The 144,179-nt window shown below is 42.5% G+C and overlaps 6 protein-coding genes across 10 annotated transcripts in view; 4 read left to right on the top strand and 2 right to left on the bottom strand.

Annotated features, from left to right (window-relative positions):
• LOC127595425 (DNA (cytosine-5)-methyltransferase 3B-like) overlaps window positions 1-3,952 on the bottom strand; it is a 28,292-nt gene extending 24,340 nt beyond the window's left edge. The window contains exon 1 of one of the 2 annotated variants that reach the window (XM_052056912.1): window positions 3,764-3,952. In XM_052056912.1, the coding sequence (XP_051912872.1) occupies window positions 3,764-3,771 (8 nt within the window). In that variant the 5' untranslated portion in view covers window positions 3,772-3,952. The remainder of the gene's footprint in view (window positions 1-3,763) is intronic. The other variant, XM_052056911.1, reaches the window with a different exon arrangement.
• Window positions 3,953-5,058: 1,106 nt separating this feature from the next.
• On the top strand, window positions 5,059-13,151 carry commd7 (COMM domain containing 7). 2 transcript variants are annotated; one of them, XM_052056998.1, is made up of 9 exons: window positions 5,064-5,240; window positions 5,376-5,429; window positions 6,060-6,162; window positions 6,663-6,719; window positions 7,041-7,078; window positions 7,417-7,507; window positions 12,239-12,288; window positions 12,498-12,546; window positions 12,690-13,151. In XM_052056998.1, the coding sequence occupies exons 1-9, from the start codon at window positions 5,160-5,162 to the stop codon at window positions 12,764-12,766; spliced, it is 600 nt and encodes a 199-aa protein (XP_051912958.1). In that variant the 5' UTR covers window positions 5,064-5,159; the 3' UTR covers window positions 12,767-13,151. The 2 variants fall into 2 exon arrangements, with proteins under 2 accessions (XP_051912959.1, XP_051912958.1); XM_052056999.1 differs by lacking the exon at window positions 5,376-5,429 and having other exon boundaries at window positions 5,059-5,240.
• Window positions 13,152-33,773: 20,622 nt separating this feature from the next.
• LOC127595434 (nucleolar protein 4-like) lies at window positions 33,774-85,533 on the top strand. 3 transcript variants are annotated; one of them, XM_052056939.1, is made up of 8 exons: window positions 33,774-34,022; window positions 51,305-51,462; window positions 79,777-80,204; window positions 81,503-81,694; window positions 81,777-81,965; window positions 82,392-82,505; window positions 82,887-83,106; window positions 83,199-85,533. In XM_052056939.1, exons 2-8 carry the CDS (start codon window positions 51,345-51,347, stop codon window positions 83,414-83,416), a joined length of 1,479 nt encoding a protein of 492 aa, XP_051912899.1. In that variant the 5' UTR covers window positions 33,774-34,022; window positions 51,305-51,344; the 3' UTR covers window positions 83,417-85,533. The 3 variants fall into 3 exon arrangements, with proteins under 3 accessions (XP_051912899.1, XP_051912898.1, XP_051912897.1); XM_052056938.1 differs by having other exon boundaries at window positions 51,309-51,462; XM_052056937.1 differs by lacking the exon at window positions 33,774-34,022 and adding an exon at window positions 48,604-48,942 and having other exon boundaries at window positions 51,309-51,462.
• A 4,747-nt stretch (window positions 85,534-90,280) lies between these two features.
• On the top strand, window positions 90,281-107,001 carry srms (src-related kinase lacking C-terminal regulatory tyrosine and N-terminal myristylation sites). Its single transcript, XM_052056946.1, has 8 exons — window positions 90,281-91,121; window positions 92,878-92,999; window positions 94,623-94,789; window positions 96,036-96,183; window positions 100,044-100,202; window positions 100,417-100,598; window positions 104,138-104,294; window positions 105,228-107,001. The coding sequence occupies exons 1-8, from the start codon at window positions 90,748-90,750 to the stop codon at window positions 105,425-105,427; spliced, it is 1,509 nt and encodes a 502-aa protein (XP_051912906.1). The 5' UTR covers window positions 90,281-90,747; the 3' UTR covers window positions 105,428-107,001.
• Window positions 107,002-108,237: 1,236 nt separating this feature from the next.
• On the top strand, window positions 108,238-117,636 carry ptk6b (PTK6 protein tyrosine kinase 6b). The gene is made up of 8 exons (XM_052057016.1): window positions 108,238-108,664; window positions 109,174-109,292; window positions 109,378-109,547; window positions 110,024-110,183; window positions 110,254-110,415; window positions 115,008-115,189; window positions 116,948-117,101; window positions 117,181-117,636. Exons 1-8 carry the CDS (start codon window positions 108,312-108,314, stop codon window positions 117,408-117,410), a joined length of 1,530 nt encoding a protein of 509 aa, XP_051912976.1. The 5' UTR covers window positions 108,238-108,311; the 3' UTR covers window positions 117,411-117,636.
• A 2,838-nt stretch (window positions 117,637-120,474) lies between these two features.
• On the bottom strand, window positions 120,475-127,154 carry urp2 (urotensin II-related peptide). The gene is made up of 5 exons (XM_052056997.1): window positions 126,720-127,154; window positions 124,251-124,553; window positions 122,884-122,918; window positions 121,951-122,095; window positions 120,475-120,934 (listed from the first exon to the last, which is right to left on the bottom strand). Exons 1-5 carry the CDS (start codon window positions 126,805-126,807, stop codon window positions 120,903-120,905), a joined length of 603 nt encoding a protein of 200 aa, XP_051912957.1. The 5' UTR covers window positions 126,808-127,154; the 3' UTR covers window positions 120,475-120,902.
• Window positions 127,155-144,179: the final 17,025 nt, after the last annotated feature.

Genomic DNA, 144,179 nt, shown 5'->3' on the forward strand with positions numbered 1-144,179 from the left:
TTACATTCAGCCTGCATGCACATGAGCAGCATAAGTCAATACTAGACTGTGTGTGCGTGTGTGTGTGTGTGTGTGTTTGTGTGTGTGTGTGTGTGTGTGTGTGTGCGTGTGTGTGTATACATGCCAGCAGACCTCAGGAAGCCCTCAGCTTCTTCGAAAATATCCATCACAAACACAAACATTACAAGAGGGGAATATTCTAGGAGAGATGAAATTCTCCGAAAATTTTACATCGCGATTGTGTTGAACCGAATGATCACTTTTGTTGAATCCTGGCATATTTGCGGTTCAGCATTCGCAAATTCACAAATTTGTTTTGGTATCTCAAGCTATCCTCTTGTTATGCGCTGAAAATCTTACCAATCACTGTTTTTGGCCTCAGGCCAGAGGAATAAAATTATTACTTTGAAGCCATCTTGTGGAATCGGTGGTATAGTTTTATTAAATTGTTTATCTGTCTTTGTTGCTGCTACTTCAATGCATGGTCAAAAGAGAAACTGAAAGTAGGGACCTCTTAGAATTCTCGTTTTTGCAGAGGAAATTTCCTTTCCTGTCCTTTGCAAGCTAGATGACCAGGACATACTTAAAGGATAGGATCATTTGAATTCTACAAATGCTTAGCAAAGGTATCTAGCTGCAATTTTGAAGGCCCCTTAGTCATCGACTACTCCTGAAGAACCTTTGCAAAAGGATTTCAATTCTTTAAGGCAGCAACATTTAAGGCAACAGGAAAATGACATTGGCAGACGCTCGATGCACTTAGATGCTTTCAATCAAAACTGATTTTCAGGTTAAAATCTTGTTTGTTACACTCGTAGTAGCGACTTGTCATTGCTGAAAATTTTAACAACAAATTTCACTTCAACGTAGCAGGAAAGTTCATTATCTATTTTGCAGAGCATAATTTATGTTGTTATCGGTATTGTTGTAGTTGAGCATTTTTTTCCGACTCAAAGGACAAACGTACAGTATTGACCTTTTTTTACTTGAACTTTTTACTAAAGCATTGGGTGCAACAACAGAGGTTCCAGAGGGGCCCATCAAGAGGTGGGGGGCATCAAGGGAAGGGGGGTCCTCATCAAAGACTGCTGGCTGGAGATTATGGAAGGGTTTGTTCACTTCCTAAACGTGTGTGCGTGTAGAGTTCAATTTGTATGTGTGTGTGTGTGGAGTGGGGGGGGGGGCATGGGTTCACACTGGGGGCCAAATTCTTTGTCAGTCATGTACTTTGGGATCACTTTATGCTCGGTCAACTCAACAAAATGGCAGCCATTCTGCATGCAGGCGTCTCACGTGACTCTGCTGAGCAAAAACATACTTCCTGTATCAGCGTCACATAGGGTGGACCCCCACTCCCTTAGCACAGTCTCAAATCTCAGTTTGCTAAAATTGACAAAAAAGTGTGTACGGGTGTATATTTGTACTGTATTTGTCCATGTGTCTACTGCATGTGCTACAGGCACGGATCTGCTAAAACAGTGGTTCTCAAATCATTTTATACCAAGTACCACTTTTTTAATTAGGAAAGATAGCAGTACATAATATTGTACTTTATTAAAAAACATACAGTCATAACAAAATGATATAGAAAAAAACATTTTTGCGACACTGCATCAACTGAATGATGATGGGCCTGGTGGGCCTGTCATGGCCGCCTTTGGGTACCATGAACACCTTGCCAAACCACACAGCTTTTTTGTCATTCATGCTGTCATACTATCGGATAAATATTCTTCTGTGTCTTGGACTGGGTGAAATGTCTCACTCCAAGTCCATCACCGACCAGACCCAGTCCAATTGTTGCGTGCTTCCGTCAGAAATGAGTCCATCGACACAGGTGCGTCGGGAAGGACGGACAAGCAGCTGTCTAAGTCATGTTCACGGAGACATTATTTCCGTGTACGTTGTTTCTATGTTCAGAAAAGGCATACAAAATAAAGAAAATAAATCATGGACGCGTTCCTGGTTGGTGGGGGGAAGGCGGTATAGAATGTCTATTCTCCAAAAAGAACTTGAGGTAATACATTTGTGTTCAATGCACCTTCTTTGCATTGAATTAGTTACTAGCTTTGCAGTTGGCAAACTTAGCATGAGTTTAAAAGCTATGTATACTTGGCAATATTTCCAATTTTGTTCAAGTCACTTTTTAAATATGGTACACCACATTCTGATTGTGTGTGCCACATCCAGTCTTTCGTCATCAGTAGGAGGGAATTGTCTTCCTATTGGTCAATGCCGAAAAACCAATCAAAGGACAAGGTAGAACATGTCACACTATGCAGCAACATGAACAAAAATTCGGACAAGACAGACTTTCAGCGGCGACTTCATATTGCAGCCCAGACTCCTCAGAACCAACCAATCGTTGAGTATGTCACAGTATGTCGGGAGTGCTGTTAGTTTACCTACTGTCTTCCTGAAACGTTTGGGTTAAATCTGTTGCTTCAAGGGTCATAGCCCTGCAACAGAGATGCTATTTAAAGCTGGAATCAAGGTATCTGACTGAAATACTAAGCTATGTGGTTGATTCAAGGTCACGAGGTGTAATTCTCTTTGTTTTATGTTTAGTTTGATTGTAAACTTCAACTGGGGTGACAATAACCAACTTGAAACCTCTTGGCTTTTTTATTTTATTTTTTTGTAATTTGCTCTAGTGCTGCTTATTTGGAAGGGAGTTAAGTTAGCTGACAACATACAACATATCTTAAGTATTTTCCATTGTAGTTTGATATTTGGGTCAAAAATTTCCACCGTATGCTAAATCACTGCTTTTGGAACACATGAGTGAGCACCATGTCTTGACATCTGTGATTGTCTTCCAACGTCCTCCTTTCTTGTGATAATGACAAGAGTGTGAAAATTATTAACAAATCTGAGTTTTTATGTGAAGGCCATAACACCCAACCCATAGTAGCTATAAAATGAAAATGACAGAAAGTACACCAAATGGACCAGCCTTGAAAATTATATTTGGGTCAAAAGTTTCAAACGTATGCTAAATCACTGCTTTTGGAACATATAAGTGAGCACCGTGTCTTGACATCTGTGATTGTCTTCTACCGTCCCCCTTTCTTGTGGTAATGACAACAATGTCAAAATTGTTCACAAAATCAGAGAAAATATGTGAAGGTCATAACAGCCAGCCCTAGTAGATGTAAAATTCAAACAACAGTATAAAGTACACCAAATAGACCAGCGTTGTAAATGATATTTGGGTCAAAAGTTTTAAACCTATGCTAAATCACTGCTTTTGAGCACCATGTCTTGACATCTGAGGTTGTCTTCCACCGTCCTTCTTTCTTGTGATAATGACAACAATGTGAAAATGATTAACAAAATCAGACATTTTATGTGAAGGTCATATCACCCAGCCCTAGTAAGTATACAATTAAAACTACAGTATAAAGTACACCAAATGGACCCGGGGCTGTTCTTTTTTTTTCTGTTTCAAATTGAGCTTAAAAGTTGGCCCGCTCGTGTTCTCCTGTGGGCAATTCAGCCAAAGACAGTGTGGACTTCAGCTTCCACAAGTCTCACCGCCATTTCGACTCAAGATTTCTGCTTAATACTCAAACCATTTACTAGGTTTACAAAAACAAGAACGTGTCGGAAGGGCAGAAAAGTTTCGACACCTACACGTGGGTGTGTGTCCTGTGCTGTAAAGCATGCATGCATGGAACACGCCACATTGTCGTAACGCGTCAATTACAGTCAAAGAGTCAGGTGGACATTATCATGTGTATATGGGAAGGAAAACACTTACATAAGCATCCAGGATGAAAATAATTACGCTTTCTCGCCGTGCAATGTTCCACAAGTGGACGTTGTTGTGCACGAGTTTATCACGCAGAGGGAACGTGCTACAGCAGATCCCCACGGTCTCACTGCCGCGCTTTCAATCACCCCCCGAAGCAGCACCCACTTCTCGGCCACCTCCTCCGTGGCGGGCGGGGCGTTCTCTCTTCCGTTGCGAAAAAAGCCAAGGTGAATTTCTGGCCTCAGGTTTCACCAGGTGTGGCACAACTTTTGTGCTCAAATGGACAGTTGGACCAGGAAGTTGATGAGGTTAAAAATAATAATGGAAACATGTAACGCGTGTAAAATAGCTTACAATTAATTCATTAATTCATTCATTATACTCTGCACATTGTCGCACAGCTCTCAGTGGGTGGTACTACGGCACAATGATACCATTACAAAGTCTTTCGATACTTGTATGCCATGTCCTTGTTTATCATAGTTGCTTGTTGTTGCAATATTAGTGTAGCCTGTACTACCGGAGACAAATTCCTTGTATTTTCTACATACATGGCTGAGAAAGATGATTTTGATTCTGATTAATTAACTAATAGTTAAAAACGAATTTCTCAGATTGAAATTTATACACAAATGTATTCAAACTATACACCCAACCCACGCAGTGGTTCTTCCCTTTAAACTCGGATGCTACAACAGGATACATCCTGTTAGCGTTATTCTTGGTGGTACTGCTTTAGGGGTCACCAACATTGCGCCCGAAGCATTACAAAGCCCCTGTTCAGATGAGTAACCTGCGGTCTTGTTCTGAAATTGCTAACAAGAAGCAGGCTATTGTGATTCCATGGAAATGTTGAAGAAGTGTTTTTTGAAAGTGTACATTTATTTATCGAAGTGTCACATGTTGATATTTGTTTACTAACTTGAATAATTGTGGCTATTATATGGTTCAAAAGAAATAATATGATGATCTTTATTGCTCTTTTTTGTAACGAAATTGATGATTGTTATGAGCTCTTGTAATTGTCTCCCCAAACCTAAACACAATATTATAAATATGGGAGAATCATCAATTTGTCAGATTTTGCAGTTTATGTTTTGGTCGTAAAATAAACATGTTAGTTTTTTTCTATAAACTACTGACAAGATGACTCCCAAAATCAAAATCCAAGAATGTCATTTGGTCTGATATTTCCCCCCTCCAAAGCTTTAAAATATGACGGTTTTAAGATTACTTTGACACATTGAAGATGGCAACGCTGTTGACGTACAATAAGCACTAGGACAAATTTACTTTCTCAATCCGACATGGTTAACCCGGAAGTGGATATGAAAAGCTTCTTCAGTCTTTTCCGGGTTTGCGGCGAAGTTAAAAAAAACAAAAACGTTAAGTGTTTTTAAAAATGCAGCTTCACTGCACTAACGATGCTTTACCGCATTCTGTCAGCGGCGACTTCCACAACCTTAACAAATTCAACGAGCAGGTAAACCGAGCGAAATTTTTGTGGACATCCGGCTAATTTTGCCAAAGGTTGAACGGATGACATACAATCACAAGCCATCCTTTCAATGCTTGTCGAGCAATGATCGATTCGTCACAAACATTTGTTAATTTACAGCAATTTCTTCGTCTGGTGGAAATCCTCTTCCAGTTTTTGTTAGAGCCTAAAGAGGTAAACACACACAACCAAATGGCTACATGATTTGCTGTGTTTGACAGAAATATAGTCGAAGGATCCTGAGGAAAATGTAGTTAGACTTAGGTTAATAATATCCACTATGTGCACATTATTATGTTTTATTCTGTACCTTTCAAAAGGCACGAGGATGCTAAGAGTATAATACAGTGGTTCTCAAACATTTCAGTACCGTTCTCGAGGTACTTTATGCAAGTATTGGATCGAAGTGAAAATGTTGGTGTCCTTAAACACACAACAACAGAACATTTTGGGGGAAGAAAAACCCACCGTCCTTAAGTGTCGTGTTTTGGGGTGGTAAGAAAGCATTTTGAGAAGCGATCGTTTCATGCGTTCATTACTAACAACTTTCATAAATACCACGCACACTGAGTACCGCTAGAGGGAGCCCGCATAGGAACCTGAATAGTGAAAGTACGAGAGGGATTTGAACACACAGCGTCATATTGAAGAGAGTAATAAAAGCCCAAAGATAAGCATGTTAGCCCAACGAGCAGATAAGTTTGCTTAATAATATTCTACACGTGTATAATAATTGGAGAATATGTTTACATATTATAAGCGGACGAGTTAATTGAATTTGTGCATGTGTACATGTGTGTATAGACAGAGAAGTTGATGCAGCAGCTGAGCGACTTTGCAAGTGAACATAGGATGAGCACAGGACTGCTCAAGAACCTCATGAAGAGTGTCATTCTTTTGCCACAGGGTGACCATGACACACACACACACACATACACGCACGCACACACACACACACACACGCACACACACACACACACACACACACACATTTTATAATGTTATGACTTTAATCTTGAAATCATACTACTTTCCCCCCGAAAATACATAACTATTGTCATAATAATATAACTTAAATTTAAGAAACAATCACAATTAAACCTTTAATCGCAAATGTACACTACTTTTTTTTCTTAAACAGAGACTGACTAATTTGTTTTCACATTTTTATGACTCCAGTCTTGAAAATTGACCAGCTTTTATCTTGGAAAATATTTGACAAGCTTTTTGTTCTCCTTAATATTATGTGTTTAATTTTGAAAAGACACTAGTTTATTTTCAGAAGGTGACAACTTTTATTTCCTTTTAATTGTGTTCTTAATATTCATTCAATACCATGTTAACTTATATGTCACGTAAGCTGATTCTATGGTGAAAACATAAAAAGCAGGTTTGTTTCCTATTCAGGTGCAATGAAGAGAAACCTGACGGCTGAGCAGCTGAAAGAAGACCTGCAGACTTTAGGTCTGTATGATTTAATGTTGTAATCCATCTCATTGTGCTGCTCCCCCTGGTGTACCCTCCTCGGCCGCCGGGTGACGGTTTAATAGTCATGCAGACACAAACAAAGAATAGTATTTCTACTGTAAGTGACTCAATATTGTGCAATATTAGTCAGAGATAGACAGATCTACAAAAACAAAGAAAGTTAAAACAATCAAATTTAGTTGGTCAGTAAACTTAAGATCAGAGGGACAACAAATTGCTTGCAGCTCATAAGGGGGTTCACGTGTACTTCAAGGCACTGCTGTACACTCAAATTCTTTTTTTTTTTTGCTGCTGCAGGACTTCACGAGGACAAGGCTGCTCACTTTTCACAACAGGTCTCTCGGTTTCTCTCCTTGTCGTGAATATCCCTGGAGAACCCAAGAAGCCTTTTCTTCTTTGAAACATGATTAATTATATATTAAATGACTGCTATATGTTCACTGAACACCAAAATATATGTTTTTTCAAATATTGAATGATTTAATCCTAATTTAGCATTAGGGCCAAATTTGACCCTTTGGGATTTAAGAGTAGCATTTGAGTAGCAGAATTTATAGGGGTCAAACCGTGGGTTCCCCAGGGATATACTGCGATGTCACATATTCTTCTATTTCGAAGGCAGTCCTCTCCTGGGGGTCGGTCCAGTCTCACTAATGCCTGTCCTACCTTGCAGTGGGCAGAACATCGTGCGACACTGTGCCGACTGGCGATGCGGCAGACGCTGACCGTCAACCGGCTGGTGGACATGGAATGGAAGTTTGGTGGTGCGATGAATTATGATAATAGTAATGTTAACTGTAGTAATATAAATATTATTACAATTATTCTGTAGAGTTACAATATCTCAGTTTGCTATTAAAAAAATATATAATTTTATAATTATTTACATAGGTGTTATAAAATAAAGACAAGGCCCCATGGATACTTCCGGTTCAGCATCCACAAATCTGCATTTTCTCGGTTTTTTTTTCCTCTCCAATCTTTTTCTTTATTTAATTTTTGTTGTTGTTGTTGTTGTCATCCACCGTTTTTCGTGCAAAACACAACCTAAATGTCTTATCAGTGTTTTTTGAAGAATATTTCACTCCATCCATCCATCCATCCATCCATCCATCCATCCATCCATCCATCCATCCATCCATCCATCCATCATCTACCGCTTATCCGGGGCCGGGTCGCGGGGGCAACAGCTTTAGCAGGGAAGCCCAGACTTCCCTCTCCCTAGCTACTTCTTCCAGCTCTCCCCGGGGGATCCCAAGACGTTCCCAGGCCAGCTGGGTGACATCGTCTCTCCAGCGTGTCCTGGGTCTTCCCCGGGTTCTCCTCCCGGTGGGACATGCCCGGAACACCTCACCAGGGAGGCGCTCAGGAGGCATCCGAATCAGATGCCCAAGCCACCTCATCTGGCTCCTCTCGATGTGGAGGAGAAGCGGCTCGACTCTGAGCCCCTCCCGGATTACCGAGCTTCTCACCTTATCTCTAAGGGAGAGCCCGGACACCCTGCGGAGAAAACTCATTTCGGCCGCTTGTATCCGGGATCTCGTTCTTTCGGTCACGACCCATAGCTCGTGACCATAGATGAGGGTTGGGACGTAGATCGACCGGTAAATTGAGAGCTTCGCCCTTTGGCTCAGCTCCTTCTTCACCACGACAGACCGATACAACGTCCGCATCACAGCAGACGCTGCACCGATCCGCCTGTCGATCTCCCGCTCCCTCCTGCCCCCACTCGTGAACAAGACCCCAAGATACTTGAACTCCTCCACTTGGGGCAAGATCTCCTCCCCGACCCGGAGGGGGCACTCCACCCTTTTCCGACTGAGGACCATGGTTTCAGATTTGGAGGTGCTGATTTTCATCCCAACCGCTTCACACTCGGCTGTGAAACGCTCCAGTAAGAGTTGGAGAGCCCCGTTTGAAGGAGCCAACAGCACCACATCATCTGCAAAAAGCAGGGATGCAATACTGAGGCCCCCAAAACGAACCCCCTCAACGCTTCGGCTGCGCCTAGAAATTCTGTCCATAAAAGTTATGAACAGAATCGGCGACAAAGGGCAGCCTTGGCGGAGTCCTACCCCCACTGGAAACGATTCAGACTTACTGCCGGCAATGCGAACCAAACTCGACATCGGTGGTATAGTGACCGAACAGCCCGTATCAGGGGGTTCGGTACCCCATACCCTCGAAGCACCCCCCACAGAACTCCCCGAGGTACACGGTCAAACGCCTTCTCCAAGTCCACAAAACACATGTAGACTGGTTGGGCGAATTCCCACATACCCTCGAGGACCCTGCTAAGGGTGTAGAGCTGGTCCACTGTTCCACGGCCGGAACGAAAACCACACTGCTCCTCCTCAATCTGAGGCTCGACTTCCTGACGGACCCTCCTCTCCAGCACCCCTGAATAGACCTTACCAGGGAGGCTGAGGAGTGTGATCCCTCTGTAGTTGGAACACACCCTCCGGTCCCCCTTTTTAAAAAGAGGGACTACCACCCCGGTCTGCCAATCCAGAGGCACTCTCCCTGTTGACCACGCGATGTTGCAAAGGCGTGTCAACCAGGACAGCCCCACAACATCCAGAGCCTTGAGGAACTCCGGGCGGATCTCATCCACCCCTGGGGCCTTGCCACCGAGGAGCTTTTTAACCACATCGGTGACTTCAGCCACAGAGATAGGAGAGCCCATCTCAGAGTCCCCAGGCTCTGCTTCCTCTAAGGAAGTCGTGTTGGTGGAGTTGAGGAGGTCTTCGAAGTACTCTGCCCACCGGTTCACAACGTCCCGAGTCGAAGTCAGCAGCGCCCCATCCCCACTGTACACAGTGTTAGTGGTGCACTGCTTCCCCCTCCTGAGACGTCGGATGGTGGACCAGAATTTCCTCGAAGCCGTCCGGAAGTCGGCTTCCATGGCCTCACCGAACTCTTCCCACGCTCGGGTTTTTGCCTCGGCGACCACCGAAGCTGCGTTCCGCTTGGCCAGTCGATACCCGTCAGCTGCCTCTGGGGTCCCACAGGCCATAAAGGCTCGATAGGACTCCTTCTTCAGCTTGACGGCATCCCTTACTGCTGGTGTCCACCAGCGAGTACGGGGGTTGCCGCCACGACAGGCACCAACCACCTTACAGCCACAACTCAGATTGGCCGCCTCAACAATAGAGGCACGGAACATGGTCCACTCGGGCTCAATGTCCCCCGCCTCCCCCAGAACATGGGAAAAGCTCTGTCGGAGGTGGGAGTTGAAACTCCTTCTGACAGGGGATTCCGCCAGACGCTCCCAACAAACCCTCACAATACGTTTGGGTCTGCCAGGACGGACCGGCATCTTCCCCCACCATCGGAGCCTACTCACCACCAGGTGGTGATCAGTTGACAGCTCCGCCCCTCTCTTCACCCGAGTGTCCAGAACATGCAGCCGCAAATCCGATGATACAACTACGAAGTCGATCATCAAACTGCGGCCTAGGGTGTCCTGGTGCCAAGTGCACATATGGACACCCTTATGTTTGAACAAGGTGTTCGTTATGGACAATCCGTGTCGAGCACAGAAGTCCAATAACAAAACACCACTCGGGTTCTGATCGGGGGGGCCGTTCCTCCCAATCACGCCCCTCCAGGTCTCACTGTCATTGCCCACGTGAGCATTGAAGTCCCCCAGCAGAACAAGGGAGTCCCCAGCAGGAGTACTCTCCAGCACACCCTCCAAGGACTCTAAAAAGGGTGGGTATGCTGAGCTGTTGTTTGGTGCATATGCACAAACAACAGTCAGGACCCGTCCACCCACCCGGAGGCGGAGGGAGGCAACCCTCTCGTCTACCGGTGTGAACCCCAATGTACAGGCACTGAGCCGTGGGGCAATGAGTATGCCCACACCTGCTCTGCGCCTTTCACCGTGAGCAACTCCAGAGTGGAAGAGAGTCCAACCCCTCTCGAGAGAACTGGTACCAGAACCCAGGCTGTGTGTGGAGGCAAGTCCGACTATATCCAGTCGGAAATTCTCTGCCTCACACACCAGCTCGGGCTCCTTCCCTGCCAGAGAGGTGACATTCCATGTCCCAAGAGCTAGTTTCTGCAGCCGAGGATCGGACCGCCAGGGTCCCCGCCTTTGGCTGCCGCCCAGCTCACATTGCACCCGACCCCTTTGGCCCCTCTCATGGGTGGTGAGCCCATGGGAAGGGGGACCCACGTTGCCTCTTCGGGCTGTGCCCGGCCGGGCCCCATGGGTGTAGGCCCGGCCACCAGGCTTGCCAACGAGCCCCACCTCCAGGCCTGGCTCCAGAGGGCGACCCCGGTGACCCGCGTCTGGTCAAGGGAAACTTCGATCCATTTATTTTAATCTTCATCAGGGGTCTTTGAGCCGTGCTTTGTCTGGCCCCTCACCTAGAACCTGTTTGCCATGGGTGACCCTGCCAGGGGCATAAAAGCCCCAGACAACTTAGCTCCTAGGATCATTGGAACACACAAACTTTTAAATGTATTTTTATTTATTCAATGGCCATCACTTAAATGCGGCTTTTTGCTATTTGTAGGCTGGTCCAGTTCCTACCCGCCATGAATAGCAGGAGTCTGCTGTATCCAGTTTGTATTATGTAAAAATGGTCCAATGGCTTTGCTGCCATTGTGAACAGAGGATTAAAAACTGCATAATGTTAACAATAATAATACATTTTATTTATAAGCGCCTTTCAAGACACCCAAGGACACTTTACAATAACAAAAAACACAAAACAATACGGGTTGAGCAGCGGCAGCCAAAACGCGCCAGCGTTCACAAATATGCCATTGATAACAGAAATAAAATTACACCATACTTGTATGTATTCTTTCAGAATACACTTTTTAAATGCCAAATACTGGTGCTTATTAAATTGGCACGAGCCACAAGACATTTGCCACAAATCATTCTTAAATAAGCCAAGAATGCAGAACAGATATCTGTTTTTGAGTGTAGAATGTTAAAGTCATAAGTTGTCAGAAAAAATAATCAAGTAAAGTACACATCAAGTCAAGTCAACAGTATTTATAGAGCACTTTCAAACAGCCATCGCTGCATACAAAGTGCTGTACATGGAGCGATTTAACATGCACAATAAACAGTAAGACAAATCGGTAATAAAGGCGGTAGAAAGCACGAAACAGTAAAATCAAGAACAAATCTAAGTCATGCTGAGTCGAACGCCAAAGAATACAAGTGAGTTTTGAGGAGGGCTTTGAAGATGGGCAGTGAGGATGCCTGAAAAGTCTACTTAAGTACAGTAACAAAGTATTGGTAGTTGATTCTCATCACAGCTATGCCGTCTCAGTGACAAAATCAGAGACACTATGTGCAATGGATGAGAAAGACTTGCGTGATATAATGTTTGTCTTTGAAGATTTCAACTTAAAAAAAATATTTAAATACACACATATATATATTTGATTTGAAGCCTTGATATTTTGATCAATAACGTTTCAGTTAAAAATGTTTTGTGTTTTGATGTACAACATTTGTGACTCCACAGTGACTGTCGGTACTAGCGAGTTTCAAAAAATGAGCAACATCTTTCTGCAGGTAATACACGCACACACACACACTGTTGACCTTGGAGCATAATAATGTGTGCTTTTTTTATTTTGGACACATTTAAATTAGTCTGTGTCTGACCAAATAGAACCTAGGCCTCATGTTTTCATTGTAATATTAGCATTAGCAAAAAAAAAATGGCGTAGTTAGACATTGTGCGTTTATGCCAAATGGTTTCTTTGTCTTCTTGTTTGCAGCTCAAACTGGTTGTCCAGAAGGGGAATACCACAGAAAATCTCTACATGGGTAAGGAATTGTTCCTTGTGAGAAAGCTGATAATGATTTAAGGGGTGGGGTTTGGGGGGTTTAACTGGATAACAACAAACTAAGTGTATTGTGGGTCATTCAAATGGCACTGACGTTTGATTCATTTTCTTTGGATATTTCAGAATTGACACTGCCCCAGTTTTACAACTTCCTGCATGAAATGGAGAGAGCCAAAGCCAGCATGGACTCGTTTAGCTGAGTGTGTGTGTTTGCTTATGTAGCCTTTCGCCTTTTTGTGTGTACATGTATGTCTTGTGTGTTTGGGCACAATTTCCACAAGCCATGACACATTTTAGTCTCAAACGTGCCACCAAGACAATGAACATGCATCCATCCATAATCTGGATAATCACGGGTGGGCTGGAACCTATCCAATTTGATTTTGGGCGAGAGGCAGTTTACCCCCTTAACTGGTTACCAGCCAATGACAGGGCGCAAATAGACAAATAAGTGTTCACATTTGCGTTCAACGGTACGGAAAAATTAACGTACCATGCAGGTTTTTGGAATGTGGCCGAAAATGAATACACAACAATATACAGAAAAAAAAATCTGTTTACATGAATAAACTTCGTTGAAAAGTTTGTGGTTGCCCTGCCAAGTCATGTTCTCCAAAAATCCCACTGTGGCATCTACACGTTACTGTTAAAAAACAAGAACATTTGTGGGTTTTTTTATTTTTTAAAGAGACACACGTAGTACATTAACAATGTAGATTAGGGGCGGCCAACCAGTCAGAGACGAAGAGCCAATTTTTTTACTGTGTTACTGCAAAAAGACACAGACACACAACTATGCACTCGCGCACACACGGCGAGCAACAGCCGGAGTGCTTGAACATAAATAAAACCTTAAGACACAAACACACAAATCCCCCCGCCCCCCACAATTTCCTCCTCCCACCGCTAGCGGTCGACTTAGCACCAGTCTGCTGGCTCTTGGTTGATTGCGATCGACGTATTAGGCACCCCTGCCCTAAAAAGAGAGGTAATTCGCTGACTAGTTTAGCACTTCGCACCGTTGTCTGCGCATGAGGGGAGATTCAGTCATCTGATTGGTTGACCTCTATGTCAATCAAGTAACGGGATGGATGATAGGCTGACGTAGTACGTTCTGTGTATTAATCACCGTTGTTTGAATGGCAGCGCCATTGCCGAGGCGTTTTCGACAATTGTACAATTGTCGTGTGAAAGTCGGGGAGCCGCATGGAACCAGCCAAAGAGCCGCATGCATTGTATTTCCGATTAATTAATTTACCCTAATTGAAAAAAAAAAAGAGGCCCACAACAGTTGTGTCATCCACGAACTTTCAGAAGTACTGTAATTGGAGATGTATATGGGACTACAGGCAAGGGGGTATCAGTATGAACAGCAGCTTTTAACAAAGCCTTGTGGAGCACCCGTGTTCAGGGAGGTGATGCTGGACATGTTGTTTTTCACACATACAGATTTGATTGATTTCTGCTGGTGAGGAATTCTCATGGCCGCTTTGCATGTTCGATGCTTGGGGAGGATATGTTCATTGATTAAAAATTGTATGAATGTGAATGATCGTTTGTCTATATGCACTGTAGAAAATGGATGGGCTTGCATCAGCGTTCTGATTGGGTAAACTAGTGGAGGTTGGCATGTAAATTTCAAGTCTGTTGAAGAAGAAGAAGCAGATGGAGGAGGAACAGGAAGTGAGAGCAGTGTCCTTCAAAACAGGTGGCGGCTGGCTGATGTGGGCGCCAGCATTCTTAATAGCATCATGTGACTGACTGAGACAGTCATGAAATAAATAATATTTAAAAAAAGAAATTTACATTTCATTTTAACTGATTCAATTTGGTTTTAGCGGGGCAAGAGAAAAAAATGCATTTTAGGGGGTACTCCAACTTATTTGGTATTTTAAAAACTATTCTCAAGCGTTCTTTTTGTTTGTTTGTTTAAGAGTTGGTCTCACAACTCAACTGTATTTATAGAGCACTTTCAGACAGCCATCGCTGCATACAAAATGCTGTACACGGAGCAAGTAACATATACAACAGTAAAGCAACAAATCGGTAACAAAGACGGTAGAAAGCACCGACCAGCAAAACCAAGAACAAATCTGAGTCATGCTGAGTCAAATGCCAAAGAATACAAGTGAGTTTTGAGGCAGGTTTTCAAAATACTGCACCTTTTTTATTATTTTATATGTGGATTATTTAAATTTTGATGGGTGGAACATAAAATGCCCCATGCCTCATTTGTGATTCATTTAATAGTTTAAAACTATGAAGAACTTCATAGTTAGAAGTTGCTATTGTGTCTTCCTTGTTTTTGCTGCTTTTAATGTTTATAGTAATAATTATATACAGTGTATATATGTATGTGTATATATGTATGTGTAATATATATATATATATATATTATAATTTGGACCTACATTATTTATTCGTATTCGACATACCCAAGTGTGGATGCTGTCTTTTTTTTTTGTTTCTTGCACGTGTGGGGCAGAAGTCGTTCGCCTGCAACATGCACGCGCACATTATTTAGCACACTTCGTTTCCCCACATTAAAAGAGAAGTCAGTAAGGTGCGCGTGCTTCAGTCCAGTCATGTCAACGAGCCACACTTCGCAGAACCTGGAGCAGGATTACGAACAGGACAGGGGCCGAACGTTCCGGCAGTGGTGCCTGCGACGTATGCGGATTCCGGCAAGACGAAGACGGTGACGCGGCGCAAGTACGACAACATCTTACAGGCTCTGTTGCAAGACCTCCACACACAGCAGAAGCACAAGAACGCCAAGTGTGGATCAAGTCCAAAGGCTTTCGGGTCGGAACGCTGCGGGCGGCCGGCAGCACCGACCGCGCTGACGCCAAAGTCCTGCTCGTGCCGGCCAAGACGACGGTTTGCGGCTCTGCTTCCTATTTTCATTCACTTCATGCACCCTGTGTGTGATAACATTTTTAATTTAAAACCAAATTAAATGAAAGCTATTTATATAGCCCTTAATCACAGAAGAGTCTAAATTTGATTGGAGATGGTGTTAGAATTATCTACAGTATTGTATATTGTATACAGTATATTGCCCGATTTAATTTCTATTTCAAATAAATATTTTAATTAATAATAATAATAATACATTTTATTTATAAGCGCCTTTCAAGACACCCAAGGACACTTTACAATAACAAAAAACACAAAACAATACGGGTTGTTAATTATCTCTCAATGTATTTATTTTATGTTGTTCTGTAAAGTTACACGATGTCCGAACTAGTCTTTTGCATCACAAATAACTGAGCAATTTATTTTGGTATATAATTCATTATTTAATGTTTAAACAGTTTACATGAATTTAAAAAAAACTTTAAAACTTAATTTATTAATTTTACTGTGAACATGTAAAATGTACAAGCCATTTTGTTTTATGAGCTGTTTTTCCTTTACAGAGTTTAATTAAATTAAAAGGCTGTTGTTTTGAAAACAAGCATTTAATTAGCATAAAACAACAGGTCATGTTTAGAATGGGTGAAATGACGCAAAACATGTTTTCAATTCTTTGTACAAGAATAAAGTGACTTGCTAATAAACGTGCACTAGAGTGCGCCAACGAGTCTGCCAGCTCGGAGATAATCTTCAGGCAGTAGGTGGCGCTGACTTAACTAAGTGCAGTATTGGAAACATTTGCCTGAACAAGATTTTGAACGCCATAAATATTTTCAAAACATTTTTTTTCTTTACGTTTCACAAAAGTGTCTCTAACTCACATATGCGCAAGTCATTATTGAGACTTTGGTCTTGAAATTCAAGTTACAACACTGAAAAAAGAGATCCTTTGGATTTATTTAATTCCATCACGTACTAAAGTTGCACAGGATCAAAATGTGGTAAACCGATGTACTTGTAGATGTTTTCTTTAAAAAAAACACAAATGTTGGGCATTTGTTTAGCACATTTTAATCATGTGCAACTGAAAATCAAATACTACCTGTATTCTTTTGCAGGTCCCATGTAATGTTCTTATTATAGTTAATGAAAAGTAACTAGAACTAAAACTGAAAAAAATAACATCAACAGAATACCAAGCACATTCAAGAAACATTATGTGTTTGTTTTAAAAAAGCCATGAGTGAAGTTCAGTCTTTCAGAGATTTGAAGCAATACAAGTCCTAAAATAGGCAAACTGAGCCAGACTTGAGACAAGTCATGTTACTGAAGTCTACAACTTTGGGCATTACCATTTAGCATAAAGCTTTATTGAAAACTATTATTTAAATGCTACAAACTGTTTTACTATGGCTTTTTTTTTTTTTTGCATCGGCTGGGATATATGCTACACGTCCAGAGTGCGGAAGCAAGTGGCGGTGGTGGAGGATTTCTATGTGGTATATTAAGATATTTTATGATGTTTTCTTTAACCAATGCATATCTTCTCAGAGGTAAACTCTTGAACCTGCTTTGGAATGATTGCAAGTGAGATAAACCCTTTGGAATACAGTGCACTCCGCTTAATAGAACACCGGTTAATAGAATAATCCGCTTAATAGAGCAAAAGACTCTGGAACGGATTTGCCTAATGCAATTTCCTATAAAGATACTCCGCTTAGTAGAACAGATCTCCGCTTAATAGAACAGGCCGTAAGCAATGAATATTGTAAACTAGTGGTTTTCGAAGTGTAGCTATCGCGATACTGTACCACTATCGCGAGAAAACGCGGTAGTTCTAGCCGTATACAGTAACAGGTAGCACGCGTCACTCCACATATAGACACACGCACGTCACAATGGCTTCAACTTCATTCAAGAGACGAGAGAGAGACGAAGTGTAGCTATCGCGATACTGTACCACTATCGCGAGAAAACGCGGTAGTTCTAGCCGTGTACAGTAACAGGTAGCACGCGTCACTCCACACATAGACACACGCACGTCACAATGGCTTCAACTTCATTCAAGAGACGAGGGCTATCACCTGCGGATAAGAAGGACATACTCAGACGATACGATGCATTGCCGGATTCTCAGAAGGTATGCCCGCGGTTTCCAGGACTTCCCTCTTATCCAGCACATTGAGAGGGAAGTCAACCGCAAAATTACGGACTCCTGTTTCCAGACAAAAGTAACGAAAATTTTCTCGTGATTTGAGATGTTTGACTGAAGTTGATTAAAGTTGTTGTTTTGTTGTTTGATTAAAGATATGGACGTCCACAGTCGAAATATCTCTTCTAACTCGTCAGCAGGGGTTTTTCTGCGTGCATAACTTGGTCGTCGACGTGTCTGAAGGTGTACCTAATACCTAATAAAGTACCTAATAAAGTGTCTCCGGTTAATAGAAACTCCGCTTAGTAGAACAGAAGCGCTTCGGCCCAATGGTGTTCTATTAAGCGGAGTGCACTGTACTTTTAAATGATTACAAGTGAGATAAACTCTTGAACCTGCTTTGGAATAATTGCAAATGATTACAAATACGATAAACCCTTTGGAATGCTTTTAAATGATTACAAGTGAGATAAACTCTTGAACCTGCTTTGGAATAATTGCAAGTAAATAATTACAAGTCCGTGCCACTTGGTTACACAACAAACAGTGTGGCGTAGGGAGGGATGAGAATGGCCACTCACCCCTCCCGATGCACACACTTTAGACGATAAAAGGATGGGAGCGATGCTACTTCAGCAGAGTCCGCTATGGGTTACCGTACGAACGCCTAGCTCGTATTGAAGCTCACTCTGCTGAGGGTGTTGGCTCTCCACCCTACTGGCACACGGTAAGAGTTCTTTAGCTTCATACAACTTGTTGGAACTGTGTTATCATTTCTGTGTGGGACCAATAAAGTGCCTATTGTTGGTAGCCAGAAGTGTCTTGTCGTTATTTCTGAGTGCCTATCTCCGACGATCCTTTATAAAACTTGATATTCATTCAAATTGAGTATCAGAAGTGTTTCAAAACACTATGACATCATCTACACGATGCATGTGAAGGAGGTCAAACAACCGGGGAAACTCCCTTGGCACGTCGGCCAGAAGAAGACCTACAAAGCCGTAAATGCTCTATTTACAGCGGTACTTTGAGAAACGGATAACTCAAAACACTCCAATCTCACACAGTCACTGGTAGTGTAGCGGTAAGCCAGCTTTCGGTGCAGGCAGCGCGAGTCAAACCCCGTTCAGTGACGTGTGAAAATAAAATTTTGCCCTGCGATTGGCTGGCAACCTATTCAGGGTATCCCCTGCCTACTGCCCGAAGACAGCTGGGATAGGCTCCAGCGACCCTAGTTAGGATAAATGAATGAATGAATGACTCCAATCTCACATCTTTTTCACTGCATCAATTGAATATTGTTCTGTATGGTGTCCCTGCCCTGGACACCAGTAGGCAGTATAAGACTGATAAAAGAGGCGTCTTAATTCCTCCCACCTCATCGGTATGACACTAATATTAGTTGTTCTTCATTCATTCATTCATCTTCCTAACCGCTTGATCCTCACTAGGGTCGCGGGGGGTGCTGGAGCCTATCCCAGCGGTAGTAGGCGGGGGACACCCTGAATCGGTTGCCAGCCAATCGCAGGGCACACAGAAACGAACAACCATCCACGCTCACACTCACACTCACACCTAGGGACAATTTAGAGTGTTCAATCAGCCTGCCACGCATGTTTTTGGAATGTGGGAGGAGACCGGAGCACCCGGAGAAAACCCACGCAGGCCCGGGGAGAACATGCAAACTCTACACAGGGAGGCCGGAGCTGGAATCGAACCCAGTAGCTCTGCACTGTGAAGCCGACGTGCTAACCACTGGACTACCGGGCCGCCAGTTGTTCTTCACAGAGGATAAAATGTACATGACTGAGTACAGTTATATTTTCCATCTACATGTGTTGCTGCACTATTTACATTCAAATTACGATGCCGAATTTTGGAAATATATTGCAAATATTCTATGGAAGTTTGGGGAATTGAGGATAATTTCATGGGAACATATTATTTTCATCTACAGTGTTCATAGAAATATGTTGTTTTGTCAAAAGCACACTTTCATGAAAAATAGAGAAAGCAGCCTCCATATTTTCAACCCTAGACGCTCCAGTCTCATGCAAATGGTGACGATGGCTTTCATTAGCATGACAACTGAGGATGGAGCTAGGGGGTTTGAATGAAGAAATTAGTTTTTACTTGTGGAAGTGTAACCTAGAGTGTGGGAAAAAAAATCAAGCTCCGTTAATGTCAGTAAAAGCATTTTCACTTGTGGAGACAGCACTTCATGCTCAACAGTTTTTATGCTTTCCAATTGGTGTGAGGATCTGTGCATGTGGCGCATGCAACAAACACATTGCTAAACAAATTTTAATTCTGATGATGATTCTGAAGAGGTTCAATGTTTAATGAACAGTGAGAAGACAAAGGTACTGACACTGTCCTCCGCTGGCCTCATGGACTGGTCACCAGTTAATATCAGGGCATGTGTGTACAAATAATGAACTGGTTGCCAGCAGAGCCAATCGGCTGAGATTCAAACCCCAGAGATCCAAAATGTGCATCTTGCATCTTGCAGCTCCACCAAAGGCAAATTTGAATTTTAGATGGGTTGATGTATTGCTAAACTTATTTTTTTGTGTGATTTGATTATTGTTATGATGTTTCAGAAAAAAAATCGACCAGCTGATGAAAGTGATCTTTAATTCATAAATATGATAACCTTTGTTAGTGTTACATTTTATTTTAATAAGATAAGATATCCTTTATTCGTCCCACAATGGGGAAATTTACAGCCTCCAGCAGCAAGAATGTATGTAGGAAGAAGAAAGGAGAAATGTATTGTTATCATGATAATCTGATGTTCTTGAGACAAAATGTGGCAGATTCAGAATCAGAAAAGTTTACTTTTATCTCTGCGAAAAAAAAAGTCCCCAAAAATTGTTGACTAGTGTAATTTTTCAAATTCTTACAAGCACAAAGCCTCAATATTGTTAGATTTGCTACATTAAATGTTTTTACTTGGCATTTATTTTTTCACTTCAACACAGATAGCAAAGATGTACGCCTTCCTGCCCTGACAAGCTTCCTGATGAGCTGTGCTGAGTGTCAGAAAAGGATGCATGCTTGGACACTGCTCCGAAGGTAAAGACCCACGTACACGTACATGCACACACACACACACACACACACACACACACACACACACACACACACACGTGCGCGCACAGGTGCACTTTTATCAAAGATCAAGAATACATAGCAAATGGAATTGATGCCATAGTGATAGATGGTTCTCAGATTGATAGATACAGTAGATAGATAGAAGTTATATGATACATGGATTTAGATCGAGAATAAATAGATACTTCAGAATATGATTGCATTTGACAGAGATGCACAGCAAGGGGTGCCCTGAAGAAAAGGGAAACCCACAGATTTCTTTTCATATTGAAGAAAATAATTATGCATGAAGTGTATCTGTATTTAAAATGATTTTCGAGCAACTTTATACTGAACATCTGGTACTTAAAAGAAAAAGCAATATATTAGGATAATTAAAAAATATAAATGCAGCAAAAATGCAACCAAATCATTTACAGGAGGCTTAAGAACATTTTAGGGGAGCTTCGGTCACCCGAATGAGACCTCAGCTGTACTTAGATAAGTGTAGAATAGTCCCACATAATCATACATTCACATTGAAAAAAATGCATTGAAAAATTCACTCCACTGCACTACAGATTGTTCAACCGTCAAATCTTTGCTTTCTACATGCAATCATCTGGAGAGCTCAATGTTTTTAATACAGTATTTGACACATTCTTCTGTGCTTTATGGTGTCCTTTTTTGCTTACAATGCAATTTGCCCTCCCATCCTCCACAGCCTCCCCCGAACAGTGCACAGCCAGCCCCTCGTTAAGATAGCCACCTCATTAACAGCTTCACACAAAGAACACTGGCCAGGAAGCATGCCTGGATTTAGAAGGGGAGGGGTGGGGTTCAGTCACACAGATAGGACTGCCGCATGATTTCACAAAGCACAAGCATACAAACATGACACAACTCTGCTTGCATGCGTGTGCAGGCGCTTGTGTATGTGGACCTTAGGAGGGGAGCAAGGCAATTAACAAGATTGTGATGATGACTTCTGTTAAAGTTCAGTGGTGAATTATTAAATGCAATTAATCAGCATGGAATAGAGCCACTTAAATAACCATGTTAATGTGTGTGTGTGTGTGTGTGTGTGTGTGTGTGTGTGTGTGTGTGTGTGTGTGTGTGTGCGCGTGTGTGTGCGTGTGTGTGTGTGTGTGTGTGTGTGTGTGTGTGTGTGCGTGCGTGTGTGTGTGTGTTTTGGAGGGAGGGTGGTTGTATGTCTGTGTGTGAGCAAAGAAAAATGTACTTTATACCTGTATTAAAAAAAAAAATCCTCGTCTCACCCCCCTCGGGTGGTGTCCGTCCCTCATTCAGCTCGGGTCCTCTACCAGATGCCAGGAAGCTTGAGTGTCTGCGCAGTATCCTTGCTCTTCCCAGCACTGCACATTTCTGGACTGAGATGTCCGATGTTGTTCCCGGGATCTGTTGCAACCACTCATCTAGTTTGGGGGTCACTGCCCCGAGTGCTGCGACCACCACAGGCACGACTGTCACCTTTACCTTCCAGGCTCTCTTCAGCTCCTCTCTGAGTATTTCTCGAGTTTCTCGTGTTCCTTCTTTCTGATGTTTCCATCACTTGGGACCGCTACATCCACTACAACGGCTTTCCTCTGCCCTTTATCTATGATCACGATATCTGGTTGGTTCGCCATTACCATCTTGTCTGTCTGGATCTGGAAGTCCCACAGGATCTTCGCTCAGTCATTCTCCACCACCTTCGGAGGTGTTTCCCATTTTGACCTTGGGGTTTCCAGCTCATACTCCGCACAGATGTTTCAGTAGACTATGCGAGCCACCTGGTTATGGCGTTCCATGTAGGCTTTCCCTGCCAGCATCTTACACCCTGCAGTTATGTATTGGATCGTCTCAGGTGCCTCTTTGCACAACCTACACCTTGGGTCTTGTCTAGTGTGGTATATCTGGGCCTCGATGGCTCTGGTGCTCAGGGCCTGCTCCTGAGGAACCAGGATGAGTGCCTCTGTGCTGTCCTTCAGGCCAGCCCTCTCTAGTCACTGATAGGACTTCTTGAGATTGGCCACTTCAGTTATGGTCCGGTGGTACATCCCGTGTAGGGGCTTGTCTTTCCATGATGGTCCCTCTTCCAGCGCCTCATCCTCTGTTCCCCATTGTCTGAGACATTCTCTGAATATGTCATCCGTTGGAGCCTTCTCCTTGATGTATTCATGGAGCTTGGATGTTTCATCCTGGACAGTGGCTCTCACACTCACTAGTCCCCGGCCTCCTTCCTTTCGGCTTGCGTACAGTCTCAGGTCTTAACGAGCTTTCGGGTCTTAATGTCCATGGTCTGAATCTCTTCCTCTGGCCACCTTATTTTTCCAGCAGGGTATCTGATCACTGGCAGGGCATAGCTGTTTATCGCCCGGGTCTTATTCTTGCCATTGAGCTGGCTTCTTAGGACTTGCCTCACTCGCTGGAGGTATTTGGCCGTAGCGGCTTTCCTTGTTGCCAGTTCGAGGTTGCCATTGGCTTGTGGTATACCGAGGTACTTGGAGCTGTCCTCAATGTCTGCTATTCTTCCTTCAGGGAGTGAGACCCCTTCAGTGCGGACTACCTTTACTCTCTTAGTCCACATCCGACTACATTTCTCAAGCCCGAATGACATCCCGATGTCGCTGCTGTAGATCCTGGTTGTGTGGATCAGTGAATCTATGGCCCTTTCGCTCTTAGCATACAGCTTTATGCCATCCATGTAGAGGAGGTGACTGTAGCTCCATTTCTGAGGTGGTATCCATAGCCTGTCTTGGTGATTACTTGGCTTAGGGGGTTCAGTCCTATGCAGAACAGCAGTGGGAAGAGTGCATCACCTTGGTATATGCCACATTTGATGGACACTTGGGTAAGTGGCTTGCCATTGGCTTCAAGTGTGGTTTTCCACATCCTCATCGAGTTCGCAACGAAGGCTCTTAGGGTCCTGTTCACCTTATACAACTCCAAGCATTCAGTGATCCATGTATGTGGCATCAAGTCATCCATCAATCCAGGCTCTGCACAGGTTGGTATGTCGGGACCTGCAGTCTTATGCGACTGTTCTGTCAACCAGGAGGCTCCTCCGGTATCTCTACCAATGCCCTTATGTGCTTCGCTCATGTATTGATCCATGTGTCCACTTATCTTAGCCGCAATGATGCCTGACATGAGCTTCCATGTTGTGGAGAGACAGGTTATTGGCCGATAGTTGGATGGGACTGCACCCTTTGAGGGATCCTTCATGATCAGGATCGTTCGCCCTTCGGTTAGCCGTCCTGGGTGAGTCCCATCCCTCAGCAGCTGGTTCATTTGTGCTGCTCGGCGCTCATGGAGTGCTGTGAGTTTCTTTAGCCAGTAGGTGTGGACCATGTCCGGGCCTGGTGCTGTCCAGTTCTTCATATCTGAGACTCTTTCCTGTATGTCTGCCACTGTTATGGTAACTGGGTTCTGTTCAGGGAGGTTGCTGTGCTCCTCTCTCAGGGTCACCAGCCAGTGTGCACTGCTGTTATGTGCAACCTCCTTCTCCCATATGCCTTTCCAGTACCTTTCAGTTTTCAGTCTTGGTGGGTCAGCTCTGTTGTTAGGACCCTGCCACTGAGCGTACACTTTCGCAGGTTGTGTTGCGAACAGCCTGTTTATTCGCCTGGCCTCATTCTCCTTCGTGTACCGCTTTAAACGACTGGACAAGGCTTGGAGCCTTTGTTTGGCAGTTTCGAGTGCTTCAGGTATGGTCATCTGGATGTACCTCTCGGGTATCGGCCTTTCAATCACACCTCCGTCAATTGACTCACATCTTTCCGGGCCGCCTTCATCTTAGCCTCCAACCGTCTTTTCCATGGTGGGTAACGTATCTCATGGCTTCCATGGTTGCTCTTATAGCCAAGAGTCTCTAGGATCACTGATGCTGAAGCATATATCATCTCATTGGTTTCTGTGATTGTTACGGTAGGGATCGCCATCAGTGCTGCATTCACACTTTCTATGAGACTTTCAGATGGTACTTCACATAGCCGTTGCAATCTGTTTCTAGGTTGCCCAGCTTTCATTCTCGCCATGATCTTACCTTTCAGGTCAGTTGCTGCATCGGTCAGCATTTCATTCATTGGGGCTGGCCTCCCAATCTCATCATCTGCATTCATTGGGGCTTGCCTCCCAATCTCTGGTGTACTCTGATCTGGCAGTCTGCGGACCTTTACCATGGAACCTGCGTTGTACCTCTTCAATCTCAAGTTGTGACAGCAGTTGCCGTTTGTGGATATTGGAACACTGAGTTGCTAGTTGTTTCGTGGTCAACCGTGACTGTGGGTTTCAAAGTAACCATTTCGCCCACATTCTCTGCATGTAACCCTCTTACTAGGGTTGCTTGAGTAGTAGCATTCCAACAGAGCCATGTTATCGCATCTCGCCCATTTCCGCTTTGTTCCAGTAGCTCATTTTTCATCTGACGCAGACCTTGTTTGGCCGGGCGATGTCTGAGCCAGCATGTCATTCCTTTTATTGTCTCTCATCATTGTATGAGGTAGGCATTAGCGTGAAGGATCTTGCCCAAGTACCCACACTGGATGGTGTTATGTGCTCATTTTTGTCATACCTTGCATTATTGCAGTTCACTATTTGCAGTCTCACTGAATCACAGATTTTAAAATGGTACAAATCAAATTTTTTGGATTGTTACTGTAAAGCAAAAAATGCAAGGCAGGAGGAAAGAGTACATAAAGATGGGGTTGATTTGACACTTAAAAAGAAGTCAAAGTGCAACATGTCTGCTGCAAAACAAAACTGCACGCCGATTATAAAGTAATTGAAAATTTCATCTAGCCTACCATTGCTAGTTACAACAGAGTGTAATCCCAAGCAAAGACATGGCCGCAAGTGCACTTTAAATATCTTTATTGAACAAACGCTAAGAAAATAAACACGTAACAAGCACATTGTGTGTGTGTGTGTGTGTGTGTGTGTGTGTGTGTGTGTGTGTGTGTGTGTGTGTGTGTGTGTGTGTGTGTGTGCACGCGTGTGCGTGTGCATGTGTGCACGCACGTGCCCACGCGTGCGGTCCTGGCCTCTTGAGTGACTTGGAAGTGAGCAAATGAGGATGTCTCGTTGGCCAACTGCTAAAGAGCTAAAGCAGGGTCCAACATTAACAGTGGCCCAATAGTCCGCAGCAAAATGAAATTTAGCGTCTCCTGGGTCTTCCTCGGGGTCTCCTCCCGGTGGGACATGCCCGGAACACCTCACCAGGGAGGCGCTCAGGAGGCATCCGAATCAGATGCCCAAGCCACCTCATCTGGCTCCTCTCGATGTGGAGGAGAAGCGGCTCGACTCTGAGCCCCTCCCGGATGACCGAGCTTCTCACCTTATCTCTAAGGGAGAGCCCGGACACCCTGCAGAGAAAACTCATTTCGGCCGCTTGTATCCGGGATCTCGTTCTTTCTCGTTGTCTTGAGACTATGTCACCCAGCTGGCATGGGAACGTCTCGGGATCCCCCGGGGAGAGCTGGAAGAAGTAGCTCGGGAGAGGGAAGTCTGGGCTTCCCTGCTAAAGCTGTTGCCCCCGCGACCCGGCCCCGGATAAGCGGTAGATGGATGGATGGATGGAAAATGAAATTTACTGATGATGACCCGACCTGGCCCCCAGTATGCATTTTATAAGAAAATGTGATGAAATCAACATGTTCTTGTGTGTTTTAATGTGGATTTTCAAAATTTTGAGTTTTATCCACTTAAATTGATCAATAATAGTTGTTGTTTTACACCCTTCTGTGCACGTTTGATTGTCCCCATTCACAGACGCATTATGTGCTACATCCTCATGTGCATTTTGGCCACTGAGTCTACACTCGTCAATATTTCACCCAAATGTAGGCCTACATATGTAATTATTTCATTCAATATTGTATTGAATCAGAATATCTATATACTGTGTATATTTTTTAAAGCAGCTGCCTTGATTGGCCACTGACACCAGGTATTTGTAGGCCAACATTTAAAATTGATAATTTCATTAAGTATGATTTTAAATCTGAGTTAGTGTCAGCTCTGGCAGACCCACCACCCATAAAGGCTTAATGTCAGACTCTGCTGTGTGTTTAAAATGAGGCGGTCCCTTGAGGCGGTCAGAAGTTTGGATAAAAATGTGATTGTCTTCATTTTGTTTTCTTACTGTTTGTTCAATAAACCCACTTCAAGTGCACTCGCGGCTGTGTCCATCCCCGCCCACTTATTATGAATGACTGTTTGTTCTAAGTGATGGTCAGTGATATTAAATTAGCTGACAATGTTAACTACGTGGTAGTTCTGTAACTTAAGGCAGTTGTTCTTTGCAGGAGGCACATATATTCATTTCATTTGCCAAACGATACGGCTTCATCCATTAGTGCTCATCCTAAACCCACGCCATCTTCCTCATCCCTTGCAGCATCCGCACCTCTGTCCCAATTCAATAAGGGGAGGAAATGAGCTGCCATCCTTCCTGTTTGTGCGCGTCTGTTTGCAGTGCTCACATGCAGGTTTAGTCTGTTGCACAGACACTCTTGTTGGTTCACCATATTGCTTCTTTGCTTTGGGAGATATAGTAGCAGCAGTAAGAGTAGTAGCAGTTGCAAACTTAAGATATGAGCGCAATGGTGACAGCACACTCAGCCGACTTCACAATAAGCGACAATATGGCAGGTAGTGAACAATTCTTGAAAAAAATAGAGGCTTCTAGCAATTTTTGCCACTTCAAGTTAAAGCTCCCCTTCAAACTTAATAATAATAATAATACTAATACATTTTATTTGTGGGCGCCTTTCTAGGAACTCAGGGACACCTTACAACAAGCAGTTAAAATCACGAATACAATGTTAAAAACAACATCAAATAAAATAAGAAAAAACACACAACAAAATAAAAATAATGGCTTTATGGTCCGAGTGAATAGGCTTGTCTCAACAGATGTGTTTTGAGGCTGGATTTGAAATGTGTTAATTAGTCTGTATTACGAAGGTCATCGGGGAGTGTGTTCCAGAGCTGGGAAGCAGAGCGACTGAAGGCTCTGTTTCCCATGGTGATGAGGCGAGCAGGGGGGACAGAGAGGAGGAGAGAGGAGGAGGAACGAAGAGAGCGGACAGGTGTAGGAATATGGATGAGGTCAGATAGGTATGGAGGGGCTAGGTTATGGATGGCTTGAATGTGAGGAGCAGGATTTTATATTGAATGCGGTGTGAAATGGGGAGCCAGTGGAGATGTTGGAGGACGGGTGTATAATGGTTTATGTATGGTGTGAGCGTGATAATGCGGGCGGCTGAATTTTGGACCAGATGAAGCTTATGGAGGGTTTTTTGAGGGAGACCGAGCAGGAGGGAATTACAGTAATTGAGTCGCGAGGTGACGAGGGCGTGAACAAGTATAGCAGTGGAGGGAGGAGTGAGAGAAGAGCGGAGCCGGTGGATCTTTCTAAGTCAAGTCAAGTCAACAGTATTTATAGAGCACTTTCAAACAGCCATCGCTGCATACAAAGTGCTGTACATGGAGCGATTTAACATATACAATAAACAGTAAGACGAATCAGTAATAAGTAATAAGTAATAAGGCGGTAGAAAGCACCAAGCAGTAAAATCAAGAGCAAATCTAAGTCATGCTGAGTCAAACGCCAAAGAATACAAGTGAGTTTTGAGGAGGGCTTTAAAGATGGGCAGCGAGGAGGCTTGCCGAATGTTCAGTGGGAGGTCATTCCAGAGAGATGGACCAGCAACAGAAAAGGCTCGATCCCCTCTGAGCCTCAGTTTAGTTCTTGGTACGTCTAGCAAAGACTGGTCCACAGACCTGAGGCGCCGGGCAGGGGTGTAGGGGCGTATGAGCATATTCTAAGATGATAATATGCAGAACGAGTGATGTGGTTGATATGTGAGGTGAAGGAGAGGGTGCTATCAAGGTTGACACCCTGACTCTTAACATACAACAGAGCATTAAACCTGTATTTTAAACAACAGAACAACTTTGCCATATGAATGCTCGCGTTAGCTTAATGCTAACACATAATGGAAAACTGTTTAAATGGGCTAATGATTGGCATTGACAGTTGGCATGTTACAGCCCTTTACTCAATAGATATTTTAACATCAACAGTGAGGCAACACACATGGAAAGATAAACTAACAATAGGAGACAGTCAAGACAGTCAACAAGACAGTCACTCAGGAGCAGACCTGAACTTCCTTACTTAGCCGTTAGGTGGCAGCTTGCATCAATAAAGAGTGACAAACGCACCATCACACATGGAAGTCACTGTACAGGAAAGATACTCAACCTGTCACATGATAAATAAAAAAATATCCATCCATCTATTATCCGAGCCGCTAACCCTCAGTCGCATATATTAATTGCAATTGACATTATTACCAATACAGGCAATTTTTGAAGTCACACTTTTGTATTATTAATTGACATCCAAGTGGATAAAAGAAGCTCAGAATTATTTATTTTAAAGGGGAAAAATCTGCTTCATGCATTTTCATTGACATGCACTGCTTGCACTAATCCAGTGTTTCTCAAATAGGGGGGCGCGAGGCTCCGTCAAGGGGGCCGCGTTTGCCCTTGGGGAACATGCTTTTTTTGTTTTTTTACTGTCCTAAAATAACGTGCAGTTGCACATCCACTACGTTAGGGGGCAGTGGCCCTCTCATTGGCAGAGTTTGCGCAGGGAGCATTCTCAGGGAGGAAATATGACAAGGCATATGTAGCGCTTGGCTTCAATGTGACTGCAGTGGCAGACGAGGAAAGATCAATGTGCTTACTGTGTCTAAAACTTTTGGTAGCGGACAGCATGAAGCCAAATAAATTAAGGCGTCACTTAAAGACATCACACCCCAATCACGCTGATAAGCTGCTTGGGTTTTTTTCAGCAAAAACGTGACGAATATTGCCAACAATCATGCCGCTTTGTGACTGCTACTTCAGTCAACTAAAATACTGTACAGGTCCCGGCTACACATTGAGCAGGAGCTGAGAGTTGCTGTGTCCTGCTTCAAACGTCGCTTTAAAAGCTGTGCATTGCAAAACGTACTCATTGTAGCCATTAATCCAGACATCATCTTTGATTTAAAAAAAAAGCACAAATTCGTTTATATGTTTTTGTTTTGCTGGTTAAAGTTTTTTTTAAAATATTGTGCTCCTGAGATAATGTTAGTGATTAGTTTGAATTCTTTATTATTCATTTATTTAATTTTATTTTTCAGTGTCGTATGTTTTGACATGGTCAGTCAAAAAATATTTATTGTTAAATTAAGGATTTAATGTTATTTTTGAATTTCAGATGCACTTTAAATCTTGTCTGTTCCAGTTACTAAAGCTATTTTTGTTATAAGTTGGTCCATAAAGTTGGTCCATATTTCTTTCTTTTTTTTATTCTCTTATACGTTAATAAGGATACAGTGTTATGCAAAGGTGTAATTCTAACAATTTTATAGACAAATGATAGATACTATTTATAGTCATGCAGGGGCAGGTGGGCGCGAGACGTTTTCCTCTTCCTTGGGGGGGGCATGACAGAAAATAATTGAGAACCACTGCACTAATCATATGGCTGCAAATTAATGCCAGTTAGTGAACGTTTTCGAAGACATACTGCCCATTTACTTAACGCATTGTGAAGACCTGATTTTCCAACTTTTGACACGAGGGACTTGTTCCAAGATGGAAATATTTTTCAGAGGTTGCAACATTGCACTTAAAAATACTGTAAATTAGTGAAAGGTACATTGTGTGAAAAATGTTTGATTTTTCAATTTTGATTATTTTCCCTATTAATTTCAATATGTAAAAAACACGTTCTATCACATCAACGTAATTGTTTTTACATAATAATAGGTGATGTTATCTCTAATTATACCTGCACTAAATAGGGAGCATCCCCCGACAAGAGACTGCCATGTTTCACCGCCATTTTTCTGCTACGGATACAGTACTACATGTCGTTTGTGATGACATTTTGCTTGCACCTCTGCTGAAGAAATTGGTGGTTGGTTTTTGATGTAGTTGTTCTCTGTAGCACCGTAGTTCATATGCACACACTTCGGGTTTAGGTCATTGCATTCTGTTAGTTCACCATTAAATGGCACTAGATTCTACACACCGTGCCTTTAAAGATAAACAGAAGTAAATGGCTTCTGTTTATTAAAATGAAATCTAAAAACTTCCACTAACAACCCGGGCTAAACATAGCTTCTCTCCGACATACAAAACTTATCTCGCATCCGAAATGTATCACTTCAACAAGCTTCCTTGACGCCACTTTAGACAGGGCTGCGGCATACAGTAGTATCTCTACTTATGAACGTGTCTTCATACGAAATTTTCAAGTTACGAAATGCCTCAACAGGAAAATATTGCTTCTCGTTACGAAAGAAATTTCAAGATATGAAAGGTAAAAATACAGTATGGGTTGCTACTCGCAGCTCAGTTTCCTGACTGCAACATACTTATAGCTAGTCTGCCATTAGCTATTCCCCCAGCATCATCCTGGCATCCCATTGGCTAAGAGGGACTTCTACCGTATGTGTCTTTGTGTTGTCGATAGATAGATAGATAGATAGATAGATAGATAGATAGATAGATAGATAGATAGATAGATAGATAGATAGATAGATAGATAGATAGATAGATAGATAGATAGATAGATAGATAGATAGATAGATAGATAGATAGATAGATAGATAGATAGATAGATAGATAGATAGATAGATAGATAGATAGATAGATAGATTAGGTGTCAATGCATCGCCATGGTCACTCGCCCAGGAGGTATTCCGATGTTTTTACATCTTTGTGAATCACACTGAAAAATTGTTCATCAGTCGGTCGATTGCTCTCTATGCTAATGTTTGCCTTGGATATTTTTGAAGGATTTTTAAAAGCCGACAAAAGCATACGTCCTTGAACTTGTTCTTGACCAAACGCCAGGTAAAAAACACTTCTGAGAGAGAACATGGGCTACAAAGAGCAAAAAACGATGAGGACGCAGTTAAAAGTTAAATGACCATCACTTTTATTCATTACTGTATTCTTTGTTTTTTACATTATGCACAACTCGCATTTATTGTGCAATAATCAAATTTGTAGCATTTCTTTATGCTTTAGAAAACATTTATGTCTGAATTTTGGGGGGCTTGGAACGGATTAGGGCATTTAAATGGAAAGGCGTCTCTACTCTACTTACAAAATATTTTAGTCTAGATATTTCTTCCAGAACAAATTAATTTCATAAGCAGAGGTACCGCTGTATTCCGAAAGAGGCATCTAAAACACCGAAACAACAACAACACACACACACACACACACACACACACGCACACGCACACGCACACGCACACGCACACGCACACGCACACACACACGTGCAGTGTTCACATATAATCTTTGTTAATGCTGGAGAAAAAAATAGTTTAAAAAACAACAGTTTTCAACTAATGTCAGTTTTTTTCTAAACAAAGAAAAGAAAATATATCGTGAAATCGATTGTTAGTAAAATTGTCATTAAAGAAAGAATGTTTATTTTTTCGCGCTCAACCCCAATACAAATACAGTAGCACTCTTTTTTTTTTTATAAATCCTTATTGAACAAGTCAGAATACAATTCTCAGCAAACAGAAAACAAAATGAACGTGCTACCAATACATACATATTACAAACGTTTAAACAAAAAAGAAGGGGAAAAAAATAGAATGAAGCCAGGGGATTTTTAGACAAAAATTCCAAATAAGGAGCATATAGCCAGAGTCTTAACAGCTTTTTTGTTCTTGGAATCCATAATAGAGCTCGGGTACTGCTTTGTTTCTGCTTCAAAAATTAAGAAAAGAGGTTTTGAATTATTCCATCTGCATTTGTGGATATGGAACTTAGCGAGAATGATTATTAAATTTATAATGAAGGGTTGTTTATCTTCTTAGTTTACCTAAGAAGATAATGCTTGGTGGGATAGTATTTATGTATCATTTTAAAAGAGATTTCCCTTACTTTATTAGTCAGGAGGTATTTGTATGGGAGAGACCAGATTTTTCCCCAGTGAAGATTATCAACAAAGCCAGACCAGTAAGTAATAACGTGTGGGATTGTTGAAATATCTTTTTGGAACAGGGATCGTATATTACGGTTGTTATTTCTGATTGATGTTGACGTAAAACAGGATTTGCCGATAGCAGTCATTTTGGGGTCCAGAGTTGGTGTGGAGGTTGTTCCGTCCACCCCTTTCAAGAGGGTCAAGATTCCAGAAGGAATAGCATCCATAACTGTAGCAAATTCTTTTGGGGTGACCGGTACATTAAATTTCTTTAAAAATTCTGAGTAATTTAAAATAAAACCTTGATTATTGATTAGTTGATTGACCAGGACTATTTTATCGTTGAACCAATTATGTAGAAATAATGATCTATTCTTGTATAAGATGTAACGATTATTCCAGATAAAGCATTTATGAGGGGGAAAATTATGTTTATATATCAAGGACCAGGCCAAAAGTATTTGTTTGTGGAAGTTGGATAAAGCCAAGGGAATTTTTTCCATTTTGTAGTCACATAAAAGTACAAAGTTAAGACCACCAATTTGAGAGAATTTATAGTTAGGTATAAAGTTCCAGATCGACGAGGGATTGCCTAAAAATTGTTTGATCCAATTGATTTTGAACGTATTATTGAGGGTAGAGAAGTCCAGGAAGTTCAACCCACCAGTTTCGTAGGTGTTCATTACAACAGACTTTTTTACATAGTGAGTCTTGTTCCTCCATAAGAAGTCAAAAAGCATCTTATTGATAGTCTTACAAATTTTCTCATTCACAGACAAAGAGATTGCTGCGTACGTAAGACGTGACAGTCCTTCCGCTTTGGTTAGTAACGTACGTCCTTTTAAAGAAAGATCCCTACCTAGCCATTGGTTAAGCTTAGCTTGAGTTTTGTTAATAATAGGGTCAAAGTTCTCTGTACATCGCATGGCTTCATTTTTCATAACGGTAATCCCTAGATAGGTAACTTTTTCTTTAACTGGGACGTTGCAGATCGAAGTCTAATTCCGGTCATGGATAGAGAACAGTTCGCATTTGTTACAGTAGCCCTCTCTTTCTCCATTTCTCTCGCCCACCGTGACGTCATCCCGCCGACCACGCCCCCACTCGCGACAGCCCAGCCGAGTCTTGGGGGTCTTGCGAGCCGCTGCATCCTGCGTCCTGGCGCAGGCAGCACGTTCACGAGTAGATCAGAGACATAACAACAACAATAATGCATCAGAACAATTATTGATATTATTATTAATAATACTGGAGGTATTGAAGAAGACACGTGAGTCGCAAGAAAACAAACAGCCGCTTTCTCTCCTTTCTTCGTTGCAAGGGAGTGAAGGTAAGCACTGCTCTTCGTCTTCCTCGCCCTCCTCATCGGCAGCTGTCATGTTGCGTTCATTTGTTCGGTTCCGTAAAGGGGTGACGTTTTTATATTGTGTGTGAGCGCGCGCGCGTCACGCACATCCCAGCTGTTGGTCACTGCCGCTCCTTGTGCGCCATCACTACTGCACATTGTTCTGTGTGTGTGTGTGTGTGTGTGTGCGTGTGCGTGTGCGTGTGTGCGCGCGCGTGTGTGTGTGAGTGTGTGTGTGTGCGTGTGTGCGTGCGTGCGTGGGTGGGTGCCTGGTACACGCTGCCCAACGTCCACGTGCACGTGGCGCGGGACAATCGTCAATTGACTCAACCTGTACATCTGTTTTAGAGCTGGCTTGCTAGCCAGCTGTGTTCGAGCTCTATCAGTTTGTCTGTGTTTGCGTGGATCAATAATCAGTATGAATGTTTTCTATCTATCTATCTATCTATCTATCTATCTATCTATCTATCTATCTATCTATCTATCTATCTATCTATCTATCTATCTATCTATCTATCTATCTAGCATGGCTGCCCGATTTTGGAAAAACATGCAATATGCGATGTAGGTGTCGGAAATTGCAATGTCTATTTTTGTGATATCTAACGTATACCCTCATTACAATGAAATAAATGTTTTTAAAAATCATGCAGTAAAATAAGCGGTCTCAAAGTATTCTAAGCTAATTGTAAGAACTAAAACGTATTCTTACCAAATTCATTCATTCATTCATTCATTCATTCATTCATTCATTCATTCATTCATTCATCTTCCGAACCGCTTGATCCTCACTAGGGTCGCGGGGGGGGGGGTGCTGGAGCCTATCCCAGCTGTCTCCGGGCAGTAGGCGGGGGACACCCTGAATCGGTTGCCAGCCAATCGCAGGGCACACAGAGACGAACAACCATCCACGCTCACACTCACACTCACACCTAGGGACAATTTAGAGCAGTGGTCACCAACATGGTGCCCGTGGGCACCAGGTAGCCCGTGAAGACCACTTGAGTAGCCCGCCAGTGCCTGGACATTGTGATTTGCTAGTAGAAATTATGATTTAAAAATGCAAACATTGGCAGTACTGTGAGACATTTCGAAACACGATCAAAGTCTGACAATTTAAATCATCAAGTATTAAAAATAACACATCCTCATATTATTGAAGGTATTTTGGACAAATATGTTATTTCAGACGTGTATCAATTTGGTAGCCCTTCACACAATTGGTACACATGAAGTTGCTCTCACCCTCAAAAATGTTGGTGACACCTGATTTAGAGTGTTCAATCAGCCTGCCACGCATGTTTTTTGGAATGTGGGAGGAAACCGGAGCACCCGGAGAAAACCCACGCAGGCCTGGGGAGAACACGCAAACTCCAGACAGGGAGGCCGGAGCTGGAATCAAACCCGGTACCTCTGCACTGTGAAGCCGACGTGCTAACCACTGGACTACCGGGCCGCCCTTCTTACCAAATGAATTGCGATAACTTACAATTTATCAATCCATCTAGCCAGCCAGTTTGCGATCTGCATCACAACTCCCCCAAATTTCACTCACTGGCATCCCCTGGAAGGTTTGAAAAACTAAGCTCCTGACACCAGTTTGACAGACAACTTTAATTTCAGCAGACATGTCTATCATGACACAAAGCACAAATATGAACCCATGCTCCAAACTGAAGAGAAAAAAAACATCCATTTTGGTCCAACCTAGCAATTTTGGATGGTTCTATAACTAGTAGATTGTCCGACATCTCCTTGGGAATTTACCCAAATGAGCCCCAGTGGAAAGCGGGAATCCTTCACTAATGAGCCGAGCTTCCATGACTTTGTTCTCGAATGTGACATCCAGTCAGAGTTTTGATGATTTTTTTTCAAGGAATGGCCGTGAAATAGGGAACGAGGGCCCGTTCATCGCTCCTTGAAGCTCCCATTATTTGTATTGTGTATTCACTCAAGTCAGAAACAGTGAGAAGTTGTAAAAGGTGGCTTTGATTTTCTGTTGTGAGTGAGCGGGTGGGTGGGCCTCGTAGATAAGGGGCATAAAGTTCAGGGTTCAAGGATTTAATGGGCCTTTCAGCAGTATTTCATAAGTTCATGGAAAATGGACTCCCTTGTTAGTGTTCCCTTTGGCTACTTGTGGTGCTTGGGGGTGTAGCCCACAGGCACTATGTTGGTGACCACTGCACTAGCGGTATATGGGCTCCTACTTAATTAAATCTTTAAACTGAGCAAAATACACAGTTAGAATGGCTTCAACTTGTTCGACACCACTACAATTCAGTTATATTTAGCTTTTTACATACAACTCGTTTACATTCAACCTTTGAGAACTCTTTTTTTTTCAAACATTTATTGAGCGACAATTATTATGCACAATACTGCCCAAAGACAGCTAGGATAGTCTCCAGCACACGCGCGACCCTCGTGAGGATAAGAGGATTAGAAACTGCATTGATGGATGGATATTATGCACAATTCATTTGAGCTGAATAATTATTTATCAGTAAGTAGGTGTGTACTGTGCAATTTTCTCATTTTCCCATGTTTAAAATACCATGTTGATTCTTGAACGGTACGTAATGTTACAGTGGTTTCAAATACACTTTTTAAGACGAAACCTTGTTATTGATGAACACGTGAGCCAAGTGGATTTTAATGATGGTCATTAGGGTGGTACCTGGAGTGATAAAAGGTTTTTAGGGGGTACTTGGTGTCAAATATTTGAAAACCGTGCCGAGTAACAACTGTTAGCCTGTTAGCATGTACGCGATCCTCTTTCAGGATATTACTTGATCACAAGACAGGATAAAAAAAGCTCATCAGGTTTCCTTATCTTTCTATACAGGATGTTAGCATAGCAAAAGTTAGCATTTTAACATTATATCAGTTCTCATTGGAAATACAGTAGTACGCAAACCATAAAGAGAAATGGTCTCAATCTTCCTCAGTGCTTTCTCTTATTTTGCTACAGTGCATGTTATCATTTGAGTACCTGACCACAGGACAAAAAGTTCATCCTTATCCATCTGTCTTTGTGTTTTCTGCATTCAGGATGCAATCTTGCTCAATGTTAGACTAAACTGTGTGCAGGAATTGTTCTGCCCAGTAATACTGTTTTTGTTGACGGTGCCGTAAACTTGACATTGGGTGCTTGCTCAAACTTCTGTTGATTCTTGATTACGAAATGGAATATTTTTGTCTCAACGTGCTCCATGACTTTTTTTGTTGCAAGTGGTACTTAACTTGTTGAGCTATTTTAAACGTTGGCCTCAACCAAATGGAAATTCCTCCAGTACAGTGTTATTGCAGCATCTCTGTTTATTTTGTAGTGAATTTGCAACTCTCAGGAGTGAGTCAAAGTGTGACAAACCTGTGTCGGGTCACACCCTCTGTGACCCTCGCATGTCTTTTCTCCTCCTTCGTTCAACACCAAAACCCTTGAAAACAAAACATTAACTCTTTTGCTAACAGCACACAAAGTCAATCAATTACTGTATATCAATATATCAAGTTAGGATTGTTGTGGGGAAATATGTCAAATGTGGGTGGGGTCTTGGGCTGGTTAGTGTGGCCTAAAAATAAAGTCTTTTAATTTTGTTCTTTATTTTACCTTAAACTTCAGGTTCAGTGTAGACACATTTTAGCATAAACATTTAGCTGAAATTTTTAGAGCAGTCATTTTCAAGTGTAGTACATTAAACTACTAGTGGCATGAGAAATAATAAATTTCAATGCAAACATTTTGTGCAACCTAAACAATGTTTTAAATGTAACATGAAGTTTTGATATTGGTGAACATTGGAAGTGTTTAAAAATGGATGGATGTCATGTACAGTGCTGTGAAAAAGTATTTACCCCCTTCCTGATTTCTGTGTTCTTTTCATATTTATCACACACAAAGGATTCAGTTCATCAAACCAATTTTAACCCTTTCAGGGATAGCGGTACTACAGTGGAAAGCTTATCATATTATCAGGTTACAGGGTGCATGAAAGGGATAATGTTACACTGGGACTCCCCACGGAAATACTAAATGCAGTTTCTAAATGCCAATTTAATTTATTAATGTACAAAAGAAAAATCCCTGCTGAATCAGTTCAATCACAAAGTAACTGTGACAAACGACAGTGTTGGGAAAGCCGAGTTCAGTTTCACAGGCAACACCCTAGCACCACATTTGTTGAATCAGATAATCACATAAATAGAATTTCTCAGACAAAGTGTAGCTATTGAAATTATCAGTCTGGAAAAGCAAAGCCATTTCCAAGACCGTGGGGCTTCAGCAAACCACTGTCAAAGCCATTATCCACAAATGGGGAAAACTGGGAACAGTGGCATATGACCAGCTAAAATTACTCAAGAGTGCAAAAGAACCGACAGTGAAAGAACTCCAGACCTCACTGGCCTCAGTTTAGATCAATGCATTTTTTTCTGCCTTAAGAAATTAAATTGGCACATAGAAGCTACATTTTTTTATTTCCTTGGGTTGTCTCTGTGCGATATTAAAATTGGTTTGATGAATTCAAACTTTTGTGTGTGATAAACAAGCAAAGCACACATTAATCAGGAAGGTGGCAAATAGTTTTCACTGCACTGTACAACATTGACAGCTATAAAGCGTCCTCGTTTTGTCTTGTACAGCACTTAGGCTGTCTAACCTCAAAACCCTTTAAGTGATTCGAACCACTTCACTTTGGCTTTCTCAGAGACGCCCGGTGGTCACACTAGATTACCCCTTTCACACTCCCGGAACAATTTTGCTGTGCTATTGGAAAGGCGGACAGACAGAGAGGACAGACGGATAGGAAAGACAGAACATAGAAAAATAACAGGGAATGCAGTGCCATTTTTAAAAAAGCACATGACAACATTGACGTCATATAGGTACCGTGTGTGTGTGTGTGTGTGTGTGTGTGTGTGTGTGTGCGCACATATAGATATATATTCATTCATTCATTCATCTTCCGAGCCGCTTGATCCTCACTAGGGTCGCGGGGGGTGCTGGAGCCTATCCCAGCTGCCTTCGGGCACTAGGCGGGGGACACCCTGAATCGGTTGCCAGCCAATCGCAGGGCACACAGAAACGAACAACCATCCACGCTCACACTCACACTCACACCTAGGGACAATTTAGAGTGTTCAATCAGCCTGCCACGCATGTTTTTGGAATGTGGGAGGAAACCGGAGCACCCGGAGAAAACCCACGCAGTCTGGGGAGAACATGCAAACTCCAGACAGGGAGGCCGGAGCTGGAATCGAACCCGCCCTTCTTACCAAATGGTAAAGGCACGGTGTGTAGAATCTAGTGCCATTTAATGGTGAACTAACAGAATGCAATGACCTAAACCCGAAGTGTGTGCATATGAACTACGGTGCTACAGAGAACAACTACATCAAAAACCAACCACCAATTTCTTCAGCAGAGGTGCAAGCAAAATGTCATCACAAACGACATGTAGTACTGTATCCGTAGCAGAAAAATGGCGGTGAAACATGGCAGTCTCTTGTCGGGGGATGCTCCCTATTTAGTGCAGGTATAATTAGAGATAACACCTATTATTATGTAAAAACAATTACGTTGATGTGATAGAACGTGTTTTTTACATATTGAAATTAATAGGGAAAATAATCAAAATTGAAAAATCAAACATTTTTCACACAATGTACCTTTCACTAATTTACAGTATTTTTAAGTGCAATGTTGCAACCTCTGAAAAATATTTCCATCTTGGAACAAGTCCCTCGTGTCAAAAGTTGGAAAATCAGGTCTTCACAATGCGTTAAGTAAATGGGCAGTATGTCTTCGAAAACGTTCACTAACTGGCATTAATTTGCAGCCATATGATTAGTGCAGTGGTTCTCAATTATTTTCTGTCATGCCCCCCCCAAGGAAGAGGAAAACGTCTCGCGCCCACCTGCCCCTGCATGACTATAAATAGTATCTATCATTTGTCTATAAAATTGTTATAAGTACACCTTTGCATAACACTGTATCCTCATTAACGTATAAGAGAATAAAAAAAAAGAAAGAAATATGGATCAACTTTATGGACCAACTTATAACAAAAATAGCTTTAGTAACTGGAACAGAAAATATTTAAAGTGCATCTGAAATTCAAAAATAACATCCATCCATTTTCTGAACCGCTTAATCCTCACTAGGGTCGCGGGGGTGCTTGAGCCTAGAGCGTCCAATAAGCCTGCCATGCATGTTTTTGGAATGTGGGAGGAAACCGGAGCACCCGGAGAAAACCCACGCAGGCCCGGGGAGAACATGCAAACTCCACACAGGGAGGCCGGAGCTGGAATCGAACCCGGTACCTCTGCACTGTGACGTGCTAACCACTGGACTACCGGGCCGCCCATATAGATATACAGTATATATATATACATATATAACAGGGTGTCCGAATGAAATGAAACTTTGGCCATAACTAGTTTATTATATTCAAATCATCACATCAAAACACTAGGGTCTTTGGCATTTTTTTTCTCCGTTCTCCAGCATATGTTCTAGATGGCATCTGTTTAGCTCCGTGCATTTCTTGAGGCGCAGCTCGAAATTGTCCATGACGTTCTTACAGACTGAATTGGTAATGGCTCTCATCTCCTCCCTGATGGACTTTCTTGAGTTCCATGATGGTTCTGGGTTTCCCTGCGTAGACTCTGTCCTTAAGATAGCCCCAAAGAAAAAAATCTGCGGGGCTTAGGTCCGGGCAATGGGGTGCCCACTCAAAATCAGTCTTGAGACTGATCACTCAGCCTCCGAAGTTCTCTTCCAGCCAATCTCGGGGCAGGTTTTCACATCTAGGAGATTCCCGAATCCCGAGGCCTAATTGCAGTATCTATGAATCCATGAGTGTTTCCACTTATGTTGTTGGTATGGACCAATATCAGCCGTTTGGAAATGTCCTTGTTGTGTCTAAAGCAGTACCATTGTTTTGTCAGTGAGATGGGCCAAAGTCGGGCATCTCATTTAGTTCGGGGCCCAAGTCAACTGTGGTGGGTTTGAAGACGGGATGGTAGAAGTGATCCAGACTGTGCTATGTCCTGGGAGGGAAGGAGTGGCTAAGCAGTTCCAAACCCTGTGAAGAATTTGAGTGGATGATACAGGACACTAGTCTAGTTTAGTGCGGTCACTGTTGTCTATGTGGCGAGTAACTCGTGGCGGCTGTGTGAAGCTAGCTCGACGGTGCCAGTGAGCTCTGTCAGGTGTAATCTAGTCCTATGTTGGAAAGGCAAGAGCTTAATAGTGCTCAGGCAGATTTGTGACTGACTGGATTAAGGGCGGGCTCAGCGTGCTGGCCATTCGGCTAATCTCTGACATGGCGACTAACCTAGCGTCTGTGTGTATATGATGCCTAATGTTTTATGGAGGCTCTCCTGTTGATTCAGCGCCTTATAGCCCGCCGCTCCTTGACGTTCAAGTTAATGATTAACAGAAGTCAGCGCGCACAGAGGACACCTTTGAGTATGGAACCCCCCAGAAATTGGGCATAGGGGAGCAAAATATTGGTGAAATGTCATTATCATATGTGACTGCATCATAGCATGCCAGCTCTCAGCACGCCTCACTAGATCAATTTGAAGCCATTCCAAACATTGTTGTTATTGTGTTTTCCACCATAAGTGTGGAAATGAGTAGTTATACATTTCAATACGGTATGCATCATCTGTGATTGGCCGGCAACCAGTTCAGTGATGTACCCAGCCTGCTGCCTGAAGACAGCTGAGATAGGCTCTAGCATGCCCGCGACCCTTGTGAGGATAAGCATATTAGAAAATGGATGCATGGATAGTATGTGACATGAGTGTCTTATAGCATTTAAATGTCATTACAGCACCCTTTTAGGGAAGGGTGTCAATTATTCACAGATTTTCTATATTTGCAGATGTATTTACGAATTACAGGAGTTCACTGTGTGTGCAGTGTTGATCCAAGTCGAAAAAAGCATTGATGCCACGATTTATCATATCACCTTCACTTAAATATGAATACCACTTGATCAAATATTGATGTTGTGACGTGTCACATAGTTCACAGTTACACTATGTTGAGACACCAGGATCAAACATCCACATTGCAAAATATCATATTCGCATAAGCTACAGTATTGTTATACAGTACGGTAACTATCAAATTTTGATATAGTGTTGTATCATATCGGTTTGATGATCTCTCTCTCTCTCTCTCTCTCTCTCTCTCTCTCACTCTCTCTCTCTCTCTCTCTCTCTCTCTCTCACACACACAAACACACACACACAGACAGTCAACAATTCTTTCTCATTGTTTTCTCAGCGATCAATAGTCTTCAGTGCATTTCCCTTGACCACAACCCCTGGTCACCCCTGCAAGATGTGTGTATGTGTGTTGTGGGTGGGTGTGTGCAGGTGCGTGTATCTTACAGCCAATAAGAAGCCTGAAGCAAGGCACATCTGGAAAACAATCACAAAAATAGTGAACGTGAGTTCACCAGCATTTGGATACCAACTCTTGCAGCCAACACAAATAGGTTCAAACAACTTCCATTGCTTTATTTGGAAAAGAATACAAATAATGCAATGGTATTCTTCATTGAGTGGCCTTCTCATTAAGGCCACTCCTATCCTGTCTGGATGAAATCAAAACCTGGATGGCACAAAATTTCTTGAAATTCAACGAAAAGAAGACAGAGGTGATATTATTTGGTCCCAGTGGCCCTTGTACATTCCATCCTGTAGACTTGGGCCCCCTGTCTCCTTATCTTAAGTCAACAGTCTCAAACTTGGGCCTTAAACTGGACAGTGATTTCAAACTCGATCGGCAAATTGGTGCCGTTGTAAAATCCAGCTTCTTTCACCTTAGACAGCTGGCCAAAATAAAACCTCTCCTCTCACATGAAGACTTTGAGACAATAATTCACGCCTTTGTCACATCCCGGCTCGATTACTGCAATGCTCTTTACTTTGGAGTCAGCCAGTCCTCCATTAAGCACCTTCAGCTGGTCCAGAATGCCGCTGCTCGCCTCTTGACTGGTACTCGTAAGAGGGAGCACATAACTCCTACTCTGGCATCCCTTCACTGGCTCCCCATTCAGTTATTTTCAAGATCCTCCTCTTTGTTTTCAAATCTCTGAATAATCTCGCGCCACCTTACCTCTCTGAGCTCATCCGCCCCTACAAACCTGCCCGGCGCCTCAGGTCTGTGGACCAGACATTAGAAGTACCAAGAACTAAACTGAGGCTCAGAGGGGATAGAGCCTTTTCTGTTGCTGGTCCCTCTCTCTGGAATGACCTCCCACTGAACATTCGGCAAGCCTCCTCGCTGCCCATCTTCAAAGCCCTCCTCAAAACTCACTTGTATTCTTTGGCATTCGACTCAGCATGACTTAGATTTGTTCATGATTTTACTGTTTGGTGCTTTCTACCGCCTTTATTACCGGTTTGTCTTACTGTATAGTATGAACTGGACAAATATACCGTATTTTCACGACTATTCGACGCACCGTACTAATGGCCGCAGTCTCATTAATGGGTGACATTTCTGTATTTTACACATACACAGGACGCACCGTACGAATGGCCACAGTTTTACAGTGGTAAAACATACGCCAGCTTAAACATACGGCATGCATGCGCGCACTCTAACACGTTAGCTTGAAGCATACGGTAGCATGCCAAGACATGCAGATAAGCTAAAAACACGTTTTTAAAAAGGCAACGAAAGCAGAACTGAGTTCGGGTGTATTTTATTTATCCATCGTACAATGTTCTCACGTTTTTCGATCAATCATCACCCAGAAATCCATCAAAGTCCTCATCCTCTGTATCAGAAGCAGAGGACTGCACATCCCAGTTGTCATTGAACGCATCACATGCTAAAGTGTGAGTTTCTACGCATTGCCGAGCGGAAAGAAGGAGCAGCAACAGCAAAGTCAACATTTCTCTCACGAGAAGCTTTCCCACATTTGAAAGTAAAGAACAGAGCGAAACATGGTGGCAGCGCGTGTGTGTGTAGAAAGAATTGAACAATTGTGCAAGTACCGTAATCCATCAAAAACGCCGCATTCCCTCTCGTTGTTGCGTATTGTGGCTTAACTCGCCAAGTGCTGCCTCTCACTCTTTGTAAAGTTGTGTTTGCCACCGATCATCCATTGTTCCCATGCCGTTCGCAACTTTACTTTGAACGCCCGGTTGATGCCAATGTCCAGCGGTTGGAGTTCTTTAGTCAAGCCTCCGGGAATAACGAAAGCTCAGAGTTCATTTGCTTGACTTGTTTTTTCACCGCTGCTGTGAGATGGGCACGCATGCCAAAAGCATAACCGGTGGCTTTAAGTTTGAACTGAGCTTCGTAGGCGTGTCTTTTTGTCAAATTTATTTTCAGGGGTTCTTAGAAAGCAAAACCGGAGTTGTTTTGCAACAATGCACATTGCCACACTCTATACAAGTGTTGGTACTGGCTTGAGGCGTCCCTTTAGCGTACTTACACGCCCACCCTTCACCATTGGCGGACTAGCTTGCCTGTCCTCTCTCTCCCTCTCTCTCTCTCTCTCTCTCCCTCTCCATATATGTATATATACACGCCCACCCTTCCCTGATTGGCCGACTTCTTTCCTCCCGCATGCCTGGCCACAGTCACTTCCACCTTTTCTCTATGTCAACAGCGTGTCGGCTGTCAGTCAGATTTTGGAACTCAGCGCATATAAAGGACGCTCCGCACCATAAGGCGTCCTGTCCATTTTGAGAAAATTTAAGACTTTTAATGGCGCCTTATAGTCGTGAAAATACGGTACATTATATATATATATATATATATATATATATATATATATATATATATATATATATATATATATATAAAATCCTCATCTCACCCCTCGGGTGGTGTCCGTCCCTCATTCAGCTCGGGTCCTCTACCAGAGGCCAGGAAGCTTGAGGGTTCTGCGCAGTATCCTTGCTGTTCCCAGCACTGCACATTTCTGGACTGAGATGTCCGATGTTGTTCCTGGGATCTGTTGCAACCACTCATCTAGTTTGGGGGTCACTGCCCCGAGTGCTCCGACCACCACAGGCACGACTGTCACCTTTACCTTCCAGGCTCTCTCCAGCTCCTCTCTGAGCCCTTGGTATTTCTCGAGTTTCTCATGTTCCTTCTTCCTGATGTTTCCATCACTAGGGACCGCTACATCCACTACAACGGCTTTCCTCTGCCCTTTATCTATGATCACGATATCTGGTTGGTTCGCCATTACCATCTTGTCAGTCTGGATCTGGAAGTCCCACAGGATCTTCGCTCTGTCATTCTCCACCACCTTCGGAGGTGTTTCCCATTTTGACCTTGGGGTTTCCAGTCCATACTCCGCACAGATGTTTCGGTAGACTATGCCAGCCACCTGGTTATGGCGTTCCATGTAGGCTTTCCCTGCCAGCATCTTACACCCTGCAGTTATGTATTGGATCGTCTCAGGTGCCTCTTTGCACAACCTACACCTTGGGTCTTGTCTGGTGTGGTATATCTGGGCCTCGATGGCTCTGGTGCTCAAGGCCTGTTCCTGAGCAGCCAGGATGAGCGCCTCTGTGCTGTCCTTCAGGCCAGCCCTCTCTAGCCACTGATAGGACTTCTTGAGATCAGCCACTTCAGTTATGGTCCGGTGGTACATCCCGTGTAGGGGCTTGTCCTCCCATGATGGTCCCTCTTCCAGCGCCTCATCTTCTGTTCCCCATTGTCTGAAACATTCTCTGAGTACGTCATCCGTTGGAGCCTTCTCCTTGATGTATTCATGGAGCTTGGATGTTTCATCCTGGACAGTGGCTCTCACACTCACTAGTCCCCGGCCTCCTTCCTTTCGGCTTGCGTACAGTCTCAGGGTGCTGGATTTGGGATGGAACCCTCCATGCATGGTTAGGAGCTTTCGGGTCTTAACGTCCGTGGTCTGAATCTCTTTCTTTGGCCACCTTATTATTCCTGCAGGGTATCTGATCACTGGCAGGGCATAGCTGTTTATTGCCCGGGTCTTATTCTTGCCATTGAGCTGGCTTCTTAGGACTTGCCTCACTCGCTGGAGATATTTGGCCGTAGCCGCTTTCCTTGTTGCCAGTTCGAGGTTGCCATTGGCTTGTGGTATACCAAGGTACTTGTAGCTGTCCTCAATGTCTGCTATTGTTCCTTCTGGGAGTGAGACACCATCAGTGCGGACTACCTTTCCTCTCCGAGTCACCATTCGACTACATTTCTCAAGCCCGAATGACATCCCGATGTCGCTGCTGTAGATCCTGGTTGTGTGGATCAGGGAATCTATGTCCCTTTCGCTCTTAGCATACAGCTTTATGTCATCCATGTAGAGGAGGTGACTGATTGTAGCTCCATTTCTGAGGCGGTATCCATAGCCTGTCTTGGTGATTACTTGGCTTAGGGGGTTCAGTCCTATGCAGAACAGCAGTGGGGAGAGTGCATCACCTTGGTATATGCCACATTTGATGGACACTTGGGTAAGTGGCTTGCCATTGGCTTCAAGTGTGGTTTTCCACATCCTCATCGAGTTCGCAACGAAGGCTCTTAGGGTCCTGTTCACCTTATACAACTCCAAGCATTCAGTGATCCATGTATGTGGCATCGAGTCATAGGCTTTCTTGTAATCAATCCAGGCTGTGCACAGGTTGGTACGTCGGGACCTGCAGTCTTGTGCGACTGTTCTGTCAACCAGGAGCTGATGTTTGGCTCCTCTGGTATCTCTACCAATGCCCTTCTGCGCTTCGCTCATGTATTGATCCACGTGTCCACTTATCTTAGCCGCGATGATTCCTGACATGAGCTTCCATGTTGTGGAGAGACAGGTTATTGGCCGATAGTTGGATGGGGCTGCACCCTTCGAGGGATCCTTCATGATCAGGATCGTTCGCCCTTCGGTTAGCCATTCTGGGTGAGTCCCATCACTCAGCAGCTGGTTCATTTGTACTGCTAGGCGCTCATGGAGTGCTGTGAGTTTCTTTAGCCAGTAGGTGTGGACCATGTCCGGGCCTGGTGCTGTCCAGTTCTTCATATCTGAGACTCGTTCCTGTATGTCTGCCACTGTTATGGTAACTGGGTTCTGTTCAGGCAGGTTGCTGTGCTCCTCTCTCAGGGTCACCAGCCATTGTGCACTGCTGTTATGTGCAACCTCCTTCTCCCATATGCCTTTCCAGTACCTTTCAGTTTCCAGTCTTGGTGGGTCAGCTCTGTTGTTAGGACCCTGCCACTGAGCGTACACTTTCGCAGGTTGTGTTGCGAACAGCCTGTTTATTCGTCTGGCTTCATTCTCTTTCGTGTACCGCTTTAGGCGACTGGACAAGGCTTGGAGTCTTTGTTTGGCAGTTTCGAGTGCTTCAGGTATGGTCATCTGGATGTACTTCTCGGGTATCGGCCTTTTCATCACACCTCTCTGGGCCTCCGTCAATTGACTCACATCTTTCCGGGCCGCCTTGATCTTAGCCTCCAACCGTCTTTTCCATGGTGGGTAACGTATCTCATGGTTGCTCTTACAGCCCAGAGTCTCCAGGATCACTGATGCTGAAGCGTATATCAGCTCATTGGTTTCTGTGATCGTTACGGTAGGGATCGCCCTCAGTGCTGCATTCACACTTTCTATGAGACTTTCAGATGGTACTTCACATAGTCGTTGTAATCGGTTTCTAGGTTGCCCAGCTTTCATTCTCGCCATGACTTCGCTTTCAGGTCAGTTGCTGCCTCGCTCAGCATTTCATTCATTGGGGCTGGCCACCCAATCTCATCATCTGCATTCATTGGGGCTTGCCTCCCAATCTCTTGTATGACCTCCTCCTCTGATCTGAAAGCCTGGGGCCCTTCACCATGGAACCTGCGTTGTACCTCATCAATCTCAAGTTGTGACAGCAGTTGCCGTTTGTGGATGTTGGAACACTGAGCTACTAGTTGTTTCTTGGTCAACCGTGACTGTGGGTTTCGAAGTAACCATTTAGCCCACATTCTCTGCATGTAACCCCTCTGACTAGGGTTGCTTGAGTAGTAGCATTCCAACAGAGCCATGTTATCGCATCTCGCCCATCTCCGCTTTGTTCCAGTAGCCCATTTTTCATCAAGGTGCTCTGGTCCCCCAGCACCTGACGCAGACCTTGTTTGGCCGGGCGACGTCTGAGCCGGCATGTCATTCGTTTTATTGTCTCTCATCATTGTATGAGGTAGGCATTAGCGTGAAGGATCTTGCCCAAGGACCCACACTGGATGGTGTTATGTGCTCATTTTTGCCCCAAGCGGGATTCGAACCACCGTCTCCCGTATGCCAAACCGATGCCTTACCAACTGAGCTATCCAGCCGCATATATATATATATATATATATATGCATGCGCACGTGGACCCATACACACATGCACGCATGCATACACACATGTGCTCAGCACAACATGGACAAAATAGCTGCGTGTTAAATGCATGAACATCACTATTGTAGCTCGCGTGTACCATTTTAAATTGCTTCTCCCGGCACTCCAGATTTCCATTCTTTGCCAGTGCCATCGGCGAATTGTAGACGAAACCAACTGAATGAGAAGAACAATTAAAAAAGATATATTGCAACAGCTCTGAGCGCAAGCTGCACTCGCAGACTGCTGGCCGCTAACAACTTCCGATGATGCAGGTCACATGCCACTGTAGGTGAAAGGTGACCTGCTTTTTTATTTTATTTTTTAAAGATATTTTTTAGTGAAAGTGAAACTGTTAATCCCAAGTCGCCTACTGACTACACATCCGCTGGATCAGGCATTTTCTGATGTACGTTATTTTTGATCTTTTTCATGGATTTCAAGGACATTCACAAGTCCCCAGTCAAGTTGTTGTCTCCAGGATTCCCAGGGAGACTGGAATGCCAGTACATCGTGGTTCTGCTGTTTGCGCGCTTATGCCAGGTTGTGCGGTAGGTGTGTCAGAAGTCTGGACAGGAGAATCTGCATCGAAAAAAAGCACAAATGGGAGAATATAGCACATAGCGAATAGCACTGAATCATCTTGGTTGTAATTTTAGGTTGCCAGGGTAACATGGCAACACCATGACAAAGGAGGGTGTGTGTGCGCGCGTGCGTGCGTGCGTGGGGGGGCTGCTCGGAGGCCGAGGTGCTGGGAGTTGTCAGGATGAGAGGATGCAGGCATGGGGGAGGGGCAAGAGAGGGATAAGCAGGGTGGGTGGTGGTGCTGATGGTAAAGGCAGTGGGGGGTGGGTTGGGAGTGGTGATGTTGATGCCAGCTTGAGGGTCCAGCAGCTCTGCACCATGGCAACAAAGAGAGACCCTTCCCCCCCCCATAAAAATATAAACCTTCATTTATTTCATTCATAAAATGAACAAACATGTTTCGCGCTCACTATAGTAAATACAAACAGTAAATTTCCATTTCAGTGTGTTTTACATTACTGTTTGTCCAAGTGGATCAAATATCATTGTGATTGTTGGAACATATCGTTATGGCTTGCACTTTTGTGTAAATACAACCCAAAGCTGATATTACACGGTATCATGTTGATATCCCTTAGGCTACAGTGCCAGTGCAACCGGATCAAACTTCGATATATTGCATTGCTGTTGTACAGTTGACTCAAATACCAATTTGCTGCTGTGCTGTGTCGTTAGCACTTGCAAAACGCTATCACGACAGCTGGATCCTGTATTGATATGCTGTATCATATAAGCATCGCTTGCGCTATAGTTTTGACACAAGTGAATCAAATATAAATATTATGTGGTACAATATTGTTATTGCTTCTACTACAGCATTAATATAACCTGATCAAACGTTAATATTATGTATTGTATCATTATTACTTGTGCTCGAGTGCTAATACAACTGGATCAAATATCAATATTATGATGCACTGTACCGTATTGTTGCTTGTCCGACAGTATCAATACAATGTGAAATACTGATGTTGTGATGTATTTTTGCGACGCACGCTACAGTATCGATACAAGTAAATCAAATATCGGTCCCGAGATTTATTTTAGATCTGATGCAAAAGCATTGCTGCAACTGGGACAAATATCAATTCCTGATGTTTCTATATCATTTATGCTACAGTGTTACAACATCTGCTTGAAACATCCATTTTGTGATTTATTGTTGTTACTTGTACTACAGTTTCGATGAAAGTGGACCTGTACTTACATCGTCCACATTTGTGTCAACCATGTAGCATAACTGATAACAATAGCTCACAATTCCTGTAGAAAAAAATGATAACGATACGATATACACCACGTTATCGATATTTGATCCAGCTGTGTCTGTGCTGACGTGTAAATGATAATGATACAATAGCAATATTTGATCCAGTTGTTGTAATGCTGAAGAGTGGGTAATAAGAATACACACTGAGGTTTTGGATGTTTTGTCCTGCCTTGGTGGGGATGTTGCTGAGCAGATGAGCGCACAGAGACAAAGATCCTTCCGTTTATCCACGGGCTAACTTGATTAGCTTAGCAATGTCCGTCCGGCCACTGCTCTGCTTTGGATACACACACACACACACACACACACACACACCCACACACACACACACACACACACACACGCACGCACACACACACACACACACACACACACACACACACACACACACACACACGATCAAGCCGAGCAATACCTGCTATAGCATCTTTGTGTGTGCTGTAGAACAGCCTTCAACACACCCAATGTGTGTGTGAGTGTGAGCCTGCGCACTGATCGGTCGATCCCCAGTGTGGCCAGCAAATGGATGCTAATGTGGCGAATCGTCTGAAAAGCATCGCGGGCCAACAACAACACAGCACAGGAGAGAAGCGCTTGTTTGAATTTCAGTGATCCATTTGAGCATTTTAATTATTGCTACAAATATTTAATATACAAATTATTATGTTACGTTGTTCACGTGTTAAGCCATGCAGCTGTGCCTTGAGCTACGAGTTGAATTGGTTGCTAGACAACACTCATAAATCAAAACACTGTCTAAAATCATTTCCCTTTGAAATTAATGGAAATGTCATCCAATCTAGCTTTCCCAACATAAACATCATATTGTACTTGATAAAAACATACAGTAATGATGACCTTTATAATTAAATAGAATTAAAAACTAATTGTTTCTTGCCACACTCATAACTTGTGAAATCATTTGTGTGTCGATGCACCAATGGATGGTGTATGTTATACTTCAAGGAAGTTCCACAAAGACAAACTACACAACATGCGCACGTGTCCGAGTGGCTTTACGACTCATTGTGACTGCTTCCTGTTTTGTGTGCGTGGAGCCAGGATGACGCGTCAGTGAGCAGCGAGGACGAGGCTGACATGAGCGAGCCTTCGTGGCTGCCAGCCGAGCCGGGAGCGACATCGCCGCTTAGCCTGGCCGGCCGAGCAGAGACCATGCGCCACAGTCCCAACATTGCCGGCAACAGGGAGGACGATGGTAAGACTCCGCTTTTTTTTATCCACACCGGTGTAGTTAATTCAGTCCAACCTAGTTGGGTGCCTAAATGAGCAGCCCCAGACATCAAACCAGTAGTTGCCGGTTGTATTACAAAGCTTTTGTGCTAATAATAGAAACTAGAAAAGTGATTCTCAAATAATTATATCAGTTGTGAGACAAGAAAGAATCACTTAAATGTTCTGTGTTACTTGGCTTACATTTTGCATTTCCACCCCCCCCCGCCCTATTTTTTTAAACCCAGTTCATTGATGTTGAAGTACAGTTCAGTTGTATTTAACTTTGAAGTATCTGCATTAAATCTTTTACAGTGATTTGTCTTCAAATATTTATTTCGGTATAGTTTGCACTTTACTTTTGTTTGCAAACCATTTTAAAGAAATAATTATTTAGGTATATTTGCTTGTTTTCCTTTTTTTAAGATCAGTGTTCCTGTTAAGATATCCTTTATTTTTCCCACACCTGGGAAATTAACTGCATAATGTATCAGTGTCTTACAATCATACGAAATATCCTTCTTGTGCTCAGCCTCGTTTTTGAGGCCCACTCCCCTCCTATATTTTAGCATTGGCAATTATGTTGGCACTTGGAGAGCAATGCATTTTTGAGTTGGTACTTGATATAAAAGGTTTGAGAACCACTCAGTGAGGGAAAGCAATTTCTGTGGAAATTGCATGTGAATAATGAGTAGCCGACGGACCAAAGAAATGCTGTGCAATCAAATGAATTGTTGAAATGCTGGATTTGGGATTTGAAATTGGGATGCTTGCAATCGGTCAAGAAATGTTTATGTTTATTATTAAACATTAACTTGCTCATTTAGTAGTGAAAATATGTGGATTTGCGGCAGATAATTAGGAGCATGTGTCCTGAATGAGATGGACATTTCTATACACACCCCTGTTGAAATGCCAAAACCACAACTGCAACATTTATTCATTCATTCGTTTTCCGAACCGCTTGATCCTCACTAGGGTCGCGGGGGGTGCTGCAGCCCATCTCAGCTGTCTTCGGGCAGTAGGCAAGGCACACCCTGAACCGGTTGCCAACCAATTGCAGGGCACACAGAGACGAATAGCCATCCGCGCTCACACTCGCACCAAGGGACAATTTAGAGGTGTTCAATCAGCCTGCCATGCATGTTTTTGGAATGTCGGAGGAAACTGAAGTACCCACGCAGGCCCGGGGAGAACATGCAAACTCCACACAGGGAGGCAGGAGCTGGAATTGAATCCGGTACCTCGGCACTATGAGGTCGACGCGGACCACCGGGCCGCCACGCAACCGCAACAATACATTGTAAAACTTTTTTCCGCCATTAATGTGATCGTTAACCTGTACCATTCAATTTTTAAAAAATCAAGAGGGGAAGTAAAAACAAACACCTGAGACCCTCTTATAACTTATAATGGGAGTCAGCTCACAACTGCCACCATTTTAAGTCCCTTTGATTAACCCCTGTTCTGGTAGGCTTTTCCTGGCATTTGTGTTGCTTCCCATCAGAAACCTTTAGGTTTTGTGGTGAGCACATTTTGAGCTGTTTGTAGATGTTATTATTTTGGTGATGATCAGTGTGTTCCATCCATCCATTTTCCGAACCGCTTATTCTCACTAGGGTTGCGGGGGTGCTGGAGCCTACCCCAGCCGTCTTCGGGCAGTAGGCGGGGGACACCCTGAACCGGTTGCCAGCCAATCGCAGGTGATCAGTGTTGTGTTTGCGCCAAACATTCTGGCCAGCAAGTTCAACCTTGGTTTAAATGAAACCTCCCCAATACATGTGGCCTATTATAATCCAATAGAAGGTGCAGTAAATGTCAACTAAAATTAGTGATATTTGATATGTGCAGTTTGCGAACTTAGATTATCATCTGTGTCACTGAGTCAAAAATGAAATAAGATACGTTATAGGAAAGTAGTTAGTGATATTTTTTGTTGTTTGTGAAGCGGCCTTTGCAGAGGTACCGGGTTCGATTCCAGCTCCGGCCTCCCTGTGTGGAGTTTGCATGTTCTCCCCGGGCCTGCGTGGGTTTTCCCCGGGTGCTCCGGTTTCCTCCCACATTCCGAAAACATACGTGGCAGGCCGATTGAACACTCTAAATTGTCCCTAGGTGTGAGTGTGAGCGTGGATGGTTGTTCGTCTCTGTGTGCCCTGCGATTGGCTGGCAACCGAATCAGGGTGTCCCCCGCCTGCTGCCCAAAGACAGCTGGGATAGGCTCCAGCACCCCCCGCGACCCTAGTGAGGATCAAGCGGTTTGGAAGATGAATGAATGAATGAATGAATGAATGAAGCGGCAACATACAGTACGGAGGGCATTCTGGCCCTTTTACAATTTTTAGAATTCCAAAATTAGTACATCCGTAACTTCGAACCACAGCCTAAGTGCTGTGGGAGTAGTTTAGCAATGTCAATGAATATTTCATGAGCTCTTTTGTCACTATTTGTCAACAACTATTCACGCATTCAATATTGATGACTGCTCACATTCTTGGTCACATGCATCATTAGCGCCAATTAGCGTCATCTCTGCTTATATCTTCCACACACTTTGTTTTGGATTTGGTCCTCTAGGTTCCTGTAGCCAAACTTCAACGCCACCCTGCACGTCAACTTAGTTCTGCGGGAGTCAACAGACTGGAGCTGTGCGTGTGATTAGCTTTTTGTATGGCATCGCCTTTAAAGCAGCAACTGTAGCAGAGACTCTTTTATGGTTTTTAGGAAAGTAAATGTTATTTGCAGCATTGTCTTGGTGCACTTGATGAAGAGTTTATGACATACGCACATACCCTCATCCATAGTGCGCACCTTAGTTGAGTGTGGTTTCAAGTGTTATTAGTGACAAGAGCTGCCAGGCTGAGTGGAGAAAGATTTAAAGGATGACAGACAGCCCGCAACTCACCTGAGAGTTTCGCAAAAAGAAGAGCACGGGGCTGGGGGGGGATCCTACATCCATTAGCTCCTCCTGTTCAGCAAGTCAGGTCACTTGTACAGTATTCAAGGGCACCACTGTAGGGAGAGGGTTCACTCTTTATCAAGAATTCTGTTATGGTATGATCGACAACATGAACAATGATGGAAGATAACATGGGAACATGGAAATATGGAGAAGATGAAGAACAGTGCTCCAACTGACAAGATGGTGAAATACAATACAATACAATACAATACATTCAATACATGCTGATTTATATAGCGCTTTCACAACAGCGGCAGCTGTAACAAAGCGCTTAACAAAACAGTTAACATAAAGTAAAATAATAAACACAACAAATAACATAAAACACGGACAGTCATGCAGTTCTAACCACTTTTCCATCACATGCTTTGTTGTTTAAAGCAGTTTGAGATGAAAGAGCCCCTCCGTGAGTCGTCACCTTACCGTGGTGGAGGGGTTTGTGTGTCCCAATGATCCTAGAAGCTAAGTTGTCTGGGGCTTTATGCCCCTGGCAGGGTAACCCATGGCAAACAGGTTCTAGGTGAGGGGCCAGACAAAGCACGGCTCAAAGACCCCAATGATGAATACAATAAATGGATCTAGGTTTCCCTTGCCCGGACGCGGGTCACCGGGGCCCCCCTCTGGAGCCAGGCCTGGAGGTGGGGCTCGTTGGCAAGCGCCTGGTGGCCGGGCCTAGACCCATGGGGCCCGGCCAGGCACAGCCCGAAGAGGCAACGTGGGTCCCCCTTCCCATGGGCTCACCACCCATGAGAGGGGCCAAAGGGGTCGGGTGCAATGTGAGCTGGGCGGCAGGCAAAGGCGGGGACCCTGGCGGTCCGATCCTCGGCTGCAGAAGCTAGCTCTTGGGACATGGAATGTCACCTCTCTGGCAGGGAAGGAACCCGAGCTGGTGTGTGAGGCAGAGAATTTCCGACTGGATATAGTCGGACTTGCCTCCACACACAGCCTGGGTTCTGGTACCAGTTCTCTCGAGAGGGGTTGGACTCTCTTCCACTCTGGAGTTGCTCACGGTGAGAGGCGCAGAGCAGGTGTGGGCATACTCATTGCCCCCCGGCTCAGTGCCTGTACATTGGGGTTCACACCGGTAGATGAGAGGGTTGCCTCCCTCCGCCTTCGGGTGGGTGGACGGGTCCTGACTGTTGTTTGTGCATATGCACCAAACAGCAGCTCAGCATACCCACCCTTTTGGAGTCCTTGGAGGTTGTGCTCACGTGGGCAATGACAGTGAGACCTGAAGGGGCATGATTGGGAGGAACGGCCCCCCCGATCAGAACTCGAGTGGTGTTTTGTTACTTCTGTGCTCGCCACGGATTGTCCATAACGAACACCTTGTTCAAACATAAGGGTGTCCATATGTGCACTTGGCACCAGGACACCATAGGCCGCAGTTCGATGATCGACTTTGTAGTTGTATCATCGGATTTGCGGCCGCATGTTCTGGACACTCGGGTGAAGAGAGGGGCGGAGCTGTCAACTGATCACCACCTGGTGGTGAGTAGGCTCCGATGGTGGGGGAAGATGCCGGTTCGTCCTGGCAGACCCAAACGTATAGTGAGGGTTTGTTGGGAGCGTCTGGCGGAATCCCCTGTCAGAAGGAGTTTCAACTCCCATCTCCGACAGAGATTTTCCCATGTTCCGGGGGAGGCGGGGGACATTGAGCCCGAGTGAACCATGTTCCGTGCCTCTATTGTTGAGGCGGCCAATCTGAGTTGTGGCCGTAAGGTGGTTGGTTCCCGTCGTGGCGGCAACCCCCGTACTCGCTGGTGGACACCAGCAGTAAGGGATGCCGTCAAGCTGAAGAAGGAGTCCTATCGAGCCTTTATGGCCTGTGGGACCCCAGAGGCAGCTGACGGGTATCGACTGGCCAAGCGGACCGCGGCTTCGGTGGTCGGCGAGGCAAAAACCCGAGCGTGGGAAGAGTTCGGTGAGGCCATGGAAGCCGACTTCCGGGCGGCTTCCAGGAAATTCTGGTCCACCATCCGACGTCTCAGGAGGGGGAAGCAGTGCACCACTAACACTGTGTACAGTGGGGATGGGGCGCTGCTGACTTCGACTCGGGACGTTGTGAACTGGTGGGCAGAGTACTTCGAAGACCTCCTCAACTCCACCAACACGCCTTCCTTGGAGGAAGCCGAGCCTGGGGACTCTGAGGTCGGATCTCCTATCTCTGTGGTTGAAGTCACCGATGTGGTTAAAAAGCTCCTCGGTGGCAAGGCCCCAGGGGTGGATGAGATCCGCCCGGAGTTCCTCAAGGCTCTGGATGTTGTGGGGCTGTCCTGGTTGACACGCCTCTGCAACATCGCGTGGTCAACAGGGAGAGTGCCTCTGGATTGGCAGACCGGGGTGGTAGTCCCTCTTTTTAAAAAGGGGGACCGGAGGGTTTGTTCCAACTGCAGAGGGATCACACTCCTCAGCCTCCCTGGTAAGGTCTATTCAGGGGTGCTGGAGAGGAGGGTCCGTCAGGAAGTCGAGCCTCAGATTGAGGAGGAGCAGTGTGGTTTTCGTCCCGGCCGTGGAACAGTGGACCAGCTCTACACCCTTAGCAGGGTCCTTGAGGGTATGTGGGAATTCGCCCAACCAGTCTACATGTGTTTTGTGGACTTGGACAAGGCGTTTGACCGTGTCCCTCTGGGAGTTCTGTGGGGGGTGCTTCGTGGGTATGGGGTACCGAACCCCCTGATACGGGCTGTTCGGTCACTATACCACCGATGTCAGAGTTTGGTTCGCATTGCCGGCAGTAAGTCAGAATCGTTTCCAGTGGGGGTAGGACTCCGCCAAGGCTGCCCTTTGTCGCCGATTCTGTTCATAACCTTTATGGACAGAATTTCTAGGTGCAGCCGAAGCGTTGAGGGGGTCCGTTTTGGGGGCCTCAGTATTGCATCCCTGCTTTTTGCAGATGATGATGTGCTGTTGGCTCCTTCAAACGGGGCCTCCAACTCTCACTGGAGCATTTCGCAGCCGAGTGTGAAGCGGTTGGGATGAGAATCAGCACCTCCAAATCTGAAACCATGGTCCTCAGTCGGAAAAGGGTGGAGTGCCCCCTCCGGGTCGGGGAGGAGATCTTTCCCCAAGTGGAGGAGTTCAAGTATCTTGGGGTCTTGTTCACGAGTGGGGGTAAGAGGGAGCGGGAGATAGACAGGCGGATCGGTGCAGCATCTGCTGTGATGCGGACGTTGTATCGGTCTGTCGTGGTGAAGAAGGAGCTGAGCCAAAGGGCGAAGCTCTCAATTTACCAGTCGATCTACGTCCCAACCCTCACCTATGGTCACGAGCTATGGGTCGTGACCGAAAGAACGAGATCCCGGATACAAGCGGCCGAAATGAGTTTTCTCCGCAGGGTGTCCGGGCTCTCCCTTAGAGATAAGGTGAGAAGCTCAGTCATCCGGGAGGGGCTCAGAGTCGAGCCGCTTCTCCTCCACATCGAGAGGAGCCAGATGAGGTGGCTTGGGCATCTGATTCGGATGCCCCCTGAGCGCCTCCCCGGTGAGGTGTTCCGGTCATGTCCCACCGGGAGGAGACCCCGAGGAAGACCCAGGACACGCTGGAGAGACTCTGTCACCCAGCTTGCCTGGGAACGACTCGGGATCCCCCGGGGAGAGCTGGAAGAAGTAGCTAAGGAGAGGGAAGTCTGGGCATCCGTGCTAAATCTGTTGCCCCCACGACCTGGCCCCGGATAAGCGGTAGATGATGGATGGATGGATGGATGGATGGATGGATGGAGATGAAAGAGGAGAGAATCAAAGTTTCCTTTAACCAGTGGTTCAGAGACGTCATGCTCAAAATGTGCACACGTCAGCTACAAGCTAAGTTTCAAAGTCAACAAGAAGTTGTAGCATCCATTGAAGAAAAAAAGAGATTGATTCACTTCTCCTGTCCCATGGAAATCCATTTCAATTCCAAGCGGCGACTCACGGTTCCAAATACGCATTGGCGCTCTGCGCCAACGCTCCTCTCTCCTCATCCTCAACTTCAGCAGCCATCCATCAGCCGCACCAACGCCGACTGTCCAACAGCGCCGACATAGCCACTGAACAAAACTGGGTTGTGAAAAATGCTGCCCATCGCAGGCGCAAAAAACACAAGCGCCCCAGGTCTGTCCAGCACCGACAGTCAATGGCGCCGACATTCCTCCCAATCAAAATCTGTACTGGCACAGGCGTGCTGCCGAGAAGGCGCAACCACCAAGCACAGATACTTCTCCTTTGACGAATGTCGTAGCCAAAAAACGCTGAAAACAGTCCATATCAGGTCCGCATGATGAAACAACAAACAACATGTGACAAAACAAAAGACAAAAACACCAAAAAAGCAAGGCTCTTGAAGAGCACTTGCCGAAGGCTGCCTACTCGGGCGCCATCTTGGGAAGGAAAAAAAAAAGGTCGATGATACGCAACTTTGCTATGGAATGTTGAAAAAACAAGTTTCTTCTCATTTTGGTCTTTTCCAGAATCGGTTTTACGCAAATGTCCCGCTCCGAATTGATGTCCGTTTAGCATCCAAAGTTCCTGATGGGCAGATGTTTCATGCGGAGTAATCCGGATCATGACTGCATTACCGGACCGGTGATTCAAATGTGGAATTGGAGCAGCCGCCATCATTGAACTGTATGCTGGTGGATATGCCTAATCCTTGGATCACGTGCACCTGCAGCATCTTCTCATGCTGACTACATACACTAGTGCCTTGACTTACAAGTTTAATTTGTTTCATCATCGCAAATTATCTTTTCACATTGAAGTGAATGAAAATGCCATTAATCCATTCCAGTCTCACCCAAAAACCCAACGTTACAATTTTTAAACAAGGTGAATAACACTGTATATATTTTAGTTAATGAAAACCTTTGGTCATAATAATGTACACAAAGTGTTTGTACATCATGATTAATTCATTGCGGCTCCTTGTGGTGTATTTAACTTGGCCACCGGGGGTGCAATATTAATCCACACTTTCAAACAAGATTTTTACAGCCACAAGGCTGCAGTAATATTAGCAAAGAATAAAGAATATATGCATGTGAGTTTGTTCTATTGTGAATATCGCTGTATTGTCGTTGTACTTTTATGTTGAAATGTTGACTTTACATTGGTCATTGCCGGAAATTGCCAGCTTTCAAGTACTAAAAACAAATATTATGCTAAACATTTTATTCACATAGTACATTTTTACAACCAAATTAAAAATATATTTTGTTCATTCATTTTGAGCATTTTCATTAAACAGTACAACAAATATGGAACAATTCCAGAAAATGTGTTCATAATTTTGAAGTTATGATCCTAAATATGACGTTAACATTATTGCTACTTATGAATGTACCTAACTATTTTTTAAGTCCCCTCTAAATCATCTGGCCCATCTGTCCATTTTAAAAATCAGTTGTAGGCCCTTGAGCACAAAATTTGCCTTCCCCTGGTCCACATCTTCACCACCGTCCCCAATTGATGACTTAAAACGCACCACAAGATCCACTGGCACCATGTATATCGACTACCCAAACCTCTGGGCAAACATATTGGGAAACCTGCGACCCTCTGTGCTTGGAATGCCAGTTTGCTGATCTCATGCTGACTTCCTTTGGACACGATTCTTCATTTCTTGTAATAAGTGCGCGTGTGTGTGTTGCGGTGCCGGAAAATAGGACAGCGTCATCAATGACCACCTCCCCTTGCCACCTCCATGCAGGAGTGGGATTGAGGAGAGGGTGAGGATGAGGAGGGACAAGGATGAAGGGCCGTCCATTAAAAAACGGGGTGGGATGGTCGTCGCAGTCTTTGGGTGCGGGCGGTGCAGGGGGAGGCAACAAGCATTAATTGAAATCCTGATGAAAGTGTGCCTGATGGTGTTCCACACCATTTTGTCTTTTGAATTTCTACAAGCAATAATCAATGAATCCATTTTTTATTGATGGAGTAATTGAGGGTTTGTGCAGAACTGACTGGTGAGGATGCAAAATATGAAACTGAGCTAAGTCAAGTCAAGTCAAGTCAACAGTATTTATAGAGCACTTTCAAACAGCCATCGCTGCATACAAAGTGCTGTACATGGAGCGATTTAACATACACAATAAACTGTAAGACGAATCGGTAATAAAGGCGGTAGAAAGCACCAAGCAGTAAAATCAAGAACAAATCTAAGTCATGCTGAGTCGAACGCCAAAGAATACAAGTGAGTTTTGAAGTGAGCTAAGATACGGGTAAGCTCAGCTACAGCTTGTGTAGAATTGATACAGTCATAATAGTGTGCAGCACTTGTCTGTGACCAGCGGAGGTGCTCTCAATTTACTCTCAATGTGAATTAAGCTCAGCTAAACTCAAATAAACAAAGCTACATTCACGGATTGATTGTACATGGAGTGTGTGTCGTTAATCGATCTGCTTCTGTCGCCTTCTGAGCAGCATTCCTCACTCGAAAACACTCACTTTAACTCACACAGAAGCACACCTCCGAACTGTCATGTTTCGGTTTGTGACCAATAGGTGGCACTGTAGAGCTTTTCATGCTGTTACACACCTGGTCGTTAGGCAATTCGTGGCTTTAAAAGGACTCCCGGCTGACTACTCTTGGTCGAGTCATTGTTGCACTTTGTTGCTGTCATGTTAGTTTGTTTGTCATGTTTAGGTCATGTTTTTGATCATGTTTCTGTTATTGATAGTTTTGAGCTTCAGTCTTGGTTTTAGTTTGGTACTTTAGACTTTGCTTGTTTAGGATTTAGTTTTCTGTGTTTTATCAATACATCAAATACACCCTGCTCCTCTCTCCTGCCTGCTTTTTGGGGTCCTCCACCACCTGGACCCCGCAGGTACTAAGGACCAGTCCCTATTCCGCCATGTGCCTGGCGGCGCTACGTGACACCAACATGCTCGAGGATGTCACTTGAAATAGTCTGAGAGATGCCTTAATTGCCTCGCTAAGTGCTTCTGTTTTGGTTGACAAGAGGTAGGTTTGCATGTTTGTTTTAGGTGGTAAAAGTGCTGCAACTATTTTGGGACGGAATTTATTTATTCATGTGGCTAACCGGGCTGTGGAATTTTGAGACAGAGACGGAGAGACCTTGGTAAGAGATGTGTAAATTGCTTTATGGTTTTTGGGAGATGCGATTGTGCAAAGGTTGCAGCAATAAAACGTGTTCTCAACATTTGAACTTATCTCTCTCACACACACACACACACACACACACACACACACACACACACACACACACACACGCACGCACGCACACACACACACACCCACAGTTCATGCCGAGGTTCAACACATTCAAACAACAACATTCAGTGTATAACACTTTTAACAGCTTCAAATATGATGACATCAGGTTTTCCTCTGCTCAGTCATGTTACCTGTCTTAAAACCTGAAAATGTTTGAACCAGATGCGGAAATGTTTCATTTTTTGCAATCACACCTAGTGTGTGAATGTTAAGATTATTTTCCACATGTTCAGAAGCTCTACTTCCATAGACAGGCGCCCATGTGCTCTGTGCCAAATGTGGCACATCTTCATTTTTGTGCCGAGAAGGTCTAGTGTACCGTTTTGGGGAATTTGGCAGACCGTGCTACACTTGACTGGCCATCTCGGCGGACAAGAGCTGTTTTCTTTTTCACAAAATACACTCGTGTTTAGACCAGCTAAAAGCAGGTCTAAGTTGTGGCACAGCTGGTGTGACTTGAGTTTTCGTGTGTTCGATACAGGCATAGTCAGATGATTCCACGCCTCCATAATATGTCTGGTGGATGTCATCGTATTTCATTCCATTATTATGACATCAACATGCATCCAACCCTCTGAATTATTCTAGAAATCAATTCAATGAATAATAATTATCGTCTTTCCCCATGACAGTGACACAACTGGTGTGTGTGGGTGTGCGTGTGTGTGAGTGGTGGGCGGAGGGTTGTCACGGGATGCACAAGCAGGCTTAGAAGATGGTCTGCAAGTGCCTAGATTGCAGTGGCCTGTTCCTTATAAACGTACTTTGTGCGCGCCAACCTATCTACTGCATGGACTCCAGCGAGTCACTCTGGTGCAAACTCATATTTATGACTGTGCCCGTCGTCTCCCTAAAGAAACCTCCATCCATGCGCACGGTTAGACTGCACTTTGCGCAAGACTGGGTACGAAAATAGGGTGCCCGGTTTCACCTACTTCACACAAAGTTCAAATATGTTCACGTCTGGTTTGAACACTAGAACGCCCGTTTCAACTGATCCTACCTGGTTCTTGCACGATTATTAGATGGTTTAAACATCCATCCATTATCTGATCAGGCTAATCCTTACGAGAGTTGTGAGCATGCTGCAGCCTATCCCAGCCGCCTTTGGGCAGTAAGTGTGGGTATGCCCTGAAATGGTTGCCAGCCAGTTGCAGGGCACACATAGACAAATAAGCATCCACATTCACAATCACACCGAGGGACAATTTAGAGTGTTCCATGAACCTGACATGCATGTTTTTGGGTGTGGGAGGAAACGGGAGTACCAGGAGAAAACCCACACAGGTATGGGGAGAACATGCAAACTCCATACAAGAAGGGTGGGGCCGGAATCAAACCCACGACCTTCTGCACCGTGAGCCGGACATGCTTGAAAGGCGTCCTTGGGTGCCTTGAAAGGCGCTTATAAATAAAATGTATTATTATTATTATTATTAACATGTTCTCCTCTGGTGTAAACATGTTTACGTCTGTTGCCCCATTTTCACACTGTGTACCAACAGTATGTATGAACATCTGGTCCTGGCCATCAGTTTATTACAGTACTTCCAATTTATTAACTGGAAGCCAGAGAGGCTAAGAAAGCACAAAATGGCTACCCTTGTTGGACACTACCATGCGCTGAGTTGTTGATCATTCGCTTTATCGATTCCGTTGTGCTATTTTATTTTGAAGCCACATTGATCCACAGCACTGTAGTTATTTGTCTTCTAGCAACTGTGCAGTGTATGATGTGCTATTCTATACCAGGATGTACTGTGATTTCATACCAGGATGTACTCTGTAACCTCCACCTTGTCGTCAAGGAAACCTCTCCTCCATCTCTACTGATTCTCTGCGCGCGCGCACACACACACACACACACACACACACACACACACACGCACACACACACACACACACACACACACACACACACACACACACACACACACACACACTCTGGAAGTGATAATGTACTCCCTGCTTTTTTCCCCCCCGAGGTCATCCTTTTTCAGCAAAGAACCTGAAGCTGAAGGAACATCTTTAAAAAAAAAAACCTCACTTGTACATTATCCTCCATGACTAACAGTGGATTCAATAGACTGAACATTTTGACGTTAGAATTGTGTTGATTGAGAAACAAGAAATGTGGAAGGATTATGCAAATTTGTACAGTAGCTCAATGTGCAATGCTAACAAAAGCATGGCAGTTAGCTGAATAGCAGAAGTGCTAAGGCAGATTGTTAATACTGTTTAAATATTGACCTGTATTCAGGCACTATTTTTTTTTAACATTGATAAAATGCCGGATGTTGTATGCTAACATCTAGCAAGATAGCATTCGAGAAAGGGCTAAAACTGATTAATAAGGCTTTCACATCTTGCCCTAATCAGTGACTGCCTCGATTGAGAATTGATGACAGGCTAACAGCTAAATTCTAAGATGCTGCATAATAGATAGCAACATGAGTAGTAAAAGCATGACGGCAGATTGATAAAGCTTTTATATCTTGCTCTGAAATCACGTACAGTGTCAAATGAGCAGTGTTGCCTGTAACGCATCACCACGAATATGTCAATTTTTTGCCACTATGAAGAGTCATTTAAAAAAAGACAAATAATTACTTTTGTAAAGTCAAAAAAGTTTTTATTTTTAATTCAAAAAGAAAATTTACCCAGTTTAGTATTTGCAAAGCAGGGTGTCAACTTTATGTGAAGCGTGGTTGTTGGCATCACCTAAATTAACATGTAATCGAATTTAGTTAATACAATACAATACAATACATGCTGATTTATATAGCGCTTTCACAACAGCGGCAGCTGTAACAAAGCGCTTTACAAAACAGTTAACATAAAGTAAAATAATAAACACAACACATAATTAATTCTAATATCTAGTAAGGGCGGCCCGGTAGTCCAGTCCTGCTTCACAGTGCAGAGGTACCCGGGTTCGATTCCAGCTCTGGCCTCCCTGTGTGGAGTTTGCATGTTCTCCCCGGGCCTGCGTGGGTTTTCTCCGGGTGCTCCAGTTTCCTCCCACATTCCAAAAACATGCATGGCTGGCTGATTGGAAGCTCTAAATTGTCCCTAGGTATGAGTGTGGGCGTTCGTCTCTGTGTGCCCTGCGATTGGCTGGCAACTGATTCAGGGTGTCCCCCGGTTACTGCCCGAAGACGGCTGGGATAGGCTCCAGCACCCCCCACGACCCGAGTGAGGATCAAGCGGTTCGGAAAATGGATGGATGGATAATATCTAGTAATCAGTGAAGTAACTACGTTACTTTTTCAAGGTAACCTTTGGCAACACTGCAGAGGAGAATTGGTCATATTATAGCAGTTGGTACATGTATTCTAATGTCTTGTTATTATTTTAAGCCTGCATCTAAATGAGTGTGTTACCTCTCTGAGAACGTACATTTTTGTACTGGACCTCATCGGAGGTTGTACCTATTGCACTGGGCTGTGTGTGTAGATGGCTGATAAATACAACTGTTATATAATGTGATGTGTTTTTGTCTTGACACTGTATATCGCAGTGTAGATGGAGTATAGTGTGCACTGTGAGGGTCGACGGGAAATGTTCTGTGATTGATTGATCAGCCCTGAAGGAAGTCAGACGAGTAGTGTTCAAGGTCCAAAGATGTGCGGATGGATGTCGGACTTGTGTGCGTGCGTGCGTAGGAGTGGTGTATGGTGAGGCGAGGTCGAGGAAGAGATCAGCTCAACAGTCTGGGTCTTTTGTCTTCCTTGCTTGCGATGTGTGTGTGTGTGTGTGTGTGTGTGTGTGTGTGTATTGTTGACACACACACTTTGCACAAAGCGTGAGTGCGTGTATTCGGAGGCCAAGTGTGGGAGTGAATGATGTGAGGCAATGTTGTCGTCCACTCAGTCAGAATGTGTTATCTCTCTCTCTCTCTCTCTCTCTCTCTCTCTCTCTCTCTCTGCCTCTGCCTCTCTGCTACGTGGGTTTCTTTAGAAGTCCCGCCTCCCTGCACCAACATTGGCTAGCTTCTCTGTGACTGTTGACTTGATGTGCCATTGGACAAAACAGATGTCAGTCAGTATGGCTGCACTGCCACCAGTCCCAATGTTGACGACGGGTTCTTGACATGCTGATGACATGTTATCGCCACGTTGTCTCTTGCCAAGTGGCTGTGCCCGTTTGGCAAACTGTCACAATCTTGCGTTTGCTGACAGGTCCCTGTAAAATCTTTAAATGTGTTGCCACATTATTGCTCATACGTTGTCGTGTTGCTGCCATCTTGGCCGTGTGTCGCTGCCTGGTTGTTGGCTTCTCCTTTTCTGACAATTTTTCAAATGCAGGTTGTTGCTATAATTTCTGTTTTGTGTCGGAATATTACCAAAATGTTGCCGCTGTGATGTTTCTATGTGGCTGTAATGTGTGTCCTCAGTTGATATCACGCCTTGGTGTTCAGTTCGGGGGTGCAAAGGACAGTACTGATTTAATTTGTGAAACAGAAAGTTATTCTATTATGATATACTACTACTTTCATCAACCAGAGGAGGGCGTGTCACCTGTCAATAATTTTCTCTGAAAGTCATGCAGCAGATGGCACCTTATTTGAATACTTTATACACACACGTACCCACACACACACACACACACACTTTGCTGTGTATTAAGTAGGTCAGGAGGGCATTGGCAACCATCACTGGCGCAAGCAGCTTAGGACATCCACTAATAGTCGACGCAGGCCCAGCCACTCACTCGCCCGCGCGCACACACACACACACACACACACAAACACACACACCGTTTAGGAATTTTGACACCATGGATAATACTTTTGTAGACAGCACATGTGTGCTCAGATGTAAAAACTGGTGCATCTTGATTTTCATTTATGTGCGAGCCTGGAAGGGAGTATGTTCACGACCACAATGATCTGCGCGGTTCTGCGAAAATTACGAGAGAAAGAAAAGTCCACCCATGCACACAGTTAGACGGCGCTGCGCGCTAGACTTGTGATGCCCATAAAAACAGACCCCAAATACAAAGAATGTGGGTGTGTGTGTGTGTGTGAGGGGGTTGGGGGGGTTTATGTGAGTGTGCGCACGAGTATGTGTGACAGCAGTCATTAAATAGTCACATTGATGACAAAAGTGACACTCAATGTTTTGCAGCTCTGAAAGGCTAATTTACATTACAATATTTGTATTCTTCTTATCACACTCGACTCAATGTCAGTACAGTAAGAGCATTTACAGAATTTTTTTTTTGATTTTATGTTTGAGGGTGGCCCATATGGAACCGCTTCTATTTTTTTTGCCACTGTATAATGTTGACATTGTGCCATGTTCTCATGTCACGACAGCTGTTTTTCCCTCATGTTGTCATGGTGACATGTCCTGATTTTACAATGTCTCACATTCTTGTCTTGTCCTTTTGTCATGTTGTCATGGTGTCTTCTTGTCAAGGCAGCATGTTGTGATCAATTTTATTTTGGTCAAAGAAAACTAACAAAATCATAAAAATTAAAACGGGATACAAATTTTCGTTCAGGAAATAAAATAAAAACGAACATGGTTTTACAAAAAACAATAACTGAAACTAAATTTAAAATTTTGCACAAAATAAAAAAAAAGAAAACCAATACTAAAACGAACAAGAACGTAACTAAAACCAATGGTTTTTGAAAAACATAAGCCAATTAAAGGCGAACAAAGCCACCTTCAAAACATATTAAAAGAAACTAAAAAAAATATATATAACGAAATAAAAACTTACCACAATGACAATTCTCAAGCTATTTTAACCATGACCATAATAAAATAAATGTTAAATAATCAAGTAAATATGATAGCAGTGTATTTTTTTTAGAATAGAAACACACTGTAACGTGTGTGATATGCCAACTGTGGTAGAAAGTAAGCCTCTTTTTTGGGGCCGTACGTCCCACAACTTCACACTATCAAGTCAAGTCAAGTACATCGACCTTGTGTGTGTGGGCGGGGTAAAGATAGGGAGCGGGGGGTAGGGGGGTGTCGGTTGTCGTTGCGATGCCAGGTATAGGCAAGGCGGAGAGGGGCCGTGGCGCCTCTCAGGGTGTGGCGCCGTGGAGCCACCAATCGTCTGCCAGCAGATCGTGCTGTGTTTTAGAAAGATAATCCATTGTAATCTTGCGTGGGCGTTGAGTGGATGGGTTGGTTTTGGCGGTGGATGGATGGGGTGGCATGCCATCCCCATCCTCGTCTCCTGGGATGTGGTGAGGAAGAGACTGAGAGGAGGAGGAGCTGTGAAGGAATTAGCATCTGTTAACACCCTCGCCCCCTCTGAGGGGGGCCGAGGGGGAGGAGGGATGAAGCCGCAAACGAAGCACGATGGACGGATGACCCAATCAAGCATCCCCTCACCCCACCATCTTCCATGCATGTATTCCTCAATCCTTCTCATTTTATCGTCCCTCTCTCTCCCTCATCTCAGCATCGTCCCCCCATCACTGACTCTCATCATCCATTTTTCTTTATCGCCATCCCTCCCTGCGTCTATTCTTTCCCCCTCATCCCTTCCTTTATTATTCCCACATTACTAAATCTTTCTCAACCCATCCTTTCATTTTGCCTGACAGCTCTATCTTTTCGCACTTCTCTCCAGCTTCATCCCTTTATTCCGACTGTTTTCCCATTTTCTCTGAATGCCTGCAGCAAGGAGTCGGGATTTCCTCATTTAGTGTGGGGAGGCGTTAAAGGGCTTTCAAAGGGAGACGGGGCCATGGGGAGGGGATGCCGATGTGTTAAGGAGTACGTGCTTTCATCCCAAGTTCAACGATATCCTTGTTGTCAAGGCGCTCTGATCCAGACGAGGTCACGGCGACGTCCATGTGGCAGCGTGACACACACACATATACACACACACACACACAATAGCGTGGTCAGAGGATGAGGTCATATGATGCATCTGGCGCTCACTCACACAGAGCGTCCTATTCACACACACACAGGGTCAGACTGTGACTGAGAGGCCCAAACTCGAGTAGTAAATCACAATGTATATATGGATGTACAGCGTGTGTGTGTGTGTGTGTGTTTCAAACAAAGTGGGTTATTCCAGATCAAAACATGTTTCCTCACGTGTTACATGTAATGTACGGGAGAGTGAACACTCGCTTATTTGCGGTTCGTTTATTTCACATCTACACTCAACTATTTGCTGAAGAATTTACAATGTGTCTGTGTTTTTATGCTCCTTCTGTAAATCTTATCTGAATAGGAATGTGTTACGGTAATTGGTGTGAAGCTAACATGCTCAAGTGACATATTTGATTTTGAGTTTGTTTGAGTTTGTTTATCGAACATAAAACATATACAGTAATAATTTGACAGAAAATAAGGTAGATAAAAAAGTAAAAAGAAAGAAATCAGTCTTCATTCAACAGTTATTATGTTCAAGGGAGTAGGAAGAAGTAAAAAACTTAGTCCTACCCCATTATGTGTTTATATCTACTAAATCATGCACTGACCCCTGAGGAACTCCGTGAGTGATTTTCAGTTGATTTGTTTTTTTTATTGTTGAGTTGCACGTACTGATATCTGTTTTCTAAATAACTTTTTATCCATTCATAAGCTACACCTCTAATGCCATATCTTTCTAGTTTTTTTTCAATAATATACTGTTGTTACGAACTCGGGTAAACCGAGTTAGGGAGGGGGATCCAAAAAACGTAGACAAAAACAAGGTCTCCGATGTAAAGACAATTTAATGTCCAAATCGAATCGGAAATAAGCGAGAACATAAAGCGCTGGTCCACAATGAGGACCAGGAGGTAAATTAAAAAAGACTAACAAAAGGAGCTTGCACAAAAGAGCAAGAAAAGGAAAGTAAAGCCACAAACTACGAACGAAAAACTATGTAACACTTTGTACACGCGAGAAAAGCCAGATCATCAAAACAAAATGGTACTAACACACAAACTTGGTACCGAGACTACACGCGAAAACACGACGAGGTCAAAAGCCACTAGTCAATGAGCAACGAGGTAAGCAAAGCCATAAACAATACTCCCACAACAGGTGTCGAACGTAGGAGTCCTTAAATAGTGTCTCTATTGATTAATGATTGCCAGCAGGTGTGCTAGAGAGACCGCTCCTGCCACCTGCTGGCCAGACCGAAAAACCGAAATGTGACAACTGTGAACTATTGTGTCAGAAGCTTTTTTTAGATCTAGGAAAACCCCAACTGTAAATTCTTTGTTGTCTATATTAGTGGCTATTGCTTCCACAAACTCCATAACTGCCATTGAGGTGGTCCGTTTTTCCCTGAAGCCATATTGATTCTCACTTAACAGCGCATGCTTTTGTATAAAGCTATCAAGTCTGTGAGAAAATAGTTTTTCTAATATTTTATAATTTATAAACAGATGTCTTTCTCCACTTTTATAGACTGGAATAACTTTAGCAATTTTCATTTTTGATGGAAAGATACCAGCTTTGAATGACAGGTTGCATATGTGCGTGAAATGTGGCACTACATATTCTATAATCTGCTTTATTATTGTCATATCAATATTAAAGCAATCAATTGACTTTTTATTTTTAAATGTTTTTACAATATTTGATACTTCTTATTTTACAGCAGTAACGAACATCGTGGAGGAGTTTTTGTCTACGTATCTATTTCAAACAAGTTTGTTGGATCAGGAATTTGTTTTGCTTGGTTACTGCCGATGTTGACAAAATACTCATTAAATTCAGTTGCTATTTCTACAGTTTTTTCCAAAATATTGTTTTTGCCTTTGATAAAATACTCTGGGAAATTTATATAATAATAATCATCATTTTTTTAGGACTATTTCTGATTACTTGGTTAAGTATTTTCAATATTTCCTGTGTTACTTTTATTCTGCTCTAATAGTGCATGATAATGATCTCTTTTACTGGTTCTTATAATATTTACTAGTTTATTTTTATAGGTCTTATATTTCTTTCTGCTTCTTCAGTTCTCAATTTTAAAAACAATTTATATAAATTGTTTTGTTTTTTTTACATGTGTTTTCTATGCCTCTCGTTATCTATGGCTTACTTGGGTCTTTATACTTTTTGGAGACTTTAATGGAAAATGTTTATCATATAAGGAGATTATGGTAGACTGAAATACTTGAAACGCTGTATTTGGGTCTTCGTTTGAGTAGTCCTCGGTCCAGTTTTTTCCATATCTTGACTGAGAGACAAGCTTACTGATGAGTAGCTAAATTTAGCATGGGTTGTTAGTGGAGGTTACTTCTTTGCCATCCATCCGTTTTCCATTCCGCTTATCCACCAATCGCAGGGCACACATAGACAAACAAGAATTCACGCTCATAATCACACCTAGAAAATTTTTGAGTGTTCCATTAACCTGCCATGCATGTTTTTGGAATGTGGGAGGAAACCGGAGCTTCCCCTCCCCATCGAGCCATGGCCACTTCGAAGCCTGGATGGTATTGATGTGTTGCATCAGTATGGGTATCTTGACCTCGAAACTGCCAAACAGATCATGGGGAGTGACTGGCAAAATAGTTTTAAAATGTGTTTGATACCAGAAGAAAGAAGCAAAACTTGCTTGGAATAAATTTGCAGTCATTTGCTTTTTCTGTAAACAAAAGAAAGAAAATGGGTTGAAATCGGACATCTGACTTCAATGAATAATTCCGACCACATCGCCCAGCCACTTGCGCCTCTTTCTGGTAATAACAGAGATGTGTTCCTCGAGCCGGTTCCTTGGCCTTGAGGACCGGCTCGAGGACCGAGGGGCGGTCCTTGGTCCTCAGCCTTGGCCTCGGAGTCAAGTCCTTGGTCCTTGGCCTTGGGAGTCAAGTTCTTGACCTTGGATTGACGGTCCTCAGACATAATGAGGGATTGAAGCCTCGAAACCCTTTATAAAGACCGCAAAAATCCCGAAGGAATCTAATAAATTCCATCCAAGGAAACCCATATTGATGGATTAACTCTGGCGCTTTAAGAGGGGCGGTTCTGCCACTGACAGGTAACAGTTAGCGCAACGTATAAAGAGCAGCATCACAGTTAGTTTCAATCACGGTTTGTTGCGTTCGCGATCGGCAGTTTAAATAGCGTGTAAAGCCTTTCTGTAACAGTGGTGTCTTTTATTTACAGTATTTTCACGACTATAAGGCGCCATTAAAAGTCTTAAATTTTCTCCAAAATGGACAGGATGCCTTATGATGCGGAGCGTCTTTTGTATGCGCTGAGTTCCAAAATCTGACTGACACCCGACACGCTGTTTATATAGAGAAAAGGCGGAAGTGACTGTGGACAAGCATGCGGGAAAGAAGTCGGCCAATCAGGGAAGGGTGGGCGTGTATATATACATATATGGAGAGGGAGAGAACGAGAAAGCGAGAGAAGGCAGACGTGAGAGAGGAAAGGCATGCTGGGGAGCAGTCCACCAATGGGTGATGGGTGGGCGTGTAAGTGGACGCTAAAGGGACGCCGCAAGCAGTTACCAACACCTGTATAGAGTGTGGCAATGTGCATTGTTGCAAAACAACTTCGGGTTTTGTTTCTAAGAACCCCCGAAAATAAATTCTACAAAGAAACACGCCTACGAAGCTGAGTTCAAACTTCAAGCCATCGGTTATGCTTTTGGCATGCGTGCCCATCTCACAGCAGCGGTGAAAAACCAAGTCAAGCAAAGGAACTCTGAGCTTGCCGTTATTCCCGGAGGCTTGACTCCAACCGCTGGACATCGGCATCAACCGGCCGTTCAAAGTAAAGTTGCAAACGGCATGGGAACAATGGATGATCGGTGGCAAACACAACTTTACAAAGAGTGAGAGGCAGCGCTTGGCGAGTTAAGCCACAATACGCAACAATGAGATGGAACGCGGCGTTTTTGATGGATTACGGTACTTGCATAATTGTTCGATTCTGATAAAGAGGATGAGGACTTTGGATTTCTGGGTGATGATTGATCGAAAAACGTGAGTACATTGTACGATGGCTAAATCAAATACAACGGAACTCAGTTTTGCTTCCGTTGCCTTTTTAAAAACGTGTTTTTAGCTTGTATCTGTATGTCTTGGCATGCTACCGTATGCTTCAAGCTAACGTGTTTTAAGCATGCGCGCATGCATGCCGTATGTTTAATCTGGTGTATGTTTTACCACTTTAAAACTGCGGCCAATGATACAGTGCGTTTTGTCTATATGTAAAATACAGTTATAGCAGCCATTAATGAGACTGCGCCCAACCATACGGTGCGGCGAATGGTCGTGAAAATACGGTTATATTTGCACAGTCGTCACGTTTGTGCGGTCACACTAGAACGTTTGTTTGAACCAAGTAATTTGCGTTACAGCTGGAGTCAATAATGTCGGCACTTCACTTTCGGGTTTGGCCGTTGGGATTTGGAGTCCTTTTGCTCGATTCCAGTTATGTTTTCTGACTGCTTTCTCATGTTTGGAATAATGAATATTGATAATACATAGTTTAAAATCATGGTCGATTTAATTATTTATTATTATTATTATTATTATTATTTTGAAGTTGAAGGTATTAATTAATGTAGTATTAGTGGTATTGGTAATAATAGTCGTACTCAGAGAATGGTTATAGATTCAGCCATCTCGTTACCTCTGCGTTCCGCGCCCGAGACGCATAATTTTCCCACGGGACGCACAGTTCCAAACAATGTGCGTTTTTGGGATGCAAGGAAATTTCTCAGGCAAAACAAACAAAAAAAAAACTAGCGCCTGAGGATTTCACAGTAACAATCGTTACCGGTAGCGTGTCGTTTCCATGGCGTCATTTTCACGGTACCGAAAAATAGTTTAATTATAAAAGTCATCGCACTTGAATTGACTGTGTGATCCACACAATTTCACTGCGCCTGTATGTGTGTTTGTGATGTGGTCTGGTGTGTGAGTGTGTTTCTTCTAATTCACTTTCGTTTTGTTTTGTTTTCGGTGTTGAGGGGGGGAACATAACAGATGACGTTATGTGCGCATGCGGGTTTTTATTTTAGTCCGCAAACTGAGGAATGGCGCGGATGACAGTTTGACATGGCGGCGAAAAAAACTCCCCAAGGTCTATTAATTACGATATTTAAGAAATGGGAATGCTTGTCTGATTTTTCGTATGAATCGTCCAAAGGGCATATCACTAAACTCACCTGTGAAGTATGCACAGAACGCGAGAGCGAAATACGACGCGAGGCACGATTACGAGGCAAGTTGGTCATTAGATTTGTAGGCTAATCGCTGTGAAAAATATTATGAAACAGTCTTGGTTATTCTATAATTTACTGGTTGTAGCATGGTAACTTTATGAATAAAACTTTGTCACAAGGTGTAGTAATGCAAATGTTAACTGTTACACATGCATTGTCTTGGGAAGAGGATGGCAAGCCACATCAATACGAGCTGTATTAATGATTACCAGTCAATTAATCTTTGCAATGTGAGATTGGAAAAAATACTCTGATGATGCCACATGAGTACACCAGTTTTTGATCCATTTATTTTTTTGAATAAACCTGGAGTACACAGCTGCTGAAGTAATGTTCATTGTTAATGTATCGTTTTCAAACCCTTGAAACATACTTTTGAGTGTCAGAATTCTTGATTATGAATATCAGTCAAAATAGAAAAATGGGTTCCCATGATGAACGTTTACGGAACCCAACATTTGTTATCGTGGTTTCCCATTGGGTAATCCGACGGAACCGAAAAACGGTTACCATGAATTTCCGAAATCCTCAGGCCTGCTCCTGAATTACTTAAATTTCTGCAGCATTTGTTTATCATTGTATGTACTGTATATGTTGTTGTTTGTGTTATTATCATATGCAATTGAATAAGTAGACCCTTTCAGAATTCGAAATTTGGGACTCTCTCAATCCATAATGGCACTCATACTTTTGTGATCAGCGAGTCCCTGGGACTCGCTGCCGGTAAACTGTAAAATTATCACTGAGAGATTACCGCTTTTTCTGCAGTCAGTGATTGACTTCTATGCAAAGTCATTTCTCAACTTGTGTTCCGTGACACGTCATGCCTGTTGAGTGTTGATTTACGTCATATTAAGAAACTACTGCACTAAAACATTAATTCATAAACGTATACCATATGATTTTATTTTATTTTCTCCTCAGTATAAATAACAACCTGACTGTTCTACTCTTTGAATCAAAACACTTCATTCAAGTGTTAGGGAGTGCAAAGGGTTATGATGGAGGGGTGTTGCAAATCATGAAGACCTGCCAAGTGGTATGATAGCATTGTTTTATACATGTCCTCAGCTCGGCCTCAATTTCAAAATCAGTCCTTGGTCCTTGGCCTCTGAAAATTTTCCAAGGCCATGGCCTCGGCCTCGGGTTGCCGGTCCTTGGACACAACACTGGGTCATAAGGTGTCATTTCATTGTGCATGAGCAGAAATATTCCCATCCGGCCAACTATGGCGTTCCATTGTCCTCTTAAATTGGAAACCATTTCACACCGAGTAAGTTGATTTGGACGGTGGGGGGTGGGCGATTGTTTTACATCCTCCCATCAGTCCTCCTCCTTTTTGATGAAAGTCACATGATAGCTGCTGTCTTAAAAGCACAAAAACACATACTGGAAATACAAACATCTTAGTCCACCATTTGATTTTTTGTTTGAGTTTTGCCGTTATTTAACTAGAATGTCACTCAGTAGCTGTGTCAGAGTGAAACTGCACATTAAAAGTGGAAAAAAATGAATTGAGCACCACATTTGTGTTTGTTAGTCCCAGTATTGAATTTGATTTGATGACATTGGGTGGTGGACAGGTCGCATGGACAGGTCGCATTGACGTAATAGTGACACCATTTTCTTTTCTCGTCACATCACGCCCTGGACAAGTTTTGTGGACATGGGCGTTGTAATCATGGTAAACTATTTATTGGTTCAAGTCACAAAATAATTCCTGTTAAAAATATACAATAGAATCAACGATTGTGGTGGCCCAAGACTTTTGCACAGTACCATATGCGTATAGTTTACCAATAATAATGCATAACATTTGAATGAAGTATCATATGTATGTGCATAAATGTATACAGTATAACTCATGTGTATATCTATGTAACTGCAGCATAGGTAAATGTGTACAGTATTTGTATGTGTTATATATATATATATATATATATATATATATATATATATATATATATATATATATATATATATATATATATATATATATATACCGCCTCAGAAATGGAGCTACAATCAGTCACCACCTCTACATGGATGACATAAAGCTGTATGCTAAGAGCGAAAGGGACATAGACGAAACATCTGTGCGGAGTATGGACTGGAAACCCCAAGGTCAAAATGGGAAACACCTCAGAAGAGCGAAGATCCTGTGGGACTTCCAGATCCAGACTGACAAGATGGTAATGGCGAACCAACCAGATATCGTGATCATAGATAAAGGGCAGAGGAAAGCCGATGTAGTGGATGTAGCGGTCCCAAGTGATGGAAACATCAGGAAGAAGGAACATGAGAAACTCGAGAAATACCAAGGGCTGAGAGAGGAGCTGGAGAGAGCCTGGAAGGTAAAGGTGACAGTCGTGCCTGTGGTGGTCGGAGCACTCGGGGCAGTGACCCCCAAACTAGATGAGTGGTTGCAACAGATCCCGGGAACAACATCGGACATCTCAGTCCAGAAATGTGCAGTGCTGGGAACAGCAAGGATACTGCGCAGAACCCTCAAGCTTCCTGGCCTCTGGTAGAGGACCCGAGCTGAACGAGGGACGGACACCACCCGAGGGGTGAGATGAGGATATATATATATATATATATATATATATATATATATATATATATATATATATATATATATATATATATATATATATATATATTAGAGCTGTCAAACGATTAAAATGTTTAATCTAATTAAAAATTCAACTGTCATAATTAACTCAAATGAACTAAAAAATTAATCGTGATTACTCACACATTTTTTATCGTTTCTGAATTTCTTTTTACATTTTTGTCCCATTTTTTCCCCATTTTAATGCTCTCGTCAACATGGAATCATGAATCAGTTTTCTATGTGCCAAATGCAAATATTTACTGAAATAACAATTTCGATTTTCAATTTTACATGAACATTTTTCACTTGGTGCAGTTATTCACACATAATCTCTCACACAATATTACTGTCCATCAATAACGGTGAAAAAAATATTTTGTCCCACAACAGCTGCTTTAACAGCTTTTTTTATGAAATCAAAACAGAGCAATATAACATTATAAAGTGCACATCTAAGGTACACTAGTACTCAGCCTACAGTGGATTTAAACCATGGTTGCATACTTCGTTTTTCTCAAGTTTGCTTTGAACACAGCAGTCTGTTTCTGTATGTTTGTTGGAGAATAACGAGACCCCGGACACCAGTGTTCGTTATGTGCCGCTGTATTCAAAACTGCCGGCCGTACAAACAAGCGCAAGCACTTCCCCCGTGCTGCTGGGGCAAACCATTCTGAAAGAGGGGGGTTTCACTCCCCCTAACAAAGTCAGGCTCTGTTGATTATGTTGGTACTTCTTGCACGGAAGTCTCTCTACGGTTTTGTGTAGACCTCATTTCGAATGACTACACTTGGTTCGATGACAGCAATGGAGACATTTTATTTTCGCTAGGTCGCTACCACTGTAGCGCACTGTCACTGTCAGACGAACACAGAGAAGCTCCACCCGCTCTATTTATATGGACACAGCACACTGTAACCTTCCACAGAAAATAGTTCCAAACAAGTAACAATCGCGTCAGTGGCATACATCGTATACCTGTATGATACACAGAGAGAGAAGAACAGGTAACTTTGATCTTGTCAGTGGAGCAATATGGTGACTTTTTAAATGTAAACTTTCCATTCATAAACTCTTTAAGAATCTGTTTTCGGTGTCTCGCACTGCCGTGGCTGGCAAAACAGACATGGGCGTGGACTTCGGCAGCGGGCTTGTTGTTTTGTTTCTGGTGTATTTATAGAGCAACGTAACATCCGCTTGTGACGTGTGCCGCGTTAATTTTGCGAGAAAATTTTTAATCCCGTTAAAATTCATTAAAATTAATGCCAATAAAAACGCACTAAACTGACAGCTCTAATATATATATATATATATATATATATATATATATATATATATATATATATATATACACACATATATATATATATATATATATATATATATATATATATATACATATATATATATACACATATATATATATATATATATATGTGTGTACGGTACATTTACATATTGTACACATATATGCACCTATATTGTGTGTATAGATTTCTCCACCCTTCCCCCATAATCATCATAATCATCATAATCATCATCGTCATCCTGCGACATCCTCCCCCCCAGCCGTGTCCCCCGTCCAAAGCGAGCCCTCCCACCCCCACCTGACCTCTTTCTCTTGCTAGCTCCTTGCTTTCCAGCCTCCTCGCCCCTCCCTCTACAACTAGTCCCGACATCCTTCGTCTCCATCTTTCTGTTTCGTCTTCCTGCATCCCTTCGATATGTGTCCTTTCATTATCATGCCGAGATGAAAAGGTGCACCGTCCGCCTGTTCTTCTGCAGTATCGACATGCCACCGTCAAATGTCAAAATCATGATGTGCACGTCTGATGAAGACCAAGAAGGTCGCGCTTTTCTTTTTCCCTGATCGTGAGACAATATTTTTACCAAATCGGGCGTTTATAACAATTCCTAGCAGACACCTTTCATCCATTCAGTAGTATCCGTAGTAATGGTAGTAGTTTCATTTGTAGTAAGAGAAGTGGTGCTGTTTGTAGTGCTGCTAAAAGAACTACTCACAGCATATGGCTCACTGCTAATACCAGCAGTACAATTAAGTCAGAGTACATGCACTTATAAGAATATTATCAACAGCAAGGGTAAGAGTAACAGTATGCCTGAACTGACCTGGTAAGAATATTACTTATATTGTCTGCTGCTATTTTGTAACATAATCATCATCTGTGCATTCTTCAGCAGTGCACTTTTTCACCCGTCCGTCCATCATCCCGTTTTATCTCTCATCTCTTGCCAGCATTCATTCATCCACATACCATCCATCCATCATGAAATGTTTATGTCCATTAAAGTGCAAGGTGGTGATGATGATGATGATGATTGGGGGAAGAGAGGGGTATGGAATGAGCAGTGGGATGCGGAGAGAGGTTGAAGCTGTTGTGGAATTGGAAAGCACATAAAATGTGAGATAAATATCCGTCTTTACACCTCCTGTATGTTTTCAAGATGCACAATTTGGTCCATTCGTTTCTGCTTGGTGATGCTATGTTTCCACCTGCTGGACATTTTCTGAACTTGCTTTATTGCAAACGTACGCTATATTATTATAAACTCCTTTTAATCAACCAAATTACATATGGTCAAAAGAAATTCATTCATTGTACAAATTTAGCTTGCAATATCTTAAATATGATCATGCTATTTTGGTATATTACATACATGTAATGTAGAGATGGGCAACTTGCAGTCCAAAACAAAATATAGTTGGAGATTTTTATTACTTTTTGAACAAGAATTCTTCAAAATCCACAGATAAACATTCAATATACTGTATGTTTTCCACAGAAAATGTTGAGCAATGGGAGAAAAAAGAACAAAAAAGAGCCATGAATATGCAAATCTGCGGGTACTGAATGGCAAATACATGCACATTGGTCGACTGCAGTTTTAGTTGTCATATCACCAGTCACCACTAGATGGCAGAAATATCGTAGTTGCACTCACACTGGGCTTTATACTGGCCTATACAACAAGGCGAGTAGGCCTGATATTTTTTTTGCGCAGGGTTTTTTGTTGTTGTTGTTATTGGGTGAGGATAATGAAACATTTATAGATGCATAGAAAATGTATCAAAAAATATATTAAGGGCACCCATTTTGCTGGAATGCACATATTTTTTTTCCATATTTAAAATATCATTTTTGTCATAACCTGGTTAGGAAGTGGGTCATCCTATGTGGCTCCTCAGCAGCAAAGATAAAACATTGTTGCCCAACTCCAGCATGTAAATTGCCCATCCCTGCTCTAACGAATGCACATAAAGATGAATGAATGATAGTTTGATAAGTGACTTTCTCTCACCCAATCTTTCCCTCTCGTTGTTCCAGATGATTCATCGTCCGAGAGCGGCAGCGGCCTTCCCGCCCTCACCCCTCCATCCTCGTCCTCAGCCATTGTCATCAGGGAAGCCCACGTTGTCAATGGCAACTGTGGCCCCGCCCCGCTCAACTTCAGCACACCCACATCATGGGCCTCGTCCTCCGAGGATCAGCAGCCCGTGAACCTGAGCGAGGCGCCCCCTCAGAAGCCGCCGCTGGGACCCTCTCACCTGCCCGTTACCGTGTCAGCAGCGGCGGCGGCCCTGCTCGGCGCCCTGCATCCCAACATGCCTGAGGAGCTTCGCAGAAAGTATCCGCTGGCCGCCAAACCTCCGCTGGCTCCTCATCCCGCACTGCCCGTGCCGCATGTGCATATCCCGCACACGCACGCCATGCAGGGCAGTGAGTTGCGACTGGACCGCGACTATGGCGGCAAGGTGAGAGGTTTGTCGGCCAGCCGTAAAGGATGGCTTACTAAAAACTTTAGTGAGCCATGGAACATATTTTACATGAGATAAATGTCAACGGAGGGGCGGCCCGGTAGTCCAGTGGTTAGCACGTCGGCTTCACAGTGCAGAGGTACCGGGTTCAATTCCAGCTCCGGCCTCCCTGTGTGGAGTTTGCATGTTCTCCCCGGGCCTGCGTGGGTTTTCTCCGGGTGCTCCGGTTTCCTCCCACATTCCAAAAAAAAAAACATGTGTGGCAGGCTGATTGAACACTCTAAATTGTCCCTGGGTGTGAGTGTGAGCGTGGATGGTTGTTCGTCTCTGTGTGCCCTGTGATTGGCTGGCAACCGATTCAGGGTGTCCCCCGCCTACTGCCCGAAGACAGCTGGGATAGGCTCCAGCACCCCCCGCGACCCTAGTGAGGATCAAGCGGCTTGGAAGATGAATGAATGAATGAATGAAATGTCAACGGACGTCAGCAAACACAAATGTGACCAAAAAATGCCGTTTTAGGAATAATAATAATAATGATAAGACATTTTATTTATAAGCACCTTTCAAGACACACAAGGACACTTTACAATCAGGAACAAAAACAATAAAACACAGTACGGGTTGAGCAGCGGCAGCCAGACGCGCCAGCGTTCACTCAATCCCGAAAGTCGGAAGAAACTACAAGGGAGGGAGAGGAGGAGAAAAAAAAACACGCTCGAACTATCCTCAAAATGAGGATAGTTCGACTCTTAGCACTCACTCTTTTGAGAAGCTTGATTAACTGCAAAAGACGAAAAATCTGGGCACAAAACATAACTGCATCTCTACTTTCACTGTGAGATCACATGTTAAATGGTAGTGGCTAGATGTTATGAGGTTTGCTGCCGTCACCTGCTGTCAGAGTGACTAAAGCTCACTCAAAAGTCTTTTTTTTCCCTCAACAACAAAAAAAATCGATTCAGTGATTGTTCGCAACACTCAAGGTCAATGCCATCAGATGATGGCAAAGGACTAGTTTTATGTCGATAATTTTTATGTAGGCATTCACGACTGTTGTATAGTAAACGACTGTTGTATACTGGCCATGAATGGCAAAAACAAATAAATAAATAAAAACACCAGTAATTAACATTTATGATCGCCTTTATGATGTTTAATCCACGAATATAACAAAACCTATAATCCCAAAACATTATGATTCCACACTGAATAACACTGAATCCCCATATTCATTAAGAATCCCAACATTCTAATTAGTAATGTGTTTGAGTGTGTGTGTCTGTGTGTGTGCCTAGTCTCCCATGTACAGTTCTGGTGGCAGCTACGACAGCATCAAGATGGAGCCGAGCGCTGAGGACCTCAGTACCAGCCGTCTTGGTGGTCCTGTTGCCCCCGACGATGACGACGACGAGCATGACGAGCACGAGGACAGCGACAAGATTAATGATACAGAGGGTGTCGACCCGGAGCGGCTGAAGGCCTTCAATGTGAGTGGTTGCGGCTACGAGTCTCCTGCATGATGATACGGGTGTAGCTCATAACATCGCCATCTTTGGGGTGCTCCTTCAGATGTTTGTGCGTCTGTTTGTGGACGAGAACTTAGACCGGATGGTTCCCATCTCCAAGCAGCCCAAAGAGAAGATCCAGGCTATCATTGAGTCCTGCAGCAGACAATTCCCAGAATTCCAAGAGCGCGCCCGCAAGCGAATTCGCACCTACCTCAAATCCTGCCGGCGCATGAAAAAGAACGGCATGGAGGTACTGCATCATGATTATGGTGCACTTAATTGAACGGCGTTTGTTTGTTCTTTCTTCTTTCTACTCACATTCTTGCTGCTGTAGGCTGTAAATTTCCCCAGTGTGGGACAAATAAAGGATATCTTAATCTTATGGTTGATTCCAATATTTGGCAGAATTAAAAAAATGGGGTCATTTTCCTCTGGCTTTCTTGTTCAAGACTCTGCATTGTTTCTGTGTATTATTGTGTTTATTGATTTTATGTTATTAATTTGTTTCCACTGCCCTGGTTTCTAGATGTCAAGTGCTCTATATCTAAAACTGACAGAAAACCACAATACTGCAGTACTGCGCTCAAGTGTCTGATTGTCTTGAGCGAGTGTTGCAAGTGAATGCAGCTCGCAAACATTTCTGATGCCATCCTCACGTTATCGTTTACCCCAACAGACCCGGCCCACTCCGCCTCACCTCACTTCCGCCATGGCGGAGAACATCCTGGCCGCCGCCTGCGAGAGTGAATCACGCAATGCTGCCAAGAGGATGCGCCTGGATGCCTATCATGTGAGTCACCACTATGACGCGATCACCTTTCAAGTGTCAAGCAGGGCATTTTCTGAAACGTCACCACTATAAATTACAATGCATGGTAAAATCCGTCTTTGCCAGGCTTTTATCGGTCGAACATAAAAACAAAAAATACAAATATATCAAAAATCGGATGTATCCATCTTTGCCAGGCTTTTATCAGTCAAACATAAAAACAAAAAATAAAAATATATCAAAAATCTGATGTGCTAGAAAAAAAAGGAAAAACATTTTTAAAAATCAGAAATACATTTCATGGCACATAAAACCATCTCAGATGAAATAACACTGTTTCTCAATGTTATTTTTCTTGTTGGCAAATGAAGCCAACTTTAACTTTGTATTTGGTTGTTCCAGGATGAGCAGATATCACTGGACAAACCCTCCAGTGGTAGCGGCGCCCCAAGGGAGCCAGCGTCACTCGTTTCCTCCGCCTACTCGCTGGCCGCGTCCGCCTTCTCCAACCAGGAGCCACAGGTCTACATCAACGGCGCCGGACTCAGCTATGGTTACCGTGGATACCTGGGGCTGGGCGGAGCGGTTTCTTTGACGACTGGTGCCGGCGCTCAGAGCAACGGTGAGAATGCCGTAAAGAAGTGTTTGCACTTTGTTTCTCCTCATCACTGCCAGGGTTTTTCAACTGATGGATTGACTGCCCTTGCTCATCAGGCCCCACAGACCTGAGCATGAAGTCGCTCTCGTCCACCAACATGGTCACCGCCACCAACCACTGTCTGGGTGGGCGGGGTGGCGGCGGGGCCTCAGCCCAACTCAGCCAACCGGAGATCGCGGCCGTGCGTCAGCTGATTGCCGGATACCGGGAGTCAGCGGCTTTCCTGCTGCGCTCCGCTGATGAGCTGGAGAATCTCATCCTGCAGCAGAACTGAGTGCATACACGCACTCATATTCAGCCTTTCTCGACACGTCTGGGAGAAACTGTGGGAATAGAGTGAGTTGGTAAGTACTTGAGAGGAGGTTATCCTGCTCTACCCACAATCAGCGAACCTCCGATGAAGAGCGACTTTGATATCCCATACCCTCCATGTGTTCCGGCACCCTCTTGGACACATTGGCTTGTACATAGAAGCACTTTTCCTGCTAGCCTTTCCACCACTTCATATGCACCTCAACTCCTGTTGACCAGAGCAGGAAATACCTCAATCATCCGCTTCCTGCCTCGTTGTTGTAAATATTCAGCTGAAGATGCTGAGGATGAAGATGTGTGTGTGAGTGTGTGTATGCTAAATGCTAATGACCGCTCCTTTATTACCTCCCACGCTAACGTGGTCGGCACGTCTCTTCGGACCTCCTCCGTCTCTTCTCGATGGACCTAAAGCTCCTGCTCGTCCTCGCTAGCGTCCGCCACAGGAAGAGGAGAGCACTGGGACATTGCTGCTAAAACGAGAGGCGGAGCTTCTGCCATCGACATACACGAGACCTCACAAATGGCGACGACAACGGACCACCAAAAGCTTTCTTGTGTGGCACATCTTTTGTGGACTGGCCCGCCAATTCGGCAACACGTTGCTACGTCTACGCTATTGGCTGCAGGGCTGTTTGTTTTCTGGATCAACCACTGAGCAGCTTCGGGTTGTTGTGAGGAGAAGGTTAGCCTAGCTTAAAATTGTACGTTTTTATTTAAAAACGGCACTATAAGTCCAACATTAACTTTGTTTCACATTGTACAACTAGTCAACAAGATGACCACATCACTGGATGTCGCTATTGTATTCCATCTTAGACAATAGGTTCAATTCCCTCGGTCTGGATCAGTCAATGAGCAGCCTCAGTTTGTTGCGAGGAGAGTTAGCTGACGTTAAAGTTGTGTTAATTTCTTTAGTTTGTTCTTAATTTTGTTTTATGTCGCACAGCTACTCAACAATTTTATTTTTTAAAAGTCTGACATGGACTTCGTACTCCCATTATACAGATAGTCAACAAGTTAGCGTCACCAGATGTCACAAATGACTTAAATTTTACATATGAGATTAGCATGATGAGCAGCCTCGAATTGCCATGAGGATAAAGCCAGCCTGGGTTTAAATCCTATTGTTTTATTTGAAACAAACTTGAAATTTGCCAACATGTAAACACATTGTACAGCTAGCTATTCAATGGCATCATTGGTCAAATCTTAGCATAACATCTTATTCTTTCAAACCAGCATTAACGGTGTCATCTCTAAGTACATCGAACATTCCAAATGCCTCCATTAGGATAACCACCATCTCGTAATGCTAAGACAAGATGTTTCATGCTAAGCTTATGTAACTAGTGGTAAGTGGGCAACTTTGCTCATGAGCGACTTTGATTTTTTTTTTTCCCCCGCCAACAAGACGAACTAGCATGTAGTTTCCAACTTCATGGGGCAAGATGTTAATATGCGGCTTCTTTACCTAACGAACTGTCATCTTTTTATCGAGACTTTCAGTACAATGATTGCGGTTGTCGTGAGGAAACACAGGTAGTGGCATAAAATCACATTATTCTTTAACTGAAGCCAACATTGATATTGTTCTCACAGCACGTGAGTATGTCAAGCAGTCTTTATACAGTAAGCTAGGCTGAATGACAAACTAATCATGAAATGAAGGTCGTGACTTTGCTAATTGATGACTCTTTGTTTCCCTATAAATTTGTTGTGCAAAAACAACATGTTAAATAATGAACAAGGTAACGCTGACGCTCGGACAGAGGACATTTTAAAAGGTGACTTGTTTCCGACTGATGTATTGATTTTATGGTGGAAAGGGGGCAGATTGTTTCTCTTGGTCTTTATTTATTTAGATTTTTTTTAGATTTTTTTTTACACAATGCAGCTGATAATCACGATGTTCCCTCGACATTAGGCGGTCTCACACTGTGAGACTTTAGCATTTGCCAGAGCAATGAGAGTTAATGTGACTTTTGTCTTTGTGGAACATTCCCGATTTGAACTGTGAAGGTTCTTGTTTTATTTGTTTGACCAATATGCAAAAAAGAAAAAAAGAAAAAAAAAAAGAAAGCGAGCGTTAGAAGGCTGCTGGTGGGGAGTTGGGAGTGATGATGTCACATGACTCGCGTGTCACTGCGCTACAATCAGGTTCTTAAAGTTCTAAGCCAAGTGTTGTGAAAATATGCCCTGAGATGAATTATTTAATTATAGTTATAGTATTTGTTGCATTAATTAAAATTGCCCGGGGTTTTTTTTCACTTATCTCCGTTCATTGATTTCTTGGAAATAAAGAAATACAGCATCAATTCAAAAAATTAACAATTTCTACATCTACATTTATTTTATAAAATAATTGGAACTCATTAAATTAGTTATTAAAACTACAACTCAAATTAAAATGATTTTTTTTTTGCAGTATACCTTACTGGTTTAATTTTTACCTCATGTATGAATGACCTGGCCCATCGACACATTGTCTAAATCAAATGTGGCTCTTGTGTACAAAGGTTTGTCCACCTTTGTGTTCAGCATTTGTTAGTACAGTAAATAGAACCAGAACAAAAATAACTTTGTTAGTCTCAAACCTACTACGGCAAACAACAAAAACCAAGCAGAGGACAATCTTTGCCAAGTTGTAATTTGTTGTTTCGAAAAATAATTTTTACTCTAAAATTCTGCCTCCTGACGCCAGATTGTTTTTTATTTTTTCAAAATCAACTTTGTGATTTAGAAAATATATATATATATATATATTTATGTATTTGTCTTTTGTGGGTTTTTTTTTTCAAACATAATATTTGTCAGTGTTTGCCTCAAGTACGCATTCCAAAAGGTTGCCCAGCATCTATCACACGTCTATGTGCGTTCCTTGAAGAGAAACATCTTTATTGTTAATTGAGTTTATTCCGTCAGATAAGTCCTCGTCGGACTCATAAAAAAATAAGGTTAAGCTGAGCTACGATGCTGGTCGAGCAATCACGAACTTTGTGAACAAATGTCAACACAAGAAGGTTGAATTTGTTTTGTTTATTTTTGTATGGGACAGCACACTGGATTTAGTGATGAGCATGTCTGTCTCAGTGTAAATGGTTGTTTGTCTATAAGTGGCCTGCAATTGGCTGGCGACCAGTCCAAGGCTGACTTTCGTAACACAGAATACAGCTAGTCAACAAGGCTTGCTAAAAGTCATTTTAGATTAATTAACGACTCAAAATTGCCTATTGGTGTAAATGTGAGTGCAAATGGTCATTTTGTCCCCTAAAATTGACTGATGACCATTCCAGGGTGTATGAAGCCTCTCGCCTGTGTCATTTTAGAAAGAATCACTGAGGACACATACACAGGCCTGCTACTTATTACTGACTATATTACAAGTTAGCATCAATGTTATTTTTCTTCTATTCTGTGGTGGTGGTTTTTGACGTCTGGATTATAATCTCGATCGCTCGGCCTCGTATCCCTCTGTGGAAGGAAGTGTAATGTTTACATGTACAGAACTAAAACTTTCTGCCCTGTTTTCCCCTTGTATTGCCCGATTTCTTTCATTCTCTGACCCCCAACAACACCCCTGAGCCTCAACAAGGGAAATGAGAAGACCAACATGGAAATAACAGTTAACCAGAGACATGTTTTCAGTTAAATCTTGCACTACTCTTTATTTCAGTTTATTTATTTATTTTTAATTGGCTACCACTTTCTCCAAACACTCCAAACAAGTTCTTAACATGTAGCCATTTGTGACTAAGGGATGCTAACAGCTTGCTACAATCGCACATGCCTGAATGAGGAATGCTAACTGCTTGTTAATATTTCTCCAAAGTAAACGAAGGGATGCTAATAGTTTGTGTGATTTAAAGGATTCTAACAGTTTGCTACCATTAACGTCATGAGTTAATCTGAGATGCTAACTGCTTGCTGGCATTTAGCTAAAAGTCACTGAAGATACAAGTCATTTTTGAGTGTAACTAAATGAAGCGGGAGGCCCGGTAGTCCAGTGGTTAGCACGTGGGCTTCACAGTGCAGAGGTACCGGGTTCGATTCCAGCTCCGACCTCCCTGTGTGGAGTTTGCATGTTCTCCCCGGGCCTGCGTGGGTTTTCTCCGGGTGCTCCGGTTTCCTCCCACATTCCAAAAATATGCATGGCAGGCTGATTGAACACTCTAAATTGTCCCTAGGTGTGAGTGTGAGTGCGAATGGTTGTTCGTCTCTGTGTGCCCTGCGATTGGCTGGCAACTGATTCAGGGTGTCCCCCGCCTACTGCCCGGAGACAGCTGGGATAGGCTCCAGCACCCCCCGCGACCCTAGTGAGGATCAAGCAGTTAGGAAGATGAATGAATGAACTAAATGAAGCTAACTGCTTGTTGGCATTTAACCAAAGGATACTGAAGAGATGCCCTTTATTCGGATTTGGAGTTTAAAGGGGAATTAAACCCAAGATGTCAAAATTTGCTGAATTTTAAAAGTGTATATCTTCTTTATCTGACACTGTTTACTTAAATGTAAAGTATTCTAAAAAATATATGTTTAAAACATTGCATTCGCTCATCTATCGGGGCCACCATTTTTACATCTTTTCACTCTCACAAGTGCAAATTTGAGAGAATGTGAAGTGTATCAGATTTTCCTTTTAACTTTGTTTACTAAGAAAAGCAGTCAGAGTTGGTAAATACTGGACAGACCTACCGGTACTTAGCTAGCCAGCTAATGGCAGACGTGACTCGGCTGTCTCGCATCGTTCAAGTTGCCATCACTATTGCCACCAACATCAACACAACATCATCCTGAAATCATGTTCAGTCAAAATGCCTATTAATTACGCTGTCATTGATTAAAATGCATTATGGCACTGGTGAACAGCTTGCCGGGCAGCTTTTCATCAAGTGGCGAGTACCCGGAAGGGAGCAACAACTTGCGGATTATATTTCAACGGCAGTTTAATTGGCAAAAATGAATTTGCACAATTTTACCTTTTGATGCTGACAGCCAGACTCTGTTGCAGCTGCATCAGGCTATGCATCAGTTCGGGATTCTAACTGCGTATTAGCATTTAGCCATAGGCCACTGAAGGAATGCCAATAAACATGTGACTAAAGGATGCTAACATGTTGCTAGCATCTAGTGCATGTATAAGATAAGATATCCTTTATTCGTCCCACACTGGGGAAATTTACAGCCTCCAGCAGCAAGAATGTATGTCGAAAGAAAGGAGAAAGAGAAAAAAAACAACAAACATCTTTCAATTAAATACAATATGAACACAAATGGATAAATCGCAGTACTATTTACAATTTTCCTTCACATCATTTGCTTATTATTATTATTATGATTGTTATTTTTTATTCATCAGCCTGACAGCAGTCGGTAGGAACGAGCGTCGGTATCTCTCCTTCTTGCAGCGCGGGTGTAACAGTCTCTGGCTGAAGGAGCTACCAAGTGCTGTCAGGGCGGGCTGGAGGCTGTATACATTACAGACTGTAAATGCTTTTTAGTATTAAGCCATACGAATAGTTTATTAGCCTATCTCCATGCGTGGAGTAACATTTCTCCAAGTGTGCTCATGGATGCTAACAGTTGCTATCATCTACTTGTTCATCAATTAGGGATGCCAAGAGTGAGCTGAGTGTCAGTTTGTGAAGAAATTAAACTAGGTTTAAATTGAAAAGCAAGAAGTGGCCTCCTATCACTGTTGTTTTTTATTTTTATTTTGGGGGTGTTGGAGGGGCTCACACACTCATATACACACACACCAATCGGTGTGAGAGAATGAAAAGCCATTGAGACCCACTTTGGGGGTCTATTAGTATATTTTGCGATCGAGAAGGCTGCAGACGACACACGTCAACCTCAGGAAACAAAAACAACAAAGTTTTGTACAAACTCTCATTTGCTGCCCTCTTTGATACCATTTTCTATTTATTGTCTTTCTTATTTCATACGACAGTGGACCTACTGTGTTCATAGATGTAAATGAGACTTTCTGTTGTGTTTTGTCAAAGAGAACATATCATGTCAAACAATCTAATGGTGACTTTTTTTTAATGTGCTGTCACTGCTGACATTTTTTCCCCCCTTCGGACCTCCTGAAATGTACAACACAAAGCTCAATATACTAATGATAATAAAAACTGTGTCCTAACCAGCAAAGCCTCTGTGTCTTAGAACAAAAGCAAATTAAGAGATAGAAGTTGAGACTCAAAAGGATGTAATAGATTGTTAGGTCCACACAAGTGCCACAAAAAAGAATACTAGTGTACCAGAAAAAAAGTCATTCAGAAGAATAAAGTGGAACTGTTACAAGAATAATTATTTGCATAAAATGATACATTTACGAGAATTATCTCAACAGTTTATTTTACTGATGCACATTTTATGGGACTGGGCGGCCCGGTAGTCCAGTGGTTAGCACGTCGGCTTCACAGTGCAGAGGCACCGGGTTCGATTCCAGCTCCGGCCTCCCTGTGTGGAGTTTGCATGTTCTCCCCGGGCCTGCGTACTCCGGTTTCCTCCCATCTTCCAAAAACATGTGTGGCAGGCTGATTGGACACTCGAAATTGTCCCTAGGTGTGAGTGTTGAGCGTGGATGGTTGTTCATCTCTGTGTGTTCCGCTATTGGCTGGCAACCGGTTCAGGGTGTCCCCTGCCAACTGCGTGAAGACAGCTGGGACAGGCTGCAGCCTGCCCCGCGACCATTGTGAGAATAAAGCGGATCGGAAAATGCATGGATGGATGGAGGCGAGAATGGATTTATGGGATTTTTGTTTATTTTAGGGCGGAAAGATGAGTGGAGACACGAGTGTTTTGAACGTTGTATTTCAATGCACCATTGGATGCAGTCTGAGTTTTTGCCACTCGAAATTATATGTGACGTCACACCGAAAAGTGCCATTGCTCATGGTTGAGAGTGTGGGCGACCGCGAGCCCGCGCACCTGTCAGGTGTCGCGCACCCAAGAGCCAAACATACTTTTAAGGAGCCACGTTCACGCCGTCTTTCATCACGCGTTCAACTTTGTATCCGGCAAGGCTCGTGTCAGCCGGTCCAGAACCGAGCGCGAAGCCGCCACCTCGGGAGTCCTCGGCCGCTTCCGCATTCTCGCGGCAGCCCGCGTCCATGCGCCCAACAGGGAAAAAAACCGGTCGGTCCGGCTTATCTGGAGCCCGCCTTTGCTGGCCCGGAACAATGCTTCATCCCCGCCGCACAGGAGAGCAGCACAGCGGCGCGGCTACTTCTGGGCTGCGGTGGCTCGCATTCAGCGGTTGAAGGACGGTCCTAAGATACGGAGGTCATGGAGGGCTGCTGCCGCTCCTGCATGCCGTGTTTGAAGCGCCTCTGGGACTGCATCTGGCCAGACTTCCGCTACCCCAGCGTGCCGAACCATGTGATCGCCAACCGGGCCGCGCAAACCGCCGAGATCCGGACCGTGTCGGGCGACATTCGCGTGCCGTCGCCCAAGAAGAGGCCGGTCCAACTGTACGCTGCGCTCTTCGACTTCGAGGCCCGCAGCGATGACGAGCTGACGGTGCGTGAGGGCGACAAGCTTTCGGTGCTGGAGCAGCGAGGCGACTATGTGCTGGCCAAGAAACTGACCGGGTCACTGGACTCCGGACTTATTCCTGCCAATTATGTGGCGGTTCTGCAGGACGAGTTTGCCAAACACAAGTGAGTGCGCCCCGCCTAATTTCAGGTCGGTTAACGCCGCCTGGATGATTCACTTCAACGACAGCGAACTGATTTCAGGTCAGTTTCAAGGCTGTCTCAGACCTGCTCCATCGTGATTGAGTTGAAGAACCAACATGAATAAGACACACCAGCAATTAGCAAGTGGCATTCAGTTCTTGAAAAAATATAAGTTTTGCTTTCTATGTAATTTTCTTTTCTGTTAACTACTGACAACATAACTTCAGTGATTTCTCCCCCCAGAGCTGCCTATGTTAGTCTTTACAGAATCAGGATTTTTGAGCCATCACTGGCTCAAAAAAAAAAAAAAAAAAGAATAATAATAACAAGAACCAATCACCGATTCAATCAGAAGGTGGACCAATCTATTTAAACAATTTGTTTATACTGCACAGTTGACCCTATTCTCAGGGAATTGGGCCGTCACGAATAGCCAAAATTCATGTGTATTGGCAAATGGAAGGAAAATGTGACTTCCTAAATGGCCCAAAACCTGCTGTTCATGAGGGTTGAGATAACAGAGCATCATGGGGTTAACATGTTTCGCTTTTGGTTTGGCTTTTGTCCCGACAACATTTATTCTCTAAGAAGGTGTGGCATCAACGAGGCCGCCAAAAAAATAATATACATGAAGTGACATTCCTGCACGCATGTATGACTACTTGACCCTGCAACAGATTCGGACTAATAGCTTTTATTTATCATCTAAATTTAGATAACCAACATACTGTTGTCTAAAATCTCAGAAATCAAGTTTATGTATTTGGGCTGTTTCGCCCAGGCCGAGTACAGAATATTTACAATTCCGTTGTTACTAACGGGGGCTCAAAAGTAACATGACTTTTGAAATACTGCTGCTTTGTTGACGCTGACCTTGCTCTTATTTTCGGTGTCGCGCTGAACCGGTTTAACGCTCAGAGAAAACTGATCCATTACTACAGCTCCTGCACTGATCCCCACGAATGTTAAAAATGTTTAGATTTAATTTTATGTTCTTTATTCATTTCATCTGACGATCTGTTCAAGATGGTGGTCGACCTCTGTTATTCTGGAAAAAAATGCATAGAAAATAATGCAAATACACTGTAAATAATCCCTCTCAGGGTTAAGTGTTGCACTGGTGTAAAAAGAACTGCGTTTGGGCTCCTGCTTCTTTTAAAAATACATGTCACAGAAAAACCAGAAACCAAAAACAAAATCAGAAAGCAATTTTTGATGTTCTCGTGCATAATGGCACATTCTGGTGAAACTGTATTCCACATTTCATTGTATGTGGAGTTTTTGTGTCAGGAGTACACAAGGACATCAACACTTGCTTTGGCACAAAAACCAGGACAAAAAATATCCCCATGAATGACATTTTAAAATTAATCCCTCATTAGTTTCGATGTAGTCTGAGTGATACGCCCACACAAATCGTTGCGCACACACGCACGGACGCACACACACCCACCCACCCCTGATTCTCAGCTAGAAGCAAATGATCCCACAGCCACCATGTTGAACTGTGCTGACCAGTTTAGTGTTTACATTCTTCCGTTTGTATGTTTTGCTGAATCTCATTTCTTTATGTGCAACCTCCTTGCTCCACATATTAGCTCCTCCCACCGTTGAGGATTCGAGGAGAGCAATGAGTGCAGAGGGACCAATTGCTTGAAGAACTGTTATTTTTGCAGGTGGTTCTTGGTGGTGAGGTCCATAGTTGGCTCTAAAGTGGGGGTGTATGGTGTGTGTGCAGGTGGTACTACGGCAACATCAACCGCACCAAAGCCGAGAAGCTGCTGCTGGCCCCCCAAAACAAAGATGGCTGCTTCCTGGTACGCATCAGTGAGAGTCACAGTGATGAGTACACCATCTCAGGTGTGTGTGTGTGTGTTTGATAGTTTGTACACTTTTTTTTGGTGAAAGGCAGGATTAAAACCAAAAAAATACATTTTTATTCTTGTCATATTATGACTTTTCTATTTTTCTCGATCCTGACCTATTTTCTTTGTAAACTGTCACCTTTTTTCTCAAGAAAACATGATTTTGTTTTTAAAAGATCCAAAATTCTCCCTTGTAAAATAAAAAAAATCTTGAAATATTATGAAATTTACTTTTTTTCAGGATTTTAATTCAGGTATTATTGACTTTTTACTTGAAAAAAATGTATATTCTGATTTAATTTTGACTTCATTTTTATGGTGGATTTTTAAAATGGTTTTGTACTTTTTTCACCCTTGCACCTCCAACATAATACTAGTAAAATTTTGATTTTTTTTTTCCCCCTGAAATATCACAAGTACATTGTAATATATTATAAAATATTGCTCTAAATGCTTTAGATTTAGATTTATTTTCTTTGCAATTATATTGTTTTTTATTCTTGAGAAAATAAAGATTTTAGTTAGAAAACTGCTGACATCACCATTAACTCCCGACTTTTTGTCGGTGGTCATGGGTTCGATTCCATCCTCCTGTGTGGTGTTTGCATGTTCTTCCAATGCCTTCGGCGGGTTTTCTCCGGGTACTGCAGTTTCCTCCCACATTCCAAAACACATGTGTGATAGGGTAATTAATAACTCCAATTGTCCCTAGGTGTAACTGTGGGTGTGAATGTTTTCTGTCTATGTGTGCCCTGCGATTGGCTGGCAACCAGTTCAAGGTGTCCCCCGCCTACTGCCCGAAAAAAGCTGGAATAGGCTCTAGTACGCCTGTGACCCTCGTGAGGATAAAGCAGTTAAGATGTGTGTGTGTCTATCTATATTGCTATATAGATAGCTAGCTCTCAACGTGGTGCCTGTTCTTAAACAGCTTTCCTACTCATCTTAAGAAAATGATTGGTTGTTACCTGAGCCTGAAGCCACTGTGATGTAATTTTCAGTTGACAGAAAGTCAACTGAAAATGTTTTTACCCATCTCTCTGAGATGGGTAAAAACAGGTGGATTTTGCTGCTTAAATCACATTCGACAGGTACAATATTAATCATAATGCTGTGTTTAGATTAGTAGAGGTGCATAGAACAAATTAAGAAAATGTTTGGATTGACTTCCCCTTGAAGGGTAATTTAAAAAATGTGTTCTTTCCGAAGTGTATATCTAACTGGTAGCCTTTTGTAATAATCAGTAGCCAAGAAGTTACTCTTCGTTTCCGTTGGTGACCCCTGTATTACATCATTCTCATAGGTTTAAATGTTTCAAGATGAACAATTCCATAGAATTTTTTGTTGTTGTAATTTAAAAAAAAATCCCCTCAAAATATCCTGACTTGAACACAAATATATATTCCTTTAAGCCCCCCTCCCTCTTATTTATCCCCCATTATATCTGTTCAGCATTGCGGAAGCAGTCCATATACGGTATCTTCATATCCCAAAACAATTTTTCGGTGCAACCAAATAATTGTACATGCTCCCTCTATAGTTTTACATATTGTGATGGATATTGAAAACACTTTTCCTCTTATATGGGCATGTGTATTTCATCCTTGTTTCACTCTTCCAGCTCGGAGTGATGGGAAGGTGTTCCACTTCCGTGTGCAACGCTCCTCCATCGGTGCCTATTTTGTGTCCGACAAGATCTCCTTTGGGACGCTGGGCGAGCTGGTCTCGTACTATCAGAAGAACCCTCGCAGTTTGGGCGTGCTGCTGGCGGAACCTTGTGCTCAGCAGGTAAAGCTTCATACAGGCGAATATTAATACACAATGTATTCATAATCATAGTACCATACATGCTGATGAGCTGTTAGCAGCTGACCATGTTGCTCACTTGGAACTCATCACTGATGGCTTTTTTTCCATTTTTACCAATGTATTTTTTAAGAAAAAAAATACAGCTTTATACTGCTATGGTTATGATTTTTTTCTTTAGAAAAAAAGGGGTTTTTTCAACGTACTGATCTTTAATGATTTTTTTCAGGAGTGTGGGGGGGGGGGGGTTAAAAGTACATATTTTCTCATCACATTTCAAGCTTTTTGGGAAGCTACATACAAAACTTTCCCACCCCCCAAAAAACAAACAAAAAATACAACTATACTCTTGTACAATGTGTTTTTGTGTTGCGCTTTTTCCTAAAATGAAACTTTTATAGAGCTACAATTTTTTTCATTAAAAAAACTAACTATAATAATTTATTATCAATGTAGTCCAACCTTTTCCCCATCAACACTGAAATTAGAAAAAAAAATCCCTCAAAGTCAAACTTTTTCTGGGGGAAAAACATAATTTTATTCTTATATTTCAACTTTCTTCTTGAAGAAATGATTCTCATGATTTCAAAACTGATTCTCTCATGATTATTTTGGTTCCGTCCGCTGTAATCTTTGCAATATCACAGCATTAATTATATACAACATATGTACAATATTGTAATGTAGTAACAATAATTGTACGGGATTAAAACACACTTAAATATTTCAATTCTAAAGCATTTCAATGAGGTGTGCTTGTTTACTGTATGTTAACAAGCAGACACTGTGACATTGTTCTCTATAAATGTGTGTTTTCTTTTTATGCTTGACAAATGTTATTTAAGAAGTGATATTTCAGTCCTTTGTTATTCCTATACAACTGTTTTATGTTTTTTGTTGTTATTGCTTTTTTAAAAAACTTTTACATTGCGTTGACTTAACAAATGTCAAACGCTTTCACTGTCGATCTTGTTTGTGGCACACTAACAATAAAAGATGATCACGAAAAGTCGTCTGGCTTGTCTTCTTCACCAGTGGCAAACAAACATTTTTTTTTTCTTCTTGCTTATCCTCATCATCAGCGGAGAGGCTGAGGTCACTCAAGCATGTCCTTGAGAGTTCCTCAGAGAAGAACCAGCATGGAACCTGCCGCGTGTAACACTGATGACACACATGCACCCATACCCGTGCGTCTTGTGGCGTGTACTCACGTGCTTGTGTTCTGCAGCGGGAGATTTACGACATGGAGCCTTGGGAGAGGCCTCGCGAGGAGTTCAAGCTGCATCGCAAGTTGGGCGAAGGGCACTTTGGCGAAGTATGGGAGGCTCTGTGGACCGCCGAGAACAAGCGAGTGGCTATTAAGATGCTCAAACAAGGTACAGCACCGCAATCAACGACACGCCAACTGGTACACTGGAGGTGTTTCCAAGGAGAGCACGCAGCTGAAGCTCACAAACAACATTATTTAGAGCAGAGGTGTCAAACATACGGCCCACGAGCTGGAAACAGGTCCCAAGGAGGTTTGATCAGGCTCGCGGGATGATTTAAAAGTGAAAAAAAATGCATAAAAGACACAGACTGAATATTTTTAATTAGGATTGGATTGGATACAACTTTATTGTCAAATGTGCTGTGTAGGTGAAATGTCTTCCCTCTCAACATAAAACGATTAATATGCTGCAATTTATTGATTATCCGCTATTTGGCTCCCATTCCAACGGTGACTTTGTTAAACGTTGCATGATGAAGGTGGCTGACCTTGTATGTCCCAAGATGCGATAAGCTTTTGCCAATATTAGCCTGACGAGGAATACTCTGGCAGACAGGATTTCGGACCTATCAGCAGACTTAGGCAGCCAATTGAAACGGAGTTAAGTAATTTCGTCAAATGTTTTGTAAAAGATATGTCCGTTAAAGTTCACCATTTTCTGGATGTTCTTATGCTTCTTTATACCAAAACAAAGGACAGACATGATATTTTGGTTATTTATAGCAGAGTATGGTATAATTTTAATGGTCCGGCCCATTTGACCTCTACCGAGGCCGTCTGTGGCCCACAATGTTAAATGAGTTTGACACCCTTGCAGGGCCAGAGTTAAGTGGTGGACACGCCCATCACTGGCTACTCTGCCACCCCTCTGGCCACGGCAAAGATTGATTAATTGATTAACGTAATTCTGTGCTGCAGATAATTAGTTCTGCCTTACTGCCGTGAGAGTTATACCAAGAGGTACTTGGATGCTCTGCTTCCACACATTTAGATTGACCAACTAATCTTACCGGATATAAATCAATACTACTGAGCGGCCTGCACCAACTCCAGCAATTGTTTTTGTAACAGTGATTGATACTTGTCGTGAACATTAATCAAGATCATTACTTTCCCTCCTCAGCAGACAACCGTCGGCCTCGTCAAATTGCATAACTCTTTTGTCATTCACGACTGTTGAGTTGTCAGGCTACCAGATTAAAGTCGTTCTATGTCTCACACTCCAAGTCCGTCACCGATCAGACCTTGCCCAATCTTCGCGTTCTGTCATGATTCAGTCCATTGTCGCAGGTTGGGGAGGCTGGACAAGCAGCTGTGAGTCATATCGACGGAAGCATTCTGTCCATGTGGGTTTGTTCTCTGCTTAGAAAAGGCAATAAATAAACATTCCTGAATGGTGGCAAGAGGGTATGGACTGTCTATTCTCCAAAAAGAACTTAAGGTAACAAATTTGTTTAATGACTCCAAATTATTGTTCAATTTTTTAAAAAATCACGAAACAGGCACTGAGAAATAAATTAATATAAATTTTAATTGTAGGTGGACAATACCATTTTCCACCACTAAAACAGATCGAGAAGACTTCAAGGGTATATTTACAAGGTTTCAGCCTACACTCATGCCACCAAGTGGCATGAAAATGACCAAGATATATGTATGTGCCACACTCTTTTTAACATTTTTTTCTCAGATAACTTCAAACTTTTTTTACCGTATAGTAAAGAAATTACGAAGCATGTAAAGTAGAGAATTACTGTGTCAATGAACTAAAGGATGCAACACATTTGTATTTGCAAAACATATTTTTCAGCGTCAAACAGGCAGGGACACAAATGTTTCCTCCAGCATCATAGCTCCACCGGATAGCAGCCCAATTACTGTCTGTTCATTTTGGGGCCATTTTGTTTGTTTGTGCGCACCACATCCAGTCTCTCGTCAGAAGTATGATGCCACTGCCTTCCGATACAAGAAGTACAGTACATGTCAAACTATGCGGCAAGATGAACAAAAATTCTGACATGCGACAAAGTCATGTCGACATCTGGGACACTATACGGGCTACGACATGTCAAGAGCACTCAAAATTGGCTACGAGATGAGTGTGTCTGCGGCTTGTCTGTCGGCTCAAAATCTGACTACATTCGTGTCAGCTCAACATGGCCAAGAAGTTATTGTTTATATCATCCACAGTCATGGTTTCATGAAATTAAAAATACACCAACTTTGCCCAACATATAATACAAGCAAGAACACATCTAAGTAAAGAACAACATGTAAAATTATGAAGAGTTAAGAGATAATATGACAGACTGAGTCATGGAGCTGCAGTATGCGAAATGCCATCGGTGACAATTGATCACTCTCATACTGTAGGTTGGTTGTTGGCGAGCGAATCAGTGCATTAGGCAGAAGTAGACCATGAGAGATAAGAAAAAAAGGCATTAAAATATTGCTTTTGTCTCTGCTTGTATTTTCAGTGTGTTGGGGAAGGTTGTTATATACTGTATGTGCATTTGATTTCATGAAACCCTGGCAGTGGATGGTATGATGAGCAATGACTTCAGCCATTGGACGTTTACAGTGATTGTTTTAGACTGACTCTATTCTACTTTTCAACATGATAGTGGTATATTTTTTTTTCTGAGGGCCAAAGTGGGCACACCAGAAACAATTGCACAATGTATTGAATTGGCAGCATTAAATCATAACACACACACACACACACTCTTTTTGCTTCGCTTAGGCTCTGATTGGCTGTTTGAACCATCAGCAAGCAGCAAGGCAAGCAGCATCAGCGTCTAGTGTTTCGTGTGGAGGCGTAGGCAAAACGTAGACAGTTGCCTGGGGCCCAAAGATTTGTCGGGACCGGCCATTAATTTTTTTTAAGCTGTTGTTTTGAATTGTTATTCTTTTAGTCTTAATTCTAGTCTTATTACTCACCTGAAAGAAACAACTCTAAGATGCTTTACCTATCAGTTTGACTGCTTCGGCTTATTTTTTCAATGCAAGGGACCACTCCATCTTTTTACTCTTATGTGGTAACTTTAAGGAATTTAGTCATTGTATTGAACATATAAACCAGGGGTGTCAAACTCATTTCACATTGCGTGCTACATACAGCCTCTGTAGATGCCAAGTGGGCCGGACCATTAAAATTATACCATACTTGGCTATAAATAACTAAAATATCATGTCTTTCCTTTGTTTTGGTATAATGAAGCACAAGAACATTAGGGAAATGTTGATATTTAATGAACATATCTTTTACAAAACATTTCATGAAACATCTTAGATTTCCTTAGACAAATTTGCAATTTACTTTGATCATTCACATCTATGCATTGCCACTGATTGTACAAAGGCTTGATCAAACTCCTTGGGGCCTGGTTCCGGCCTGCGGGTTTGACACCCCTGGCCTACAACCTTCGGTATGTACAGGGACTATGTAAGCACACACTCGGGCACATTAATCTATCACTATGCTCTCACACTATAATCAATAGCCCATTACAGGATTTAATCAATTTACCACCTTAATTTTGATATTTATATTGTTTTTCTTGAGGGGGGGGCGGGGGTTGTGCTTTACTTTTGAACCTTTTGAACAGCAACCAATTCACACGTTTTCAGGTCAGTTTCAAAATGATTTCACAAATTAACACCTAAAACAGAAACAAACCATTGCTTAATGTTTGTTCCTGTTTTGGGATTTTTTTGTAAAATTTTTTTTGAGGCTTGTACCCCTTAAATTATAGCAACTCTCTCTAATTTCAAACAGCTTCTAAGTATTGTGGTAAAAAGCATATGGGAGCAGTAAAACTACCGGTATACTGTTTTTTTTTTCAGGTCTCACTGTATTGTGGGCATTTTCACCTTTTGCGTGTTGGTCTGGAACATACAGTATGAACGGGGATTTACTATGTAAATGTGTTGTGTGTTTTTATTTTATTTTATTTTTTTTCTCAGAGGACACCAAACAGGATGAGTTTGTGAAGGAGGTGCAGGCATTGAAGAGCCTCCACCATCCCAAACTGATCCAGCTGCTGGCTATGTGCTCCCGAGGAGAACCAGTCTACATTGTCACTGAGCTGATGAGCAAAGGAAGCCTCAAGTCCTACCTGGCCTGTGAGTTTAAAAAAAATGCTCTCATGTTTCATTTGCCTTTCCAGGCACTTACCGGTAATACATTCACAAGTCACTTTCTTTTACATCACATGTCTCCTCTTAAACATTGTTGATCAACAAAGCGTTAGCCCCAGTTCGGGCTTAAAATTCATCTGACATTCTATGACTGGTTTCAATGCAGCTTTCATTGAAAAGTGTGCCTATGTGTGTCTAGCTGCAGAAGGTCAGGTGCTGACCTCAGCTCACCTCATCTTCATGGGCAGTCAGGTGGCTGAGGGCATGGCCTACTTGGAAGACCGGAACATCGTCCACAGAGACTTGGCGGCTAGAAACATCCTGGTGGGAGAGGACCTGGTCTGCAAGGTGGCAGACTTCGGGCTGGCTCGTATTATCAAGGTGTGTGCGTGTTACACGGCAGGTGTGAGTGTGTGTGAGACAAAGATGTGACGTCAGGGTGATGCGTGTAAAATGAAGTTAAGAAAAGTAAATCGTAAAAGGTCCAAACAATCAAATTGTCTCTTGTTGCAATTTCACCTCATGTTCCAGATATTGTTTGCTGCATGGAATCCTTGTTAGTTTGCAAAATGCATCTATTAATGCTTATATTTCATATTTTATCTGAACATATTATGAAGATACTGGTGAAACTGCTCGTTCAGTATATAATGTATGGCAAACTAATCTTTATCCTTAGTTAGGCACTTGGTGTAATGTGCATTACACATAGTCGGAAACACAATAGGCACAGGATAACGTTTAGCATCTAGGTAGCAGTGTTATAAATAGGGATGCGAAATACACCTTTTTTTTCTACACGTACTCAATGCTTGAGTATTAACCGATACTAAATAACCGATACCACGAGAATTATTATATGTAAAAAATTTTGTGAACAAATGACAGATAATTTTAAAGAAAGTCCCTATATAATGCATCCCAATATATTGTTTTTTTCCTTGAAACTAATAAGAATGTGGCTGTACAATTTCTTTTCAAGGAATACAGTGAAGTGCAAAGAGAACACAACAGTGGTTCAAACCACATTTAGCAATGCATACCATTGAGTTTTTTATTGTCATTTAATTCAACTGTGGTGTCTCTGTTTGAACACTGATGGGCACGGACATGACAAACATAACCTAGAAGAAGAATAAAAGAAGGCACGAAAAAGAAATCTGTCATCATGTACTGTGTGCTGAGCTGTCAATAAAGTGAACAAATAAATAACATTTTTGAGAATACCACACTGGACAAAGCCGAAAGTTCGGAACAGGCCCACGTAGCAAGACCCGTTGTGAAACTCTTTGTGGCGATCAGAGGTTTTCACTTGACCGATGAAGACATAAGCTAATGCTAATGGACCCACCCACCATCGATCACGTCGTCATATGAAGCACAGTAGCAGCCTTTCCCAGTGATGTTCCTACATCCATCCATCCATCCATTTTTGAACCGCTTTATCTTCACAAGGGTCGCGGCACGTGCTGGAGCCTATTCCAGCTGTCTTTGGGCAGTAGGCGGGGGACACCCCGAACCGGTTGCCAGCCAATCGCAGGGCATACAAACAACATTTGCACCCACAATGAAACCTCGGGACAGTTTAGAGCAGGGGTGCTCAAACTTTTTGGATCGAAGATCTACTTTTCGATCAACTAAACTCCCGGGATCTACCCTTATCGGCACGCGCGCACGCACACGCACACGCACGCCCTGATGAGAAACTGAGGCATGCGACGCACTTTTGCAGCCTGTTAACTATCGTAGCTCACACGTACCGTTTTAAAGTGCTTCCCTGGGCCATCCTAGATTCCTATTCTTTGCTCGTGCCCTCGGTGAATTGTACACGAAGCAAACTCTGAATGAGAATAATGACGATAAAAGATAGAGGACAACAGTTCTGATCACAAGCTGCAATTGCAGACTGCTGAGAGCTAACAACTTCCGGTGACATAATCACACGCCACCGTAAATTCAAGATTTACCTGCTCTATTTTATTTTTAAATATTTTTTGGGGTGAAAATGAGACTGATAAGATGATTAGGGTGCAGTTAACACAAAAAATATATTATTAACATGTACAAAGACACATAAATGGTTGTTTGTTTTTTTCTCCTCGACACTCCTCAGATCTACTTGAGACCTGTCTTAGATCTACCGGTAGATCAGGATCTACCTAATGGGCACCCCTGGTTTAGAGTGTTTCAACCAGCCTGCAATGCATGTTTTTGGAATGTGGGAGGAAACAGCAGTACCTGGAAAAAACCCACACACGCACGGGGCTAGAGCTAGGATCTCACCCATGACCTCTACACTGTGAGGTCGACGTGCTAACCACTCCTCCATGACTTAATATACTTTTAAGTCATAACTTTTGACTTGTCAATGCCAAAGCGTTTACGATCAATATAGAACAGGTGTCACCAACATTTTTGAGGGTGAGAGCAACTTCATGTGTACCGATTGTGTGAAGGGCTACCAAATTGATACACGTCTGAAATAACATATTTGTCCAAAATACCTTCAATAATATGAGGATGTGTTATTTTTAATACTTGATGATTTAAATTGTCAGACTTTGATCGTGTTTCGAAATGTCTCAGAGTACTGCCAATGTTTGCATTTTTAAATCATAATTTCTACTAGCAAATCACAATGTCCAGGCACTGGCGGGCTACTCAAGTGGTCTTCACGGGCTACCTGGTGCCCGCGGGCACCATGTTGGTGACCACTGATATAGAACATGCATCCTTGATTTTTGTAATTTTTGCAACCTCCACGAATATAAAACACAGCAACACTTTGCCCGTCGGAGTTTTAACGTAATACTAGACTTGATTGTAATGACGGTAACACCACTCAGTTCATAGAATGCACGGCGTGGAGCAATTCATGTATCAGTGGTGAGCAAAGTACGGCCCGCGGGCCGGATCCGGCCCGTTGGTCATTTTAATCCGGCCCGCCGAAGATTGGTGCACAATTAAGGTTTGATTGCATTCATTTAATTTGGACTTGTAATGACAGGTATTTCAACACAAGGTGGCGCAGTTATTTCAAGTTACTGAGCACAGGGAGGGTGGGGAAGACGAAGAAACGGGGAGAGAGTAATGACCATGGAAGGGAAAGTGACATGTATCTGATTAAACGAAGCGGGTAACAAAGTACGAAACATTCAGGAGATGCCTGGAGTCGGAAAGACTCAAATCTACGAGACTTCGAAAAACAAGGAAGCGATTCTTACTCAGTCCAATTGTAGCAATTTTCATGCTTAGAGTGAATTGCTTGTGGCTCGAGTAAATGAACATTTCCTAGAATGGTTTGATTGTTATCGTGTTAAAAACTTTCCGCAAACAGGACCGCTAATAAGAGTCGGAGAGCAGTCAAATGTGTAGAGCGTGAACAACAGGGGGCTCAGTACACATCCTTGAGGAGAACCGGTGCTCAGTGTGATGGTGGAGGAGAAGGTTACATTATTACTGGCATACAAAGACATTGAGCATCTTCTTTATTTTTTCTATTTTTTATTTCTGTTTCTAACTTTTGGCCCGGCCCTCCACAATATTTTCTGCTTCTCATTTGGCCCCCCGGGAAAATAATTGCCCACCACTGAATTGTAATTCATGACGTTATAATGACATTAATACTTGTAATATATTTGTTTGTGTTACCAGTAGTTGAATGTGTGTTATACTTAACCGTCACCTTTGTTTGATTTATGTTGTACTTTTTGTTAGTTATTTTGAAACAAACAGTTACTTTTGTGTAAAATTGTGACAGCCAGGTAAATTCCTACCAAGCATTAATGTCAACCTTACAAACGCATGGATTTATAGAAATTGGATCCTAATTCGGTCTACTTAAAGGAGTCTTACTCTGTTTGATATGTCTTCGCTTCCTGTCTATCTTGCGGAATACCAACTTTTGCGCCATTTTCCAGGACAGTGTGTACACAGCTAGCCGGACCACCAAGATCCCTGTGCGGTGGACGGCACCGGAGGCAGCCATTCACCAGAAGTTCTCCGTCAAGTCGGACGTGTGGTCCTTTGGCATTCTGCTCTTCGAGATGATGTCGCGCGGGAAAATGCCCTACGAAGGTATTGTGTAACATCCGAATATTCAACACACATTTCATTTGATATGCCGCGAAATGTGATACTGTGACTTGTCCCCCCCAAAAAGGAAAAAAAAACGCAAAATTGAGGAATGTAATTAATTTATGGTTACTTTCCACATTTATCACCTCAACACGGCAAGAACCTAAGGGCAGATTTGTGTCATAAAAATGTAGAAAGAAGTTTTATATAGCAAATAATTGCCCTTTGGGTGGCCTCAACACGGCCATAAAGTTAATGGTTTTGAAAATATACCTACCGTATTGGCCCGAATATAAGACGGTGTTTTTTGCATTGAAGTAAGACTGAAAAAAGTGGGGGTCGTCTTAGATTCGGGGTCTAGACATTATACCCATTCATGTCGCTAGATGGCGCCAGATATTATTGAAGCGAATGCTGAACTTGACTCCCAGACCAAAGTGAACCCCTGCCACGAGGAATAAAAATAAAAATAGCGGTCACACGAAGAAGAAAAATTAAAAATACCGGTAAGTTGGAAAAGAGAAGAAAATAATAGAAGCGATAATAGAAAATGGAGAAAGTAGTGACAATCTGGAGAAAAGTGGGTCGAAGATCGGCCAGGTTAACGGCAACTGAGGAGAAGTAATGATGTAATTTACATTTCAAAAATCAGAAGCCATTCATTTGCGAATGTGATTGCACTTTAGATTTGAATGAGGCAAAATAACATGCTTTTTCTCTCATAATATATTGTTATGATCATTGGTTCCAGATGTACTGTACCGGTAATTATTTTCCGTATAAAAATTAATTTGGTGTTCAAAAAGTCTTTTTTTTAAACTTGAGTCTTAAAAAAGAGGGGGTCGTCTTATAATCAGGGCCTTCTTATATTCGGGCAAATACGGTATTTTAGTCTCATGAGATTCTCCCATTCCGTAACTGACAATTTTTCAGGCAAAAACAACAAGCAGGTGTTGGACCTGCTGTCATCTGGTGCTCGCCTGGCGTGCCCTAGCAGATGTCCTCACAACATCTACCGCATCATGATGGACTGTTGGGCGGGCGATCCTTCCAAGAGGCCTTCCTTCCATGCTTTGCACAGCCAGCTGGACTCCATTTATGCTCGTATCTACTTCAAGACCATCGAGGTGTGACAATGGGGCGGAGAAAAGGAGGACAATATCGCCGCCATGGACGCTGACATAAACGGTCTGCCATGAAGGAAGCCAGATGGAATTCTTCACCGAGCCACGACTATTTCCTCAATGACGACTGCAGGCCACAGGCGCTATGTGCAATAATGATGTGCTGGCTGGTGTTTCGCCATATTAACTGCCTGACATAAGCTAATCTTTTTGTCCAAACGTAACCTCCAGTTATTCTTAAAGGAAGACGGTATGCTGGTGATTCCTCAGTGGAGATGGAATTTCCTTTTGGTCATTAGCTTTAGCATTATCATTTTTTAAGAACAAATGTGAGCCCATGAAAGTGTTCAGGCTTGCAATCATTGCTAAATCACTTTGCACTGACTGTTGGTGGGCAAAGTATGACTGTTTCTTTTTTTTAAATTAATCTGGCCCTCGAAGCAGCTGCATTGTCAAGAGTCCTTTAAAAAAAATTGGGGAGGGATAATTTACATTTTTCCCCCCTAAAATAAAATGCATTTATTATTGTAATAATAATTATTATTATTATTGTAATATTTTATTATCTTTCTTTTTAATTGTTCCTTCAAATAATCCCATTCTTGGTAGCGAAAATCCACAAGTAATTGATGCCCCTTAAAATGTTTAGTTTCCTATATTAATAGTTTGAGCTGTAAATATGCCACCATTTCTTTACTGATTTTTTTTTTAAATCAGAGATTCAATTAATCCTCTAAAAATAATTTGGGGTGCTGATTCCAAATCTCCCCTCATTTTCATCTACTCTGATCCTTGAAGGCCCCTGTCCTTCATGCTTTACATCATTGGTGTCAAACTCAGGTCCTGGAGGGTCGCTGTCCTGCATGTTTTCTAAGTCTCTATCAAGTGTGTTGCAACAGGGAGACTTGGGGGAGACTTGGGAGACAGGGAGGCCATGACTTGGAAAACATGCAGGACAGCGGCCCTCCAGGACCTGAGCTTGACACCCATGCTTTACATCTTTCCCTCCTCCAACACACCTGATTCAAACTATCAGTTCATCAACAAGCTCTGTAGAAGCTTGATAATTATCCTGACCATTTGAATCAGGTGTGCATTAGGACGGAAACATCTAAAGCACGTAGGACAAGGGGGCTCCCAGGGACCAGAGTTGGTGACCCCAGCTCTTCCACATCAGATTTTCCTAATAATAAAAATAAACTGAACTGGTTGCAAGTCAAATGCAGGGAACACATAGACAAACAACCATCACACCCACTGTCACACTTGGCACAATTTAGACTTGATTCCATTTTGAGTCTAAATTATGCCAGATGTGACTCTAAATTTTAGCCTACCAGGTTAAGCCACGGATGGATTTTTTTTCTACAACTATAAATTACAACTCTTGGTAATATCTATATTTTGCCAGCTTTTATTGGTCAAACCCGTACACACAAACAAGTGATGATCTCAAAAACCTAATGTGCTCAAAAATTTGTTTGAAATCTCTGTCAAAAATACATTTCAGCACACATAAAGCTATTTATGATTAAAATGTGTTGCTCAAAAGTTTTATGATCCTAAAACCAATTCAAATTCTAACTCATTCATTCATTCATTCATTCATCTTCTGTACCGCTTGATCCTCACTAGGGTCGCGGGGGGTGCTGGAGCCCATTCCAGCCGTCTGATAACTCATCTTACTAAATAACTGTTCAAACTAAATCGCTTACAGATGATTTTATTCAATTCTTTTAATAGCCACTGAGTGAGCAAACAGATGCACGCTTGGCTCTATGCTATAGTTAGCTTCCCCATAACATAGATGTTTGAACAGTCGACATACATCACTTCAACATATGTATTTGATACCAATTACCACTTTCCTATTAGTCAGGGCTTCAGACATCTGGTGCTATTTAGGGAATTACAGAAAGAACACAACCCCCCCCCCCCCCACCCGGTAAAGGCGATGATAGGTTCTACAAAAGAAATTAATATTGATCACTTGTAATCGATTTATAACTATTTAGATCTAAAAATGATTATGAATCATATTAACATTCAAATTGTATGTTTTACATATGTTGTTTCTTTTTGTTTAAAAAAAAATAGATTTTTAAATCTTACCTCATCAAATGGCCCCACCCATTCATCCTTTTGAAAAAATTAAGAGTGACCTCTGAGCACCAAAGTTTGCCCACCCCTCGTCTTAGCTTGGATGGTTAGCACACTTTCAACTGTAGCAAAGACTTGTGACAAAAGCAGCACAGAGTATTATGTTGACTCAGTCTTCCAGCGGCCTCCAGATGGAGTGCCATGTTTACACGGCTGTCGGCACGATGACCACCGGCGACTTTTCTTTGACAGGGTTGCATGCGGTGCAATGCAAGAAAACAATTCACCTTTGCTACTTGATGACATTTACATTCTTGAGCCTTCAAAAAAAAAGAAGTGACTAGTATTCTCACAAACTAAAAGTCTTTTCTCTCTTTGATGTGGACATACTTCTATTTGCTATTTTAGTTTCATCGCGAACTGTTCCAGGAACTACTTGAAAGCTACGGTTTTGAAAAGATAAGGTTTGTTTTTGTTGTTTTCAGTATTGTCCCCTTTTGCCTCGCTGTGCCTTTATTTCCCATCATTTCCGAGAGTGTGCTTTTTCTCCTCATATGTACTGTAGTGTGGCTGCTTGGTCTGTGTGGTGATGTGACAGAATGCACACAGAATTAATGCCAGTCAAAATGTGTAAAACGAAAAAAACAAGAACGAGCGCATGTGTACCGCCTTCATGGCGCATGCTGCTCGAGTCGCCGAGCAACATTCCTAGAAATCCAGGAAAGTCACTGCCGGTTCAACAGGTGCTGCGAACCATTGTGACCAAAGGCATCTTTTTCTTCGGCGCTCAATCATGGACAAATGCCTGCGCAGTACATGCCCAGCTCTGTGGCAGAGGTTCTACGGAGACAAAAAGACAAAGGTGGAAGGCAAGAGTGCATCAATCCTGGAACCGCCAACGCCACCACAGCAAGGACAACCAGCCGACAATGATGAGCACGGAAGCACGTATGAGGCGATGTGGGACTTTCAGGGCCGGAACTCAAATGAGTTGACGTTTCAGACAGGAGACCTGTTCAAGGTCCAGAGCCGCAGCGGCGACTGGTGGACTGTGTCTCGGCTGGACCAAAGCGGAAGCATGCTTGACGGTGGCATCGTGCCCGGAAACTACCTGAAGAAAACTGAGACGAGTATGCAGATGGAACCGTGAGTTTACAATAAGCTGACACATTTTGATTAGCATCTAAATATAGATATCATCAGTTCTGATGGTACCTGTTGATCATGCTCCTTTGAGAAGACAGTACTTTGCCCTGTCGCTACTCTGTCCCAATGCAACTTGGATGCAAAGCCACTTTGTCCCTGTGGTTACTTTCTCCTGTCACGACTTCATCCCAGCACCTCTTTGGGAAAAGATGATTAGATAAACTTGTTTTTGAATTATGAGCTTGGTCTCAGAAGTAATTCAACTTGTATCTCAAGGCACCCCTGTATTCGTCTTCTCCTTTGCTGTCGAACTCTCAAATCTCGAACCCAGGCCATGAGCAACGTTAACCTCTGGAGTCACACACTGTGTGTGTGTGTGTGTGTGTGTGTGTGTGTGTGTGTGTGTGTGTGTGTGTGTGTGTGTGTGTGTGTGTGTGTGTGTGTGTGTGTGTGTGTGTGTGTGTGTGTGTGTGTGTGTGTGTGTGTGTGTGTGTGTGTGTGTGTGTCAGATGGAACTTCGGGACCATGAACCGTTCAGACGCCCAAAGTCTTCTGATGGCACCTGGAAATAAACCAGGAGCATTCCTCATCCGATCCAGTGAGAACCATGTCGGATATGTCCTCTCAGGCAAGATCATGTCACACCCGTGAGGACAAAACAGAGAGTGAACATGTCATTTGTGATGGAAGCCAGCGTGTGTGCCTGTTTACAGTTCGGTCCAGCTGTCGGGTGAAACACTTCAAGATCGTCCAAACGTCCGACGGTCTCTTCGACTTGGATGGCATGCAGCAGTTTCCGTCGCTGAGCCTCCTAGTCGCGCACTATTGCAACAACCGCCTCCGTCTCAGCAATGAGGACACACTCGGCGAACCCTGCAGGCCGGTAATACTGGCTAGGAAGGGAAAGGGGGTGAGGGGGAGAGAGAGAGTGAAAGAGAGAGGGGTGCTACCATCTTTGGTGGGAAATGTTACATGTTATATAGTATAAGGCAGGTTCTTAGATTTTTTTTTTGGTCATTATAGGCTTCATGTATCTTTTTTATTTGACTTAGAAAGAAAACAATATCTGAGAATTCAATGTTCAAATTAAGGCGATGAAATAAAATGTTCTACTTTTAGGGAATCATCAACACATATGAGTGAGGGTCTACTCATGGTGTGACAAAAAAGTTCAGGGCTACGCAACACAAAAAGGCTGGGAACCACTGATATGCAGTATATAGTCTCTGTGCTTCAAATATTTTTTTAGTTGCATGTATTTAAAAATTCGTCAATATTACAGTGGGACGCCCTTTCATTTATCTCATTTTACCTGCCTCATTATTGTGTCTGTGTGGGTCCATGTGTGTGGCCCTTCAGAGAGAACCCTTGTCAGAACTCCAATTCCCAGAGGATGAGTGGGAGTTACCCAAGGAGGAGTTCACTTTGGAGGAAAAGTTGGGAAGCGGCTACTTTGCGGACGTCTACCGAGGATGTTGGAAGTCATGCATTCGTGTGGCCATTAAGATCATCAAGAATGGTATTTACGCTCCCGCGTTGGTCCACCCGCAGGTTCTACGCAGTGACCCTTGCTTTCCCTTTGTCTTCAGACTCGGAGAAGAACCACTCGGAGTTCCAGACGGAGGTGCAGATCCTCAAGCGCCTGCGCCACCGTCACCTCATCTCGCTGTTTGCCGTCTGTACCGCCTCCTCGCCATATTACATCATAACCGAGCTGATGGAGAAAGGAAGTTTGCTCAACCTACTCAGAAGTAAATATTTTTACTTTTTTACAATTAGCAAATGTTGGCTTGAGGAAAACTGACTCTTCTTGTTGAAGATGTTTTCAAGAAGAGACCTGGATGATTTTCAAAGTTTGACACAATGATTCGATGTTCTTGGCGTCGTTTCTTTGGTTTTGTTTTTTTTACCTAGTCCCGTTTCGTGACACCCCAGTTTAACGGGGATCAATGAAATTTGATCGACATGGGTTATTTATTTTTTACCCTTTCCAGGGACCCTCTCAAACGTACCCACGATGTCTATTTAAAATCAAAATGGCGGTCTTGCTGTTCAATTTTGTAATTGAGTCCTTGAGACTTTTCTGTGACTTTTCATTCAAACAGCAGAAGTTCATTTTTTCAAAATTTCCAGAGGGCGCAACATTTTGAGCACAACAGGGGGGACAACTTTTTGACTTTGCTACAGCTGGCAACCATGCTGTGGATGGTGGCTCATCCGACACTATTCTATGTTACTGTTAGCATTTACCATCTGACACGCTACAACAAACTACTGTTAGCATTTTAGCATGTAGCATCTTGTTACTGGCCCAATTAGTTGTGAACCCTATAAATTCTAGACAGGACTCGCTCCAGCTGCTGCATCTTGGGAGGAGATGCCCTACTGCAGGGGTCGGGAACCTTTTTGACTAAGAGAGCCATGAAAGCAAAATATTTGGAAATAATAATATAATAATAATAATACATTTTACTTAGAAGTGCCTTTCAAGACACCCAAGGACACTTTACAAGAACAAAAAACACAAAACAATAGCAGCGGCAGCCAAAACGCGCCAGCGTTCACTCAACCCGGAAGTCAGAAAGAACCCCTGTTTCAGTGAGAGCTATATATATATATATATATATATATATATATATATATATACACTGTATATATCTATATATACACTGTATATATGTATATATATATATATATATATATATCCAGCCACCCATATATATATATATATATATATAATGGATAGAGCTGGATGATGAGAGACAATAAAACGAATGACATGCCGGCTCAGACGTCGCCCGGCCAAACAAGGTCTGCGTCAGGTGCTGGGGAACCAGAGCACCTTGATGAAAAATGGGCTACTGGAACAAAGCGGAGATGGGCGAGATGCGATAACATGGCTCTGTTGGAATGCTACTACTCAAGCAACCCTAGTCAGAGGGGTTACATGCAGAGAATGTGGGCTAAATGGTTACTTCGAAACCCACAGTCACGGTTGACCACGAAACATCTAGTAGCTCAGTGTCCAACATCCACAAACGGCAACTGCTGTCACAACTTGAGATTGATGAGGTACAACACAGGTTCCATGGTGAAGGGCCCCAGGCTGCCAGTTCAGAGGAGGAGGTCATACCAGAGATTGGGAGGCAAGCCCCAATGAATGCAAATGATGAGATTGGGTGGCCAGCCCCAATGAATGAAATGCTGAGCGAGGCATCAACTGACCTGAAAGCTAATATCATGGCGAGAATGAAAGCTGGGCAACCTAGAACCCCATTACAACGGCTATGTGAAGTACCATCTGAAAGTCTCATAGAAAGTGTGAATGCAGCACTGAGGGCGATCCCTACCGTAACGATCACAGAAACAAATGAGCTGATATACGCTTCAGCATCAGTGATCCTAGAGACTCTTGGCTATAAGAGCAACCATGGAAGCCATGAGATACGTTACCCACCATGGAAAAGACGGTTGGATGCTAAGATCAAGGCGGCCCGGAAAGATGTGAGTCAATTGACGGAGGCTCAGAGAGGTGTGATGAAAAGGCCGATACCCGAGAGGTACATCCAGATGACCATACCTGAAGCACTCGAAACTGCCAAACAAAGGCTCCAAGCCTTGTCCAGTCGCCTAAAGCGGTACACGAAGGAGAATGAGGCCAGGCGAATAAACAGGCTGTTCGCAACACAACCTGCGAAAGTGTACGCTCAGTGGCAGGGTCCTAACAACAGAGCTGACCCACCAAGACTGGAAACTGGTGGCTAAAGGAAGAGATTCAGACCAAGCCCCTACACGGGATGTACCACCGGACCATAACTGAAGTGGCTGATCTCAAGAAGTCCTATCAGTGGCTAGAGAGGGCTGGCCTGAAGGACAGCACAGAGGCACTCATCCTGGCTGCTCAGGAGCAGGCCTTGAGCACCAGAGCCATCGAGGCCCAGATATACCACACCAGACAAGACCCAAGGTGTTGGTTGTGCAAAGAGGCACCTGAGACGATCCAACACATAACTGCAGGGTGTAAGATGCTGGCAGGGAAACCCTACATGGAACGCCATAACCAGGTGGCTGGCATAGTCTACCGAAACATCTGTGCGGAGTATGGACTGGAAACCCCAAGGTCAAAATGGGAAACACCTCCGAAGGTGGTGGAGAATCCTGTGGGACTTCCAGATCCAGACTGACAAGATGGTCATGGCGAACCAACCAGATATCGTGATCATAGATAAAGGGCAGAGAAAAGCCGTTGTAGTGGATGTAGCGGTCCCAAGTGATGGAAACATCAGGAAGAAGGAACATGAGAAACTCGAGAAATACCAAGGGCTCAGAGAGGAGCTGGAGAGAGCCTGGAAGATAAAGGTGACAGTCGTGCCTGTGGTGGTCGGAGCACTCGGGGCAGTGACCCCCAAACTAGATGAGTGGTTGCAACAGATCCCGGGAACAACATCGGACATCTCAGTCCAGAAATGTGCAGTGCTGGGAACAGCAAGGATACTGCGCAGAACCCTCAAGCTTCCTGGCCTCTGGTAGAGGACCCAAGCTGAATGAGGGACGGACACCACCCGAGGGGTGAGATGAGGATTTTTTTTTATATATATAAACTCAATGTTAATGAATACATTCGTGAATTCAACAAAATGTCAGTATAATAAGCCTCTGAATGTATCATTTTAAATAATTTTGTAATAATACCATTAGTGTGAATGGTTTTCCTTTCCTCACGATTGCTCACGATCCAGCAAAGCTTGTGGAATTATAGTCAGCTTGCCGGGTCCATGCGTGGAGTTGCTGCTGGCTACCTTGCACCCTGCTCAGTAGCTTGCACACGTACTTTCTGCTGTCTCCCTTGGGGTATTTTGATGCAACCGTAGCATGGCGCGTGTCAAAGTGCCCCCTTTCCATTTGACCGTTTCATTGATGGTATTTTGTCAATGCAAATTAGACACACCGCAGAATCTGTTCTCTCCACAAAAGGCAAATCCTTCGGTGCATTCGTCCTGAACTGTACCATACTCGTCATCTTTTTTTTCTTTTCGCCATCTTATTCATCGAAGGATTAGCTTTGAGCTAATGACCGAACGAGGCGATTCAAAATGGGACGTTTACCTGTTACCCAGCAACGGCCAACGTAGGCCAGTATCATCCAATTAAGATTGCTCCTGCCGCCAACTGTGGCCCTGAATAGGACGTGAGTAGTGAAAAATCGATGGATGGATTTTAAACAAACAATAATATTTTGTTTTTAACTGCGAGCTAAATGCAATCATCAAAACAGCCACACCTTGCTCGTGAGCCATAGGTTCCCAACCCCTACCCTACTGCATCCAGGCCAGAAGGGCAGCATCTGACTGTAGTGTGGCGTTATGAATACCACTAACCTTAACTTAATTTTTTTTTACCAATCTGATACATGTTTGAATTGACCATCTCATTTAATCTGAGTAGACTGTGGCGTGTCCTGCCTGGCTGCAACACCGAATCACATTACAGCGGAGATGCTAGCATCTATTAGCGTCTAGTGCAGAGGTGCCCAAACTTTTTGGATCGAAGATCTACTTTTCGATCAACTAACCTCCCGGGATCTACCCTTACCGGCGCGCGCATGTGCACCGCCCACACACACACACACACACACACGCACACACGCACACACACACACACACACACACACACACACACACACACACACACGCACACACCATAATGAGAAACAGCCTGAAACTGAGGCATGCGATGCACTTTTGCAGCCTGTTAACTATCGTAGCTCACACGTACCTTTTTAAAGTAATTCCCTGGGCCCTCCTAGATTTCTATTCTTTGCCCATGCCCTCTGTGAATTGTACACGAAACAAACTCTGAATGAGAATAATGACGAGGAAAGATAAAGCGCAACACCTCTGATCACAAGCTGCAATTGCAGACTGCTGAGCGCTAACAACTTCCGGTGACATAATCACGTGCCACTGTAAATTCAGGATTTACCTGCTTTAGTTTATTTAAAAACATGTTTTTGGTGAAAATTAGACTGATAAGATGATTAGGGTGCAGTGTATATTAACACAAAAAATATATTACTAACATGTACAAAGACACTCAAGTGGTGGTTTGTTTTTTTTCACCTCGACACTCCTCGAATCAACTTGTGACCTGTCTTACATCTACCGGTAGATCAGGATCGACCAAATGGGCACCCCTGATCTAGTGGCTGACCCATTACACCTAATTACTGCTACCTACAACTGCCATGTAGCATCTGACACATATCATCAAACTAGTAGAACATAAACTTGCAGAATCCGTATCATGACTCAATCCCTCAGCTGTTTCCTTTGTTCACGTTGAGGTCCCGAGGGCCAACAGCAGGATATGACGTCACTCTCTGACATGGCTGGCCAGGTGGCTGATGGGATGTCGTACCTGGAGGATCACAATTTTGTCCACAGAGACTTGGCGGCCCGGAACGTCCTGGTGGGAGAAGACTACATCTGCAAGGTGGCCGATTTTGGACTGACCCAAGTCATCAAGGTGTGTGCTGCTTCTTTTTGCAAACTGTAAATGGTCTATTAGCAGAGCTGCTAACTGTCATGGATTGTCTAAATATTGTTACAGAAGTGGCTGACTGATCATTTCTTTAATTATTATATTATTATTATATTTAATACTTAAAATAAATGAACAAATAAATCATGGACACATTGCTCAAACAGATTTAAAAGATAAAAAAATAAATGGTAGATAATTAAGATCTATGTTTGACAACATGCCACAGACGCCGCGTTCTTCTGCTAGTGGCTCTCCTGACGTAGGGCGCCACTGCTCACGCACAGGCAGTGGAAGCTAGCAGACGAGTCCAACGTTAGCCAAAAGATGAACATTGAGGCTAACTCTAATCGCTGCGAGCCTTAATCGATTCATATCAGCATAGAGGGAAAAGGTTAGTGACACAACGTAAAACTTTACCAAGTTATATCCAATAATGTGCGGACAACAACTGTGTGCTAACAACAACTTTATTCATCATAGGATAACGGCACAGTATTTTTGCATAATACCTGTTGGAATATGTCAAACGGCCACGGCTCTGTGAGGGCTGGTGAATAGTGAATATTGCGCCATTAAGTGCAAGACCTCGTTTTGTGCTTTTTTTTCCCACAAAAATCAACGTACTCAAATTTTTATTAGCAGCTAAATACATATACAGCGATTCCTCACTATTTCACGGTTCGTTTATCGCCGCTTCAGTGCATCACAGATTTTTTCAAACCTATTCATAAAAAATAAAAGATAAAAAAATTAAATCTGCAAAAAGTTCGCAAAAGGTTCGGGAGAAGTAGTGAAAGTCAGCAAAACAACAGCGAGTCACAAAGAGCAACATATACTACATGTATACAGTATGTTTACTGTATTTTGTTATTCATAAACTAACCTAATTTATACATGTTTAAATCTATTAGTATACAGCATTAAGTCATGTTAATTACTTCCAAATTTACTTCTACATGCATGTATACCATTAAATTTGGCCTTATAAGTTTTATGCACATGTACCTATATGGGGGGGGGGCGCTACTTTGCGGATTTTCGTTTTGGTCCCCATTAACCGCGATAAACGAGGGATTACTGTATATATGTGTGTATGTATGTGTCTGTGTAGCTATACATTTCTATATATGTGTTGTTTTAAGTTTTTTGTGTTTATATTTAAATTTTGTTTATATATATATATATATATATATATATATATATATATATATATATATATATGTATGTATGTATGTATGTATGTATGTATGTATATATATATATATGTATGTATATATATATATATATATATATATATGTATATATATACTATATATATATATGTATATATATATATATATATATACTGTACTGTAAAATGCTTTTACTATTTTTCTGAAGTGTTGTACTGCATATACAGTATATGCAATATGTATTAATCTTATAGCGTTATTATGGATAGAAAAGATGCTGTCTCCACATAATGCGATGTGAAGAGAGACTATTTATGTGCCTTGCTATGTATTTCTGTTTAGCAGTAGACTTCAAATGGACTGAGCAGTTAATTGTTAGCATAGCTTAGCTATTATAAAAGACCTAAATATAAATTGTTTTGTCTCCGCATGTGAATAGACTTAATTACATTTTCAATAGTTTTTTTTTCCTGGTGGAAAAAAACAGGAAGGGGCATCGTTTCCTCAATTGCAGGCACGTTAAGGTGTGTTTGTGAATAGTTACACAATAGCATTTTTGGTGGCCCAGGAGCCCATCTATTTTGCGTACCAGAAAGCCATCCCGCACAAATGGAGCGCGCCGGAAGCCATCAGCCAGAGGAAGTTCTCGGTCAAGTCAGACGTGTGGTCCTTTGGCGTCTTGCTCTATGAGATGGTCACCTATGGAGGTGTGCCCTACCCAGGCAAGTGGCTACCTGAGCTCAGCAAAGCGCGTGCCAATGAGTGGGATATTCTGAGCTTGATAGGCGCTCTTCTCAGCAGGTCTGAGCGGGCCGGAAGCGGACAAGTTAGTCAGTGCGGGCTACAGGATGCCGTCGCCTCCGGCTTGTCCGCCGTTCCTCTACGAAACCATGAGCAAATGTTGGAATGCCGATCCTGACCTCCGGCCCAACTTCTGGGAGCTAAAGGATCAAATGTACAGTATCTACGATGGGACCATTTTGGCACATATAGACAAAACCGCACCTACAACACCATCGACGGACAACTAAGACGCTTGGGTTTGCGGAAGTGTTGACTTGCCAATCTGGAGTAACAATATTTTGACTGGAAAATAGGTACTCGCAAATATGTTAGAATATGCTCAACAAATACGTGTGGACGTACTTGCAAATACATTCAAACATACTCACAAATATGTTTAAACATACTTGTGGGCTAAATGCTACAAATGTAATATTTCCTAAAATGCCCTGAGGTATTGACTTGCGAATGCCACCCCCCCCCCAAAAAAAAAGCAGTTATTTTTTTACCATTTGGCCTACATTATACCAGTACATTCAGAATTTAAATAAGTAGACATTGTTCCTTTTTATTTGTTTTTATTATGTCTGCAGTGCATGATTTACCTTCAGCATTTTTGTCCCATATTGCCACGGGCTTTTGACTTCTGCATCGTGGCATTCTGGGAAAAAAAACACCTTAAATCTTTTGGAACTATACCCAACATTCGGGAATTAAGTAAGTAAACATTATCACGCAAATTCACATCATAGTTACACCACTTTCCAAATGATTATGGAAACGAAATGTAGCAATACATTTTATTGGTAATAACAAACTGAAAATAGTTATTTGTTGAATATGCTGCATTAGAAGGTTGTATTTGCTGAAATGAAGGGCTGTTTCAATCAAAAACATCTTCACAGATCAAGTTACATTTGAACACTGGAGCTCTTATTTGATAGCAAATTTGCATCTCATGAATAGAGACAAAGGAGCTATCAAAAATGTGAAGTACTGGTTCTTTAAAAGAGTTAAGCTTTAAAATATCGTGGCTCTCCCATTCACTCCAATTAGCCTGTGACCCACTTACGTTATTATTTTTTTACAGTCCCTCAAGTATTATTTCATCGTTCCTGTGAAACCACCTGTACTTGGCATTTGGACTTGTGTATTAAACCTCTCTGCTAAAAATTCAACGCAGAGTCCTTTCTGCTCATTTCCGACAATTTTATCGAAGAAAGTTTTTCCATTATCTCTTCTTTTTGTTTCAGATATTTATCAAGAATATATAGTTGTATTCTGCTAAATGTTTATGTATTGTATTTGCGTTGAGCAACACAGAATGATGTTTTATGTACTGTATTTAACCTGGATCCCACCAAAGTGATGTTGACAATTATGTCGCATGTTAAAATAAAAATACAAAATCATTTAGGGTTTTACGAAGTCTGTATTACAGAAACTGGAGACTATGTTCGAGACAACAAGATTTGTACAAGACAAGTTGTAATCAGCTAATGCAAAAGCACGTAAGGCAAAAAGCATGCCAGTCGACCACATTTGGATCACGTTGGACTGATACACATGGAAACATCTAATAAATGATGAACTTCTTTTTTTACCCCAGTATTTGCTGAGTCCTTGTAATCTGACAAAATATGTGCAACTGGCATTTTCTATGCCACATTCCTCGTGCTTCTTTTCGGCGCTCAACTTTTAAATGCACGACACTCTCAAAACGCTACGCATAATTTCAGCAATAACTCAAATGTGACACCACCTAAAATTGAACCATGTATTTTTTTGGGGGGGACGCTAACTTATCTCACCTGCTTATTTATTTATTTTTTTACACACAAAAAAATAGAATACAATAATTTGGGGACTACGGCATGGTTTAGTTTATCTAACACATCTACTCACTCACTCAAGCATGTACAGACGCGCACACTCATCACCAAGGCAACAGTGGCAGTGAAACTCTCTAAAAGTAATTAAGCACAGTTTACTCATCCAAACAGCAAACACACTTATCTGTTACCATAGAAACATCCACATGAGGAATGTACAGCTACGACAACAACGCTAAGACTAACAGCACTATGTAAAGTCGCATCTCAAATGCAGTGATTGTGAAGTTTTGTCGGGGTGGGGAAGGGGAGGTGTTCTTGTTTGGGGATATCCATCAATTTAACAAGCTTCCACATGCCGAAAGGTTGTTTGGTGTTGGAATAGAGCATCTGAAATGCCAGCCGACATAAAATGACAACAAAACCGTCTTGTGTAATTTGTTGTGAATAAAAATTTCCAGTGTTTCAGACTACGTGTCTAGACAGACGTGTCACAATCGACAGCTAATTACTGTCCTGACCAGTCATTATTTTTACTCATCACTTAATCATTTACATATCTTTTTTTTAAATATAACATTGTCAAAAAGCTCAGTAATTATTCCCCAATTTCTTCAGTCATCCATGGAATTCGGCTGATTACGCTGGGCACCAGCAAATTTGATGTATTTTTAAGACTGATTTTAAAAAAAATGTTTCCCATTTTTTAGCACATCGGGTTTTCGAGCTATTTAAATGTTTTTGTTTATTAGTTATACCGACTGTACACAAGCTTATGCAAAGTGGGTTTCACAATACATTGTAAGTAACTGTATAGCAATTATGTTTCATCAAAATATTCAGAGATATGACTGCCACATGTATTATTGGTTTTATAGTATTATTGGGATTAAAATATGAGAAAAATATGAGGTCAGATTCGGAATCAGCACCAAAAAATGTGCAGAAACGTTTACTTGCATCTCTGATTCAAAAAATGTAGTAATACAAGATACTCGCTAGCCGCAGCTCTCTTTCAGACAAATTAGCAGTACAGTGGAACTTTGTTTTATATGATTCCTCTTTAGCTGGCTTGTTCTGGCTACATTTTTGCCACAGATTTTGCACAGCTGCTCAGTTTTCTTCCATTTGAAAATGCTCTGTATGAAACTCATCTGCCTCTTTTCCCAGAATCCAGAACTCGGTTTACTGCATGAGCCTTTGTCAAACAAAGTAGACGGTAATGCTATGCTCAAACTGAGAGCAAACTGAACTATTCCTACGATGCAATTACATACAAACTCAATGCGATGATCCATATTGCCTTTTCTGTCGTATTGCTAGTCAACTGACTGAGTTTATTAAGTCATTACACAAATTCAGCAACTAATTAAGGCAAAAACAAAACATAGAATCAGTTTATATTGTTGCCAGTGGAATGTTGGAAAAGGACTTTATTTAAAGAAGGCATACACAAAAAAAACATGTGCATCTGTCTGTAGGCAGGTGGGGGTGGTATTAAATGGAGATTTCTTTTTTTTTTCATGTGCTGAGACTTGTGCACACATCGTCTTCTTTGATCAGTCAGTTTTGTTAATTAACGAGTTGGATAAAAAGGTCTATGTCGGTGTTGGCGCCGCTGTGGTGGCCTGCTGATGTCTAAGCAACTGTTGCCTAGCATGCAGAGGTCAAACGCGAGCCCAGAGGATAGATATGGAAACTGGTTGGCTGGATGGATGCATGGAGAATAGGGATGAATCAAAACTTTGCATAAGCTAGGCAACACTTTGGTCAAGTGATAGTTACTTCTTTTTTTCCAAAAGTAACTAGGACAAAGCAAAGGCCATAACGTCAAATGGATGGATGCATAGAGGAAAGGAGATGGATAAAGGGAGCGAAAAGTGGCTCACAATGGGTTTACGCGGGAACTCAGTTTTGGGAGCAGTACTTCCAGAAGCACACTGTTGAAGAAAAAAAACAGAATGAAAAAACTTGGAGAGAATAGAAGTCACACTAACAAACTTTGTTAGCATTAGTAATCCTTCTTGTTTTTTTGGGTTTTTTTTTTTTGTCCATCACTTTGTATTTACAAGAGGGCAAGTGAATTTCGCCAATTTCAGTAATCTTTCGAATTTGCAGTACCACCTTGAGATTTACCTGACCTGACATGAGTTTTTTGAGATACAAGTCGTTTTGCTTTGACTCAGTTCAACACACTTCACAAAAAAGCAAATATTGAACAATTCCTAAAAAAGAAACGTTAATGCCCCTCCCAGTTTAATGTTACTGTCGGAGGAAACATGAAGCAAAGTGTTATACCAGTCTAGCTTAACGCTAGCAAACAGCACAACAGACATGCTATTGTTAGCATCAATAGTTGCGATTCGAGAAGGAACTGATATTTCAACACAAACAGTGGGGCAGCCAACACATCGAAGGATATTTACAGTAATTACTCAAAGGCATCTGTTCTTTAAAAGTGTCTAATATTACTGTAGTTTAGTGAGTCATTAACCTCCTTATCCCACTGTGGGGTGAGAACACTTGTGAGTGTTTGCGAAGGTAGCGAATGTTGCATTTTCTTCAGGAATTGTGTTCGTATTTTCCTTGTGACAAGAAAAAAAAACACTTAAATTGTTGTTGTATGTTTTATGAACGTTTGCAACCTTGAATGAACCCTGATGTGAACGTGCAATTGCTATCATCACCAACAGTCACAAATTTTTCTTTTTTACTTTCTAATTATTTATGTTAGTTAGTGAACCAATTAAACTCGTATCTCAAGGCACCACTGCATGATGTACATTTTGGATGAAACTTTTACATTTGGCTATTGTGACTCAAATATTGTGTTACAGTGTTACAGATTGCAAATATGTTGTACAGTAGCTGTGTTCTTTTCAGAGCAGGACGAGATGGAATAAAGTCAGAGCAACGTAACGCTCACACGCACAAATACTATTGCAAACATTGTTACCTCTTTTGTTGGTCTTCTTGGACTGTGGTGGAAGCGACTTGCGTGAGACGCGGCCGGTAAGGCTGGGAACGATGACGCCAGCACTCGCTCTGGAAGCCGTGCTACCAGTGGTTGCTGGTAGGACCGTCGGCAACATCACTGCAGCCTCATCATAAGACCATGAAAGACAATTAACAAAAATAGGGAGGGTTGTACTACAACTGGGTTCTCTCAACGTGGTTGACCTCTGCAAAGGACAAACAATCCTAATTTGGACCAATCCTACACTTTCATAAACACTGAACTGTTTATGATGCCTCAAGGTAGAGATGCAAAGGATAGACATATGTAAAATACAAGGGACATACTGTAAGGAAATTTGATTTTGGTATGGGTGGCATGGTGGTCGTCTGGATAGCATGTCTTCCTCACAGCAGAGGTGCAGGGATTGATTCCTCCAGCCTTCCTGTGTGGAGTTTGCGTATTCTCCCCGTGCCTACGTGGGTTTTCTCCGGCTACCCCGGTTTCCTCCCAAATTTCAAAAACATCCTGGCAGGTTGATTGGGCTCTCCAAATTGTCCCTTGGTGTGATTGTGAGCGCAAAAGGTTGTTTGTGTGTGTGCCCTGCGATTGGCTAGCAAACACTTCAGGGAGTACCCTGCCTACTGCCCGAAGACAGCTGGGATAGGCTCCAGCACGTCTGCCACTCTCGTGAGGGTAAGTGGAGTAGAAAATGGATGGATGATTTAGTGCGGTGTGCACACCTACTCATCACATGCAAAATGCATTTGCATATTGTGACACCATAGTCAATTTATTAACATAACCGCCCCACATTATTTTTATCTACCCATGACTTGGCTAAAAGTGGGGTTTCTGGGAGGCAATTGTACTTTCTTAGATTGCGTAAAATCCGGTCACTTGTTATGTGCAACGTGATTAAAAGTCACCTACCATTTTATTTTTTCGCCCTGGATTTCTGGCATTTCCTGAAAAGAAAAATAAACTAATGAAATAAAGTTATTTATGATATCATTGTCAAATTCATTTCATATCATCTCCAGTAGATCAATCTCAAAGAACCTTGGTTTATTAGCACCCAGGTCATTACTTAGTTTAGAAGCTAACCATAGAGCATATTTGACAATAAAGCTTGACTTGAATTGACTTCATACATTGCATTTCATCCATTATGCCAAGAAGTCCATTAGAACCAAAGCATTCAGTGCCAAGGTAGAGTTGAGTCATTTTATGATTTTTGTTTCATTGGTAGTACGAGTCTGATGTGCTGGCCCTTTAAATCACAAGCACTTTGAGGAATGATAAGAAGTCAAACCGCCAGCAGAGGGTAGCAGTGCGAATTCCATGTGTTTGCCAACTATTTACAGTAGGGGCAGGATGTGCTAACTGTCATGGCGCCACAGCACAGTTAACTTTAGACGATCTGAAGCATACATTCAAGCAGGGAATATATTTATGTCTGTATGTCACAGGATAAGTGTCATTACCGTTCGCAGAAATATGTGTATGTTATGAATGAAAAAAGTACAACGATCAAGGAATTACGATGAAAACGACAAGGTCGCTTCGTGAACAGCCGCTGATGGACACTTCGCGAGGCGTGTCCAAAAAGTTCCAGGACTGGTGTCACAAAAATTACACTTCAAATCCAAGTGATAAACTTTTAATTTGGAAGTAACCCCTATGAAGTCAAACACACTCTCACATCTTCACGCACTCCTGCAATGATTCCTCTTGGATCCTCCACAGTCTTTGTCACAAAAATCTTGACTTTGTCCACATACTGTATTTTGAAAAGGGTTCCCTTGAGCTTTGTAAAAAGGAAAAAACAAACAAACTGAGCCAGGTCGGGTGAACAAGTAGGCTTGCTCGAACCAGGCAAAGTTAATTTCCGCAGGGAACTGTCAGATGCTCAGGGCACTGTGGGGGTTTTGTCATGGTGAAGCAGCTGCGAGTGGCCCTGTCACATGATCATTCCTTTTCATGCAATGAATGAAGCAAATACTGAACGGATCTTTTTGTAGACATCCTGGACTTTTCTGACACTTCATAAATCTTCCAAGTGGCTCTGCATGAATGATAGTGCTACATGGCCTTGATCTAAATCAGAATTTGGATTTACGATTAGAACAGTGCCAGCTAGCATTGTGCTCCACTGTAGAGATGTTTACGTTGAAAAACATGAAATAAATGATCAGTAACATTAAGGGTCACTGTTATTTTGCCCTCCCTCCCCCCCAAAAAAGTTCTCTGGATTTTCAAATGTGGATCAGGGCAACATGATGTGTGAGAATGCGAACCTCTTGGCAGGAAGGTGATCCTTGTGCTCAGTGTACTGTTGAACGTCCGATGCATCTCCTCAAGAACTGAGATCATTTTCAGTATCTGGACCCGCTTCTCAGAACCGTCTGCCCCCGAAGGGTATCTCAGGCCAGCAGTCTTGGAGGTGATTCGGTCTCCTCGTCTTGTGCCTTCCGTCCCAGACGCTCTGCCGTTCACACGCCATTGTTTGAGGAGCTCACTTTGACCAAAGGCGGAAAACCTTGGCGGTGCAGCTGACAAATGAAAATGAGTAGGAAGAAGACTTGGAGGTTTCATGTGATCTAGGGAAACAAATGTTCAAGAAGTCATTGCCTCAAATGATTTGCTCACCTGTCAATGCAAGAATCTTGGAGATTTAGTTAAAAGTAACAACTCAAGCTGTCACATTCTGTGCTCCATCCTGCTGCTCTCCTGCAATTAAGCTTTATGTTGCTAATTTGCAATCAACCAGTCCCTTGAGATAAAAGCTTCATTTGTACATGGACCACCCATCAAAATTAATTAAAATGCCATTAGTACACGCAAACAACAAAATGTATTAGAATGGGTATTTTATTAAGGAAGTATAACACTCCATTACATTGTACTTCATGAAAAAAAATGTACGGACATGGCTGTTTTTGCCACACTGCATCAGTGGAATGGCCACCATGGCAGTATGAGACAGATATGCATACTTTTCATTGCGATGTCTCAACTCGTCTGAGCTCATCAGTACAGCACTGATGGTTCTCTGCTGCAGATCAAGACTGTATGACTGTGAGTGGTATTATGTGTGTCTACGTGTGTTGCAGCACTACTTGAGTTCAGTCAGTTGCTTAAAGGCAACAAAAATGCTATTTAACACTGCACTAAGCCAGTGGACTGAAAGACTAAGTTATGCGTTCTGACTAAAACAAAGAGATCAGGACATGTTATTCCAATACTAAAGCCCTTAAACTAGCTAGCTGTAGAATATATATTAGATTCTGCTACTGGTCTATGAATCGCTGAATGGTTTGGCTCCTGTTTAAAGAAATGTGAATGGAATGTAAACCCAATAGGGCTCTGAGGGCTGCAGACCCGCATCGATTAGTGGAACCCAGAGTTCAAAGCAAAGAAGGTGAGGCAGCATTGAGCCGTTATGCTGCATGGACATGGTAAGATGCCAACTGAAGTGAAGTCAGCCCCAATTGTGAATGTTTGTAAAATCCAGGCTCAAAACGATGCACTTTTCCCATACATATGATAAAGCTTTTTTAGAGCATTTCTAAAATCATTTTCTTACACTCTTTTAGTGATTTTAATGAACTGATTTTAGTTCTTTACTTTGCTGTTAAATTTCTTTAACTCTATTGATTGCAAATCAATACACTGTTTGCCTGATGACTAGTCCATGGTGTAGTTTCCCTTTTGGCCAAAGTGAGCGACAATCGACTCCAGCTTTCCGTTATCCAGAAGAGGATAAGCAGTATGGAAACCATATGCATGGATCTTATACACACAGCTTGACCTCACTGCCAGATTCCTTGTCACCTTCATGCAAATCTCTCCAACATTCCTTTAGGACTGATCTCCCAGTTTCTTCCTCTCCCTCCCATCTCCCTCCCGCTCTGCTTTCCCTGCCTGTTTGAGCAAATATTCTGCCGTCGTCTCACCTGGATTGACGGCCTCCAGTGACTCGGACTCAGCAAGTGAAAGGTTTGCTTTCTGTCCCCACTTTTCTTCACATCCGCTCTACTGTATTTCCCCAGCTAGAAATGCTGACTGTCGCACTGAGCCACAGAGACTCAAGTGCCACACTGTGAGATGAAATTCTCGGTCTCATACCAAGCTAGCATACCTATTCAATAAATAATGAACAAACTAAATCCATTAGTTTTGTGAAAAACAAGAATCCCGTAGCTATATGAAAAATATCTATTGCAAAGTGGCTGAGCTCACTGACATCCATGTGTTTCTGTCCTTCCATAAGAATGATGAAAACTGTCCATGCTATTCGTTTGTCTCATGACACTTGAGTTAGCTGGATTCAAAGATCAAATTGGAACAAGGGAGGGACAGGATTGCAGATCCCTGATTTAAAGAAAAAAGAAATATACAGTATATGTGAGCAAAAACCATGGTCCAAGCAGCCCTCATCAAAGGGTTAAATATTCAGCAAAACCGTTAAATGTGAGACAATAACACACACAAAACATTCAATCAGATTTTTCTGAACCTCACCGTCATGAGGTTCTATTTGAATTTTATGTGGGGATTTGCTCTGATATGATGTGTTCTACCTTAATCCTCAATTTCTTGGTCTTGTCATCAATTTACATACATGCACTTGCGATTTTTAAACTCCAGAGAATTGATGAAACAAGATAAATTCGGTTTTAGAATTAACACCATTGGAAAAGATGAGTAAAAAAACCCAACAACAACATTGATGTTTAGCAAACGACCTGAAAAAGCTTCTTTACCTCTCTCTGTCGGTGCTGCCCAGACTTGGGTGGTGACAATCAACATCATAACAGGAAGGAACGGCAATTTTGCAGTTTGACAAAGCATCGTTGATCTCTTTGATGACTTGGGAAGGACGAAAAATGAAAAGACGATTGAGGTTTTTGGTGTGTCTTCGGATTCTTTGGTTTTGTCTTATTTTGAAGACGGTCCATTGATCATCATCATTTTGTGTGTGTTTTCAATCTGTATTTTCCCCCAAAATATATGTAAAATGGAAGAGTTTCAAAAGAAAAAAGTACTATTTCAACCAAGATTCGGTGTTCGTCCACGCAGCGATATATTTAAATAGTTTTCTAGTTGTCTGAATGAATCCTCTCTATCCTTACTGCTGGTTCAAGTTTCAGAGATGCGCCTCTTAAAGAAGAAGGCTTGTCAAGAGTTTTTGTCGGCGGCACTCGTCTCCTCTTCGAAAAACTTGCCTTTTTAAAATTCTGTGTTGGGACAACCAAGCGGTAAATCTGGGTCCACCAATCGGCTCAAGCTGCTCCGCCTCTTGCTTCTCAATAGATTGGTGACATTTGGGGACTTTGGCAGCCAGCTTTGAGATCCAATATCGTGTTGTAAATGTGTGCTTAGGCTTTAGTGTGTGTATATGCGTGTCTGTGTGCGTGTATGTGTGTTTGTGTGTATGACCTTGGGCTGTGGAAGCAGTGATTAGTTAGTTCTTAATATGTTTGCTCAGGAGCACAGTAACAGAAAGACCCTCTGACGCATGAGGAGACCCACGCAGACACACACACACACACACACACACACACACATGGCAAATACAAATACAGTACATTCAACCTGTTAAAACACAACTTGTACACTAATGCACACTATACAGGGTTCGTTTTAAACCAAAACGGTTCCTCATTCCCGCCACACACACAAACACACACACACAAGCACACACACACACACAAAAAGAAGTGTGATGCACATCAGAGGACAACTTGTCCAAAAGACACAAAAGACAGGAAAGGCTGACTCTTTGTGCTGATTAATGTCACGGATAGGAATTTGAAGGGAGTGACGATCTTGGTACCCAAAATAAGCATTTCCCCCCCGCATGAAAAAAGATACATGATTTTGATAAATTGAACATACGTCTGCGCGCGTGTACGTGTGCACGTGCATGCGTGTGCGTGTGTGTGCGTGTGTATACACGTGTGCCCGCACGCATGTCAGTTGCTGGGGAAAGAGAATTTTGCTTGTGACCATCCACTCAATCAATCCTCGCACTCTGAAAAGAAAGGGGTGGAGGTGTGGGGGGTGTGGGGGGGTCAACAGGTTTTGAAATTAGGAAACTGTTTTTAAAAATGCTACCAAATAAAAATTGGGACAAAAAGGGAATAATGAACACCAATTCAATATGTCCCATATTTATGTAGCCTCACAACTGCAAATTCCTTATGGAGAAGGTCGAGGAGGACACCGCTCATTGAAATATATTCATACTTTGATTTTAGTTGTTTATTACTTTGAAACAGGTGGCCCGGTGGTCCAGTGGTTAGTGTGTAAACCTCACAGTTCAGAGGTACCAGGTTCAATTCCAGCTCCGGCCACCCTGTGTGGAGTTTGCATGTTCTCCTTGCGCCATTGTGGGTTTTTTTCTCCTGGTACTCCGGTTTCCTCCCATATTCCAAAAACATGTGTGGCACGCTGATTGGACACTCGAAATTGTCCCTAGGTGTGAGTGTTGAGCGTAGATGGTTGTTCATCTCTGTGTGTCCTGCGATTGGCTGGCAACCGGTTCAGGGTGTCTCCTGCCAACTGCGCGAAGACAGCTGGGATAGGCTGCAGCAGCAAACACACACATACCCTCCTGCGACACCCTTCTGTGGATAAACGGATAGGAAAATGGATGGATGGATGTTAAAAAAAAAAAAACAATTTGTCTTTTCTGTGGTGCGTCAAATTTATGTGTTCTACCGAAATTTGATGGCATATGTCATGTCATGCAGTCTAAGTCACAAAATAGTCGCCCATCAGCCACTTCGCACTTAGTTACGTGTATGTGCTTGAGTTAGCCTGAATCACATTCGAAATCACATTTTCAACAGTCCCAAACTGGACTTCCTATTGTCACTTACTTTATTGTCGTTCCAATTAAGCGTATAATCGACATATTTCACATGTACCTATATATTTCGAATGATCTTGTTTTATATACTTGTAAATAAACACACATTATCCCGGTAAAAAGGCATTCAAAAAGTCGAGGGCAAAATACACTCACACAATGCACACCAGCACCACAAGAGGGCAGTCTTGTTGTTTACGAGGCACAAACCACGGACAACCACTTGAGGGTTAGAAGAACAAGCAAAAGCACTTATTTGAGGTCATTTGTTTGATTCTGGACACAGGGCATTTCTCAGAATGCATCATATTTTCATTTATAAAATTAACCCTTTGATTTTAATAAAATGACCATTAAAAACCCCCACAGGAACTGTTCATTACATTTTTGGGGGAAATTGACACACTGTGTTCTTCAGTAAAAGCATAGATAGGCCTACTTGCTGTGAAAGGTCAGAGTGAAAGTACTTATGCAACTCCTGCGCTTAATTAAAAGTAAAAAGAATGTTGACTTTAAAATTGACTGAAGTACAGTACTTGATTGAAATGATTCAAGAAACAAGTTAATTTTGACCAAGTAAGGATTAAAACTCCATAAACCAGTTTTGTAATGTCGGAACTGAAACATAAGAAAAAGAAATACTCAAGCAGTAGCCTATGCAGACACCGGAAAAATCTACTAAGGTATTTGGACTTCTCCCACTGATAACACCTGACCACATTTTATGGTAAAGTTTAAATGTATTCTTACATGTTGTTAATTTGACCAAACAAGGTTCTTCCTTGTCCAGTAAAAGTTTCCCCCAAAATGACAATTACGTTCATCCTTATCATTACGATATAGTGGCCGTTCAAAATAATGTATTTTGTCTGAGGGGCGGAAAAATGCATTTAGAAAAAAAAAAGAATGCAAGCAAAAAAAGAGGAGGGTATGTGATAAGACTCAAAGGATGGCAGGCCAAGTGATGGCGAGGAAGAAGAGAGCACCCTTGGGAGACAGAAAAACGGAAGGTCACAAATGAAAAGTGTGTGTGTGTGTGTGTGTGTGTGCGTGCGTGTGTGTGAGAGAGAGAGAGAGAAACAATGAGACTGAGCGGGTGAGTGATTTGTTTTCAGTGAAAGGTGAGGCCACTTAGCCACGGCATGGAGCTGCAGCGGAATCTATTACAGCGTGTCAAAGGAAACGCGAGAAGGGTACGGCCCGTGCATGTGTGTATGTGTGCATGACACTGGCGGTGAGGTAACCTTTGATATGACAGTTTCCGCATGTGTGATTGCGTGTGTTTATGTGTACACTCCATTTTCCATATTAACACAGTGGTGAAAAACATCCATCCTGTTTATATAATCTAAAATATCCTAGCTGACGTTTGACAAAAGTGCTCATATTAACAAACAACCACCCACATTCACAGGCATATGTGCTTTATCCTCTGCATAGAAAGACTAACATTTTTGTGGCTTACTGAGGAACAGAAGTCTGTCTTCATGTACTGTGTACTCCATGTATCTGTATTATACTTCCCCCATGTAGCCAAGGGACAACACAATACAATTTGTCTACTAAAAAGAACATAAACTAATAATGACACACTAACAACAAAACAAAAAGATTTACACTCTTGAGGGTTCATTTTATTCCATTGTTTATTTTCCAATGTAGAATTTTTTGGAACGTGAGGCAGATGTGTGAACTATTACGTCAGCAAACGGCCTGCATTTTATTAATTATCATTTAATTTCAGGGTGTGTATGTGTGCGTGCGTGCGTGCATGGGGAAGTAGGGCACTACTTGAAAGCTGACTAATGGACTCTATTTTTTTTCATACTGGTGCATAAAAAAATACTTTTAAATTGTAGTGCATTTAATCCAGGGATTCTCAAAATGTTCGGGACCGTGGATAATTTACAGAGGGCATTTTTCATTTCTTTTTTTTATCCCCCCATGGACAATATATAATCCCCACGATAAATGTAATGACCACAGAACCCCTAAATGTAGCAATTAAAACGTTTTTAAGGCAGAAAAGAATTGTGGTATACAAAAGAAAAAAAATAGAAAAAGACATGTCAGGATAAAAAGTCAAAAGTCATAATTTCATAAACTTTGTAATAATTTGAAATCAAAGTTTAACAAAGAAAGAAAGAACACAAAATACAAATGTATTCTCATAATCTTATACCTTTTATTTCCTACACACACCTTATTTCCACCAAAAATATGAAAATGACAAATAGGCCTTCTGTTCTTGACCAAAATAGCTCTTTATTTCTGTAATAATAGACCTTTTGTACAATTGTTTGTCGCAGTCATATCAGGCTGTTACCTAACCTTTGTTTGAATGTACGGTATATGTACTATTTACAGTGGCTGATACTGGTCTGGCTGTTTTATGAACAGGAACGAACTAGAAATGAGAAGAATAGATAGTTGACGTTCATTTCATGCAAGTTTTAAAAATTCTGTACGTACTGACATGTACGGGTCTTTCTTTAAAATAATTTCTCATTGTTTCTCGAGGGGGAATTGTATGGATCAAAAGTAGCAGTGATCCCGGTACAGTATTTGGTATCCGTGTCGATGACTACTTATGAGTTGAATACACGTAGTGTTATCAGTTGGAAAGGTATCGAACATCCCTTAAAGCTATTCAGCCATCCATTTTCTAATCCGCTTATCCTCACGAAAGTCATGGATGCCGCCATCTGACAATAGGTGAGTGCCACCTTGAACTGGTTGCCAGCCAATCGCAGGGCACACATAGACACACAGTCACAAGCTTTAGTTGGACACTTTTTTGAATATAATATTGGACTGTGTTGACTGCCACTGCATAGAGATGATAGTTAGCTTCTTGGCAGTAATGTGGTAGATTGTTTGCGTCAAGGCGAACAAAACCGTTCTGATCAAAGTGGTCCCAACAAGAAGAAGACAGAAGACAGCACAGAGGAGGAGGAAGAGGTGGAGCAGATGATGGTGGCAGATGGATGTAAAATCAAGTGAGCAGACTGACAGTCAGGGGAGCCATTGATCCTTTTCAATGCTCCTTCCATCCAATCCTTCTTTCCATTGGCAGAAGACAGATAGTGTTTAGGTGGCCTGTATTGGATGTATGGGTTAATGGTCCTACAAGGATGAGACAGATGGAGAAATAAGGAAGAAGGAAAAGATCTCAAAGGAAAGGATGTGAGACAACCTGCCCACTGTGGAACACCATTCCTGTATTGAAAGAAGGCTGCACCATAATATCAGCAAAAACTCTGTGCCATGGAATTCTTCACATCAGGTCCCTCCCTATTGGTCAGTTTAATTTGATCTACAGTAAAACTCCTCTACAACAAAACCTACATTTTTCAACCTTTCTTGCGGAAATCAGGCTGAGATATGATCATATCCTCCTAATGTGGGATTTTAATTTCCATGTGTGCTGTCCGGAAAAACCGCTAGCAAAAGACTTCTTAAGACTTATTGACTCTTTTAATTTTGTGCAGTATGTGACCAGCCCGACACATGAACAAGGACATATTTTAGACCTTGTCCTTGCTCATGGTCTACCGGTGTCAAATCTGGAAGTCCTTGAAAATGGGATTTCTGATCCCATGGCAGTTTTATTTGACGTAGTCTTATCGCATGCTGCTGTGAAATCTGGCGCTCCTAGTTATAAACGCCAAATTTTTAATCCTCGCACTGCTAGTGGTTTCTCTGATGCCTTTAATAACCTTTGCGTACCCTCGTCTAACACAGAGGAACTCGCCTCTTGGTTCGACTAGTCTTGCCGTGCCATCCTGGATTTGGTGGCTCCTTTAAAAATTGTGCTCCCAAAGCCTAAACCCGAGCCATGGTTTAACGACATTACCCGCGCAGCTAGGCAGGAGTGTCACAAAGCTGAACGCAAGTGGAAAAAAGACAAATTGCATGTCTCTTATCAAATTTGGAAAGACTGCTGGCGTAACTACCAGCTCACACTAAAAGAGGCCAAAAGAGATTATCTGCCGGACCTTATTCTAGCTAACCGTCACGACCCACGCGCACTATTTAAAACGATAGATTCTGTACTCAAACCCACTCTGCCTACTTGCTCGGATTCTTCACCCGAGATGTGCAACAGATTCCTTCAGTTTTTCATTGATAAAGTCTCTACAGCTAGGACCCCGGTCTCAAATACCGCATCTGACCCCTCTGTCCATGTTCCATGTTCAGCTGTACTAAATTCTTTTGATACTGTGTCCTTGGCGCTTTTGGAGGATGTAGTTCGCCAGACGAAGCCATCTGGCTCCCCTTGCGACTCTCTTCCCCCACACTTCTTTCAAGAGGTTCTCCCGAGTGTTGGTGCATCGGTCTTGGATATCATCAACAGCAGCCTTTCTTCTGGTGTAGTTCCCCAACAGTTTAAACATGCTGTGATCCAACCCTTGATCAAGAAACCTGGTCTTGATCCAGATGTGCTGTCAAGTTACAGGCCCATTTCCAAACTGCCTTTCATTTCCAAAATTCCTGAAAAAGTGGTGCACATGCAGTTGAAACTTTTCTTGGATGAACATAACATCTTGGAGGTCTTCCAGTCAGGTTTCAAGACAATGCACAGCATGGAGTCAGCCCTGTTACGCGTTTCTAATGACATCCTCCTGGCAAATGACTCTGGAGACCACGTGTGTCTGGTTTTATTGGACTTAACTGCAGCATTTGATACAGTGGATCACAGTATTCTGCTGACTCGTTTGCAGCACTTGGTGGGCATTGGCGGCAGTGCTCTTGAGTGGTTTAGGTCCTATCTAGCTGACAGGACCTTTTGTGTCAGCCTTGGCTGCTCTGAGTCACGCACTGCTCCCCTGTTATGTGGTGTTCCACAGGGCTCAATTCTGGGGCCTTTGCTGTTCTCGCTGCATCTGCTCCCATTGGGTTCCATCTTAAGGAAACATGGTATTCCCTTCCACTGCTATGCAGATGACTGCCAGATCTATGTCCCACTGAGCAAGAAAGACGCCTTCTCATTAAGGCCACTCCTATCCTGTCTGGAAGAAATCAAAACCTGGATGGCACAACATTTCTTGAAATTCAACGAAAAGAAGACAGAGGTGATATTGTTTGGTCCCAGTGGTCCTTATCTGAAATCAACGGTCTCAAACTTGGGCCTTAAACTGGACAGTGATTTCAAACTCGATCGGCAAATTGGTGCCGTTGTTAAATCAAGCTTCTTTCACCTTAGACAGCTGGCCAAAATAAAACCTCTCCTCTCACATGAACACTTTGAGACAGTAATTCATGCCTTTGTGGCTCCCCATTCATTTTAGAGTTATTTTCAAGATCCTCCTCTTTGTTTTCAAATCTCTGAATAATCTCGCGCCACCTTACCTCTCTAAACTCATCCGCCCCGACACACCTGCCCGGCGCCTCAGGTCTGTGAACCAGACATTATTAGAAGTACCAAGAACTAAACTGAGGCTCAGAGGGGATCGAGCCTTTTCTGTTGCGGGTCCCTCTCTCTGGAATGACCTCCCAGTGAACATTCGGCAAGCCTCCTCGCTGCCCATCTTTAAAGCCCTCCTCAAAACTCACTTGTATTCTTTGGCGTTCGACTCAGCATGATTTGTCCTTGATTTTACTGCTTGGTGCTTTCCACCGCCTTTATTACCGATTCGTCTTACTGTTTATTGTAAATGTTAAATCGCTCCATGTACAGCACTTTGTATGCAGCGATGGCTGTTCGAAAGTGCTCTATAAATACTGTTGACTTGACTTGACTTGACATGTGCGAAAATACCGCCTAGTGTGAAAAAATCTTAATGCTTTAAAGCCATTCCCTCTTTTCTGCTTCCCCATACTACGAAAAATCCCCCTGTTATGTAATACGAAATCCTTTTCTCCACCCTTGCCTCACAATGAGGTTCACTACAACGAAAACAAGCCTACCGCAAAAGTCTAATCCAACCTCAGCCTGCCACAGCGACTCCGACTACTTAGCTAGGAAACAGCAACAACCACAACACTGGTTTACATGTGCACAGTAGTACAGGAAGTATTTGTTTTTGTTAGCACACGGTTGGAAATTTCACAAGTAGTTTCCGACACAGCACGAACGTTGCTTTGCTTGACATAAAATGGCTACAAAATGGACCTTTGCAGACCAAGGCTCTTCACAAGGAATTAAGAAAAGAAAAGCTTTAACACTTCAAGACGGGATAAAAATAATAAAGATGAAAGATGGACATTATGTAAGAAATTTATGTTAGTGAAGGTGAATGCTGATGGTAAATTTCACAATTTCTTTCCCTTTTTTTTCTTTCTACGCTCGCTATATGAAGTGTCAAATAAGTGCATTCTGATGCTTATGCAGTATTGGAATAAAAATACATAGTACACATGTACGTTGTATGTGTGTGTGTGTGTGTGTGCATGTGTGTGTGTGCATCCGAGATAAAATTTGCTATAGTGAAAAATTCCCTGTTGTGAAACATTTCTGGCCGCAAACATGATTTCATTGTAGAGGAGTTCTGCTGTATTTATTTTTTAATGCTGAATCATAACTGTTCCACTTAGACTAAGATGACTGGCTTCTCTGGAAAAGGAGCACAGCAAGCTGACTGAGATAATCAGACACAAGGTGAGGCCGCTGTCTGAGAGAAGAATCGAGGCATCCTGAAAATTCTTGATCAAGTATGTACTTAACCACTCATCAAAATTGACCTTGCACAATAGGGATTGGCTAATAGGGCTGGCTGAAAAGTATATCTGATATATTTTTTGACATGATATACTATATCAGGTCAATTCAGTAATTCGGTACTAAATTGCAATCACATTAAACAACTTTTTAAAATCAAAATATGATTGAATAAGTGAGGATAAAGTGACAAATCAACAAGCATTTTTTTTTTAAAAATACGGGACGTGTTCATAGAGATAGAGTGCCATTTGGATATTGTGTGTTGGTGTTCCTTTGAAATGCTATGTGCTTGCTGCACAGTCGTACATACAATGATTCTTTGCAGAGTTATGGTCGAAATGGCGGGAATCAGCCTAAAATTTGTCCTGATTATCTGTTCATTTTTATGCATGCAGCTAGAAAAACTTGATGTCGACCAAGGTCAGAAGTGTAATTTGGGGGAGAGTGACCAGGGTGACATCGATTTGACTTACTCTGCGTAATGGTATATCGTCATACAGTCTGTGTGTTAGTATTATAGACGGTAGTGGCTGCTGACTTAAATGAAAACAAGTAGGATTATTAATACTATTAAGCATGTCAAGCGTACATACGTCCTCCCTACAGGTCACTCCAGAGATCAAGTTCATTCTCTTTGGTATGTACATAGTGCAGTGTGCACTAGAATATCATTTAAAAAAAAATCTAATGTTCTTTAATATGAACTTTAGCAAAATTAGTTTGCTACACAATTCTATTATCAGTTTGGCCCACTAAAGGACATTAAAAAAAAGCACTGTAATTCCATTTCAGGTCTATTATAAGCCATTAGGCATCAAATTAAAAGCTTGTAAGGTTCTCTGTGGTTGCTTTTCTTCAATTTTTGTGATGTTTGATGAACTATAAATACATCTCTCTGCCTTGCTCCTAACAACCCCAGAAATCTCGAACCAACCCCCAACACCATCCACAGCTGCTTCTTATGATCTGTCATTTTTTTTTTGTGGTCATTCATGGAGGAAAATTAAAAATGTAGATTTAATCGCAGTGGCGGACAGGGGCTGGGGTTGTAATGTGATCAGGATGACAGGGGATCAATGGTGACTGTCTCACACACACACGCATGCACATGAGCACTGACGTGTGTCTTGGAAGGGAAGGATGTCGCGATGGGAAGGACATCAGCCACCCACCATCTTCTTCATTTTGCTTGTTTCTGATTCGAGAATTTTTCTGCACAAATTCTGTTGTGATGAGTTTGGAGACTGCTACTGCTGTAACCATTACCTGCTCCCAATCAATTCTAGTTCTGAGCAAACATTTACAATCTTATCACAACAGTAAATCTCACGCTGATGAAAGACCGTGTGGAGTTTTGAACCTCAAACTTTGACCTCAGGGGGGACTGATGTAGGAGTGGTCCCACTCCACATCTAATTGCAATTTAATCATTAACAGGAACATAGCACACCTGCTTGAGGTGCGTATGCTTCTGCGAGGGTTCAAGCAAAACCCAAAAAATGTTGACAGAAAAAGAAATTTGCTCCCCTTACCGTTAAGCTGTAACCAAATATATTTTTGCTTCTAATCTTTTAAATCACATTTGCACTGGTGACAATTTGTTAATAACAAGGTTTGGGGAAAAAAAACAGGTGCAGGTCAAAATTCAGCATTGTAGCACATGACCAAATCAAACCATTTGTAGAGGAAAAATAGTGGGAGAACCGACGACAAGGAGTTGATTATTTGAGCAAATGTGCTACTTAAAAGTGCACAGCAAACTGGTATTCCTTTACATTAATCAGTCTCAAAGAAGTAGCTCTGGGTTTCAAAAAGGTCAATGACCCCTTCTTTAAGAAATTAGTTTTCAAGTTAGTCCTCACAATAACGCTGGCATGTTCGTCCTTTGGTGGATCCGAGCAAAAGTTGTTACAGTCAACTTCGAGTAGCAAAGCTGCTTCGATCCGTACACACATTTTGTTATGGACCTCTGATTGGAAAAAAAATCTGAATCTGTTGCATCTAATAGAGATCCCGCACAATGAAAAGAAATGAGGGCTGGAATGTTTGTTCCTGAGAATATCCCACCCATCATTGCTCAGTGTGAAACATTGGTTAATTACTGAAACAGAAAGCTGATTTACTTGAACGTCATAAGTTATTTTGTATGAATGGCCACACAGGTTTATTGTACCTTTTGCCATCTAGTGGAAGAGCATTTAATGATTCTGCCTATCATTCCACATTGCTGGCACAGATAGATAGACAAAACTACAATTAAGTGAAATTGTATCATTTCCTTCATCGCTAACTAAACTGCGGACGGTCTCTGAAAAGTGCACAATTAACCATTACCCAGACAAATATGTCAATGTGGTGTACAAAAAAGTTCTTTGCTGACAAATACACATTCGTATCGACTGGGCCCCAAGTTGTAGCCACGGAATATGTAAACAGAGCACTAAATAGGAATACGAAGACACGCACAAACAGATGGGTTCTCAAGATCCACCCAGCCAATCGGTTCAGTGCAAAGCAGGTTAGCTCTAGCGAATGAGTGAGTTAGTATTGACTCAGCGTTTACAACATTGTCTGTGGCTGAAGCGAATCACTTGTTCGGGGCTGCTGTGAACCATTTTAGAATCTCAGGAATTATTTTTAGGATGACACAAAGTAAATTTCCCAATTCGGAGTTCAGAGCTGATGTTCTTTTGTTTAAACTGAAGTGAAATCATGAGGTCCCTTTCATTTGTGTGTTAGTGTGTGTGTGTGCGTGTGTGTGTGCGCGCGTGTGTGTGTGTGTGTGCGTGTGTGTGTGTGTGTGTGTGTGTGTGTGTGAGAGAGCAGAGCGAGCACGACATCTTTTAGCATCATAAATGTCATAGGTCACATGACTAATGCAGCCATTAGTTAAATGTGCTGCCAGAGTCACATTGAGACAAAGTCAGTGTATTAGCCTCCATAGGGGAGGCTAATACATGAACATTTGATTTCAACTTAGAATGAAGCCTTTATTTATTGATTTCAATCAACCCAAAATAACAGTCTAATAACGTGGAGAATAAATACAAAGTTGTATTGGGCCAAACCGACCAGCTTTTGAAGTTCCAACCATCTTTTGCACGAACAATGCCAGTGAAAGCGCATGTTGATGAAATTGTAACTTTGTTATTTTACCAATTCCCTTGACTTTAAAATACTTTCAGGTAAGCTACTGATGACTTAATTTGATAAGGTAATTAGAATTTAAGTTACTTTATTTGTTACATTCAACAGATGCCAACACACCAGTTTAACAAAAACTAACAACCAGCTTTGCCAATATGCGATTGGAAGTATAATTTCAACAGTGACGTTTAAATTTTTTTTTTTTAATTAAACATGAAATAAAGACAATCTTTTTTATTTTACATACTTACTGTTCCTTGGAAATAGGGAGTCAATGGGCTTCACTGAACATAAAGGGCTACTTGTTTTTAGTTCATACACCTCACAGATGGGACACATGAAGATGCTGATTCGACAGCATGATTATTGCACAGGTATGCCATCGGCTACCAACGGTAAAAGACCATTCTAAAATGTGCAGTTTTGCTGTATTGGAGAGGTCCTGGGTGGGCACAGGTCAGATAAGCAGTCAGGATCTGGTGTTAGCACCCTGTTCCTCATGCAGTGTTGTACCTTCATCATGAGGCAGCCCACAATCAAAGGCTACACAAAATTGGGCATTTTTCAATGTCCGTTTCTGAAAAAGAACTATGTTGCCGACAGTTGCATTTTTGTTGGTTTTTTGGTCACCAACCAAAAGTGTTTTCATCGAACAGTTAAAAATTATGCATCTGGGCCTTCAACAACCTCAAACGCGACTTTTTGCTCAGTCCCAAAACGAAATCTGGAAAGTTTCAAGAAGATTGCTTGAGCATAAACAGGTCGTCTTGTGGCACGACAAGGTCAAACCTTCTAGACCACAAATTTCACTACGCTGTCTTGATGGCATTGTCATGTCTAAAACGCGTAGGGGAACATCTCTATTTGACAGATGTGACGTTGGACTGTCTCTCTCACAGACACACACACGCACACACTCACGGTATGTCTATAATAATAATACATCTGATCTACCTTCATTGAAGCAGAGCTAAAATCAAAAGCACCCGGGCAGGATCCGAAGCCTCGTCCAAATCCAATCCCTGCTCGATAGCTGATTGATTTGCTTCCACTCCAATTGCATGTCTCTTGGCGGTGGCAGTCGGGGGTGGGGCGCTAGCGGAGACAAAAGAGAGATGGCAGCAGAAGAGAAGTAATTGAGAGCGATGGGAAATTCGGAGGGTGGACGAGAAATGGAGATTGAGAAACTAAAAGCCGCCAGTGTGCATTTGTGTGCGCGCATGCGGTTGTATATGCAGCACTGTTTAGGCCCCCTTCTGTCGTCTTCTGTTTGTTTGTGTCCGAGTTCCAGCTGGAGCGGTGGGCGTTTCCCTTCAGAGGCGCACCTGTCTCACATCATGATTATGATGATTACTACTAAAGGACTGTCATTCCCACCACTCGGTGTTGGATAATTCGTTTGCTCAAGCCGTTGTTCCAGTGCAATTTTCTAGAAGTTCCATGATTTTTGCGCCATAGTTTTCTTGCCACGTTGTTGTATTGATTCATGGAAGTAGTGTTTTTGATTCTTGCTTTTATTCACAATTTGTGCCATACATGTTTTAGGTCCTCTTGTCCTTTGGAGGCAAGCTATTTTTGTTTATAACATACCGTAGAATGCAAAATCGTGAACAGGGTTGCTTTTCTATTACACGGGGCCTTCCAGAAAGAAAAGAAAAACAGCCAATAGTCAATGTTTTCAGTGCGTAAGAGGATCCCTCAAAATGAATAAAATAATACATGAATCTGTGAATTTGTAAGACGCAAACCATGACCGTAAACTGATTTGACCTTTCACAAGACTACTGCAAGCAACTGCTCGATGTGATTCAAAAGTCATCGGGGTTTCTGCTTTGGCGTTAAGGCCACGGTCAAATACAAAGAAACAGTTTGCGTTTCTCAAGATGGGCGTAATTGTATCTTCAAAATGCTATTGCGGCCACCAACTGGTATTAAAAAAAAATTGGATCCATCCGCGAATAACTAACGTATTCATCACTGATATCAAATGCCAATCACAGAAAGCTGGTCAAAAATTGTTCATGGTAGTGTCCTGACAACAAACAAACTGATTCCTGATTTGACAATTAGCTCTAGCTCAAACGGGGTCTCATTATAACATGATGTATGCAACCGATAAATGAAAAATGCTCATTTTCACAGCGTTATGCTGTACGTATGTACAAGCCACCACCTTATAAGTGTAAATATTCCATCTGATTTCATTATGTTAGCAACCACAAATACTGTATGTGTCATTATGAAGTGTTTTTAAATAGTTCACCAATAAGGTCTGATAACTGCAGATAACAGAGAATGTTATCATTTTAAGTAAAGTATCAAATTTGGTCCATAAAACAGACCTAGCTCGTCTTTTAGCGTGCAGGAATATGCTCGAGCTGTCATTGCAAGACTGGACATTAGCCATGTTGAGATGAGGTGTTTATTCCGCTGCCTCTTCCTACCCACAATTCCCTCTGACCACAACTGCCTGCCTGACAAACCAAGTGAGACACATAGACCTGAAAGGAAGAGAAGACTCCAAAACAGCCCCTCCCCACCTCCCCCCAAAAAAACCTAGAGGTGAAGAAAGCGAGAGTAACCCACAGACCGCATTATGGTTGTGGCATTACTTGTATGGTTAATGCTTGAACAGAGAGGAACTTCCAATCAAGCAAAAAACAAACAAAAGCAAAATTTTAAAAGCACTGATTCAATTAAATTGCTTAGGGCTACTAATATTAGTGCTGTACTGATGAGCTGAGAGAGTGATATAGCAGTAACTATTTGAGTTGGCGCCATATCAATATGATTGGCTGCTGCATCCACGCAGGTCAAGTCCACTAGTCGTCGTACTTAAGTACAGAGTGACGGTACTTCTGACACCTCTGCTAAACTTGTTTACCATCTAAGAAATTCACACCTTCTGCAGAATAATTTGAGGACTTTCTCAGGATTTGGAACGTATCATATACTGAGCACCGAGGCAGCACTAGTAAAAATGATAAAATGTGCTCGTGCAAAATGTACATGTTCGAGTTATTGTCTCCTACTGGCTACCCTCCAACTTGGATCTAAAATGTTGTTGTATGTTTCTTTCACCAAAACGGACAAACATTTAAAAATATTGAAAAAAGAAGAAGAAAAATCAGCGAATATACAAACTTGTGCTGAACTGCAAATATGCTTGAAGTCTACGTTGTAACATCGTCATTCACAACTCGATGGCAGACATGGCTAAGTTGCACTTCTGCCAGATCTTATACTGCCCTGTATTACATCATGAGTAGGCCGAATAACTTTTTGTGTGGATTTGGAATGAAATGCAAGACAAATATAGTATTTCAATATTACAATTTTGACTGCAAAAAAAAAATAACAAAATGAGTTTTTGTGCTTCATATTCATAACCAGGTGTGTGACACATTTTTGTCACACATCTGGTTAGGAAGTGTATGATGTATGTACCGTATATTTCTATGTAGAGTATACAGTACAGTATATATACATAAACTGTATGTATTTTTGCGCTTGAAACCACAGCATGGGATAAGTGTTTGAATCAGAAATTTCTCAGCTCAGTGCGAAAACCCTCATATGTCATATTCTTCATCTTAAACACTCAGTCCTCCAGCCATAAAGATTAGACACCTCCACACATTGGTCTGAAGTCCAAAGGTCATATGCACCTTGTTAACAAGACCCACACGAGTCTCCAAGCCTCACTCCTGTGCAACCACAGAAGGTGAGTGATCCAGAGACTGGTTTTTGGGTAGGGCGGGTCATTAACCAATATAACCGCTGTGCATGGACGGGAAAACAATGTTACAGCGTGTGCTGCATTTTTTTTTTAATTTTTTATGAGGGATGTTGATGAGGAAGTACATTTACTTTTAAATAGCTATTTGATATAAATGATGAAGTGTCCACAAAGGTGGAGCTTTTGTAAAGTTTGCATGGGCATATTCATGTACAACAAAGTAGTTCGGCATTCATTTGTATTTATTTGACACTTACTCACCTTTACAAGGTGCACCTGCTCACTCCGATTGTATCTATGACCAAAAAAAAGTAATAAAACGAGGTCATCAAATAATTACAGTGTACAAAACAGGCTAAAAACAAACAAACTTGAAATTAATACAGACCGGCAGTCTTATTCGTAACACAGATTTTCAAACGAATTACATTGCGGATGCAGTTTATGTTGTTTATGATATTGTCTTGAGATTTGGCTGGATGGAGATTCTCTATAACCCGACTGGTGAATCCTTCCTTTTCAAGAAGCAATCAAGCTCTGATGGAATGTTTTGCTTGCACAAAGATGTTACCAGATGTTAATGCAGTCAACATGATCTCAATCCAATAGTGCAGTGCGACTGCTAAAAGGCCCGGTCAGAGCACACAGCACACACGTGCACACACACACACATGCGCACACACACATGCGCACACACACACACACACACACACACACACACACACACAGTCACTGCAATCTCCGCCCAATTAACATGATTGTGTGTGGGACACTCGATACACTGAAAATGTGATGGAAGAGAAGCACGACATAGCTTGTTTTTTTTTTTTTTTTTGCTATGGCATTGTCGCAGACGATATCATGGCATTCATACTTTTATTTGAATGCAAATGCTTCCCTCCTTTACCTTCCCTCTATTTTCGTGTGTTATCTGCGCCTCTTTAACAAATGACGATTGGGCCCTTAGCCTAATGAATAATTCATTATTCAGCTTATGAATTATTTACTTAAATTGACGGTTTTCCTGCATCCCTGGATAGAAACTAAAATTTGTGAGCTGTGCACAAAAGGTGACAAAAAGGTTAAGTCGCCATTATTTTTGTTAGCGGTGGGGGGGTACTTTATTCAGTTTATTTTAATTGTTGGTTGGTTGTGTAAATGATTAAATTTCAACCACATTACCAGTTAGTGTGCCGTAATGGACGGCAGTCCATCAAGTTTATCTGAATTGTGCAAGGCGCATCAAATTATGCGTTGGAAATGATGGACATCATGTTGAAAATATTCTTTTTAATTTGTATAATATTTTTTACCATGTACCCAAACTTTATGGACACGCTGTTTTCTCATATGATGCCGAAGCTTCTTGTTCGAAAGACAATCCAGCTCCTTCTGACCATTGCTGTGGTGACCATGTCTTAACATGAAAGTGGAACTGCCTCCTGTCTCCCGTTTTCATTCCAGCCAATTTCTCCTTTGCATACATTTTCCTCTGTTGTCTGTGAATCCTCATTCCTCCACCAGGTCTCCTTTCCATCTCTCAGTGCAGATAACCTAAAAAGCACATCTCAACCTCTATGTGCCCATTCTTCCAGCCTCCTCAGAGATTGTGTCAATTTCATTGGAACAACTCTCATGTTGTGGCTGTGCAAGCTTGTGTTTTGTGCATATGTTCCGTGTCTGAACTGGTAAGCAAAAAAAGAAATACGTATAGCATAAAAAGGCCAGGACGACGTTGTGATGTGACATTTTCAGTAACAAGGATTCATCCTGTTTTATTGCTCAGGCTGACAGGAAGT

This window comes from Hippocampus zosterae, chromosome 2 (assembly GCF_025434085.1).
Source record: "Hippocampus zosterae strain Florida chromosome 2, ASM2543408v3, whole genome shotgun sequence".
NCBI lineage: Eukaryota > Metazoa > Chordata > Actinopteri > Syngnathiformes > Syngnathidae > Hippocampus > Hippocampus zosterae.

What these genes read in the sequence shown, in the direction of transcription:
- commd7 (XM_052056998.1), top strand. Translation starts at nt 5,160, where the DNA reads ATGCAGCTTCACTGCACTAACGATGCTTTACCGCATTCTGTCAGCGGC. An exon ending in TTAACAAATTCAACGAGCAG is followed by an intron (nt 5,241 to 5,375) that starts GTAAACCGAGCG and finishes GTTAATTTACAG; the next exon opens with CAATTTCTTCGTCTGGTGGA. An exon ending in CATGGAATGGAAGTTTGGTG is followed by an intron (nt 7,508 to 12,238) that starts GTGCGATGAATT and finishes GTGACTCCACAG; the next exon opens with TGACTGTCGGTACTAGCGAG.
- LOC127595434 (XM_052056937.1), top strand. Translation starts at nt 48,799, where the DNA reads ATGTACGTTATTTTTGATCTTTTTCATGGATTTCAAGGACATTCACAA. An exon ending in CGCTTATGCCAGGTTGTGCG is followed by an intron (nt 48,943 to 51,308) that starts GTAGGTGTGTCA and finishes GCGTGGAGCCAG; the next exon opens with GATGACGCGTCAGTGAGCAG. An exon ending in TGAAAAAGAACGGCATGGAG is followed by an intron (nt 81,966 to 82,391) that starts GTACTGCATCAT and finishes TTACCCCAACAG; the next exon opens with ACCCGGCCCACTCCGCCTCA.
- srms (XM_052056946.1), top strand. Translation starts at nt 90,748, where the DNA reads ATGGAGGGCTGCTGCCGCTCCTGCATGCCGTGTTTGAAGCGCCTCTGG. An exon ending in TGATGAGTACACCATCTCAG is followed by an intron (nt 93,000 to 94,622) that starts GTGTGTGTGTGT and finishes TCACTCTTCCAG; the next exon opens with CTCGGAGTGATGGGAAGGTG. An exon ending in CGGGAAAATGCCCTACGAAG is followed by an intron (nt 104,295 to 105,227) that starts GTATTGTGTAAC and finishes ACAATTTTTCAG; the next exon opens with GCAAAAACAACAAGCAGGTG.
- ptk6b (XM_052057016.1), top strand. Translation starts at nt 108,312, where the DNA reads ATGGACAAATGCCTGCGCAGTACATGCCCAGCTCTGTGGCAGAGGTTC. An exon ending in TCGGCGAACCCTGCAGGCCG is followed by an intron (nt 109,548 to 110,023) that starts GTAATACTGGCT and finishes GTGGCCCTTCAG; the next exon opens with AGAGAACCCTTGTCAGAACT. An exon ending in CATTAAGATCATCAAGAATG is followed by an intron (nt 110,184 to 110,253) that starts GTATTTACGCTC and finishes CTTTGTCTTCAG; the next exon opens with ACTCGGAGAAGAACCACTCG.
- urp2 (XM_052056997.1), bottom strand. Translation starts at nt 126,807, where the DNA reads ATGCTTTGTCAAACTGCAAAATTGCCGTTCCTTCCTGTTATGATGTTG. An exon ending in GGCAGCACCGACAGAGAGAG is followed by an intron (nt 124,554 to 126,719) that starts GTAAAGAAGCTT and finishes TTGTTTCCCTAG; the next exon opens with ATCACATGAAACCTCCAAGT. An exon ending in CAAGAAGACCAACAAAAGAG is followed by an intron (nt 120,935 to 121,950) that starts GTAACAATGTTT and finishes TTTCTTCAACAG; the next exon opens with TGTGCTTCTGGAAGTACTGC.